The sequence below is a fragment of the Mustela erminea genome, chromosome 6 (assembly GCF_009829155.1).
Source record: "Mustela erminea isolate mMusErm1 chromosome 6, mMusErm1.Pri, whole genome shotgun sequence".
In the NCBI taxonomy this organism is placed as follows: Eukaryota; Metazoa; Chordata; class Mammalia; order Carnivora; family Mustelidae; genus Mustela; species Mustela erminea.
In genome coordinates this window covers 58,933,385-59,077,563 of record NC_045619.1, presented here as the reverse complement: position 1 = coordinate 59,077,563, position 144,179 = coordinate 58,933,385, and the positions used below count along the sequence as shown (strand labels likewise).

The 144,179-nt window shown below is 38.3% G+C and overlaps 1 protein-coding gene and 1 non-coding gene across 2 annotated transcripts; one reads left to right on the top strand and one right to left on the bottom strand.

Moving 5' to 3' along the window:
- Nucleotides 1-51,987: 51,987 nt before the first annotated feature.
- SLC15A5 (solute carrier family 15 member 5) lies at nucleotides 51,988-132,439 on the top strand. Its single transcript, XM_032345612.1, has 9 exons — nucleotides 51,988-52,348; nucleotides 56,563-56,785; nucleotides 67,462-67,631; nucleotides 77,345-77,565; nucleotides 81,690-81,876; nucleotides 94,408-94,596; nucleotides 108,840-108,968; nucleotides 128,920-129,028; nucleotides 132,167-132,439. The coding sequence occupies exons 1-9, from the start codon at nucleotides 51,988-51,990 to the stop codon at nucleotides 132,312-132,314; spliced, it is 1,737 nt and encodes a 578-aa protein (XP_032201503.1). The 3' UTR covers nucleotides 132,315-132,439.
- On the bottom strand, nucleotides 112,300-112,406 carry LOC116594563. The gene has a single exon (XR_004287279.1). It is a non-coding gene; the product is annotated as a U6 spliceosomal RNA (small nuclear RNA).
- Nucleotides 132,440-144,179: the final 11,740 nt, after the last annotated feature.

The following is a 144,179-nucleotide window of genomic DNA, read 5'->3' as shown; positions in this document are numbered from 1 at the left end:
TTACTTTCATAATATTTTAACACTCCCAATAGTCTATTTTAACTCACCTTTAAATATGTGGTATATAAATATAGGGCCCTAAGTTCACTGAGAAACAATGTGCATGTGCACACCTGTGTAAACATGCATACACACACATGCACACACACACACACACACACACAAAGACTAGAAGGAAATAAACAAAATGGTGATAATTGCTTTTTCTGGACTAAAGGCATCTGTATGATTTTCATTTTCTTCCTTTTACTTAGCCTATTTTTGAAAAATGTTGCCATAATATGTATTACTTTTTTAATGTAAAATACAATAATAAATATATTTGATCAGAAATTCAAATATTTGACTTACTTCCCTTGCCAAAGGTGCATCAAGCTTCTTTCCCCCCCCCCCAATAATACTCTCAAATGATATCAGTAAAATCCAAAACAGTTATCATCTGGAGTTATTTGCAGGAAGGAGAAATAATCTTGGTTCTTGTATTCATATAATGAAAACTAACTCTAGTAGCATCAGTTCAAGAGGTTTTCAAACTATTTTTTTAAGTAAAATTCTGTTTTTAAATGAAATCTTACCCAGAACCTTACAATTTAAAATAATTTCTACCAAGATACAGGTTTCTCAGATGGTCCTAAAAGCCTAGTGATTAGTACAAATGTGCATTTCCTTGGTTAAGAAATCCCTAAGTCACTCTCATTCAAGACTCCCATTCATTTCAGTCTTGGGGCTTATCTAGTCCAATCCTCTTACTGTACCAGAGAATAAACTGAGGCACAGAGAGGCTATAATATCTGTCAGGATAATTCAGTTGGTAACTAGAACCCTCATTTTCTAAATCTAAGGCTCTTGCTGTTATGTCATACTGCCCTAGATCCTGACTGCAATTATTTTAGAGCATGACATTTCTCTGACTCAATTCTGGATTGCGACATACATTTCAGTCTTCAGCCTTAGATAGTCTTCAGCGTCTAGAGTCCTGCTTTCATTCCAGACCTTAGAGGTTTCCCTGCCAAAAATACCTGTTATTCAATGGTTATTTTCTGATTTTTCAGGCTTTGTCTTTAGTGCCAGGCCTGTTATCTGACCAAATGCTCACTGTTACATTACTCTTCTTTTGACAGACACTGAAGATTTGTTTGATCCTGAAGGTACATCTTTCTGTCTATTCCACATTTGGCCTGACTTTAAAGTTGAAAGCACTCTAGCTTCCATCTGCCTACCTCTAAACTTACACCCCCCAAGCTGAGCAACACATTTAGATTTTTTCCCTATTCTGCTTTCTCCTTCTTGCCCAACACATTGGGAAAATCCCAGAGTACATTCTGTCTTGGTCTTCTAAAAATTATTGAAGTGATATATGTCTTTCTATTTTTCTTTCATGCACACAAGTCTACAAAGCAATAGTGTAAGACAACAAATGACTAAGCTTTTCTTTAAGATCAGGAACAATATGAAGGTGTCACACCACTCTTACTGAACATTGTACCAGAAGTCTTAAAGCAGTCAGGCAAGAAAAAGAAACAAAAGTTAACAGAATTGGAAAAGAAGTAAAGTTGTTTCTCTTTGCAGATTACATGATTTTATATAGAGAAAATCCTAAAGACTCAACCAAAAAACCATTAGATATAATTAATGAATTCAATAAAGTTTCAGTATTCAAAATTAACATCTTAACGTGTAAAAATCAGAAGAATTTCTCTACATTAATGACAAATTTTCTGAGAAATAAATAAAAAATCAGTACTACTTACAATAACATTAAAAAAGAATAAAATACTTAGGAATAAATTCAACTAAGGTGAAAAAAATCCCTATGCTGAAAAGTATAAGACATTGATGAAAGTAACTGAAGAAGATACAAATAAATGAAGAGGCATCCTATGTTCATGGACTGGAAAAATTAATATTGTTAAAATGTCAATACTACCAAAAGACGTCTATAGATTCAATGTAAACCCTATCAAGATTCCAAAGGCATTTTTTACAGAAGTAGAGAAAAACACACCTAAAATTTATATGGAACCACAAAAGGCTCCAAGAGAAATCATGAGAAAGAACAAAGCAGATTTCATACTTTCTGATTCAAGCTATACTATAAAGCTACAGTCATCAAAACGTGTGGTACTGGCATAAGAACAGATAAATAGACCAATGAAATAGAACCAAGAGCCTAGAAATAAACCTAAACATATCTGGCCAGCTAATATTTGACAAGGAAACCCAGAACACTCCATGGAGAAAGGATAGTCTTTCAAATATATGATGTTGGGATATTTGAATATTCCATGTCCAAAAAAGAAACTAGACCCATATCTTACACTACTCACAAATATTAACTTAAAATGGCTTAAAGACTTAATGCAAGATCTGAAACTATGAAACTCTTAGGTGAAAACATGGTAATAAAGTCCCCACCATGGGTCCTAGGAATTATGTTTTTGGATGTGACACTGAAAGCATAAGTAACAGAATAAAAAATAAATAAGTGGGATTACATCAAACCAGAAAGCTTTGCCCAGAAAAAGAAACCATCAACAAAGTGAAAAGACAACATATGAAATGGGAAAAAGATTGCAAAATATGTATCAAACTGTTGTATGATATATGGAAGAGTTAAGAGTATAAATCCTATGAGTTCTTGTCATGGGGAGATTAAAGAAAAAGTATATAAACAACTCATATGATCCAATAATAAAAATAATTATAGATAACCCAACTTAAAAATGGGCAAAGGAACTGAATAGGCATTTCTCCAAAGTAGATATATGAAAGGCCAGAAAGTACTTGAAAAGATACTCAATATCACTTGTCATCAGAGAAATACAAATGAGATATCATCTCATGCCTTTTAGAATGGCCATCTTCAAAAAGACAAGAAGTAACAAATGCCGGCATAGATACGGAGCAAAGGGAACCCTTGTGCACTGTTGGTGAGAATGCAAATTAGTGCAGCCACTATAAAAAACAGGATGGAGGATCCTAAAAAAAATAAAAATAAAACTACCTATGATCTAGCAATTCCACTTCTGGGAGTATATCCAAAGGAAATGCAAATACTGGCTGGAAAACAAACACTGTCTGATCTCACTTATATGTGAAATCTAAAAACAAACAAACAAACAAATAAACAAATAGAAACCAAACTGATAGAAAAATAGATCAGACTTGTGGTTGCCAGAGGCAGAGGGTGGAGGGAGGGGAAATTGGAGGAAGATGGTCAAAAGATAGGAAAGTACTAGGGACGTGGTGTATAACAGGATGACTGTTTCTAACACTGTTGTATGATAAACGGAAGCGTTAAGAGTATAAATCCTATGAGTTCTTGTCATGGGGAGAAAATTTTTTCCCTTTCTCTATCTTTTTTCCTTTCTTTTTCTTTTTCTTTTTCTTATAGCTATAATGAGAAGATGGGTGTCTGAACCTATCGTGTTAATTATTTCCCAATATATATAAATCAAACCACCAAGCTGCATACTTCAGACTTAGACAGTGATGTAGGTCAATTATTTCTCAATCAAAATAGAAAAAAAAATTTAAAGAAATACATAGAGGTTGACCTGGATTTAAGGGGAAAAAAAGTAAAATGTTTGTAGAGGGGATTCTTGGAAGATTATTTTCCATTAGAGTTTAAGATGAATTATTTTATAGAGTATATTAGGATAATTTTAGTCACAAATCCTTCCAGATTTCTGCCTTTGATCCAACTCATGTGTGACCACATCTTTCTCTTTATTTATTAGTCATTAAGTGAGCCTTAGGTGAAACCTTGAAGTAGGCAAGAGTTCATCTGGCGATAAAGGTCATCCAGGATTTTCTCTGCACCTAGAAATATATGAAAATACCTGCAGGGCTATTCTGGATATAATAGTCAGCTGTCCTGGTCCTTTTATGAAACAGCATGGTAGCTGCCTATGACCTGAGGCTGATGTCAAGAAGTTTGGGGTCCTCACCTGCCTAAGTCTCTCTATACATTTGTTAGATTTTACATTCTAAGTAGAAGAATATCCCATGCAAATTCAATTAAAAGGGATTTATTAACACATAATTTGTTAGTCCACAGGTACATCTAGTTTCCTTAAGGGCTTAGATCAAGTTCTTTTTTTTTTTTTTTTAAGATTTTTATTTATTTGACAGAGAGAGACCGAAAGAGAGCATAAGAGAGCACAAGCAGGGGGAACAGTAAGCAGAGGGAGAGGGGGGTAGCAGGCTCCCTGCTGTGTAGGGTCCTGGGATCGGATCGTGACCTGAGCTGGAGGCAGATGCTTAACCCAGCACCCAGGTGCCCCTCAGATGAGGTTTTATAAAACGAATTTGGAGTCTCTTTCCATTATTCAGCTTTTCTTGCTTGGTATTGGCTGCATTCCAGGCAACCTCTCCCCTCATGTTTGCACGGTAGTCCTGGTGTCCAGAAATGTATCAAGTCACAGAGGTGAGCTTTCCTGACCCTAACTGGTGTTAATAGGGTCACGCATCCATCTCTGAAATGAGGTAGATAAAATACACTGAATAATTCACCCTGCTGTGGTGGTTAATTTATGTGTCAACATAGAAGGTGTTTTTGGATGAGATCAATATTTAAATTTGTGGACCTTGAATAAGCAGATTGCCTTACATAATGTGAGTGGGCCTCATCCAATCAGTTGGTAAGCTAAATAGAAAAGGCCAGTCTCTGAGAGAAAGAAGGACTCCTCCAGCAGACTGCCCGTGGTCTTCATCTCCACCACCAGATCGTCTTAGTCTCCAAGCTGCCAGCCCACCTGAAGACCTTGACCTCCCAGCCTCCATCATCACACAAGCCCATTATTATTATTTTTTTAAGATTTTATTTACTTATTTGATGGATAGAGATCACAAGTAGGCAGCAAGGCAGGCAGAGACAGGAATGGAAGCAGGGTCCCCGCTGAGCAGAGAGCCCAGTGTGGGGCTCGATCCCAGGACCATGAGATCATGACCTGGCTGAAGGCAGAGGCTTTAACCCACTGAGCTACCCAGGCGCCCCAAGCCCATTCTTTATAATAAATCTATTTATCTTTTATTCTACCTATCTATCTATCTATCTATCCTACTAGTTCTGTTTCTCTGGAGAACCCTAGAGAGCTAATACGACTAGTGGGTTGTTCTACCTCCAGAGTTGGGGATGAGAGAGAACTTTATCCAAGTGTTGATTGGGAAACCAGGAATGGTTTTAGGAAGGACATTGGGAGGCGTGGCTTCTACCAAGACAATGAACAAATATCCACTAGGGTTTAACACTTTTGTTTAATATTTTGTCCTCTCTGCTTCCTTGTGTAGCTCATTCTTCAGACAAAGTGACTAGGTTTGAATTTCAGTTCAGCCACTTATTAGCTATGTGAACTTTGGTAAGTTACATGACCACTCTGTTCCACATTTTCTCCTCTGTTTCTCATTGAGAGATAATAATAGTTCGTTCCTACCTCATAGGAATGTGATGAATAAATAAATAAACACATGCAAAATTATTAAGCAGGGTCTGGAACATAGAAAGTATGCTATTACTAATACTATGCTATCGCTATTAGGATTATTTTTTATTAATTATAACCTGCTTTGATCCTTACTTGTTCCCTATTTATCCTATTTATCCTTGGAGTTCCTAGTTTCTCCACATTACATCATTCATTTCTCACTACTGAACTTTCCTGACCTAGTTTTTCCAGTTCTTTCTGGCTCTTCTATTGTAATTAACCCATGGCAGTAAGAATTTTATCAATGCGTTCTTTCTATAATTTACAAAACTGAACAAACAACCTAGAATTGCAGATTTTCAGAATTTGTGGAGATCATCTAGCCCAATAGTTTCCAAAGTAGGTGTACAGGAGTTTTGATTCATTCAGTTCAGGGAGAAATATGTTAGGATTTATATTTTATGTATTTTTAATGAAAAAATTTAAGAAATTAGCTCATTATTTAATGAATGGGTTCATAATAGCATGTATTTGTGTGTGTATATACATAGTATATACTATATATATAAATATATATATCTTATAATGCATATATGTTAGTGGGTAAATGCTTTTTTTTTTTTTTTTTTACTGAAAGAATAATATAATCAAAAAAGCTGAAAGACCAGTGATCTCATTTCTTCCTCTTCCTTCACAGAGGGGGCAAGTGACCCCAAAGAAAGAAACAACTTACCTAAGATCTCAACTATGAGTAGAAGAATCTGGTTTTCAATGGGAGACAGTGTGAGACAACCATAGCTAAGTCATTTAAACCCATGGAGTCTCAGTGTTCTCATCTTTAAAGGAGATATTATGGGCCCTACCAAATAAAATTGTTATAAGCATTGAATGAAATGAAAGTATATTAAAGAGGGTAGCACAGTGGTTGCCCAGTGTAAGGGCTCAGTTAACGTTAGTTGTCTTCCTTCCATGTCTCAGGACAGAGGTCTTTTCATTGACCAATAATGCCTTTCACAAACTGGAATAAGTAATACTGTGTTATTTGGTGCTAATAAAGATATACATTACTATGGAAAATTTTTGCAATTCAAACTATTTTTTAAAGGATGCAAACACAGTAATAATGATAATAATAATAATAATAATAATAATAATAATATCCTTAGTACCACAAGAGACTGGTAGCTGAGGGATATAGGGGTAAGGGTTTCCTCTGCTACCTTGTCCACAGATCAAACCATATGGGTCAACACTGCTGTTGGTACCTGAATTCTCCTATTGGAGGAGTCGTGGAGCAGTGATCTGTTTGGAAGGGGAAGCCACGGACTTGTCCTAAAGATGGCTGCATAGAGAGTACACTATTTATCTAACGTATATTTATTTGCAGGGCTATTTTTAAGGGGATTGTTCCCTTGCCCATCCTCATCATCATCACCAGGTCGCGTCGCATATGCCCAGGTCCTTAGCCTAGCAGTCTTTCCATGCCTTCTCAAAATCCTGTGCAAACAATAGTAAATCTCTTTCACATTCATATGTGTTCTAAATAGCCTCTATCCTATGCAAACTCTTCACTTTCAACTTAATAAGTCTTCCCATCCCTAAATCAAAACTAATTAGCTTTGTTTTTCAAATTGCTGACGCTGGGGGTCTTTGCTATAACAAACCTGTGTGTGATTAGTGATATCACGGCTGGTGCTGAGCTTGGGCAAATATTTATAGAGTAATCATATTGGATAGGGTTGAATAACCTCTTGGATTAAATGAGAGCGTCTGCTAGGCAATGCTGTAAAATTGTGCTAATTTAATGGTACAGTCCATTGTTCTGTCTGCTGATACAACCTCCACAGACCCTGAGACAAATATAATCAGGGATATTAGGGCCCAGTATGGTTCCTTTTATTGGCACCCATGGCAGTAATATGCCAGAAGAATCCAAATACCACTTTGCAAATATAGATCATGTGGTATGTAAATGGAAGCTCACTCGGGGAGAAGATTAAATACACACGCACGTAACATAGTGACGAGCCTAAGGTAAGTAGTCACCGAATAAATGATTGTTACGTTATTTGTCTCCTAGCTACCAAAGGGACAATTTTGCTTTTATTTACTCTCAGGAACAGTAAACAGATCTGAATCAGGCAAGCCAGTTTCAGTGCTAAAGGAGGATTTCTTCTCTATCAAGCTGTACGATATTAATGCCAACTTCTCACCGGGACACAGCAAGTACATCTGAAAAGATAGAGTTAATTCTCGAGAGTTGTCCTCAACCTGTAGCCTGGAAGGAGATTCAGACCTTGGGAAGGACAAAATGAAGGCAGTCGTTTTTAAAATCGTACAGTTAAGCCGTGGCCAAATGGAGACTAAAATTCCCATCCCCGTGTGTGAACACACTGCCCAGTGTTTTCCCAGCCAGGGCATAGAGACTCATTAAACCAAAATACTATAATCTTGACATACCAATGACTTCAGTAAACTGGGTCATTTCCTTACAAATACACCTTACTCGTACTGTTATATAAATGTTAATTTAGTAAAGATTCTATATTTGATATATATAGGTAAAAAGAGCTTGCATTTTTTATTTCCATTAATTAATTGCGATTGCACTGATTTTTAAATACAGCTTAGCTATCTTTCCTAGACACTCCAACTGGTTAGCTATATTTAGATGTGAGGAGGAGGCAGAGTAATTCTTAAAGAGTTCTGTGTTTCTTACAACTGACTTGACTGACAGTCCTTAAGTGCTATTTCTTTCAAAGCAAATATGACTCACAGCCCTTAGGTAGAGTATGTGCACAGACTAGAAATATTGATCTGTCCACATCCTAGAAACATTAAGACACAATAAAAAGAATTTTTAACTTAATTCTGAATAATGCAATAGCAAATACATACGAACGGTACACAATCGACAATGGTAATGTATCTGTAATGTTTTACAATGTGAAGGATTTAATTTAAACTTAAGAAAACAGAAACCGTCTTTCCAGCCCAAACTCACCCCCTTCAGCTTCACTGTGACAGTTCTTAGAACAATAAGTGTCTAAGAGGGAAAAAAAAAAGTTTTTCAAAGATATAAATAAATATGCATTATTTAAGTCATTGGGTGCCAGGTCCCCACCTCATAGTAACTCTAGTCACCAGCTCAAAATTTAGAAATGAGAGCAACCAGGAGGCGGTCTGGGAAGACTTCCCTTTGGAGTTCACTTGATAACGGAATGAGGAAATGGACCCGGTTATTCCGCATCAACACTGGCCAGAGGTAAACGGAGGAAGGGGCAGGTTGCAATAGGCAGCCTGGGACCTGGAGGTCCCCTTCGATAGCTACTCCCCTCCCTGGTGCTTCTTGAACTACTTGGAAACCTCTTTTTCCACATGCCCCTGGCCAGCCTTCTTGCTGCAATTATTTTTGGTTCCCACAGAAGGCAGCAGAGAATAATCAATACTGCTGTGGGTTACAAAACATGAAGTTTTCTCAGTTTGGGCTCCAGTGGTTCTCCCAGCCCTGCGGAGGTGCCAGCTGCTGGATTCTTCCTTCCGACAGTAATTCAATGACAGGGTTGCAGGCTTCACTGCTGTCGCTACCTTAAGAGTCATGTTTTCCATTAAAAAGGGGGGGGGGGTTATTACATAGAGCTCTGTTTCCACGTAATGAATGTATATAAGACTTCCCCAGGGCAAGAGAGACATGCTTACACACAAGTACATTATTTGGGGGTGCAAACGGCAATAGATGAAAGAAAAATGGGTGAGAGGCAGAGAGAAAGGCTGAGGGTAGGAAGAAAAAGATGGACGTGTCACCAAAGGACAGTTTCCATGCCTGCTGCCTTCTCCTGTTTCCCGAACCTGTCTTTCTGCACATCATCACCCCAGTCTCTCACCTACTACCTCCCCGCAGTTTGCAATGGTGTGCTTGGCTCTCGCCCTGGAGACCAGAGCATCACTTGCAGAAATGGACACTCAGCCCTCACCTACAGGCCAAGACTTAGCCCATACAATACAACCAGCCCAGTCCTTAGGCAGAAAAAATTTAAGCGTTCATATTTGAGATGATTTATCTCCATGTTTAATCAGTGGGTTTGCTTTCATGACACTATGACGAGTGCAACCAAGTTTCTGCAGGGCTGGGTTCCCATTCCTGTGCCATCTTTATCACCTACCTGGGTTTGTACCTAGTTCGTGCCCCATTCTTGCATGAAGGCACTTGACATCTACTACTGAATGAATAGCTGTTTCTTTGGATCTCTGCCAGATGTCTCTGTAGAGGCAGGCCCCATAGTAACTACGTGCTCTGTTTTAGGGAGGCACACAAGACCCAGTGTCATCCTACTTCGTGTGCCAGACATTTTTTCTCCTTGGAATCATCTCCCAATTTCAAATTCTCTTTTTTCATATTCACATCCTTATCCTCCCAAGTCTAGATCAATCATCTGGTTACAATAGTGTTCTAGAAGCTTCCGTGTGTCTCTGGACTCTTGGTTCTGACCTTCTTCGGTCTGGTTCAACTCCATACACCCTGGAAATTCTGATCCAAACCAGTCTAATTCCAGGCAAATGTCTGTATTCCCAAGAATTTGACTGGTACGGTTATTCGAGCTTTGGAGACCTTGCACTAGGGCAACTTTTCCAGAACATAATTTGAGACTGACTAGAATGATTGTGGTATCTCCATGTCTTAAATGAGGGAGTAAAGACTTTAACACAGTTCCTGAACTGTAGGAAATGCTTTTGAAGAGAATAAAATGTGTGTTTCAGGCAGTTGCTGATTGTTTTAGGGGGAGGGGTGCATTTCAAAACTAGAATCATCCTTTGACATCTCTGGAAAAATCATTTAAGAAAGCCAATAATTAGAATAAGGCAAGATTACAGTTTAAAAATAGGTCAAATGAAGAGGACATAGACTGAGAGCTAAAACAAAAAGAAGTCCATGAAACCTGGAAAGGGGGGCACCGAGTTTACTAAGAAGAATATTCTGGCTCTACAAACTATCAATTTGCCCAAAGAGCATTCCAGAATACCTTTTGCAGAACCATAACCTGTAAATTAAGAACTTAAAGGAAATTAAAGGTCCTTGTTATCTGTGGTGGCCATTGGTGCTTTTCTTCCCTGCATGTCGCCGCCATTCTGCAGCTGTGTTTTTTTCTGGTAATGTCTGACAATATGGTTTGTTACATAAAGCATTTGCAGTCGCTTCTCTCGCTTGACATTCTCCCTCCTCTCTCTGCTGTTTGCAAAAGCTAATCAGGAAACATACCAAAGTGTCCAGAAAAGGGCAAGAATCACATATTAATTCCATACCGCAGGTTTATGATGGAATTTTCTTTCTCAGGAAGGCACTGAGAAAGAAATATTAAAAAAAAAAAAAAAAAAAGAGCAAAAGGAATGAGCAACTGTCTCTAGCCTGGTCTTATCATGAGAATTGGTTCATTAAATATTTCTGAGGACGGCAGAGTCATCTAACTCAATAGAACCTCCTAGATGCTCCTCCTGACATGTAAATCATCGATAAGCAAGAGAAACCTACAGCGGAGCTGAAATTTACTACCCCAGGACGTGGCCCAAGCTGGGTTGGTTCTCTTCCAAGTGACAAGCCCTGCCAAACGTTCAAACACCTGCTGTAGTTATCAGGACACATATTCCCTTAGACGACGGAGAAACAACTCATCGAATAAGCCAATACGTAAAATAAAGTGCCCAATATGTCCTCCGCAGAGGCTGATAAAATAAAACATTTAAATAAATTCGACTGAGTACTTCCAAACGGCACACCTGACAATGAAGAGGATGCACAGTGGTGGAAGCCCCAGAGAGAAGAGCAGTACTGAGCCATCTTTCTCTGATCCTCAAAAGCTCAACCCAGATCTAACCTTAACGCTCCTCCTCCACAGAACCCGACTTCCTGCCCCGGGGCGGGGGGCGGGGGGGGGGGGGGGTGAAGAAAAGTGAAGTAGAGGAAAACAATAGCAACAATGGTAAAGTTTAAAAATACACGTTACAAGGGGCATGGAATAAAGAATGCTGTCCTACCTTATTTATTTACGTGAAGAATGATGCTTTTCTCCCTTTCCTTGTTATTTTTTTCTTCCTCCCGTACTTAACACCTGTACAAAAGTCCCTGACTTAAGAGGTAGGGCTTAGCTAATGAGGTGTGTCAACACAATTGGAAGCCCATTTCTAAATGAAAATTGCACTGTGCTGCGAGCGCAATCCCTTCAGATTGGAGAGAGCATTTATAAAGCAGCAGGGGGGCTGGCTGGTGATTTTTCTGTAAGAAGGGGCCTGTAGGGTTACCACAGCTCAGGGAGAGAGAGCTTGACCTAGAGCTATGGGCGAACGTGATAATTCCCCCCCAAATTAGTCATATTTCTCCAGGTTACCTTCAGAGATAGTGAGGAAAGGCAGATATAATCCCTCTCCTAATTGTAAACCAGCACCAGCCTAATTATATTCCCATTTACCCCAGATACTCTAAAATCATAGGCTTTCTGTTTGCTAATTCCTCTTATTCATGGTTTTATGACTCCAGAGGAGGCTTTGGGGAGTACGAATTGAAAAACAGTGTAGTGAGTTAGTTCCACATAGACATTAACTATGAAAAAGTAATAGAACAGAGGAGAAAAGGGGTGGGAAGAGAAAAAGCCTCAGAAGTAGTTTCGATGGTTTCAGTCGAGGTTGGGGGAGGAGGAGAAGACAAGGCCTTATCATGGAAGCGTGGGGGTTAAGGTCGCAGACACAAGAGAGCAAAGCCGTGTTCTAGCCATCCAGCCTGTACTTCAAATCTATTCAACGCTCATTCTGGGATACACCCCACTCCCTTTATCTTAGAATGTGTTCATATTTAAGATCTACATAATTGTGTTCAGGAGAGCACGTGATGTAATAAGCACTGGGTATTATATAAGACTGATGGGAAAAAAATTAGAACAAGGTCTTCAGTTTGGTAAAAAGCCTTGTACCAGTGTAAATTTTGTCATTTTGATCACGGTTACTGTGGTTATGTAAGCTCTTAACAGGGATGCCTGAGTGGCTCAATCGGTTAAGTGTCTGCCTTTGGCTCAGTTCATGATTCCAGGGTCCTGAGATTGAGTCCCACATCCCGTTCCTTGCTCAGCAGGGAGCCTGTCTCTCCCTCTGCTTGCCACCCCCCCACCCCCCACCCCCCACCCCCGCTTGTGCTCTCTCTCTGATAAACAAATAATTAAACTTTAAAATGTAAATTCTTAACATGAGAAGACGCTGGGTAGAGGGGTGTATGGGAACTGTGTACTAATTTTGCAACCACTCTATGTTTAGAATTAGTTCAAAATAAAAAATTTATTTAAAAAAAATCTATGTAACTCAGTATTTTTATTTCTGTTTATTAACATTAGCTCTGGGAGGGACCCACAGACAAAAGCTTATGGGGTGATGCTAAAAATCATAAGATGTTAGGAGCTGAGAAGCAAGACAAAGGGTGAAGGTCACAGTGGTAAACAAGTTTATTTAAGTCTTTCGAGGTGCTGTTATCTCCATGCTCCTTGCCCCAGTCCTCACCTCATGTGGTAAGTGTGGTTATGTAATGATATGTTGGGAGGAAGCATGTGTGGGGGTAATGGAAGAGAGAGAAAAAGAGAGAGATCAATCTACATAGTTCTTTATTGAAAATGAGTGCTCTTAAAACTGGTTTAAATGCTTTATTCTTCTGTGGTTTTTTGATGCAAGTGAATAATGAAAACCTTCCAAGTTATTGCCAAGATCACACAACATTTATCTCTTGAGTTTTCCCGAGGCCACAACAAGAAGGCGATCAGAACACTAATATTACAGGGTGCCACTCTCATGGAAGGTCTTAGACTTCAGTTGGGGAAACGTCCATTGCTGGTTCACCAGATCATTGCTAGCTCCAGGATAGAAAAGGAGGAAGATCAAGGTCAAACAGGGCCAAACGAGCAAACTGCCTGAAAGGAAATTTCCTTCCTTGCAGAAAAGTGGGCACTTAAGGTAGAGATACATGACTACAAAACAGTGTGGATCTAGTATTTGATCCTCAACTTCTACAGCTCAAGGATTTTAGTCGTCACCTGCCCCAGATGACGGGGAGGCCCACATTTATACCAAAAGCAAGCACCCTCACTACCTTGTAGGTAAGCTGAGAGCAGGGAGAACGTTCCAACCATCTTCACACCACACCCATAGCCAGAAGAGTTCCTTCAAAAGAGCTCAAGCAGCATGGCTTGAATTGATAATCCAGAGTAAGTCTAATAATTTCCCAGGAAAATTTTTGCTTTAAAGCAGGCAGGTTGTCTGTGTTTTTGGTTTTTTGTTTCTTATCCATGCTAGGAGACACCGAGAAATTGAATTTAAATTCAAAGGTTGCTTAGTAAATATGGAATCAGAGAAATGGAAATCTCATGGCCTCAAGAGATGATATTTTCACCCAACTATGCAGCCTAGTGAGTCACTCCTCTCCACCGAACGGTTATGTTTGCCGATTTAATCACATATTTGTGTTCTCTAGTGAAGTTACCCTCTTTCTTTTGAATGCCATTCTTTTCCTGGAAACACATTCATTCTCACCCCACTTTTTTTTTCTGGATTTCATAAAAATTCTATTATTTGTATTTATTATCCCTAAGCTTCCGATTTTTATTTCATCTTTTTTTTCCCCGAGTCTTTAGAACATTTTCCCAACTAATTTGTTGATTTTTTGAAGTCTAGCTTAGGGCCTTTCCTGCCTCATCTGCCCTGCTGACATTTTCAGGGACTTCAATATCTGATTCAATTTTATATACACGACCATCACAGGTAGGGCAATGGATTAAGTTCTGGAGTGTACATAAACATTTATGAGATATGGTCCTTGTTTTCTTCATGTCACGTCAATGTGGCATTGACGAGTCTGTTTGATGACTTCAGACAGTCAAGGAGTAGGGAGCCCTTACCCATGGGCTCTGGAACAAGGACTGCTTGGATTCATGCCCTGCCCTGTCACTTGCTTACTTGAGCGTCACTTACTCAACTCCTTTGTGACTGTTCCTTCTACTCTGTAAGGTCCTAGTGACAGCTAACTGAGTTCATAGGATTAAATTTCTTGGAATAATCCCTGGTAAACAAACAAAAACAATGTGCTTGCGAGTTTTATGCTCTGCTTTCTCAGCTGCTAAAACCTTTACTTCTACTTCTTTTCAACTACCTATAGACACAGAGACACTTTGAATTTATTATCGTGTGGGTGGTCTTCTTTGTCTCTTCATTTTCTGACACTGTTGTCCATAATTCTGACATTGTTGGGTAATATTTGCCTTTGTGTCCATTCACTCACTCATCCACTTATGAAACGAGTCTTTGTTGTGTAACTTTGTTGTGCAACTTCTCAATGCCAGGCTCTTTTAACATTAGAGATTCAAAGATAAACAAGATAGGAATAAAGCACCTAGCCTCATGAAGCCCTTAGAGAAGAGAGAGGTTTATACAAAGGAAACAATAAATAGGATAATTATCCAAAATATGTAATACAAGAGCTATGGAAAAAAAATGAAGAGGATGCTGTGGTAGCTATCAGAGCAGGAACATCACTTGTGAACACACGTTTGGAATGCATCGTAAGGTGGGAGGGGTGGCAGCAATCTACTAATGGAAGAGCCTGGAGGCCATGTTTAGGAATTTGGATTTTGATCTAATCAAAACCATATTCTCAGTATGGTCTCTATATTGAGAGGAGAACAGATGGTAGGGGCAAAAAATGAAAATCAGAGTCCATCAGGAGGCACTTCCATTGTCAAGGCTGTTTAGATGATGAGAGGTAAAAATTTTAAGATCTATTTTGGAGGGAAAGCAGACAGTACACCTTCCAAGTAGATGTATGAGCACCATGGCAGGAGAGGCTGCTATCTCAGTGAACCAAGAAGTGAGGCAGGTGGATGAGAGATTGACTGGGGTGGAGTAAGGGGTGCTTGGAACCAATTTATTTATTTAAATTATATAATAAATTAATTAAGAGAAAAAAACTGGATCTTGAATTTAAGTCCACTAACGAGTGATGATACGTGGTCAAAAAGGTCGTTTCCCAACAGAATTAAAAAGTAGGTAATGTTTGTCCTTGGCTTCACAATCCAGACTTCAAAACTATTATCAATAATTTTTGAGGGCTTACTATACACTAAGTGCCTTTCAACTGCCTTCTCATTTAATTCTAAATGCCTACAGGCATTTACTATGATTATGCTGAATTTTATAGATGAAGCCAAACTGAATCTCAGTAAAAAATCTTTTCCAATATGATGGAACCAGGGGCAACACAGCTAGAACCAAACCCAGGCAGCCTGAGGTCCTAACCACTAAATAGAAACAGTAAATAGAACCGCTATTTTATACCATTCATGATATCTCTGTCTGTCTTTCTCTCTCTTTCTCCCCCCATCCCCTTTTATCCCCCTCCCCCACCAAACACACACACACACACACACACACACACACACACACTCTTTACAGTAAAAAATCTTTCCTTGGGAAGAATCTGTTACTCTCAGTCTTTCCAAACCCACTAATGACCTACAGAGTTTTGATGAATTACATCTTTCATTTCAATAGCACAATCACTAATTGTGAATATCAAGCTTGAACAAGGCAGTAGAGAGATACTTCTCAGGGAGACAGAGCAGCCTTACTTGCCTCTGATAGCACATCATAGCCAGCACTGTGTATAAATGTGGCCTAAGCCAGGAAAGGATAAAATGATACATGATTTGGAAGAAATAAATGACAGGAGTGTTAAAATGTTTTAGGGCATGGGACATTCAAATAAATGCTATTGGATGATTTATTTTCCAAAAGGTGTTATATTCTCTGCTGAAACACACCTATGTGTCTGCCAGAAATGTGGCTGTAAAAAATCTATGTGTATAAAATATTTACACTGTAGTGAGCTGACCTCAACCTTTCATTTACCAAAGCCACTGCCTTAACTCCAAGACCACATTTCCAACTTCCTCCTAGACTTCAACACTTGGCTGCCCCACAGCTATCTCAAGCAGAATGGATTCAAAATTCTGCTCATTACCTTCTCTCCAGAGGTTTACTATTTGAACTCTCAGTTAATGCATCATTACCGTCGTCACCAATCCTATAAACTTTGGAGTTTTCATAATCGCCTCCTTTACCCTCTCTCAGTCCAATCCAATGCAATAGCAAATGCAGGAATTTATTCTCCCTAATCATCTCACACATCTACCCATCTTTGCCATCTGCATTGTGACTCATGTAGTCTGAGTCTTCAACGTGTCTCAAGTGCAATATCTTAGCCCAGGTTTTCTAAAATCAGAGTTTAAGGCAAAGCAAAAACATGAACATTTTATTGAGGAGAAGGATAAGGAGGAAGGAGAAGAGGAGGTTGGGAAAAAAGAAAAGCAAATGCAAGATGATCTGTTATGGAACTGGCACAGCTTCTCAAAGAAATCCAGGGAATTTTTCATTGCGTGAGGCAGAATGAAAACATTGCTGGGAAGGATCTATGGGAAAGGATAAGAAAGGCAAGCAGAATCTTCCATCTTTCACTGGCCAAAGTCCACCTCTTGGACTTTAACTTTCCCACACTTCCATCTTGATTACTGGATCTGTCTGGACAGTCATTAGAGAAGTTGGAATCTCTAAGTATCCACTCAGTAGGACTAACACTACAGCTACTGTGACGCCCCCATTGCAATGGGTGGCATGACATTTGTGAGGAAGCCCAGACCTCATCTCCTGGGGAAGGTGTAAGCAATTGGTGGTGATAGGAACTAAGGCAATCAAGATTGCAGCAGTGCATGATTTGACCTGTTCCTCAAACCCACCTGGACAGAAAGTGAGGTAACTCACCAAGGTTGTGGTGATGAAACAAGCTGATGTGAGGACACAACTGACTGAGTACGATAAAGCTCACTCAGTGCAGCTCAGTTCTGCTTCCATCCTCTAATAATATATGATCTTACATGTAAACAAGGTATCCTCACTTCTTCCCCCAGAGAGATGTACAAATCTGGTTTTATCCAAGGTTGTGCCAGTTGCCATCTCTTAGAACAACTTGAAGAGGTTAACATCCCAAGCTACAGTCCCAGCTGCTTTGGCCAATCCTATAGCCATATTTATGTATCATACCTCTCTTCTCTCTCCATTTCAATTTTTTTCTTCCTTGACCAGAACTCTAGCTGGTCTGTATCTCTTATCAATTGGGTGACCAAGACCTTCCTTCTGAAAGGGACTGAGCTCTAATTTCCTTGTCCTTATCCTTGTCCTTGGGTTGTGGTTGCTACGATTGCCCATTCACAATTATAGGGCACACAAGCACCAAGGAAAGGCTCAATAAATCCCCTCAGTTCTACACATGTTCCTTCCTGCTCTCATGCGTAGTAGAAGCTCTGGACCCTAAGAGTAGTTAGAGTCAATCACCCTGCCCTATAGAATAATCCTTTTTTTTTTGCCTGATGGTCTACTGCATGGAAACCACATAGGAGCCAAGCAGTGTTTATAGATTTCAGTTTTAACCCCACAAAGCCCAAATTTTCTAGGATAAGAGGTAAGTGTGAGAATGAAAGTGTCATTAAAATAAACAAATCCTATTCCTATCCTTTCATTCTTCATCCTAAATATTTTTGTTATCAGGGACATGGCTCCACCTACTTGTAGGTACAACAAATATACTGACCTTCCTCCTCAAAAATTGCCCCTAAGCTATTGTCCTAAATATGTCTTCAACAGGCTATGCCATATTTTGTCAAGTTTCCTACTTGTGAATTATGAGGAACACACATGGATATCTGGGGAGTGAGCCAAATATTGTACCTCCCTTACAAAAAAAAAATATATCTCTTAGCCCAAGGCAATATCTTGTGGGATGTTGTGTCAGTGGATAAACCTTTTGGTAAAGGACTGGAATGTAATGCCAGTATTGGTACTGCAGGGAAGAAAAATAATCCCAGTATTTTAGTTTCCTATTGCAGCTATCATGAATCACCACAATTAGTGACCTGCAACACAGACTAATATCTTACAGTTTTGAAGATCAGAAGTCCAACATGGATTGGTCTAAGATCAAGGTATTGGAAAGGTGCATTCCTTTCCAGAGGCTCTAGGGAGGAATCTGTTTTCTTGACTTTTCCACTTTCTAGAGGCTTCCAACATTCTTTTGCTCATGGTCCTCTTCTTCTCTTTTCCAAGCCATCAATGTTGAGCTGAGGCCTTTTCACACTGCCATCTTTCTGGTTCTCTTGCCCACATCTAAGCACCCAATTAACATTGGGCTCATCTAGAAAATCCAGGATAATCTCTCTATCTTAAGGTCAGCTCATGAGAAACTTTAATTCCATCTGCAATTCTAATTCCCGTTTACCACGTAAGCTAACATATTCATAGGTTTCAGGAATTAGGACATAGACATGTTTGGAGGGGGGGAGCATCGCTCCATCTGCCAAACCCACATCCAGAATAATGCATTTGGTTGAACCACATAAAATTGTCTTTTACGTAGCACAAGAATGGTCATATATTGAAAAATTCATATGCTTCAAACTGTGACCAGTTCTGGTAAGGATGATTCACTGTCTTCTCCAAAATGGAAGGCGTTCAATGTAATTGACCTGTGATCATGTGGCTGGGTCCCCAAAATGGTGGCTTATAAGGGGTGCCAGTCATAGCTGCTGCCAAATTGTACATTTCACCGTGTTAGTTGCTAGATTGCCTTGGTAAGTGGAAGACTCTACTGTTGAGCTCGTCTGAAGAGTCCATTGCTGCCACCATGGTCACTCTATTTATAGGTCTGTTAGAGAAATACTGGAGTATCTAGGCAGTGCTAGATGAAAGTCGCAGTATAGCACAACTAATCCACCTTGTATTTACATCCTCTGCTATTATAGCATGAACCAATGGTACATGGAGACTTGGGCTTTGTGGGCAACTGCCCGGGGGGCCAGGTAACACCACCCAAAGTAAATGGGAAGCAACACCAATAGTATTTTGGCCAAATAAAGACAGAAGATGGGGAAGAATTGGCAGATCAACTGCTTTCCATTTTTTTTTTAAAGACTTTATTTATTTATTTGACAGACAGAGATCACAAGCAAGCAGAGAGGCAGGTGGTGGGGTGGGGCAGGCTCCCCGTCAAGCAGAGAGCCTGATGCAGGGCTCCATCCCAGGACCCCAGGATCATGACCCGAGCTGAAGGCAGAGGCTTTAACCCATTGAGCCACCCAGGCGCCCCTGCTTTCTGTTTTTGACAAGTTCTGAGTAGAGCTGCTATTCAGCCTTGCCAGTTAGCTTTGGATTTTTGTTAGACACTATAACCAGCTCACCTTACATTTGCTTAGTTTCATCTCCTGCTTCACTTTCCTTTTCCTTTGCTCCTACTTTCCCAGGCTCTCATGCCTCATCTCCACCTGCTCCCCCCAAAAATGAAACACCAGCATGCATATTTTGCCTCAGTTTCTAAGACAAGCTAGCTCAGCTAGATGAGGGTAATATGAGGCAGCAGACTCGGAATAGGATTTTGCTATAGAATTGCCCACTGGTCTGAAGTGTACTTATGAGGATCCCTAGATGCTGGTAGTTTCCGAGTTCTTAAAGCTTATTCCTGGTTAACTGGATAAAGAATACATATGCAAGAAATGTCTGTTATACTTGAGACATTCATAATGATGAGGATTGTTATGTAGGCTAGTGATTTCTGAGGGCATTGGAGGCCTGAATAAAAGAAAATGATAGGTGTAGGCACCTACTTACCAAGTTAAAACACACTGTTAAAGCCACAGACAGCTTGAAAGGAGGTTTGTATCTCACACAGCTATGAAGGGTATGCCGGGGGCTGACCTTGCTCCAGAGGAGGCCCAGCCAACTGGTGATGTTAGGAGATGAAATGACTGATTGTGACTGTCAAAGAGGTTCATGAGCCTGCTTAGTGACACTGCTGGGTCAGTTCAGGCCAGGGAGAGAAGCAAATAGTAGAGGTTGGGTTTGGGGACAGATGGAGCCAGGGGGATCTGGGCTGATGCATAAGCTGGGTCTAGTACAATAACCATAATATCAGCCTCCAATGGCCTCCCTTCAAGTCCATCCTTCTGGTCAGGGCTGTTTTTGCCAAAACATGTCAATCTCCTACAAGTTTTTCTGAAACGTTAAAACTTCACATGCCTAGAAGCCTACTCAGGGCATTTTCCTAATCTATCTACCTTCCTTAATCTTTTCCCCCCAACTCTACTCTGCTCCCCTTTTCCTATCTTTGAATGCAAGACCTGTTCCTCCTCCTCCCTGGAGTTCCCCCACAACCTGCCTAGTCTGGTGGACTGCAAGTTTGTGATCAAAGCGGCTAACAAATGGTAGTTCTTCAGTAAAACCTTCTAGGACATCCAGACAAAAGAAGTGACTTCCTCTTCTGCGTTTCCCAAACACTTAACATGGACCTTAAGGCCCGAGTCCGAGATACCGATTCAGAAAATGCAGCTGTGATGTAGTAGAGAGGGCACAGGACCTGAGTGGTCTGGGCTAGAGGCTGTATTCCTTTGCCAGAGCTACCAAAACTAGTACCACCAACTGGGTAGCTTAAACAACAGAAAGTTATTTTCTTGTAACTCCAGAAGCTTGAAGTCCAAAAATCAAAGTGTCAGCAGGGTTGGTTCCTTCTGAGAACTCTGAGGAAGAATCTGTGCTATGCCTCGTCCCTTGTTTTTAGTGGTTTGCTGTTCGTCTTTGGAATTCCTTGACTGATAGAGGCATCATCCCTACTTTGACTTCATCTTCACATAGCGATTAACCTGTATATGTGTGTCTTCTCCCAGTTTTCCCTCTTTTATAAGGACTCCAGTCATAGCAGATTAAGGGCCCATCCTATTCCAGTATGACCTCATCTCCATTTAACTAATTACATCTGCAACAACCCTATTTCCAAATAAGGTCACATTCTGAAGTACTAGGAGTTAGGACTGCAGGATATGAATGAAAGCAGGAGTGTAGGGGCAGAAAATAGGGAGATACAATTCAACCTGTAATCCCAGAATTCTAGTGACTTTGGAGAAGTCTCATAAATTTTCTGGGCATCATTCCACTTATCAGTAAAACACAGATAATAGTACAGTTATAAAGCCTAGATGCAAAGAAGATCAGTAACTATGTTTTGGAGCTGCTAGATAGAATAGCAGAGAAAGAGAAGGGATTAAAACAAAAGAAGTTTTGCCTAACTTAGATAACAGTGTCTATCACTGAACAATTTGCTATATTAGAGTAGAACCTGGGGTTAAAATGTTGGTCAGCATATAGAATAGAGTGAGAGTAGAGAGTAGTAAGTTCTCCATTCATACCTAGTTTTTCTTTAAATGGTGAGAGAAGAGAGAGCAAAAGCTAGAGCAAGCAAGGAAGAAAATTAGAACATATTACGTGATCTTTCTACGCCTGTTTCCACATCTAAAAAAATGCTTATCTCCTCCAGGTATGAAAAGAGCACCATGAGTAGTAAGCTAGCTACCTCTGGAAATGGGTTAGTGGATAGAGATTAGCATCATTTATTTGAATGTATGTGTTGTTCTACTTCCTCCTCATGCTTCCTTTTCCTTTTTTCATACATATCTTTCATCATACAAGTACTGAATTCAGATTTTCTGTCTGTATCCACAAATACTCTGCCATACTCCTAAATAATTTCCTTAAGATATATATGTATATAAAATATTTCTTTATAAAATTTTTATTATGCAAGTGGGGAACAAAAAAATCTTTAGGGTCAAATCATTCTCAGAAATCACTGGCATTGAAAATAATTTGCATTCATTAATTGATACTGTTGGAAAATTGTATAGTAGAATCCCTAACAAAGGCATTTTGCATTATTCACCAACGTGTAAATGAGGCTGTCAATCTCATTACACAATAAATAAGAAGGTTATAATGGTTTTGCATAGTTGCAACTATTAATGCTTTTAGCAGAGACTGCCTCATCTTAATTTAAATATTTAGAAGACCCTCAAACACACACACATCTACACACACACATGCACGCGTGCACGCACACACACACACACACAGAGAGAGAAGGAGACAGTAAGAAAGTGAGAGCAAGAGGGATTCTTCCATCAGTCTTCTGGCAGATAACAACTCAACATCTCTCCTATCTCTCCCATCTGCTGTCTGGGATTTTCACGTCTCTCATTATCAACTCTGTGCAGCACTCAGTTTTATCTTTTGTAACTGGTATTTATGGTCTTATGTTATGCAGACTGCTGTGAGTGTAACTAATCCAAACCAGAGTCCCTCTACTCAAGGCTCAGCAAACCAATAAAAACTGACACTGAGCTTTGGCAATGAACAGAGATAGGCTATTTCTTGCTATAACGCCACCCAGGAGAAGGGGAGCTAATGCTCGAAAGTCCCCAACTCTCTGATGACTTGCAAGTGAGTTTTTAAGGGCAAAATTTGGGGCAGAGATCTTCTGAAAAGGTGGAACCCATTGATTGGAGGCCTGTCAGGTCATACTAGCAGATGATCTGGTGCTCCTTTGTCTGGTCCCTGGAGGGCTTTTCCACCTCAGTAGACCTGGAATCTGAAAAATATCTCCATCCTTTAGATTCAAGATTTCATTAGGTACCTCTGGTGACTCTATCTTTAGGGCAGTGTTGATGAACACCTTGGAAGCTAGTGGAGTTCCATTCCTATAGGTTCCTTGATTGATCCATTTGTGCCTGGATGATGTGATCTCTAGGGTTCATTCTTTCATCTAAGCTGACAAGACGGACATTGGTGAGAAAAAAAGACCTGAAATTGAGTACAATAAGAGTCTAACAGATGGAAGCATACATGTACATGAATAACAACAATGTAAAACAGAAGACACGATAGAAATCAGTTACAGTGTGGGCTCAAGTAGGGAATGATCTCCCGTAGACGGGGAGGAGGGAGGAGCAAGAACAGCGCAGAGGAGTGTCAGTAGACGGCTGTCTGCGAGGAGCAGAGTTTTTGAAAAAGACAAAGGCAATAAAGGAGTCAAACTTGGCTAAAGTTGAGCCTCTTTATGAAGTGGGAAGAGACAATGTTGTGTAGTTGAAACGTATAAAAATGCCATTTCTTATGAAGATTTTATATATTTATTTGACAGACAGAGATCATAAGTAGGCAGAGAGGCAGGCAGAGAGAGGGGGAAGCAGGCTCCCTGCTGAGCAGAAAGCCTGATGCGGGGCTCGATCCCAGGACCCTGGGATCATGACCTGAGCCGAAGGCAGAGGTTTTAACCCACTGAGCCACCCAGGTGCCCCAAAATGCCATTTTTTTTTTTTTAGTCAAAATTGCATGTTACCATCAAACTGTAGAAGATCTAAAAAGCCCAAAAAGGAGACTGGGCTTAGTTTCTTAAAAAATCGGCGACCTTGGAGAGGAGGGCATAAATGGTCAATATTCTGAGAAAAAATGCACTTGATAATGACAAGCTCGGGCTGAAAATAGGAAGAGCAGGTAGGAAGCCCTTGCACTGCTGAGTGCTAAGATCCCAAGCCTCCAGCAGACCTCATACCATTCAATAAGTATCTCCTCTTTCTTACATCTACGTCCTATTCCCCTATTTAATCAACATCCTTGACCAATTCCTTTGGCTTCCCCTCCTATCCCTGTCCAGTCATAGACTTCTTGCCTCTCCATCTGGATAAGTGAAGCCCGGCTCAGCAGGGAGATGGGGTCAGTCAGTCAAAAACTGTAATCACATTTATCCTGATGCTTACTCCATTTAACCATAATATTTGTTCGCATGTCTCTTTCTTTTCCATGTGACCATGCTCTTCTGAAAGGCAGTCATAACTCCCTGTCTGTGTGCCTAGAACCTAGCAGGGAGATAGGCACACACCAGGTGCTTGATAAATATTAGTTCAGTCAGCACAATACCCACCGTATTTACTTAGGGGGAAAAAAGTGCTTATTGTATTAAAATTTTCCCTGACCTCCTAGTCAACATTCTGGCTCACGTGTGCTTCGTAAGCCCAGGGCCCAGGTTTTTGGGGATACCCCTAATCTAAGATATTATAAGTATCTAAAGTAATAAAATATAATATAATCCCTATGAAATGTTTCACAGAGCCTTATTAATGCATTTAATAAGTTTTCCTTAGGGTTTGTCATGCAGCGTTCTGGTCATATATAGACGTCAATAGGTATTTGTATATTGATTAATTAGAAAAGCATTTTAGAAATATTGATGACCAGTCCCTCAGAACCGTCTTATGAAATTAATCTACCATGTAGTCTTACTATGTGAGACACCATAGTAGGTGCCAAGGGGACCTTGGATGGTCTGAGGAATGTACCAGAATCCCAAAAGAAGTTCTTATGGCATCAGCCTGTTTGTACCTCTAGCCAAATAAAACTTGAAAATTGACCTGATGAGGTGATCTAAAAGTCTCTTTAGACTCATAATTTTCCAAGGCTCATTATACAATTTCACATTAGAGCTTTCAGCTCTTTAGATCAAAAAGTAATAGACCAAAAACAAACTAAGAGTATAAGCAATGTTTAGACCATTGTAGGAAAACTCATCCCCCTCTCAACTAATTGACTGAACCAAAAAGCCTAATTAGTGCCACAATCACTTTACCTTGGAAAGCATTCACTGTACATTAGAACAATCTAATGTTAACCAACATTGTACATTAAACCTAGATCATGTTCACTAGCAAGGAAATCATTTTTAATGGAAAGAATTCAGTTTTAATGTTCTGTAATGGGCCATTTATTAGTATACAAGAGGGTCAGAAGAACTAATTAGAGACTATTTGAGCAAGTGTAAGTAATATGGTTTTCCCAGGTTGCCAATTGGGATTCCAAATCCCAGAGCAGAATACTTACATGCAGATATAATATCAGATTTTACATGCCTGTGGGATTATTTGAGTGCCCCAAAGCTCACTTTAAATGCCAGGTTGTGAAAATTTGCTTCAGTAAAGCAAGTTTAAGTCACATTTGTCCTTTTGATTTTTATGAGATCTGAGCAGCTAAAAGCCTACTTACTTTTTTTTTTTTAAATTAGGCTCATGGCATTCTTTTTTCATTTTATGTACTTCAGTATATAAACACAGAAAAGCAAGATCTTTTCTGTTTTTTACACAGTCCAACATTCATGACAATAATTATCTGAATTGCTCAATTCCCACTATGTTGCTGTTTGCATGCAACACACTTTACCAGCATTTCCTCAATGTGAAGCCCTCCTAACAGTTTCTTTTTTCAGCAGTTGTGAGAAAAGCTGTCTGAGGAGAGGGAGTAATTTTGGAATTTGATAGCAAGGCCCCCGAGGATATGAAAACTTGCTCAAAATGCATTGTACAACTGCCTTAGGCAAGTAAGGTATACCCAAGCTATGAACATCTGGCTTGCAACTATTATTTACATAATGAACTCATTCTTTCCCACCCTCAGTATTTACCTCAGGATCCTCTGCTCTCTCCCTCAGGGAGTGTTCCAGAACGCAGCTGAGCCATCCTACACCAATCTGGGCCAGCTGGTAGCCAGCACGGCCCCTACTGCCTTATCTCCTTCTTCAAGATCAACCACATACTTTACTCCTCATGCTTTTCCTTTATGACCTGCACTTTCATTGTTTCCATATAAGGTATTTTCTTTTCCTGAAAGTACAAATTTCTCCTTGAATCAACAACCAACACTCTTTTCCTTTCTTTTTTTTTTTTTAAACCATTCTGTACTGATTACCTCTTTACTTGCTCTGTTTTATTTTGGATCAAGACTAAAACCTCTATAAAACAAAAAAGCATAAAAGTCAGGCTTATGATAAAGTTACACAAAAGAAGTGTGCTGGGTGCCTGCATGGCTCAGTCGTTAAGCATCTGCCCTCCGCTCAGGTCATGATCCTAGGGTCCTGGGATGGAGCCCTATGACAGGTTTCCTGCTCGGTGGGAAACCTGCTTCTCCCTCCCTCTCCCACTCCCTGCTTGTGTTCCTTCTCTTGCTGTGTCTCTCTCTCTGTGTCAAATAAAAACAAAAACAAAAAATTGTGTTTGCCTAAACTTAAAAACAAATTAAGAACAGGAACCAAAATTATTCCCCAGATTAATCTATAAGAACAATGGAATCTACAAATGCAATGGAACAAGATGACAATCTGATTCTGAAGGTAAGATAGAATAGCAAAGAAACAAGACTTTTCAAGGCAACCTTCTATTAGAAGAGGAGGAGAAGGAGATTTGTCCTATCTAACACCAACACTTCTATTAAAGTTATAATAGGAACATGTGGCATTTTCATGGGGTTCTATAAGTGGAATAACGGAAAAGAGAGTGTCCTAAAATAATCCCACACAAATAGCATGAAGCAGGAACTACAGATTAGGGGGAATAATTGTTATTAAATCAGTGGATCTAGGACAATTCGTTATCTACATGGAAATTAATTAAATTTGATTCTTAACCCATATCATATCCAGAAATCAGTTACTAGTTGTAGATTTAAGGAAAATATGAAAGGTAAACCTATGGAAATTATAGAATAAAATATAGAACACCTTTGCAACCTCTGAGTCCAGAGATTTCTTAAATTATACTAAAACGGGCACCAAAACTCTTTTCCTTTCTTTATTTTTTTTTTAAACCATTCTTTACCGATTACCTCTTTACTTGCTCTATTTGATTTTGAATCAAGATTATAACCTCTATAAGGGGCACCTGGGTGGCTCAGTGGGTTAAAGCCTCTGCCTTCCGCTTGATCATGGTCTCAGGGTCCTAGGATCGAGCCCCACATCAGGCTGTCTGCTCAGCATGGAGCCTGCTTCCTCCTCTCTCTCTCTGCCTGCCTCTCTGCCTACTTGTGATCTCTCTCTGTGTCAAGTGAATAAATAAAATCTTTATTTTAAAAAAGAGTATAACCTCTATAAAACAAAAAAGCATAAAAGTCAGGCTTATGATAGTAAAAGATTGGCATATTGCTACAGTGAATCGAAAAACTTGAATTCATCCAAAGACATAAGGAGTTAAAAAGAAAAATCACAGAGGGGTGCCTGGGTGGCTCAGTCAGTGAAGCGGCTGACTCTTGGGTAGGGGCGGAGTCTCGATCTCAGCATCTCGAGAGCGAGCTCCTACTGGAGCTCCGTGCTCTTGTGTAGTCCGCGGGGAATTCTCTCTCTCTTCCTCTCCCTCCACCTCTGCTCCTCCCTGCGTGCTCTCTCTCTCTAAAACAAATAAGTAAATAAAATCTTTAAAAAAAAAAAAAAAAAAAAAGGAAGACAAATCACAGAACAGGAGACTCTCCCTAAACGCTTTTAACAAAAGATTTTATGGAGAATCAATAAGCAAAAGACCACATGATAGAAAAATCAGCAGACACATGAATGCGCATTGCGCAGCAAAGGTAAATAGCCCCAAGCCTGTGCAAAGATGCTTGTCCTTGGAACGGTTCGGGGGAAAGCTCAGTTGGATAAGCAGGTTAAGTGTCTGCTTTTGGGGCTCAGGGCTCCTGGTCAGTATCTCACGGTAGGGGGAGGAGGCATAGAGCCCCCTATAGGGCTTCCTGCTCAGCGGGGAGTCTGCTTCTCTTTCTCTCTCTCTGCCCCTCCCCCTGCTCTTGCTCCTGTGCGTACTCTGTCTCTCTTTCTCAAGTACAGTGTTTAAAAAAAATTCCTATCCTCATTGATACTCAGAAAAATGTACATTAAGATCTCAGGAAAAAAGTGAATAATTGATTTTGTGAAAATTAAAATGATGATAAATTAAAAAATTAAAATTTAATCAAAAACAAAGTGAGAATCTCCAACACACTGCTGGTGATGATTTAAATTGTTACAGCCACTTAGGAAAAAGTTTATTCTCACAGTGCTAAGGAAAATTGAACATAGACATAGCTTATAATTCATCCATTCTATTCCTAAATATATATACCACGATCTGAATGCTTGTGTCTCCCCCACATTCATATGTTGAAACCTAATTCCCAAGGTGATAATATTAGGAGGCAGGTGATTTAGGTCATGAGTCTGGAACCCTCAGTGATCAGTAGCCTTATAAAAGGAACTAGAAAAATCTCCCTTGCCCCTTCTGCCATCTGAGGACCCAGAGGAAAGGTGGCCATCACGAAGCAGGGTCCTCATCAGACACTGACTCTGTTGTCACCTTGATCTCGGATTTTCCATCATCCAGAACTGTGAGAAATAAATGTTAGTCTATTAGCCACCCAGATGACAATAATTTTGTTACAGTAGCCCAAACAGGCTAAGACATAACATACATTGGAGAAACTCTTATCTTTGAGAAAGAAGACACATATATGAGGATATTCTCAGTAGCCCCAAATGGGAAATGATTTAAATGTCCTTCAACAGGATAAACCATGGTGTATTCACATGATAAGACATAGGAATGAACGCTAATGAATTACTAGCATATGCATCAGATGAGGCCATTGGCCCAAGGACACTTGCCCTGGAATATTGTCCATGTCCTCAGGGTTGGGACAAGATTACCAGTATTATACCCATACTCCAGCACTTAGGAAAGGGGAAGAAGGTGCAGAGACAGCAATTTCCTCTAAGGAAGTGACTGGGAAGTCACAGACATCACTTCTAATCACGCTACTAAGAACTTAGTCATATGAGCGTACAATGGCTGCAAGAGAGACTGGAAAACATAATCTCTAGCTAGGCAGCCAAGCGCCCTTTTAAATTTGGGAGAAAGTTCTATTCTTACAGAAAAGAAAGGGAGTAATATGATATTTCAGATAGAGCTATATAGCCTGTGTATAAACTCTACCCAATCCCATTCTCTCTACCCTCGCTCTGAACTTGAACTCTATCCCGAAATTCTTGTTTATCATTCCCATTCCTATGTATGCATCCATGACAATAACTTTTTTTTTTTTTTTTTTTTTTTTTTTTTTTTTTTTAAACTAAATATGCATGGTGTCACACTGGATATATATTTTGCACATTTTCCCCATTCATCCTTAAATTCTTGAGGTTTTTTTTTTCCTTGCTACTACATGTAGCTCTAGTTTGCTCAATTTACCTGCTGTATAATGTTCATATGTGAATGTAATACAAGCTATTTATTAATTCTCCTGTTGGTGAAAATTAGGTGGCTTCCCATTTTTCTCCCAAGTCCAGAGCTCAGGAAAAAAGGTGTTAGAGATGGTCCAAGATGGGGATAACCACACTCTGAGCTATGTGCTGTGTCAGTACTATGAAAATTAAGAAGGTGCAGCATATTCAGGAAAAGGAAAACTTGCTTTTAATCTCCTTCATGGGCACTTTTTCTTCCTCATTTTCATAAATGATAGTTGCCCTCAAAGTTTTGTCCTCTTATTGTTCGATAATCTCCCCCGATATAATATTGTCTGCTCCAGTGAATCCAAGTATATAGACAGCCTTGGCAGGATTTCAGACTTTCTCACCTCTTAGAACATCTCGGTACACCTTCCTTCCCTCCTTTTTCTTCCCTTCCCTCTGCCTCCCTCTCAAACCACCCCCCACGCCCCCACAATACACCAATAGAGAGCAGTTCAGCTCCCTACCCCCACCTTATTTAAATCTATCGAATTCAGGGGCTCCTGGGTGGCTCAGTGGGTTAAAGCCTCTGCCTTCGGCTCAGGTCATGATCCCAGGACTCATGATCTTGGAGTCCTGGGATCGAGCCCCACTTCAGGCTCTCTGCTCAGCAGGCAGCCTGCTTCCTCCTCTCTCTCTCTCTCTCTCTGCCTGCCTCTCTGCCTACTTGTGATCTCTGTCTGTCAAACAAATAAATAAAATCTTTAAAAAATTTTCTTAATTTATCGAATTTTTCAGAGTGGGGCATATTTAAAAGCTAAAATAATAATACAATTTGAAAAACTGTATATGGCGGCTTTATTAAGTTCTTGACAAAGGCTCTCTGTTCCTCTAGCCTGAGTGTGTTTGCTGTTATTTGTGGCATGTCTCTTTGGGTTGGAGGGGCTGGGCAGGGAGGAGTGGAAATGGAGTGGTCATGTTTCTACCTAAACACATGAGGGTATCTATTTGTGACATCCTCCTTTGTGTGTGCATGTAGGAACACTTGCTTTATGTGTCTCCTCTAAGCATGAATTAGCACTAATTGGTTTATATACCTGTTGTGTGTTTCAGCCACTTTCACTCTATGAATCATGGACTTGAATGTAGTTGACAGAGGTAGCACTAATTAATTAATGCTACTTTATTTTGCATACCTAGAGTAGGGTCATGTATATTAATGCAGATTTATGTAAAAATAACCAAATTAATACTGCTGTGACATTTCTTTTAATGGGATCAGAGCTTATTTCTAGAGAGAAACAAGTTAAAGTAAACATCTGCCTCTAGGAACTATTTTTCTTCAGCCAGGGTTGATTTTGATCTGTCTCACAGAGTTATTTAAGGGAAAAAAGTTAGAAAACCTCTTTAAATATAACATGCAACTTAAATGCTAAGGCAGCAAAAAAACTTTTTTTTGGGTGGGAAAACAAATCAGAGAGCAAAAAAGGGATGGATTCTCTTTACTGAATCATAACTTAGCTTGGAACACAATCTAGGAATCCTTGACACCACCAGCTTTTTTATAGCTCATATACTAAATACCACAATCCACTCAGCAGTTCATCTTCTCCTGAGTGTCCTATAGGACCTCAGTCAAACTGACTTCCTACAGTCTTGGCCCAGACTCGTGAGAAATCCATCTGGTAATGTTAAGGCGGGACACTCCTGCTGGGCTCCATACCACACCCACCTCAAGAGTCCAAAGAATCCATCGTCTTTTACTTATGCAACAAAGTAAGATATATAGTAACACAAAACAAATAATAAAGCTTCACATACGTCAAAAATCAGCCTGGAGGATGATGGACACTTTGGAGACAGGATCCAGTTAATTGGCATAATGCTTCCTTCTTTCACTTTTTGCTCAATGCTCCTGTGCACCCCCAAAACAACATACACGTGCATATACACACACAAACACACACACACACTGCTTTCTTCAAGACCTTAGTTAATATTATTGACCGGTTGATTGTAAATAAGGGGAGGGAAGGGCCTCCAGAACATATGAGATCACTTTTTATAATGATTCATGTACTTACTATTGATGCAAACCGGCAAGATTGAGATGCCCCAAATAATATTTGAGGATATAAAAGATACACTGGAAAAAAGTTTAAAGGGATTTGTTGGTGAAGAGGAAACTATTAAGAGATGTGATGAATCATGAAGTGGATAATATTAGCAGTAGCAGTAGTATCTTAAACTTATATGGAACTTTCGATTTAATGACATTTGTGGTAATTTATTAATAATTAAACATAAACTGTACCTTGATTTTCTAACTCTATAAAATAGACTTTAAATTTATCCCAGGTAAATTTATCTACCTTTTCCAACACATCCTCATTGATTTACGTAGTAGAATAGTTTTCTTAGCAAAACTATGGGAAGGGAGAAAGAAATAAAAATTTTATTGAGTGTCTACCATGATACACCACATATGTTATTTCATTTAATCCCCACAACAATCATCTGAGTATTATTTTACCATTCCCAATTTTTAAATGAGAAATCAGAGATTTAGAAAGGCAAATAACATTTTTAATGTTTCACTAGAAGGTAGAAGAATTGGGATTTGAATGAAAGTCCATCTGGTTTGAAATTCCAGCAAGCTCCCTTTCCCCTGTCTTAAACTCCTCCCTAGTGAATGTAGTATGTAACTGTGAAGAGATTTTCATGGGAAAATTCTCCCCCATGACCATAACCTAATTTCAAGAATTATTTTAATGGAGGAAACTGACATCAAGTCTCATAGCAAAGCCTGCTAGTAGCGAAAACCTTCGGAGAAATTCTTTGGAATACTGATACCTATAGGGAGTTAGGCAACAGCTTTGCATCCTACTACTAAGTCATTCTCAGACTAAAGCTTTCACTGAGATGTGGCTGATTGCAAGTGACTTCCAAATCCAAACAAGCATTTTAGGTCTATTTAATAGATCAATACAGCAATTCACTCCCAGGCCCCTGAAATCATTTGTTTGGACCTGATGTCTATGTAGTCAGATTGAGGTGTACACATTAGCATGTGCAGGGAATTACACAAATAACTTGCATTGAAAGATGTTAAACCAATTTAGATTGTGTGAAGGAGGCAGTATTTAACTCATTTCCAAGTGACTGGGATTAAATGGGTCATTATAAAGGCTATGCCTTCAATGAGCATCACAAAGGAAAATAAACCTTTTGGTCAAAAGATACACTCTATCATGTTCAGATGCAACCTAGCAGAGGCTAGAGAGAAAAAAGTTAAGAAAACCTAATATAAGTTGAAGGGTTTTTTTTTCTTCTTCTTTTCCTCCTTCTTTTTAATCATTTCTATTTGAGAGTGAAAGACTCTCCCAAGGGAAATAGCAGAGGACCTGTTGCTTGATTCGCTTAAACTCACTGGACAAAACACCAGAGGGGAATAATTTTGCCTTAATTCCCCAGAGGAATGGGGCTATGCGGAACTAATAATAATTTTCCATCTCTAATTTTGATGACACAAAAACCAGAGTTATGTGCTTATTTGATCTAGTGTTGGATTGGATTTTAGCGGCAACATTTCATACCAACTGAAGTCTGTTAATTATGTGTGCTGGGACCCCAGCCAAAAAACTATTACAATAGTCTGAAGGGAATAAAGTAAAAAGTTTTAACATGGATCCTTCCATGAGGAACAGAGAATTGGCAGTAGAAGGAAAATTTCATTACAGCTGAGGTGTGACTCATTTGTCAGGTGTCGAAGTAAAAGAAGATTCTCCATGAGAGAAACAAAAGAGATTCCTTTGAAAAGAGAGTTAAAAGGAAGTCCTTTGCCGATCAATGAATGAGCTTGCCCATAGATGTAATGCTGATAGGAGTGAAGCCATATAAACACTCATTCATTTATTCTGTCATTCAATAAACAGTTGTCTTATCAGCAAGTACTTTGCCAGATGCTGTCAATTTAAAGAGGAGTAAGACTCCCTCCATGTCTTCAAGAGAGGACAAACTGGAGAAAGGAGATATAAATAGATAGTAATAATGTAATATCTTCAAGAACAGTGAAATAGAAGCACAGAGAAAGAGCATGTCACTTGCCATTGACCGAAGCATAGGGACATCTTCCTAGAGGACGGGAAAGCTGAAATCTATCTGGAAATGTGAAGAAAACTTAGCCAACTGGAGAGGATAGTGTTGACAAAATAGGAAACTTCATGGGCCAAAGGAAAGAAAGGCCATAGTTGTGTTAGGAACTGTGAGTAGTTCGATGTTGAAGCAGAAAGAGCCCTGAGGGGAGAAGTAGAGACCAGAATATGGTGAGCAAAATGAGTCTTCTTAAGGAGCAAGGGCTTCATCCTAGAGAGTGGCTCAGTAAAGAGGAGACAATGGCAGCTAAACAGAGAAGGGACTGTAATGTCACCAAAGTAGAGACAGGGTAATCAATAGGAAATCTCTTACAATAATTATGCCAAGGGATAATAAAGGCTGACTAAGTGACTCTAAGGATAAAAAAGAGGAGACAATCTGAGAAATATCTGAAGGTGAAATGGAAGCAGCTTGATGACTGAATGAGTGTAGTAGATAGTGAAAGAGGAGAAAGACCCAAACCACAGAAGTTTAAATGAGAAAGGGTTAGGGGAAAAATGAAAGGTAACTATGCTTAGCCACAGGGCCAGGACAGAAGCTAAGAAGAAAACATAATAAAGACGTGTAGGGAGAGACTATCTGAGTAAACCTGATAAAGCATGCCATTTCCCTGGGCTAATGTCTTCATTTTTACTTGTAGTACTTGCATTGATGACATTGAAGGGATTCTGAGCAAGAATCCCCCAAATCTGGGTTATTTTGACCTGAAGTTTCAAATGGAGATCTTGTGGTATTAAGAGAAACTTTTGCCCCTCTTTCCTACCTAGAGGAATATAAATTGGAGGTCTTTTCCAGATTTAGAATTATTACCAGAGATAAATTTTATCAGAGTGACCCATCTGTATGGCCGGGTGAACATCTAATCACCAAACATCCGCTCTTCTTATCACCCTGTGAATTGCCCTCCTCCCCCTGTGAAGCCCAAGGCCCTTATCCCATTCCTTAGTACAGGATGGCATATCGACCTCATTTTGCCTTTCTGTTTTGAATCCCTAACGGAAGTAGCATTCCCATACACATGAAAACAAATTTGATTTTTTTTTTTCTGTTAGTCTGTCTCATGTCAACTTAATTCTTAGACAAGCTGGAAGAATCTTTGAAGGGTAAATGAAAAATTTTTCTCCCCAACGCCATCTAAAACACACCCAGGTTTCTTATATTTGTGTTCTGGTGTTTTGTTTTGCTTGGTTTTGTTTTGTTTTGTGTCACTAGGTAACATATATCTGTATGCTACATATAAAAGTGCCTAAGCACATTTTGGTTGATTGAATTTGAATCTCAATCTGCTAGTACTTACTGTTCCATGCCTTCTTTAAAGTCAGATGCCAAGCTAGTTCTGCAATGCTCTTTTAGGACTATTATTTCCTTCTCTTTTCTTTGTTTTTCTATCAGTGTCTCCAACAGACTGAGACACACTGAAAGTTTCTATCCAATCTGATTATCCCGTAGCACAACTCTGATATGAATCAGCATTTTCATTATATAAATCTCAATTTTCAGTTCAAACTCCCTGTGTTTAAGGCATTACATTTGGAAACTCTGACTCATTCAGAGTTTACCTGTAAGTACGAGCTCGAAAAATGATAAAAATCAGAACATAATTCTGGTAGCTATTTGAACAGATGGAATATCAACATGGCCTTTCTATTCTAATTTTTACTAATCTGCCCTGACATATAAATTTTTTCATTCATTTAACAAGTATTTTTTGAGCACTACTTTGAGGTCATGGGATGTTTCCATGGGTGGTAGGGTGGGGTGGAAATAGCAGAGCATCCTGCTATTATGGGACTTAATTCTACGATAGGGAAATATTCAGTTAAATGTGTGTATGTACATGCGCATGTGTGTGCACATGCACACACATGTTTGTGTGGTATCTGTGCAGATGGATGGATGGATGGATGAATAGGTTAAAAACTTAGGCAGTGTAAGGTTTATTGGGCTGAGGGGGTTTCTAGGATGTTGGACCTGCAGTGTTAAAACGGGAAAAATCCCAAGCAAACCAGGACAAGTTGGTCACCCTAATGTGTGAGTGGGGAAACAGATAGCAATTTTAAAGAGGAAGCCCTGTGCATGCTTACTTGAGAAGGTATCTGAGCAAAGTCTTGTTGGAAGTAAAAAAGTTAGACAAGTAGATATCTAGGGGAAAAGCTTTATAGACCGGAGAAAAAGCTGAGGAAAGGGCCCTACACTGGTGACATGTTGGTGTTTACAGACACAGTGAAAATATGTATCATGAACAGACTGTGTCTATAAGGTAAAAAATGTCTATAACGCAACAAAATTAAAAGAGTGAGGATTGAGCCAGAAGAGCAATATTCAAATCTAGGATCTACTGCTTCTTAATACTCTGATACTGGACATCTTCAAACTCTCTAGAGGAATAATTATACATTTTTAGAAACATAAAAACAATAAATGTTAGTGATCAGACAAAATCACATTTGTGCTGAATCAACTAAATGAACTTGGACTCAAAATTCACTGTAGCTGTTTTTTAATCCCCTTTGAGTCATTTAGACTCTGTCAGTATAAATAAACCCAACATGAAACCAATAGAATAATTTTTCTTCTACATATTTCTGCCTTTGCTTAATAATAAAATATAGGTGTGGAAATCTCAAAACCTTCAATAAATATTTGGTATGGTCATAATAACCCCAGCTTTAACCTGTACGAAGACTAAGGCAGTATTTCACTCACTCACACACACACACACACACACACACACACACACACCCCTAGAAACTTGCATTTTCTCATCATTTTAGTTCTTATTGACAGCTTATCTGGATAATTCACACTGAGGAAAATCTTTCACTGAGAAGGACTTTATATGAATTAGCACTATTGTTTTCAGTAAACCATGCAATTGTATTAAATTTCATACTCATTTTGCATGTTGTGGACAACATTTACCTGTTCAGCTAGAGTAAATACTTCAAATAAAACTAGATTGACTAGAAAGATCCCAAATCTTTCCTTCCTGGTCATTTTCTACCCAAGGATACATTTTGGCCTAACATGAACCAAATCACAACACAAGTCTCTTTCTTTTCATTTTTTACCACATCCAAAGCAATTCCTCCAAGGACTTCCTCAGAGTTCTCTGCAGATGGGAAAGGCAATTCACAATGCAATAAAATTTATAGCTCATAAAATTATGAATAAGCCAAACGTTAAAAAAGAAAAGTTAAACTAGGTTTAAAATGATTTTTATAATATCAGCCACATGAATTGACACAGAAAATGAATTGCAAATGTAAGGGAAGGCAACAACTAAATGTTCTGTGCTCTCTGGGTGTTAAATGGAGACTGTCAGCACAGCACAAAGAGATTCAGGAAATAGTCATTGATTTCTCTCAGTAGAGGTGGCCAAAGTATGGCCCAAAGTAGATTCTTTAAAGCGAATTAACTGGGTATGACTATCGGTACACAAGCCAAAAAAAGAGGAGGTATTTGGAAATTAGGCAATGAAATGAAATGAGTCGACCCAAATCAGCTGTGTGGCTATTTTTGTTAAAAACATTAAAAATACAAGCAAATAAAGAATGAAACAATCTAAAGGTTTCTTTCTCTCAGTACTGGAAGTTCTTTTTAAAAAGAAATATTAGAATACTTAACAATCTCAGAATAACCTCAGTCTTTCACTTCACTAACCTTCTTACCATGAATAGCCTTGGCAACAAAGACATCAGTATCTAGAAGGATGGCTGATGAAAGCAGGTATTATCAATATCTGATCCAGAGTTGTCAAGCCCCTCACAAGGAAGTGTCCTTGGTGGTCTTTTCTGCCTATACTAACACCTTTCCTGGATCATTTCATCTATTCTCTTCACTCTAAATGACAATCTATACATTGATGATTCCCAAATCAACATCATTAATGGCTCATGTTTTTGTGCCCAGGCCCATATTTCCTCCATTGATATCCGAGTGTTTTTCAGGAACTTTAACCATATGCCTATATTCAAGCTCAATATCTGGCCCCAACCTGCTCTTTCTTCCATATTTTCTATCCCAGTCAAACATCATTCACCCAAATGTGTGTGGGGACCCAGGAAAGAGGGAGTGAAGTCACCTTTTTTGCAACCTTCTGGAACCAATATCGCTGGCCCATTCCAACCAGTCAGCATATTTGGGCATCAATACAGAAGACATGTCTTTTGAGTTACTCCTCCTGTCCATCTCTATCATTACTTGTTCATTCCATGCTTTTCTCCTACTTGGCTCTGTATCACTGGGGTCTGCCATCTGAAAACTCTGTTTCTGAAGCTCCCTTACCAATTGGCTTCTGCTTCAGCTTGATTGGGGTGAGTGGCACATGTGGAAAATCGGAGGCCTAGAGGAGGGGGAGGACCAGGTTATTCCCAGCCACACAGTGACCCAAATATTCCAGGTTTATCAGACTTCAGGGTTTTGCTCATACTCTGGATAGGATTCTTTTTCACCATTTCCACAAGGCAATTTCCTATTTTGTTCAGGCCCCGCTCAAATATCAACAGATTGTGTCCTCGCTTCCTATATAAGCATCTTATACAGGCATCAAGTAACATGCCCTGAGCACTTTTAAACACCTTCAGTATGGCACTTAATGTACCAATGAAATTGGTTCCTCATCAAAGATACTAAGTCACATGTCACATTTTATCTCTTATCTAACTTGACATTTGACAATCAGTTCTTTTTATTCTATTGTGCAATCCCTCCCCTGCCACCACTCCCATTTTCTTCCTATGTTCCAATTACACAACACTTTTTCTGTCTTAAATATTAAAATTCTCCAAGATGTTCTGTATTGCCTTTGTTTTTCTCTCCCCATCCTTCTTGAATTGCATCAATCACTTTTATGTTTCCCTCTAGCATCAGTAAATAGATGACTCAATCTGTATCTCTGATCCATGTTTGCCTCCACAACTTCAGATATGAATATACTGGATATCTCTTTCTGTATGATCCATAGGCTTCTCCAAAGCATCATAACAAACTTAGTTCATTATTTTTTGCAATCCCATCAAGTTTCCCACCACAAAGTCCCTCCACCAAACTGTCTCAGGAAATATCATTGTGAAATTTCTCCAGCCAGAAGCCTGGGAATCAACACTGATTTCTCCTCCCCCAGTACAAATACTTAAATCAGTCAGAAATATTTGCAAATTTTCACTTTTTAATGACTCACTAATGTGTACCCTGTTTTCTATCCCCTTTAAAATTCCCTTAAACAGACACATGAAAAGATGTTCACTGTCACCAGTCATCAGGGAATTGTAAATCAAAACTACAATGAGATATCACCTTACACCTGTTAGAATGGCTAGAATAAAAAAGACAAGAAAAAAACAAGTGTTGTCGAGGATCTGGAGGAAAGGAACCCTTGTGCACTACTGGTGGGAATGTAAACTGATGCAGCCACAGTGGAAAATAGAAGGAAGATTTCTTTAAAAATTAAAAATGGAGGGATACCTGGGTGGCTCAGTTGGTTGGACTACTGCCTTCGGCTCAGGTCATGATCCGAGTCCCGGGATCGAGTCCTGCATCGGGCTCCCAGCTCCACGGGGAGTCTGCTTCTCCCTCTGACCTTCTCCTCGCTCATGCTCTCTCTCACTGCCTCTCTCTCAAATAAATAAATAAAAGCTTTAAAAAAAATTAAAAAGGGAGAACAGAATTACCAGAGGATCCAATAATTCCACTACTGAGTATTTATCTAAAGAAAACAAAATACAATTTAAAAAGCTATATGCACCCCTATGTTTACTGCAGCATTATTTGCAATAGCTAAGTCCATCCATAGATGAGTGATTAAAGAAGATAGAATATATACATTCTACATCATATATATACATCATATATATCACATATATATACACATTATATATATATATACTATATGTAGTATAGTGTGTATATATATATACTATATGTTTTATATATATATACATATATATGTACATATATATGTACATATATATGTATATATATACAAACTATATATATACATATATATATATATGTATATATATATATAGTTTGTTTAAGAACAAACTAACTAACTAAGACAAATGCAGCGAACAAACTGGTGGTTACCAAAGGGAAGGTGGGTGGGGGGATGGACGGATGAAATAGATAAAGGAGATTAAGAGTACACTAGTGATGAGCACTGATTAATGTACAGAAATATGGAATCATTGTATTGTTCTCCTGAAACAAATATAAACTGTATTTTTAATAATACTTCAATACGAAAAACGAAGTCTTGGAGATCCCAAAACACACAGCTGTCATGGGTTGGAATGGGGACAGGGAGAATTTTCCACACTGAATGTTTCCACTGCGGTATCTCTCCAGTAGGTCTGGAGGAAATGAAGCTCTTTCCTCACTGAACATACACTGTAGTCCTCCAAAAGTATGTGCAGGTGCTCCCTAGGGCTCAGTAATGGTGAGTTTGCCTGCCCTCTGCTGGCTTTCAGGCTAAGCACAGAGCACTCAGAATTCAGTATTTTTGTGGACATGCGCCCTCTGCCTTCTATCCAGAGAAGTGCAGGATGCTCTGGGTTCACCGGAGGTAGATGTGCATCTCCCCACACGCAGCCACTAATACTAATATGTATTTAATATCAAAAGAAGAAAAACACTATGCTGAAATGAAAAGCATATTTTGTATAAATAGATGTTTTAATAATACCCTTAAATAGACTCTCATCACTTATCACCAAGATTGCTTCTCTACTAACCAGTTTCTATGGCCTCCTGTCCATTCTTCCTACTGTTGCTGGAAAAATGTTCCCCATTGCTCCCTAGAATATAGTTCAGACTCCATCAATACATAGGTGGAAACTTTTTATGACATTCTACTAATTACAGAATAAAATCTATACTCTTTATCATGACTGAAGACTCTCCACAATTTCACCCCACCTAATTTATCTTTCACCACCCCTTCTTTTCACTGTGCTCTAGTATTATCAAAATATCTGCAGTTCTCAAACTCTCTCTTTGGTTTCACATACCATTTCCTGTGGCTCACTCCTCCCTCTTCCCAGAATGTACCTCCCTTTTTTCTTTCTTTCTTTTTTTTTTTTTTAAGATTTTATTTATTTATTTGACAGAGATCACAAGTAGGCAGAGAGGCAAGCAGAGAGAGACGGGGGAGCAGACTCCCTGCTGAGCAGAGAGCTTGATGCGGGGCTCGATCCCAGGACCCTGAGATCATGACCTGAGCCAAAGGCAGAGGCTTTAACCCACTGAGCCACCCAGGCACCCTACTTCCCTTCTTTCTTGGCCTGGATAACCCCTTGCTCTTCATTGAGATTTGATCCAAGCATACCTCTTCCAGAGAGCTTTTTGTATATAGTCACATTAAAGTGTATGTTATCTGTTATCCCATAGTGTCCTGTGCATACATCTATGAGAACAGTGTCACTGTTTTCTAATTTTATTTTTATTTCAATCTCAACCATCAGACTGAATTCCTTGAAGGCAAGATCTGTGTCTTTTTCTCTAAGTCCTCTCTACTTATTATAGTTTTTTAACACAAACAAATATTAAATAAATATTTCTTGGTTGAATTAAGTAATCTAGTCATAGTGACATATATATCTATATATATATATTAGATATCCTATATATACATATGGAATATGTATATATGGAATATATATGGATATATGGATATATATGGAATATATACATATGGAATATATATGGAATAAATACATATGGAATATCTAAATGTAAACTTGTTGGGGGAAATTGAAAGTTAACGATCAGCTCTTACTCACCTTTGAATCCCTAGCATCAAGCAAAATGCAAGAAGTATTCAATATATGTTACATACAACAAGTATTCAACAATTGTTAAATTTTTATTGGTCCTAAAGGCTCTAGACTGAGTTGATTTGGTGCCTGAGTTCACTGGAAAACCATGCCAGTCCTCTCCTCTGTTGTGCTATGCCAAATTTTTGAGTAAGTTAGTCTGTCACTCTGTCCTTTGAGGACCTACGTTAAGCAAACATTGTAAAAACCTTAGAAAGTTTGATCTTTGTTCTCTTGGAATCTTATCATCTAAATGTATACATAGTTGCATATAAGAGTTTAATACCAGAGTCCATAATATGGACAAGACACACATGATCTTACTGTTCCTGTAAAATAGTTCAACACTCTCCTTGCCCTCCATGGATTCACAGATAACATGGTTCCCTTTTGTGGATGCAGTTTTACAATACAAAAACTTTTTTGCAATCCATATCAAGAGCTAGGAAATGAGTCAGAAAAAGACATCTCACTCTGTGAGATAACTCGCTCTAATTTCCTCATTAGTGAAAACGACATCATCATAAAGAATATCTGCCAACAATCTGATATAAAAATGTACATGCATCATGAAAAATAATTGCTGTTCAATTACTACTGAATTATAAAGCCGTCGTACAGGTGCAATAATGCAAGAGCTTTGAAAGTATGAAAAACTGCTTAGCTTAGGTAATTACATGTGTTCGAACAAAGTCCCCAGAATAAAATTTGCAGAGTTTGAAAAAACAATAAAATCAGAACCAAAGTGCTATTTATAGCTATATATTTTTAAATTTTTCTGTTTTTTTTTTCTCTTGTATAAATTTTGAAAGGCCAGGGATAATAATTTTTAACTCTGGGGTCCAGAGAAAGAGAGCGATGCTGTAGCTCTTCCTCTGCCTCCCACCTTCCCCACTTCTCAAATTGGATCCACAGGGACCGTACTATGAAGATAGAAATCTAGCCATAACCAAGGTAATTGTATCTTTTAAAATAGTTAAATCTTACTTATGCCCTCTGCATAGTTTACATATACAAAAGGAAAAATTTATAGGAAGACAATTCCATTACTATTGTGAAAGGGATATATTTCTTGTAAATTTCCAAGGTCTTTAGCAAGGGAAATTAGAATCAGAGAACCAGAAAGGGCCTTAAATCTCATCTACCCCAAGGCCCTTAGTCACTACTTAAGAAAACAGAGGTCCTAAAAATTTTATTGTACACATTTGTGTAGATAGTAGAAGAACTGGATCTAAAAGAATTTCTACAATATTATAGATCTGATTAAGCATAAGCTCTATTGTTCCAGGTCAGTTTCTAATTTTCAAAATACTCAAACTTCAAAGCCCTAAGACATATTTTTACCCTCAGCTGCAATGTTATAAAAATAAAATTAGACTGGCAGCAAAAGGACATGAATTTATGGCAGGACAGGCTATTAATTAGTTAAAATAGCTTAGACTAGTCATTTCACCTCTCAGACCTACCATTGTAAAACACTGTGAAGCAAGGAGCTTGGCCAAAATGCCCTCTTCCAGATCTAAAATTATATAATTTTGAAATTAGAGGATAGTTGACCTAAAATTATGATTGTCTAAAAGGAGATAACCCCAGTCCTCTCTGTGGATCCACCATCTCCAGCCCTCCCCCACCAAGGGTAAAACGTCTTCCTTAAGGGGGCCATCATTTCTTTAAAGCGCGTCTGGTCTGTTAACTTATGGCCAAGCTCATATTCTAAGCAAATGATTGGTTTAAGGGCTGGGTGGGGAGGTCGAGGGGGCTTTAACATTCACCATTATTTTAAGTTTTCAAGACCAGGGCTATATAAGTTAGTTATTTCTTCCTGCATATGTCCCCCAAAATTGGTGTAGGCAAAACCCAAATCTGAGATGAATGACAGGGAATTTAGTTTCGCCTTCTTGTTGATTAACATAGTACGTGATCCAACTGCTTTCATTTTTCTTTTAATGAAAATATAATCTAGAGTTAAAATAACAGCCACATTGTTTAGTTTACTCCAAGAAATAAGTGGAAGTGACTCAAAGAAATTAAAACTAAATTAAATTCATATTTTGTAATTGATTTTAAAACAACTAAAGCATAGCCATTTTCCTATTTTAATAAAAACTAACTTTTTCTTTAAAAAAAGATTATTGTTGTACTACAGCTTATGTTTAGCATTGGCTACAGTCTTTTACAGCCTCCTTTAGGCCCCGTCTTTGGGGTGGCATAGGGGCCCCCAAATTCTCATGAAATGTGAATTAAGAGGTGATTAACTAGAAAGCAATGTTCTAAGCTTTCTTTGCTTTGGGAATGTTTAATATTGTTACACAAAGTTTCATTGGAAGATACATTTCACTGGGGCTCAAAGCAGGAAGTAACTCTTTCCACATGCACAAAGAAAGCAAATTTGATACCCTTCCTTCCTGGCCTATTGAATATGCTGTTGGGGCCTCAAACTCTGATCTGTCGTGTAGTAAATCAGCTTCCTTTACTCTCCAGATCCCTTCCGTTGTGCTGCGTAACACCACTATCCACCAAGATATTTATACTAGAAAGCTGCCCATCATCCTGAATGCCCTTAGTTCTTCATGTCACACATCCAAGGAACACTAAAGCTTCGTGTCTGATTTTCTATCAAATCCTATACGTTTCTCCATTTATAATTTTTGCCTAAATTACTATATTTGTTCTCTAGGGGGTGGTGGTAAGAAAAGAAGTATCTAGAAATTATTGGGTCTTGCCAGTACCTCTTCACTCATACTTCTGATCTTGAGTAGGGGGAAAAAAATGATTTGATGTCAAAAACTTTAGTCCTTTATCCTTGCTTTTGGTAGAAATTCATTCTACTCAAATTCTGGCATACAGAAGAAAGATGACTTCGAGAACTGGTCAAAATTCCGCCTCATAAAGTCATTTAAGATCTGTTTTTGTTTTTGTTTTGTTTTTTTAATCTTTTCAGCTTCAGCACTCATATCTCCCCAAATCCTGTAGCTCCCTGATCCAGACCTTCTGAATCTGCTCCTGCCTCAAAGCATTAGGAAAAGCTTCTTAGGTCCTTCAAGAGTAGGCATTCTATATTACAGGGTACCTGCTCTGTGAGGAGAACCCAACCCTTACACATTTTCCCCAAGCTAAATTCTATCCCTCAAAAGAACCCAAGCAGAGTTATTGCTTCAATGGGAACACTTCTGTGAACTTGCTGAGATTGGGATAGAATCTCTGCTGTATGCTCTAAGGCCCTTTCTTTTTCCTCCATCATGGTGCACAGCTCACTGGACCATAGTTCTTGCTGGATTGTTGATATTCCTTTCTACATTGTAAGCCCCAGGAAACCAAGTCTGGTATTTTGTCCTTATGGGATCTTCAGGGCCTGGCTTCTACTGGGTGCTTAATAAATATTTGTTCAGAGTCAGATAAGGTCCTCTGGTATATAGGAATGCTTCCCTTTATAACATCCCAAAGACATCTCATCCTAAACCAATCTTTCATTTATTCATTCAGGAAGTCAATTACACATTTATCCATTCAAAATGTTTAAATATATAGGCTTCCAGTGGATTTTACCCAGTTATTAGAGTCAAGATCCTCGTAGCAGACTGGGAAAAAATAAAGGAATAACAGTCCTTACAGAACTCTGATGGAATCAAGGTTGTGTCTGAATATGGCAAACGGAACAGCCGCCCTCCGCCCTTGGACACGTGCTGAAACAACGAGTACATTCCAGGCAGTGTGCTCTGCCGTGGGCGTGGAAGGATAAGTAGGAAACTGCTCCTGTTCTCCACGCTCTCACAGTCAGTGAGGAGAAGAGTTCTGCAAGCTAATTAATATAACATAACACATGTATTAAAAGAGAGAGAGAGAGAGAGAAAGAGGTACAGTGTTTAAGAGCACAGAAAAGACTATCTGAGAATCAGAGCCGCCTTGACTAAGGATGTGATGCTTCTATTGAGTTTTAAGGAATGAAAAGAGGCTCCCTGAGTGGAAAAGCGTTCCAGGCAGAAGCGACAGCATGTGGAAAGCATGAGAAGATAAAAGAGCATAGCCTAGTCATGAAAGTGTGAGCATGTCATCCAGCGCCGTGGCAGACTGGCAAGGGAAAGTTCTCGTCACAAGGCGGCATGTTGATCATCAGAGGCCTTACGTGCCAGCAAAGGATTTTTAATTTAATCTCTTAGTCTAAAGGAGTTGTTCACAGACTTTAAGCATGGGAGCAAATGGATCAATCCCCCCCCCCCAAAAAAAGAAAAAAAAGTTTCTGAAGGGTTTAGGGAGAATTACATAGAAGATTGTTTCCCAATATCTTGAAAATGGAAATGATTTTAGGTGATACATAGTTTGGACATTAAATAATGTAGAATTTTTTTGGGGGGGAGTGGTTTTTTTACATAGTATCTTTCCATATTTTTATTATATAAAAGAAAAAGCATCTGTTAAGTGTAGACTCTGGAGTCAGAGCACCTAGGTTGAAGTCTCTGATCTATAATTAATTATCTTGAATAAGTTAATTTATTCTGTGCCTCAGTTTCCATAACTGTAAGACAGGATTCATGAAAATAGCATTTATATCATCAAATGGTTTCAAAGATAAATGAATTAATTCTTAGAATGGAGCCTGACCAAAAGATCACTTAATAAATGTTAGCTATTATTTTTAATTAGGATTATTATATTTATTTTTACTGTCTATTATGGCAACTGATGCCATTTACAGTAATAACTTAAAATGTCCTGTTAAATAGACTTACTCGATTTTAAAGAACAAATTGTTCTAAACAATACTACTAAGGAAATAATATAACATGAAAAAATCAGGACAGGCAGAGGGACAAGAGAGTCCAGAGGCATGGCAAATAGGTGAAAATAATGTACACATGATTGAGGTTGAGATCAGAGGAAGCCATACTGGAGGCAGTGAAAAAGGGAGAAAGGTGAAAAGTTCAAATTTATATCAGAGTAGAAAAGGTGAAGAAGAAAAAGATGGATTTGTAAAATATTTAGAAGATTGAATTGACAGTATTCCCCTGCTCTCAAAATCTAAATAGTGCCTGGCATGTGGTAAGAACTCGATAAATATTTTCTGTGAAAAGGTAGACAAAATAGGTAAGGAAACAATAAAGAAAAAATCTAAGACATCTCATGGTTTTCCAGTTTGAATGTTTGGGTAGATGGTGATGTTAAAGAAGGTAGAGCAAGAGGAGGAGGACCTGGAAAGAAGATGACGAGTTAGCATAGGCTGTGATGAGATTGAGTTTTTCAACAGAAATCTAGACGGAGATATCCATCAGTTTATCAGAAACTCAGGACAAAGGTCTTGGTTACACACATAGATCTGGGAGCTCTCAAGTCCATATTCTTAAGTACATCTCTGTTTCCCCTCCATGATCAAAAGAGAAAGACAAGACAGAAAAAGAGGGATGGTATGGATGGTGTCTATCAGTCAGGGTTTTCTAGAGAAACAGAACCAAAAGGATACACATTTATACAGTAAGAGATTTATCTTAAGGAATTGGCTCACGTGACTGTGGAGACTTCATGGGTCAAAATATGACAGAGGACTCTGGGAGGCTTGAGACTCAGGAGAAAGTTACAGTTCTGGACCACAGGCAGTCTGCTGGAGAACTAGGAAGAGCCAATACTGCAGGGAAGTCCAAGGGCAATCTTTAAGATCACCTCTTGCTCAGGAGAGCCAGTCTTTTGTTTATTCTGGCCTTCAATTGATTGGATAAAGTAATCTGCTTTGCTTAAAGACAGTGATTAAAATGTAAATCTCATCCAAAAATGCCTTCACAGAAACATCCAGAATATTGTTTGGCCCAATGATCTGGGCACTGTGGCCCAGCCAAGTTGACAGAGTCAATTGTTACAGAGCACATGTGATAAATCACTCTCCTCTTACTTTATACAAATATACCTTCTATATAGGGTTCAGTGCAAAAGCAAAATTCATAGTAGTCATTAGTGGTATGGAAGAAAATCCCCTCAGGAGTACAATGGCTTTCATTCTTAGTTATCCACAGAAAAAAAGAATGGAACATGTTCTGCATACTTGGGACTGCATGAGATATTATCTGCTGGTGTCTGAAGTGATTCTCCTTTATACTAGATAGAAGAATTGGGGTAGAAATACGTACAATTGCCAGAGTATCTGTATAATGCAAGAGAAAGATTAACACAGAGAACTTCGTTCCTGAAACAAAACTGCAGCCTGAGGTATACCTTTCCATTTCCACTTTGCAGCTTGAACAATGCGACAAAAATTTTACTCCAACAAGTCTCTGATACACCATTTTTAATAATTATAGTTCAGACCAGTCCTTCATGTTCTTGTCAACATTCAAACCAGGTTTTTTACCAAACTTCATAGTCGATGGAATAAAATGGAATTAATAGGCCTAAAAGAATAAATATCTTCAAATGACCTTTGTGCTTTTCATATACAGAGAATTATTGAGCTAGAAAAGCCTGTCCCTTAAAAAGCTTATTACATGTTGAGAGGACCTATGAAAAGTCAATCCGCAAATGTACATAAAATTTGAAAGTGTTACAGTAACACATTGTAAGACCATTTTAGAAACTACTACAGTTTTCTCAAAAGTTATAATCAACTTGGAGATTATAAAAATACTTTATAATCCTTCATTACTAAAAACAGCCTCCTTAAAAGCAGGGCTTCCATTTCTGGCACAGTCTTGCAGCCCTCACGGGATCTAATGCTTTCACACTCCAGATGCTTAGTAAAAACCATGGAGGATCATAGTTCATCAGATGAGCTCCTGACTAATTTTCCATATTAAATAAGACACATTTTCCAATACCTGTAAGTTTCGTCAACATTATTACCCCACACATGATGACTTTTGTTTTGCCAGTGAAGAATTTTAGTGTTGGGGCAACTGGGTGGCTTAGCTGGTTGAGTGGCTCGGGTCATGATCCCAGGATCCTGGGACTGAGCCTGGCATTGGGCTGCCTGCTGGGTAGGGAGCCTGCATCTCCCTCTCCTTCTGCCCTTACAAGCCTTCTTGCTTGTCCTTACTCACTCTCTCTCTCGTCAAAATAAGTAAATAAAGTCTTAAAAAAAAAAAAAAAAGAATTCTAGTGGTAAGTATAGCCTTTGCATCCCAAAAACAACATAGGGTTTCCAATTAAAAAACAAAACAAAACAAAACCTGAAGTTTGTATTGCAATTGACTTATGTCTGCATGCCTGAAAACTTCCTCACATTCTAACTCCGTAATACTGTTATATACTAGTCTACGAATACAACGTGGGTTTCTTAAATTCTACATAAGAGTGAAATCATATGGTATTTGTCTTTCTCTGACTGACTTCTTTCACTTAGTGAAATAATACCCTCATCACATCACTGCAAATGACAAAATTTCATTCTTTTGATGGCTGAGTGATAGTATGTGTGTATATATAAATATATACACATACCATATGTATATATATATGTACACACACACACACACATATATATACCACCTTTGTGTGTGTGTGTGTGTGTGTGTATAAATATACACATACATACCACCTCTTTTTTTTTAGATTATTTATTTATTTATTTGACAGACAGAGATCACAAGTAGGCAGAGGCAGGCAGAGAGAGAGGAGAAGCAGGCTCCCTGCTGAGCAGAGAGCCCGATGTGGGGCTCGATCCCAGGACCCTGGGACCATGACCTGAGCAGAATGCTGAGGCTTTAACCCACTGAGCCACCCAGGTGTCCCACATATCACCTCTTTATCATTCATCAGTGGATGGACATTTGGGCTCTTTACATAATTTGGTTTTGTGGAAAAAACAAATAATCATAGGGAGAAACAAGAAGAGGAAAACTAAGAAACAGACTCTTAACAATAGAGAAGAACCTGAGGATTACCAGATTGGGGGGGCGAGGATGGGTATAATAGGTGATGGGGATGAAGGAAGGCACTTGTAATGAGCACCAGGTGTCATATGTAAGTGTTGAATCCCTAAGTTGTAGACCTGAAATGAATATTACACCGTACACTAACTGGAATTTTTAAAACATGTTAAAGAATATAATGTGGGAACGTGGGAAATTTATGAACAAATACCCATTCCAGCATTGTTTATAAGGATGTTTTTTCTTTTAGATGTGCATTTATAATGAAAAGTTAAAGAACATCTGGCTTATAACTGATCTGAGACAAATGTAACCAACCAAAAATGGAGGAAGAGTTAAGTGAGTGATATATCTATTAATACAACCATAAAAATTTATGTTCACAAAGACTTCATAATGGACTGTTAAATTACCTACGAAACGGATAAAAATGCATTATACAGTAGTTGCCTATAACTATATAATTTAAATATTTAAAGTCTACTAATAAAAAATAGTCATGGGGGAAAAGATCAAAGTAAATTCTGCAAAAACTTTCACTTCATTTCTATTTCTAGATATTTTCCACGTTGGGTCCAACGTACATACATTGTTGTTAAAATGGAGGAAAAATATGATTTTATTAATGGAGGTGGAGGGAGAAAGAGAACAAACCCAAGGTTTGGGGTGGGGGAAAGTTTGCGTGAAGCTGAAGGATGCAGAAGCCCGCACTCAAGGGCTCAGGTTTGTATAAAGATGATGGCATTCAATATTCCCTGTCAAGTGTCATTCTCACGCAGAACCGGTAGTTGTCTATGCTCCCTCTGAGCCTAGTTTTGAGAGACAGCAGTAAAAAAGAGGTGTTTCCTATTGCTTTAAATCTACTCAGCAACTGCTGCTGTTCTCCCTGACTCGACGGTCTCCAAACCACAGGTTGCCACTACCTGTGGTCTGTTTGGGGGACAAGGATACACACTACAGCTGAAGGATTCCAACATACTTAGGATCCGGCCCTGGAAAGGGTCAGGACTACCTAATTTATGATACAATCCTGCGGGAGTCCTTTGTCAGGGGCTGGTTAAATGCATACCCAGGGGCTTGGGAAAAACTTTCCCTGAATCTGGGGCAAACAACACAAAGTATCACTTAGGGTTCTCTACCAACCACAGAAATCAAACACGGCTACTTCAGTCAATCTAGAGTTGATTGGAAAGTGAGTCCTTTACAGAGGAAAAACTAATCATGTCTCCTGAAGGATAAGAGCCAGGATGGTACTGAATTTTCCATCAGAAGCTCTAGAACCATCCCTTTTCTGAGAGTTGCCATCTGAATGACTTAGCTCCCTTGTCCAAACTGGAGTCATTCCGCTCCATGATTAAAATTCTTGGGGAGAAAATGTAAGAGGATGGCCTTGCACCATGTATTGATTCCTCTGGCCAGAAGAAAACCCCACCAAGATCCCATGGCATAGATGGAAGTTATTCCCTAAAGGGAAGCCGTATGTTGGGACTTGCCCTAGATGGTCCCAGTTTATATGTGTTTTTCAGGAATAACTATAAATAGCTTCATTTTCACTCACGGAAGTGTTCGAATTTAGGTAATAAATTGCATGGTCACTCTACGCAAAGGAAAAAAATGGGGCATTGTTACCAAAGACGGCTGAGCAGATGAAAATAGAATGAAACTATTAGAAGAAACTGAAGCAAAGTGTTTGCTCCCAATCTCTCAGGTCAAAAGATAAGAATCAGAGTCAAAAGCCCTTATCAGTCTTTTGCTTCTGACTCCAACATAAAATTAACATTCCTATACTCACTCCCTGTGTGTTGAATTATTATGACTTTAACCCAATAGTTCCATCTCCTTGTCTTCCTATGTCCTTGCAGCTAAATCCCTAAATGTTCAAGTGTTCTCTTTTGCTGCTGCTTTTTTAGCTTAATTGGTGCCCTCATGCTTTCCAAAATAGAATGCTAACATCCATTCACCCAGCTGGAGGAGGGTCAGGGTGATACCAGATCCAATATTCCCCAAAGCTTGTGTAGGATGGTTGCTGTGTTCCTGCTGCTGACTAATAATAAGGACTCAAAAATCACCTTTTGATTCTGATTTCCTCCGAGAGGCTGTTCTACAAGCATGGGGTCAACTTAAAGGAAAAGGGTTTTGTTTAATATTTTCTCCTTTCATTAGTGCACTTAAATTACTTTCTTGCAAACTCTGCTTGTTACCTAAATGTACTAGCACTTATGTTACCTAATTAGCTTTCTTATCAGAATTCCAACCAAAAATAACAAGAAATGTAATAATGATAAGGTATCCTGCCCCCTCAAAACAGATTTCCTTTCACGCTTTATCTCTTGGTGCTGTTCTGGCTTGTTTAATTAAAGTATCAGAAATTATTAGACTCAAATTATTTCTTGATCTAGTGCTCAAATTCTCCTGAAAAACTGCTTCTTTTGCCTCAGTATTTAAACCTTTATCAGTGTGAGGCAGATGAGTTTCCACACGTATGCAACAGGATTCATGCAATACAATATAAGTTTGGAGGAAGAGCCTAATTAGCTTCTAAATAATTAGACAAACAAGTCAGATTTGGCTACACTGGGCTACCATGAACATTTAAATACTTGTGTCTCCTCTCCGGTGCTCCCCCACGTTAATGTGCAAAAAAACCCCACGAAACTTTAGCATGGAGTTGTGAAATTCAAAGCAAAGATCTTATTTATTTTTTCATTAGAAGGGTGGGAGTAAAAAAAAAATCACTAAGTTCAAAACACTGACATAAGTTGCATTTAAGGAGGGCAGTCATGTCTGTTATAGACTTTAAAACCACGGATGTGAAAGTATCTTTACATCACAGCTGCGAGAAAGAAAAAACTCAAAGACATACTGGTTATTTCTCTTCAACACATGCTGTGAAAAAAATTCGGGTTGGAATCTGTTTGCTTCTGGTGGAGATGTGTGAGAGGTTCACTTTCTTTGAAGTCGTCTGCAACATGATCCCCTTTTGCACTGTCAAGCTTGGCTATCCCAATTACCAGGCAGCCATTTTGAACTTGTGTTTTATTGGAACTTCAATAATTAGCCCTATGTTTGCGGGATGGCTTGCTGATGTCTGTCTAGGAAGAAACAAGCTGGTATGTGCTTGCTTATGTCTACATTTTCTAGGTGAGTATCCTCTTCTGACTGGATCGTTTTGCAACTTAATTGATTTGTGTTAGGATTTTTACTCTTATCCTTATCTTGCTCTGAGTATAAAATGTGATAAATGAAGTAAGAATGTTGTCTCAATTTACTTAGTTCTCTGTATTATTGGAGGGATGCTAGTAAATGCATGTGCATGTGCGTGTGTGTGTGTATCCTTTGATACCTATATTGCTGCACTGATTATATTTTATAATAATTATCTCTTTACATATCTGTCTTCTGGACTCCTTCAAACCCACTCTCTTTCCCCCCTCCTACCCCAAGCCCAAATTCGTGACAAATTCTATGTGTAACAGGAAGTTCATCTGCTTCACAACTAAGATGAAATGTGCTAAAAAGGTTTCTGAAGTTCATGTAGAATAATTGAAGAATGTTTTCATGAAAAGGTGGTTTTTAATTAGTCATAGAGTAATTAAGATTGAATATGGAGACATGATTTCTAGATTATGAACTATGGCTACATGCTAAATAAATGAATGAATTTAAATGCTACACTAAGCTCCTTCACATAGAAAAAATATATATATATCTAAAAAACACTGGGAGTGAACATATATCTACAAAACTTTGGGAGAGACGTGCTCGTGAGAAATGGGGAAAAATCAAGATTGCTTGATAAGGTATAGAAAGTAAGTTGATGAACAGTCTAGAATTTTGGGCTAAAAAGTTCAAGTTGTTCTTCTGGACATCAAGGAGTCACTGAAGATATGATGAAACACATCTGGGAAGTGTTTTTCTTCAGTAAACAGGAGAGGCGACCACAGTGAGAGGTTCAATAGCAGGAGATCAGGATATCCCAGGAGGATGGTCTAGGAGAAGTGTCAATCCAGGAGAGAATATATGAAAAAGTATGAAAAACTTGGCAACTAAACAAGAGAACAAATATGGTAGAGAAACAAAAATTAACTCCAAGTTTCTGAGCTGAGGAACTTAGAAAGTTAGTATGTAGTTAGTATGTAGTTCACCAATACTATGAAATGGAGCAAAAATGAAGGTTTGGGGGGATAGGGGAAGAGATAAACGAGGAAGGGATGGATATCAGGTATTCAATATATCCCCCAGTTTCCGATGATAAATTACCATTCACCATTCATCACTTAGAGTGTGATTCAAACTTATAACTCTTCACTGTGTCAGTTTTGTTAAGTAAAAACAAAGTCTCTGTATGGCAAATATTCACTCAACATTCAACAAATACTCTCCAATGACTGCTCTGTGGCATGCATTCTCCCAGGATCTGGGAATGCAACAGAAAAGAAAACAGTCTCGTCTCTGTCAAAGGTGACTTTCTGGGGCACCTGGGTGACTCAGTGGGTTTGGCATCTGCCTTTGGCTCAGGTCATGATCTCAGGGTCTTGGGATTGAGCGCCACATCGGGCTCTCTGCTCAGGGGGGAGCCTGCTTCCTCCTCTCTCTCTCTCTCTGCCTGCCTCTCTGCCTACTTGTGATCTCCCTTTCTCTGTCAAATAAGTAAATAAAATCTTTAAAAAAATAAATAAATTTTTAAAAGGTGACTTTCTGGTACGGGAAAGAGAAAATAAATGAGCAAGTGATATTTTGTCAAGTGCTCAGGAGTGTTACAAAGAAATATATAGGAGGGTAAGGGGGTGGAGACAGAGCAGACTAGACAGTGACATGGTTGCTGTTCTGTATCAGGAAATGTTTTCTGATAAGGAGATGTTTAAGCAAGCGTCTGAATGATTTGCTCTTCTTGACTTGGTAACAGGCCATATCCAGGGCACTTGGCAACTTCTTACTTAACATGGCAATTCCTATCAGTCTAAATTCCCACGGAAGCCATCAGACTAGGACTGAGTCCCGATTTTAGAATTTGACAAACAAAAGACCCAAGTCAACTCCATATCCGTTCATTTTCTTACTAAAAACTATTTCCTTGGGTCCCCGCTCATGGCTGCCATCAAATTCCAACCAGTCACTGAGTGTCAGAGGTTCTACCAAAAATGTGTCTTCTGTTTCAAATGCTAATCCTTAGCTCAAAAATGAGGCTTTCTTTTTCTTGACCATTACACTGGCCTACTTGCTGGGCTATTGGAGGTCAGTATGACTCCATTTCTATTTACATTTACATTTCTATTTACAACACTAAGGATAAACAAGAATAAGTCTATATAGATCTATATAAGTCTATAGAATAAATCTATATATCGGCTTTATTATCTAAAAAACAAAATCCAATTTAGTACATAAGAATCTTTACAATCTGTCCCAAATTTAACTTTCTAGACTTTTCTCTCAGTATATGACCTCAACCCTGCTGAACTTTTGCTTGCCTCTAATCCCCTACTTCTCTACTGTTACTTATGCATTTTTTTTTCTATGCCTGAAATTGTCAACCTTCCTTTATCTTCCTACCCCATAGCCAAGACTTGAAAAATCCTGTCCTTCTTTCAAGACCCACATTGCTTAACCACATTCTAATCATACCTCTATAATTTCACTTACCACATTAAAATCTAATTTCCACCTGGTTATCTGTCCTCTTTGATGGACTTGCTAGCTCCCAGCAGAGGCTATGACACATCCTGGTGTTTTATACAAAGCTACCGAGAATGTGCGCTTAATATGCAGTGCCCAATATAGCACATATCAAAGAGGAGACTTTCTATCATACATGTCATAGACTTGTATTTTCATTACTTCAGTTTTACAAGATAAAAATAAAGTTTTGATCTAATGAAATCAATACACTATGACATTTCCTCAAAAGATGGAAGGAATGTGTCTTTCTAATTTACACAAATGGACCACTAAAAGTGCTTTGTCTTTAAGCATATGGTTTCTGCAAGAAATAACTCTCGGCCCATCCCCTATGGACAATCCTTAGCCTCCCCAGGCCTCACATCATACTTCCAGAGATACAGAGGATTGAGTGGCAGGGAGAAAGCAGTTGATATCATATCTGGCCAAACTTCATAGGAAATGTTTCAAACTCAGTTATATAAAGGGCCTGTTCTCATGGTAAATCTATTTGTTACCACATATTGAGTGCATATATTCTTCAGGTTGTAAAAGTCGTTGTAAGGGAGATAAAACATTAGACCCTAATTTCTGCCTTTAAGGAACTTATAGTCCAACTGAGAAAACTAACCACATACAGCCGCCATATAAAAAATGATACCAAAAATATGAAAATAAAATGGAGGACAAAAATAACAGGAAGAAGCCATTTTTGACTAATCAAATTGATCACACACACACACACACACACACACAAAAGATGATTTGACCAGTTGATAGGAATTATGAAAAGTAGCATATATATCTGGGATACTCTATAACATTGGGCAAGTCACTTAACCTCCCTGAACCTGGGTTTGGTTTTGTTTTGTTTTTTTTAAAAGCTTAGAAGAAAATCTATCTTCTGACATCACCAAGTTTTTCCAAGATGAAATAATATAATACATAAAAATGTTCTACAGAATTCAAAGAGCTTAGCAAAAGTATGGCATTGAATTATAATTTCTACCAACAAGGGAAATGTTTACGTTTACTCCCTGCAAGATGGAAGGGAGAAGAGGATGGACTCCCGCCCCTTGTCCCTGCCTGTCTTCCCCCTCCTGCTGCCCAGTACGGAATCACCCACCTCACCTTCTCACCTCTGTGTTCGCCAAGATGGCTCTGCTCAGTGGCCTAAGAAGTGAGAATAATCAAAGGGCATATGAATAGGAGAAAGAGAAGTAGAAAAGGCAAAGGGATCTATGTTCTTGTTACCTCTATGATAATGTTCTCTGTCAAACATTTTCTTTAACAAGAAAGTTAAAAGTTACTGACAAGTCTGATATGTGACTGAGAAAAAATAACCCTTACTAACAGTGGTTTTCTCTGGGGGGGTGAGATGACAGGCACCTCTCGTTTCTTATATATTTCCCAATTTTGTTAAAACGGACATGATTTGCTTATATACCCTGCAAGAGAAGATAGGTCAAGTCTAAGGGGGGAAAAACTAGGCCTCTGGATTAATTAAAACCCATAATGAAGAAAATGTTCACATTTAGAAAAATTATCCTGTCTCCAGAACTGCAGTGACTAACAAGTATGTCAAGAAGACAATCACACAATGCTGCTCCTTTCAGAGGAAAAACCTTATTTAAAATGTGGTTTGGTGATTCAGGTGGTCTACGCCATATTTATTCTCCTTTTTTCTCTGTCTACAGGCACTGCTTTGTTATCTGTGGTTGCTTTTCCCTTGGGAGATTTCTATATAGGCACTCACCATATGATTAACCATATACCAAAAAAGGAGCAGAAGAGGCTGTTTTACTTAGCGTTGCTGGCCATCTGCCTTGGCACAGGAGGACTGAGAGCCATCGTCTGTCCACCGGGTGCTTACAGCCTTAAGGAGCATGGATCCCAGAAACAAATGTCTTTTTTTAACTGGTAAGCACCACTGGCTAGGAGTGCAATGAGCCTTACAACATTCCTCTCCCTCCTGGGATTTCTCTTGTTTGCCCTCTGGTCCCATGTTGATGGCAGTAATTCAGTGTTTGTTATTGACTGGTCTGGGTCAAGTGACAACGTGACAGTGCCTTGGACAATGATTCAGCCAGTAAGTGTGGGAGCCCATGAGTCAGGTACAGATGAATGCAGCTTACCAGCACCTTCTGGAAGCACGCTGATACATTTACCTTCCAAATAAACCAGTGTGAAGTGGCTTGTCATACCCAACAGAAGGTGGCTTTGGAGCCAAACAGACTCAACTGTACTTAACGCAAGCTGTCTGACCTTGGTAAAGTCGTTTATTCTCTATAAGTTTTAGTTTAATCATTTTTTTAAATTTTATTTATTTATTAAACACACAGAGAGAGAGGGAGAGAACAAGCAGGAGAAGTGGCAGAGGGAAAAGACTCCTCACTGAGCAGGGAGCCGGATGTGGGGCTCGATCTCAGGACCCTGGGATCATGCCCCAAGCTGAAGGCGGAGGCTTAACTGAATGAGCACAAAGGTGCCCTCTCAGTTTAATCTTTGTGAAGACTTATCATAATCCCTCTTCTTAGGTTTTATTAGAGGCAATAATATGTGTCTTGCAGGCAGAAAATCTGGCACATAGTAGGTGATCCCAGATGGCAGCTGTGACTAGCCCTGTCTACCCTGTAAGAGGAGAATTGGGCAGAGATTATAAATTCACAGGCAGTGCAGAGAAAAGATAAAAAGGACAGAAAAAGTATTTTACAATTTGTGGAAACATAAACCAACCTTCTGTCTGGAATCCACTTCACCCTTAACACCTAAGAGTTTGTACTCCGTGAAAATCAAACCACTTTCCTGGGAATCCGTTTCTCTCCCAGTGAGTTCTTACACAGTTTTATGCAGTTTTAAGGAACCAGTTTTTATTATCAAATACAAATTCAAGAAAAATTTTTGATCTTAAGGTAGAATATTTTGTTATTATTCATCAGTGAATGTCAAGTACATCTGAGATACATTCTTTTGTTCCCTCTTCTCTGTGAAATGAGTTGTCAACATTTTTCTAAATATTCTGTCTTTCCACCAATGTTAGCAATGGAAAAAATCAAGGCACAGAGAGAATCAGACAAAACGTTTAAAGAAAACTCATATTTAAAGCATTAAATGAAAAAAAAAACTTAGCATAAATAATCCCAGTATATTTAACTATCCAAGGCAGTCTTTTTCTTTCTCTCCTTCTTTCTTTCCCTCTCTCTTTCTCTCTCCCTCTTTCTCTTTCTTTCTCTTCTTTCTTTCTTTCTTTTTTTCTTCCTTTCTTTCTCCTTTTCTTTCCCCCCCCATTATATCAATATTACAAAGCACTCAGGTCTATTTTGGATTCAGTCCAAATGTCAGAAAATAATGCAGTTTTACCAAAGGTGGAAGGGACTCTTTACTTCCTTATAGCAAATTCTGCCTCCTTGACCTGCCCAAAGGAGAAAGAAAAATCCTTCTTTTTTATTCTATTCGGAGGTTTTAATCCTTAATTAGCAACATCATTTTGATTAAATAAGACTCTGGAGGATTAAGACTGGAGAGCAATCAGTTGTTCTGAAAGATAGCTCTGGAGAATTTATTGTACTATGGTCTTAGTCATTCAGAGTTGTGTTTAATCAAAGTGACATTTCTCAGTGTTGATTACAAAGGAGACATTATATGAATGAAATATTTCCTTTGGGAAAAGGGGGGGACTCCCAATGGGTTTGTACTTTAGGCCTTTAAAGGGGGGGATGGGTAGTGGGGTGAAAATGAATTTCTGCAGTGCGAGCAGGACAGAATTTAGGATGAACACATTTCAATGTGGTTTTTATTATTTCCTAATTTCACTAAAATCTCTAATAAAAAGAGTCGTGCAGGGGCGCCTGGATGGCTCCATTGGTTGAACATCTGACTTGTTTTTCTGCTCAGGTCATGATCTCAGGGTCAAGAGATCTAGCCCACATCAGCTCTGTGCTCAGTGGGGAATGTGTTGAGATTCTCTCTCTCTCTCCCCTTCTCTTCGAATTTCCTACCACACTCTCATGCTTTCTCTCTCTTTCTCTCCCCTAAAGATAGATAAATAAATTTTTAGACAACAGAAAGAAAGAAAGAGGGAAAGAATCATTCATAATTTTTAAAACCTAAAGTTAAATCACCTCAAAATGTAGGGTGCCTGGTTGGCTCAGGCCATTAAGCATCCCAGGGTCCTGGGATCCTGCCCCACACTGGGGTCCTGGATCAGTGAGAAGTCTGATTCTCCCTCTGCCCCTCCCTCTGCTCATGCTCTCTCTCAAATAAATAAATGAAATCTTTAAAAAAAAAAAAAAACACCTAGAAATGTGCATGAGGAATCTAAAGTCAAGGTGTCACTCTTGGATGCAGAACTGTCTTGATGGTAAGCTTCTTAAAGGCTCAATCTGGTGGTTTCAGTTTTGGGGTTTTTTCCTAAGTTTATAGTACCAAGCTACAGGGCAATTTATATGGACAGATGCTTTTTGTAATTTACGGAAAAATATATTAACTCTATTGCTCTACACACTTCAGGGGTGGGTGGTTACATGGACAGAGACCTTACGGGGCAGCCTGAAGGCTGACAGGATCCTGGCTCTGTCACAGAAGTGTTCTGCTTTTCAGCAAGTCCCTTCACCTCTCCGGGCACAAGTCCCTCATCCACAAAATGGGACTATGCTGGACGGCGGCTGCATAGCTCATATATAAAGGATCCTAGCACATCATAGGTATTCAAAATAGGGTAACTATTGTTATTAAATGACAAATCAGCTAAAATCATTGTCTAAGTTCTGAGTGAGAGGGAACCCATTGAGGAGGCAGCCATCTTTAAATGGGCAGCGCCTTCATTTAAAATCTATTTCTCCATGTCGAAAAAACACCTCTAGAAAGTACAAACTTGGCTAATATAATGAATTTCCTTAGTGTCTTTAAAAACAGCATACCACTTGAATCCGTAACCACTTGAAGGCTGCATCCAGTTCTATTTTCAGCACAGATGTCAGATGTTCCTAGTTACATGACCTTTAATGAGATGTGTCATTGCATCTCTACCACCTAAAGCTTCCTAGTGATTATGTTAAATAGTATAGACTGAAGTCTCGAGCATTGAAAGCACCACTTCCGAGTAGAGCTGCCAAGTGTAGGTGAGAAAACCACTCCCAGCCAACATTACCATCTGGTACTGGATCTTCCTCAACTATGTACCTTACTGAAAGAATAAAGCTAAACTCCCTGAAACCAAGAGGCATAATAATCTTCCAGCATCCTTGTGCCGTTATCTAGATTAGAACCTGGCTCTTCCAGCACTTTCCAAAATCTAAGGTGTGCAATTAAGAGTCACCATGCTAGAGATCATCTAGGTAAATACACCTGTGCAGAATCTTTTCTGGAAGCAAAAAGAAAGGTGGATAATTAAGTCTGTCTATAACCATAATTTTAAATTCTACTGCAATTAACTTCAAATCTTGCTTCCACATTTCTCTACTTACTTCACCTGGTAATTTGCATCCAATCTGCATATCATTGTCTGTTCCTAACTAGTTACCAGAGTGAATTATACGTGATTGAAAAGTCCAAATAGAATATTGGTAGAGTTCTTGAAAAAAAATCTAGAGACTAACTTATTCTATCCCAGAAATTTTGAGTATCTGGTACTCAGATTGACTGTACACAGTATTTGTCCTACACTAAAATATTCTGATGTTAATACTTGCTTGAACTTAATAACTTTTATCTTAGGGAAATGCTAAAGGTAAAAACTTACTATCCCACGGAATGTTTTATCAGAAACTATTTTCATATTCAGTTGAGTGTTGTTCGAAAGCAGAAGTTCTCAATCCTAGATTGACATAAAAGCCACCTGAGGACTCTTAAAAATACTGATTCCTGGGCCTTGGCATCAAAAATTCCATATATATTGGTATGAGGTGAGATCCAGAGACCAGGATTTTTTTTAATTAATTAATTTATTTATTTATTTAGCTGCCTAAGTAGTCAGATTTAAGAACTACTGCTCTCAAGCTGTTGTCTGGTTTTGAGAATCATTTACAGGCTTTATTTAAAAATGTTTCCTAGGCCCCACCCACAACTGCCAAGATCAGAATATACTGGAAGCATAGCTGGGGAAGGTTTACCACTTTTATCAAGTGCTTCAGAATTTTGAAAACAATTGCAGAGATATAAGGAAAGGGGATACTAACATGGTCTAGAGATAACTTTGAAAAGAAATGGGGGCACCTGGGTGGCATGGTCATTGGACGTCTATCTTCAGCTCAGGTCACGATCTCTGGGTACTGGGATCCAGCCCCGTATCGGGCTCCTTGTTGGGAGAAAGCCTGCTTCTCCCTCTCCCACTCCCCCTGCTTGTGTTCCCTCTCTCACTATCTCTCTCTCTCTCTGTCAAATAAATAAATAAACTTAAATAGAAAGAAAAGAAAAGGAATGGAACTGGACATCATTGGGGTGCACATACTGGGTATGAGGCGGCTTTGGAAAGTTCTGACAATTCATAGCGATTTTTCATCCCACTTGGAAACCTATCTGATGAGAAATTCCTTGTGAAGAGAAACAAAACATGAATCTACTTAATTCTGTAATAGTAAAATCATAATTTATAAGGTACATTTCAGCCAACAAAATCAAAGCAGTTCACAGGATAATTGTATTAATTCTCAAAATATCATCTGAGTTGCACACTGAGGAATAGCCTGTAAATAGCTTTAAAAAAAAAAAAATCACTAAACCTTCCAAAATTCTATTTGCATGGGCTCTACCCAAGCTTAACAAATCCTACCCACCCACTCTAATAACAACAGACAACTCCTTCTTCACTTTTGCCAAAGTTGTAAGCTTTCAGGAAATACACTCAAGAATTCCTGCCTAACATATACTTGTGGAAAAAAAGAAAGAAAGGCGAATTTCTTGTGTCTTACTGCTCTTTTTTTTTTTTTTTTTAAGCCCCACTTGGTAGTTTTTCAACTTGGTAGGTACATGACTACTGACTTATTTTCATCAGTAAACACACAGTGATCTAAAGACCTTAAATTGAGGAAATAAGAAAATGATATACAGGAATAACTGTTATGGTTGCAATGTTGGGGGAAAAAAAGAAGGAGGGAGGATCAGAGAGAGAAAGAGAATGATAGTAAGTTAAAAGAAGAAGAGGCAAGGAGAGCAAGAGAGAAAGAGTGAGACCTATTCCCAAATTTCTTGATTAAAAATTAAAAATATACCTTTTCTAGGGGTGCCTGGGTGGCTCAGTGGGTTAAAGGCTTCAGCTCAGGTCCCGATCCTAGGGTCCTGGGGTCGAGCCCCGCATCGGGCTCTCTGCTCAGCGGGGAGCCTGCTTCCCTTCCTCTCTCTCTGCCTGCCTCCCTACCTACTTGTGATCTCTCTCTGTCAAGTAAATAAAATCTTTAAAAAAAAAAAAAAATATATATATATATATATATATATATATATATCTTTTCTAAATCATGCTGTCTGTTCACCAAAACCAACACTCTTCTTTTATTAGATGCCTTTTCTTTATCTGTACTGTTGAAAAAAATTATAGATAAAAAACATCTAGAACTGCGAAATTTCCACTTGCTTCTTTTTTCTCTAAATTCATGACCACCAGAGTATTCTTTGAAGTACTTCTATAGGTCTATAGTGATGCTGGAAGAAGCAACCATTGTCGACCATGACCCACCAGGAAGTCAGCAACCAAGTGTGTCCTTGACTTTTCTAAACAGTTCAAAGAACAGTTCAGTTCTTTTTGAAGAACCACAAATCCCCTAGTGAATTATCTCAATATTGTTCAATGCAGAGTAAAATAGTTTCCCTGAACTCTGTACATTGTCTCTGCTGCCATGAAGACCCAAGAGTTTGCCTTCCCTCTTGGCATCTTCTCAGGTTAAGAAAAACCAGTTTAAACCATTTTCCCTAAAATCACTGAAAATAAATTTGAAGTATGTCAAAATGAGACAGCCTAAGAGATGACAAAGTATAAGAGTGAGTTCAATCATGATTACTGAATAAGTAAAGGTGAATGTTTAAAAGAAAAAAAATCTCAAAAGGATTGCTGAGATTTGCAGCAACAAGTTTTCTTTCCCTTATTTGTATTCAATGCCATAGAATCACGAAGACCCCAAAAAAAAAAAAATAAAAAAATTAGACTTACATGTACTCCCAGTTATTTGCAGTTCCCAGTCTGTATTTAAAAGTAGACTAAAGAAACATATTTTTACTGCTGCTTTCAATTTTCCTTAATCACTGGTATTTATTTTGTGTTAGTGCTTTGCTCTTTGACTTTCTGTGTGAGAGGTGCTTTATATACTCAATTTGCTAGTGAGCTATGAGATGAAAGGAGTCTTAATGGTGAGTTTGAAGACTGTGGGGTTTTATTTCTTTTATTTTTTTACAGTGGATACATATACAATTTCACCCTTAATTATCTATGGCTTATCCTGTCCATGGATCAATAAAGACATATATAAAACATGCCTGTACTAGGTAATTCTTCCAGAAAATTACACAATCAAATAGGTTGGATGGCATTTGTTAAAATACATTTAGTACTTGGTGTAAAATCTCTTCCTATATGAAGCTATTCAACACTATAATTCTTTTGTTTCTAACTGCCTTTTACAAGATTGAAGTCTTGGAATAATTGTAATTTTCCCTGATCCTCTTTAGAGCGATTTAGTTTACATCACCATGTGGTGTTCCGAGGAGCCACACAATGTCCTCTTGGATTTTCTCAGCAATATTGAACATTTAAGAAAAGTGTTTCCTGCCGATTGAAAGAGCTATAACACTGCTTGCAGCTCCAGCTTCTCTTAGTTGCGTGAGCCGCAACTCAAGTGTGCAGCTTGCAGCAGCACGACAGGACGACCCGAGACTGAGCCTAAGAGCTCTATCCAAATGTCCTACAAAACTCTAGCTTTGTTTCTCACTGGCACTGTGACAAGTTTCTGGTGGTGGATTGTAGTAAACCAGAGTCCTCAGCATGGCCATGTTGGATGATTGATTACTTTCCTAGGTCAATTATGGAAAATGTTTTTATACGTTGTTGTTGGATCACGTGGTTTTTGTGAGATGCCATGTTATTCGTCAATTACTTATTTACTATCCCTATATTGTGTTCCTAGAACCATGTTATGTCCTATGGAGACAAAGAACAAGGCGTTCATGTCAGGAAGCCTGACAGTTTGTGAGAAGACAAAACTAACAAAAGTGAAATCATTGCAGAATGGATTATCTTAGAAGTTCAGAGAATTTCTATTCAAGAGAATGTTGAATAAAAGAAAAGAGACTTGACACGGAACTTTAGTTAAGTGACAAAAGGTGTAAGGATGGGGGTGACTGGGTGGCTCAGTTGGTAAATTATCTGCCTTAGGCTAAGGTTATGATCTCAGGATCCTAGAATCAAGCCCTATGGCAGGCTCCCTGCTCATTGGGAAGTCTCCTTCTCCCTCTCTTTCTGTCCCTCCCCCAACTCCTGCACTCTCTCTCTCTCTTAAATAAATACATAAATAAAATTCTTTAAAAAAAGTTTTAGAGGTGAAAATGAGCAACCATGTTTATAGGACAGAGAAGGCACAGGGCTAGCTGGGCGCATGTCTCCTTCCCAAATATTCGTCACAAACCTCTCTCCCTCTCTCCCTTGACTTTGCTAACCACAGGCCAGTTCACTTCTAACCCTCCTCCAGACTACAGCAGCTGTGATTAGTCTTCCCAGGCCCTGACCATGCATAATCTACATGCATAGACCTCACATGATAATCCTTTCTTTTTTCCATTTAAAAGCACATCATTTCAGCCCCATGATCAATCACCTTCAAATGGCTTCCAAATATACTAAGAATAAAAACCAAACTCTTTACCATGGACTTCAAGGCCTTGCATGATCTGAATCACACTTAGCGCGGATCACGTCTCCAAATGGTCTATTCCTTGCTCACCACGCTCTAACTTCCTTGCTCATTTTGTTTCTGGAAACAAGATTGAAGAAAAGTGAAGAATATGACAACATTAGCTTAGCACAGTGCAGCTCCAGTGTGTGTTCTCCATTCAGTCTTCACAAGAAACCTGACTGGAGGGTATGATCCCTACTTTAAAGATAAAGACCCAGAAATCCAAAAAGCCTAAGACACAGATCATGTGATTATCAGAGTTTTCACTCAAATTCATGTCTTTTTTTTTTTTTTTTAAGATTTTATTTATTTATTTGAGAAAGAGACACAGAGAGAGAGAAAGAGTGAGCCCAAGCAGAGGGGAAGGGCAGAGGGAGAGGGAGAAGGAAGCTTCCTACTCAGGTGGGAGCTCCATCTCAGGACCCCAGATCATGACCTGAGCCAAGGCAGATGCTTAACCGACCAAGCCATCCAGGTGTCCCAAATTCATGTCTTTTTGAGCATCATTCCAAGAGAAAGAAACAATATTTATAATTAATAATATATAAAATTTGGCGAGAAGCATGAGTGAAAGGTAATTTCTAATGTTAAAGCTTGTATTAATGAGGAAATGGCGGTGTCATGAACTTGATATTAGGAAAGAAGTGTAAAAAAGACACAGTCAAGTTAGCCTCTTCTTAGAGGCTGCACCAGAACGAGGGCTCCTACTCATGCCTTTGCAACAATGCAGCTGTGAGAATTCACTTGAAACCGTAAAGGTCTCCAAGGCTTCCTCTAAAACAGAGATGGAAAATTTTTGTGATCTTGGGTTAGGGAAAGATTTCCTAGATACAACAATAAAAGCATGGGCTCTCTGCTCAGCAGGGGCCTGCCTCCCCCTCTCTTTCTGCCTGCCTCTCTGCCTACTTGTGATCTCTGTCTGTCAAATAAATAAATAAAATCTTTTTAAAAATTCAATAATAAGAAAATGACCTAGTTTTATTTTAAATGGGCAAAAGTTTTGAACAGCAATCTCACCAAAGAAGATATACAGATGGATAAAAGCACACGAAGAGATACTCAATATCACTAGTTATTAGGGAAATGCAAAATAAAATCACAATGGGATACGAACACACATCTATTAAAATGGCTAAAATTTAAGAATGATCATATACCAAGTATTGGCCAAGATGTGGAGGTATTAAAACTCTCATACCTATGTTGTAGTTGATGCAAAATGTTACAATTACTTGAAAAGCATTTGGAAATTTCTTAAAATATTAAATGTTCATCTACTGTATCATCTAGCCCTTCCATTCCTAGGTTTTTTTCAAACCCTAATTGTGTTGTTACATGGCAAAAGTGAAGGGATTTTGCAATGTAACTAAAGTCTCTAGGGGTGCCTTGGTGGCTCAGTCAGTTAAGCATCCAAGTCTTGGTTTTGGCTCAGGTCATAATGTCAGGGTTATAGGATTGAAAACCTTGGGCTCCTTGCTCAGCAGGGAGTCTGCTTGAGGCTCTTTCTCTCTCCCTCTGTCCCTTCCACCACTTGTGCACACACTCTCTCTCCCTTTCTCACTCTAAAATAAATAAAAACTTTTTTTAAAGTCTCTAATAATTTGATTTTTAAATTAACCAAAGAAGAGATTATCCTAGAATCCTGGATGGGCCTGATCTAACAAGGTTGGCCCTTTAAACCTTAGTGATAGTGTTATGTTCTAAAACTTAGGTCTTATTAGTGTTTACCCAACTGAAAAATTTACCAAAACTCATAAAACTATATATTTAAGCAGATATTTTATTGTATTTAATTTTACCCTAATAAATTTTTTAAATTAATGTTAAGACCCCTCCTCTGCCATGGGACTCTAACAGCATGGGCTTAGACCCAATGAAAGGATGAGAGATACAGATTATTTCTCCCAAATTACAAACCAGACTACTGCTATGGGTACGTAGTTGTAATACTATTCATCAGGAAGAGGTACTGAAAGTTTTATTCAAATGACACGCATTTCTTTGGTTTAATGCATGGTCTGGGTATAACCAAAGTATTCCTCAGTTTACCCATACTTTGAAGAGTAGAATAAATAGGAAGATTCAGCTTTTTACCCATGCAGCCTTTCCCAGATTTATTAGGCATGTTTGATTAAGTATTGTTTATGGCTTCTCTAGTGCCACAACACATAGTTGAGCAGTTGCTGTAGAGATGGTATGACCCTCGAAACCTCAAATATTTACTATGAAGCCCTTTGCAGAAAAAGTTTGTCTTTAGATAACACATTCTCTCCACACGTGTTCTAAAAGGAATGAAACAAAGATAACAAAACTGATAAGACTCCATAGCTGATATGTGCACAGTTATTAAGAAGTCTAATAAACAGGCGTGCCTGACTGGCTCAAGTGGTTAAGTGTCTGCCTTTAGCTCAGGTCATGATCCTGCAATCGAGCCCCTTGTCGAGCTCCCTTCTAGTCGAGGAGTCTGCTTCTCCACCTCCCTCTGCTCCTCCCGCTGCTCCTTGTCTTTCCTTGTCTCTCCTTCTCTCTCTTTCACTCTCTCTCTCTCAAATAAAAAAAGAATTTTTTTTTTAAAGAAGTCTAAAATAATACTGACAAATTCTAGTTCAGCTAACAGGCCACCACTTCATAGCTTACATCTAGATCAAAGCATTAAAATTAACAATTGTTCTCTGAAGTAACTCAATGGTCTTTTTATTTCTGTCTGTCTGTGTATCACAGGTTTTGCTGGATCATGAACCTGAAAGCAACTGTTGTCTTTCTGGGAATATCTTACATCCAGCACTCAGGGGCTGGGGCCCTGGTTCTACTCATTCCCTTTATGTCTACACTTATGGCTTTGATAACCCTTCATATGATGCACTGTGACTTGATTTATCAGCCAGAAAAATGTAAGTAAATCACACTTCACATTAATTATTTGATTTTGATGGTTTTCTTGATCTACTTGATCTTCTTCATCTTTGATCCCCTGTAACTTCTCTTTCAACTCACAGGATTTGTAGAGTCTGCCAGTTGCTACACTTGAGAGCAGTAAAATCTGTAAGAATATCAACAATCTCTAAGATCTTTTAGGTTTCCCTTGTTCAAATCAGTTTAATTGGATGTTTTAAACAAAAACAAAAGTAGGACAAAAATCCCGTATGCACTCTCGCTTCAACTATCATCAACTCCACTCACTCTCTCCCCATCCCACCTGGTGATTTTGAAGCAAAAGGAGGGATGAGGACAAACCACAAGAGACTCTTAAAGATAGAGAACAAACTGAGAGTGGATGGAGGGAGGGGGTGGGGTCAGGCTAGACGGGTGATGGGTTTTAAGACGTGCTCTTACTGGGTTGAGCACCGGGTGTTGTTATGTAAGTGATGAATCACTGAATTCTATTCCTGAAATCTATATTGCACTTTATGTTAGCTAATTAAAATTTAAATTAAAAAAAATATTATAGCATTTCATTTGTGTGCAAGTGTGTAAATGACATACTTTAAAAAAACCATATTCACAATGTCATTATTACATACACACACACAATGAAAGGGAGAGTAGTGGCTCACTGTTAAAATCTGTTTCCATTTTTGAAATTTGTGTATTTTGTTTACTTCACATCCAAATAGTCCATACATTCTGAATGGCAGAAATGCCCCTTACATCATCTATATTCCTCTTTCATTTCTATCTCTTTTCACTTTTTTTTAAAGAAATCTGAACATTCTTCTCGTAGTCTGAATTTCATGGGTTACATCCACATGTTGTCATGCAAGAGATGTTCCTCTTTCTTAATTCCTTTTAATTGTCTGAAAGACCTACATGCTTGATCAGATTAAGATTTTTTTTAAATAAAATTCCTTCATAGATGGTGTTATGTACTTCAATGAAGAGGAGAGATGTCTGATTATCTGTTTTTACAGTATCAGCACCCACTGATGATTTCTGCCTAAGTCCATACTCCATTGTGGATTACAAGGCAGTGATAGTCCATATTTATGCCTCCTTTATTAGCTGAAATAATTCTATGAAGAGAAATCTCTCCTCATTAAGTATTCAGTTATACAGAGGTACAGTTTATATAAGAAAAAGAAAACAAATTTTTAATTCTTTTACTCTATTTTTAGACTTTCAGTATCTTCCAGAGGTAGACCTGTTGGATGATTTCTTTAGAAAAACTATTATTATTAATTTATACACTTAAAATTTTTAGTAAGTTTCAATCCACCGCAGTTATCAGTGCTTGGATTATTCCATATTTGGACAGTGAGGTTCTCTTTGAGTTGGTGTCTGAGTCTTTCGGACAAGCCTCTGTTTTCTTTTGTGGCTTCCTTGTTTTCTGATATGCCAGCATATTCTATGGTCATCATTTCTTTCCCTGAAATTGGAATCAACTCCTCCAAAAACCGGTGTTTCCTTTCCACGGATGTTGGTAATTAGAGACTATAATTTTGGCCATGGGGATGCTCAATGCTACTTAGTCTATCATGGTTCCTAGACTTTTCTGTGGACAAAGCTAGAAAATGTTATTTTTTTTTTCTTTCTAGAATAACATACATTTTGGATTATACTAATACCTTAATCAAAACCAGTGCTGAAGGATTTTTTCTTATCCTATCAAACTCAGGTCTTTTTCTCTTATTTCCTAGGCCAAGAATCCCAGTTCTCAATGACAACAATAATCCACACATTTGCTTTATCTCAAAGACTCAATAATCTTAGCCTGACACTGGCGCCCCCAGTATGGTTATCTAAAACAGTTTCAAGATTCTTGCACTTTTTCTTTTCTTTATCTTATAATCCCTAGGAATGTACACCAAAATTATTATGTCCTAAAGTTACTCATAGTTTCTCTCTGTGTGGTTGTGTCAGTAACTTTATGTAAAATTAAATGTATTTATTCCATTTTTCTTTATACTTAGACATATTTTTAAAATTTAATTAAGTCTTGGGAATAGTTTCATGTATCTAAAATTTATGTAGAAAACAAAGTCTATTTATATTCCTATATCCTCTCTTATTCCCTTAGGTGTCCATTTACTTATTTTAAAGAATTATCTTTCCATTTTTGTAATAAGGGAAACTTAAAATTTTTTTTGTGTGTGTATATATGTCTCCATGTATGTATTTACTTCCCTCCTTATATAAGCAAGAGCGTATTATTCACTCTTCTCACCTGCTTTTCTCATTTAATGTATCCTAGGGATTGCTTCATAATTGTATATAAAAATGTGCCCCATTCCTTTTTATAGCTGCTTGGTTCTCCATTATGTAATGAACCAGCTTCATATTGATGTTTATTTTACCAGCCTCATATTGATGGACATTCAGGTTGGGGTTTTGGTTTTGTTTGGTGGTTTTTTTTTTTGCCTTTTTTTTTCTTTTTCTTTCTTTTTTTTTTTTTTTTTTGCTTTTGCTTTTGCTATGTTAAGTAGTTTCTAATGAATAGCCTGCTGTAATCCTCTCTTTGTAGGATTGTTAAGTGAAAAAGTAATTATACACACAACTTTGCTATATTTCAGCAAATTTCCTTCCATAGTGGTTGTATTGTTGAGTTTCCACCAAAAAATGTATGAGAATGCCTGTTTTCTCATAGTCTTCACAGCAAAGTAATTTTGTCAAACTTTTGGATTTTTGACAACTTGAGTGTGGAAAATGGCATCTTGCAAAAGTTTTAATTAACATTTCTCTTATTGTGAGAAAAGTTGAACATCTTTTCATTGCTTAGAACAATTTGTATATCTTTCAGTGAACTACCTGTTCATACATCTAGTCCATTTTTTTTTTCTGTAGGACTGTGGACTTTTTCTTTTGATTTTTAGAAGATTTCTTTATATTGTAGATGTTAAACTTTTATTTATGATAAAATTTGCAAATATTATTCCCCATTTGTCATATAGTTTTTAACTTTGACTCTTGTGTTTTTCTTCTACACACAAGATTTTTAAGTTTCGGGTTTTTTTTTTGATGAGGGGTTATGCTTATAATAAAATATATCAGTTGTCTCCCTAATTATGTCTAGATTTTGAATTATGTTGGAAAAATTTTCCTTACTCCCAGAATATAAATATATGCACTCAAATTTTCTTTCAGTACTCATATTTTTTCTTTTTTTTTTTTAATCTTTACATCTCTGACCCATTGGAAATTATATTAAAATAGGTTTTGGGGCACATGAGTGGTTCAGTCGGTTAAACCTCTAACTCTTGATCTTGGCTCACGTCATAATCTCAAGGTTGTGGGATCAAGTCCCCATCATGCTCCAAGCTCAGCATGGAGTCTGCTTGAGATTCTCTCTCTCCCTCTCCCTCTGCTCCTCCACCTACTCTCTCTCAAATTCATTCATTAATTAATTAAATCTTTTTTTTTTAAATAAAACAAAATAGGTTTTAGGAATGAACTTAATTTTATCTTTTTTCAATGTAACTGTCAAGTTATCCAAACTCACTTATTTCAAAGTCTGGATTTTCCCCACTAACACAAGATGCCACCTTCATTGTACATAGACACTTGCATTTCTGGAGCTGTTCCTTGGTTAGTCTATTAATCTATCTTTTCTAACTCTGACCTTAATTTCTCATATATTTTCTTTTTACTACTACCACTGTTTCTACTACTTCTTTATACAACTACTACTATTAAGAGTGATGTGATGAGCTGTATTTTTACCAGTTGAGGGTCTTCACCAATGTTACCTCATTTTCACCCCCAGCCTGTGAAGTAGGTAGGAAGGGTACCTTGTATCCTTTTATAGCTCGGGCTCCATATGCTTTGCTCTGCTTCTCCGGCAACTTCAGCATATCATTTATGATTTTTTTAAAAATTTAAATTAGAGTTAGTTAACATACAGTGTAACATTCTCTTCCAGAGTAGAATATAGTGCTTCATCACTTACATACAACACCCAGTGTGGAACTCATTTTATTATAGCACATTCGGAAGTATGGAAAATTTCATCCATAGGAACATCTGCCTCCATTTCTCAGAGCTCTGTGGTATGTGGATCACAGCTAAGCAGTACACTTCTTCCTGGCAATCTGTGGAATGGGTTCAATATGCAGAAAGTTCTATGAGGGTTGGTCTTTGTCAGCCCCACAGAGCAAAAAAGAGAAAATTGTAAAGCATAAAATTTCATGGAAAGACAAGTTTAGTCATTTCTGGAGTGTGTAATTAGCAAATAATTCCAGGGTTTTGTGAATATAAATTCATAATTTATCTATATAAATTATTTCCTATTTAAGAATATATTTATCTGAATAAAGAGATACAATTCTTCATGTAATACAGACATATATAAGCTACTGTTCACCACCAACCTATTGTAGCCCTTATGTTACATATTTAAATATATGATGAAGTAAACTTTCTTCAGAAATTCATGAGAAAGAATTTTATAATTGTAATTAAAAGTATAATAGAAGATGTTCTGGAGTCTTTTACTCTACACAATACTCCATAAACTGAATACTTCACAGTTTTCAGTTTTTGTTTTGTTTTCTATTTCCAAGTAATAAGATCACCCAACTACGATGAAGTAAAATGCTGTCTTCCCTCTAGCCAAGTATATAATCCTTATTTTGGCTTCTTCCTCTCTGATGACTAAATTGGAAATTCCTCAAAGCTGTAATTCAAAGCCATAGGTGACCTTAAAGAAATGATTTTTTATATGCTACCTTTTATTTTAAGGTAACTTTTCAAATGTGGACCATGCATTCCATTATGTTTAGCTGTCAAGCACGGCCTTCATTTGCATTTCTTCCCACTGCTATAATTTTGAGAACTGGCAGGTGACCAAAGAAGAAAAAATGTGCATCTACCATCTAGAGTGCAATGTAGGCTTTTTTTATTATAATTAAGTAGCATAGATATTCATGATTAGATCAAGGTCAGAGGAGCAGAACATCAGAGCCAAGGACTTAAAGGTACAAAGAATAGAAAAATTGCTTTCTAAAGTTTTTTTTTTTTTAATAGTAATAGCTACAATCTTTAAGTATTGCAATAAAACATTTAAAATAGCTCATCTGTTTTATTTTAAAATGTACACGCCTGGTGTGTTTGCCATGCACATTTAAACTAGAGCTTGAAGTCTCAGTTGCATTTTCATCCCCCTTTTTTTTTTTCAACTTCCCATTCCTGCTCCTGGTGCAGAAAAGCAATTTGAAAATCATAATGACAATAGATTTTTTAAAAAGTGAAGTCTACATGACACCCCAAATTATTTGTATGGAAGTCATGAATTTTCTATTAAGTCTAATGGATTAATCCACGGAGGTGGTGTGATGTTGAGAAGGAGATGTTTTCAACAGGGTATCTCTCCTAACATTCAGGGATAACACCCTGGTTTGATGGGGCATCTGCTACTCTCCTTGGGCAGACAGATGACTGTACATTTCCTTTTCTTGCCCTCTCGAACTAACTTATGACTCCCTCCCAGGTCCTCTGATCAATTTAGGATTACTACTTCTCTGCCTTCTTTTCCCTCTGACTTAAAACCCATATAGCACACTGTCCACTCCTTCTCAATCTCCTTGATAGTCCTTCTCTTTTCTCCTCTGATAGCCTTCTAACTGATGCAAAGCCCTAGGATTCATTCCCTGAACCTCATCTCTTCACACCCTCTTTCCTCAAGTAACCTGTAATCCCACTTTTAGTATCAACTATATACCAAACACTCAAGTTCATATTGACTTCACCTTGAAACATACATATTGAATTTCTAGTCAACCCTTTTTTAATGGTAGAAAACTTTTATTTTTCAATTTAAAACATTTCTACACAGTTTACCTCCCCCCTCTCCCTCTCTCTCTATAATATATGTAAACATATATATAGAATATATATATATATATATATATATATTTAACGTTACCTTTCCAAACCTCATTAAAATAAAAATACAAGGACAAAAAGGTGTCAGCTTTCAAAAATGAAAAGAACAGAAAACAGGCTATTAGAAGACAAAAGCTTTTCCTACATTTCTTGGAAACAGGCATGGACATTTTAACTTGGTTATCTAATGGTCCTCTCAAACTTAACCTGACCAAAACTCAAGTTCTCATTCACCCAACTGCAACACAACCCCTTTCTTGTCTTCTTCATCTCAGTGTCTATCACCAACTCCCAGTTTTCTAAGGAAAAGGTAAGTAGTCATCCTCAAACTTCCCCATTTCTTCAAGCTCCCCCCATCATAAAATACTGCTGGTTGTTCAAACACACATGCCTACCTGTCCACTTCTCTTCACTGCTATCGCTATGTCCAAGTCACCATTACTTCTTACCCTCTCTCAGCTCCTCCTCTTGTTTTCCAAACCTATTATCCACACCACTACCAGACTTCAAGAGTAACTTTTTAAGTGTATACATCCTACAGTTATCTCCCTTCTGCATAAAATTTCCTAATGCTTTCCTGTAACACTGAAGGCAAACTCCAGCTCCTTACTTCAGCCTGTGAAGTCGGAACCCTGACCAACTCTGGGACCTCACCTCCTTCCAATCTTCTAACTGAAGATTTGAGGTACTGCCTCAAATTGACCTTTATGGATACCGAACCACTCTCAGATTCTTTTTTTTTTTTTTTTAAGATTTTTACTTTATTTTATTTGAAAGAGAGACAGCGACAGGGGGTATAAGCAGGGAAAGGGCAGAGGGAGAGAGACCAGCAGATCCCCTACTGAGCCAGGAGCCTGATCCGGGACTCAATCCCAGCACCCTGAGATCATGACCTGAGCTGAAGTCAGATGCTTAAAAAATTGAACCACCCAAGTGCCCCTCAGCTTATTTCTACCCTGTGACATATCTGGCATATGCTTCCTCCATGTCTTTTGCCTATTTCCAGTCATTCGAGCCACAGTTCAAATTTCAACTCTTTCTGCTGTCTCTATACTCTATCCCATAATGGGTGTCTATCTTAGAAGTCCATTTTGCTTTCATCATTGAGCATGTCTTATATTTTTCTGCTAAAAAATGTCTCCCCAACCAGAAGGAAAACTCAGAAAATTGTGGGTCTTTTTCACTATTATTATTCTTAGGCTCAAAAAACCTTTGGCATGTAGTAGGAACTTAGTATGCTGAATGAATGAAAGATTGCATATTCACAATTGTTTGGAATCAATTATGTGCCCTCCGTATCCTAGCTAAAATTTTAGACCTCATTCATGCTCAATCATTTCTTGTTCTTAACCATTGTTTTTGTTGTTTCATATCACTCTATCAGATATAACTTTACTTGCTTAAATAAAATTCATTTTTCAAAATGTGTATTTAGTTGAAGCCAGTGCTACTCAAAACCTTATCCATGGAGCACTGCTGATCAATTAACTGTTTGTTATTGGTATGCAAAAAAATAAATACAGACACTGAGAGAAAACATGTAGATACATTTACTGAAAGTTAGATTCTATGTCTGTTGAATCTAATAATAAAAATATCAGGACTTACATTATTTATGTCTTTGTTTTATTTTATTCTTTAAGTATTATGTTTTATGATTATTTTAAAAATGTATTGACCATAATGGTTCAAACTTTTTTTAAAATTTTTTTAACACAGCTACTTTAAGAAGCAATAATCCAAACTATTCCTCCTTAGAAAGAATATGATAAAGATATTTAAATATTTATTAAGTTTGCAGGTATCAATTTACCATGCATTAAGAGCAGATGACAATTCATCTTGCAACAAATGGTGATTCACTCAAACAAAAACAGAATGATGGGTTCAAAACATATATTCAATATAAGCACCTGAATTTAAAGAAAGAGAGGGGAAATTGGGGAGAATATCTTTGGAAATAGTCTTTCATCCTATGAATAGTCATCATTTCATCATAAAGGCTATTCAAAAGCATAGAGTAAGTTGGATTAATGCCAATAATAACCCTCCATCTACATAGCACTGTTTTGCAAAAGTTGAGCAGAGAACAGACTGATGAGCAACAGAGACAAGTTCATAAAGAAATGTCAGGAAGTTAAGCCTCCTAGCCCAGACCTGTTCAAATTCAGTTTCCAGACTGTTCATCAAGGCATTCTCAGTTCTCATTTCACTAAAGTCTTAAGTAAACTAATTGAAATAGCTAGGAAAGTCTCATAATAGAGCAGTTCCTCCTGCAATAATAAAAAGATGTCCCTCTTCTTTCCTAAGAGACACAACCACTCACAGGGGCTTCTTTTCCCTTGGTGTTCTTAGTCCCTGGGCTTTCCTCTGTGTTCTGGCAATAGTGACTAAGAAGAAGCAATAGTGACCACAGGTATGAGCCCATAGGAGATGCAATTATTTCAACATACTTCCACTTGACCTCAACATACTTCACAGAGGCCGCCAAAGAGCCACTGCTATAATCATTCTTGGTCACTACCAATTTGGGCTGGATTTGATTCAGTGACTTAGGGGTGAAAGGTTCCATATTCAATTACCAGGCCCCCAGCTTCTTCAATTAATCAAAGGCTGACATAATAGGTCTATTACAACTCTTAAAAGAGATCAAATCAATATAATCACTCTTTAACCATAAAAAGAAATATTAATAAATATTCTTTATTTAAATATAAAAACCAATGCTTGACCACATTTATATGAATTTGTTAGAATGTATTTCACGTAGAATTTTATTATGGGAAATTTGAACATAAGCAAAATGACCATCAAGCTATACTTTGAATTTCTATAGTGACCTTCCTTGGAGAAACTCAAACATTTTTACATTTATTATACCGTTTATCCTGCAACCATGGCTTGGTGTCTATGTAATTTGCAGAAGGACTTCTTTAGTCGAAAGAGTACTATGAAAAATTGTAACAATTATGGTGGCACAGCTGAACTGCTAACTCAAAGGGGGGGAAGTGTCACTTATCTGTCATTGTATCAGGAAGTCCTAATGGAGTCAAAGAAAAGGTGGTATCTGAAAGATCATGAAAGAAACAACAGTGAGGTTGCAAATCACAAGCAGTAAGTGACTGCTAACATCTTAGGCAATAAAATGCTTTGGGTGCTGAAGTGACAGCTATATAAACCCAGAGGAAACTACTGGAAAAGTCAAAAGCCAGCTAATCCAATCTGAACTTTTAGTGATGCTATCAACATGTATAAAGTCATTTGAAGAGTTCAAAGTTTAACCTTACATCTGAAATTCAAGGATAACGTCAAAGCAGAGAATACATTTCACTTCATCTCCATGTCAAAATAAGAAACCACTCTCCACCTGACAAGTGATGATTATTGATATAACCATTTATATTAAGAACTAGTCCTAGTCCTTTGTGTTAAGACTGTAAAAGAAAGTTTTGGTAGTCTTACTCATTAATGAGTTAGTCTTCTAAGAGATTGTGGAATTTCTTACTTTGGTGTTTTATTTTGTCACCTTTCTTCCTTTTTTAATATGTTTCCATTGATCTTACCTTTTTCATTTTTTACATTAGCTGTCAGCCATCACCTTGGGCTGGTCACCAGGATGCCAGAACCCTTGTCAGGAGCATGTTCCTTTGAATTCAACCCCTTGAGTGCTAAAACCTTCTTAGTCACTTTACTGCCCTTCATCCTTGCAATTGTCATCTTTCTGATGGACGTCCTGGAAAATTGAAGAACAATTCCTTTACTAATACATAATATCTCAAATTACTTGCAGGTTGTTCCCTCCTAACAACCTTTGGGGTGTTTATTAATGCTCTGAAAATATGCTGTCTGCGCTATTGCCATCTTTCTGGAGATGTGACAAGCTGGCTAGACCATGCCAAGAAAAAAAATGGCGGTTGCTACAGTGAGCTCCACGTGGAAGATACAAAATTTTTCTTCACCCTTCTCCCTCTCTTCATTTTTCAGCTCCTTTACAGAATATGCATTATGCAGGTAAGGAAGGTAGTGAGTACTATCCCATGATAGTAAAGTGATTGTATGTGAACATTACAAGTTAAATATTTATTTTCACCCCATCAAACTCTTCTCATACACTTTGTCAGGGAGTTATCCTATAAATGCTTCTCAACATTACAGGCTCTAATTTCAAGAGACAAAAGGGGTCAGGCAGAGAGAGGCATACCTGAGGAGAACCTAGTATTCTGTTTCTCTTGTAAAACTGGAAATGTCTTTCAGAAGATGCAGACGGTATTTCAGAGTGCATAGTCACAAGGCATTAGAGCAATGCACGAAAATATGCAATCTGTGGGCGATTACCCAACCTTTTCTTCCTCCTTCATTAAACCTTTAAAATCTAGTACTAACACGTAGCTAACTTGACTGATTTAAGTACCACCTCCCCTGTACTGTAGTATATGTTCTAATGAGCACGAGATTATTTCCCCACCCACCCTTAGTTCCTTGGTGAATCTGTCCCTGTGCTGTGGAGAAATTAGAGGGAAAACAGCAAGTCCAAAGCACCTTTTAAAACATATGTGATTAAAGAGCAATTTTAATATGATAATGTTCAAAGACAAACTTACAAAGAAATACAAGTGACTATAAAGACTTTGAAGAAATTCAGGACTATATTTGCTGCTAACTTGGAAATTAGATGGCTAATGAATGAGGTAGATTTATAAATCTCAGAGCAGTAGAGCTGAAAAAGAAACTTAGAGATTAATTTACTCAACTACTTCATTTGTTGAAGAGGAAACTGAGGCTCAGAAAATTTAAGTGATTCTGGAAGGACAGCTAAGTCACACCGTTAATAATAGCAAGAGGGAAGGCAAATCTACCTGCTGACTCTTAGGACAATGCTTGCTCTAATTGACCAGGGGTCAGCAAATTACTGCCTGCAGGCCAAATCCAGCTTGCTGGGTTTTTGTTTTGTTTTGTTTTGTTTGCATTTCCTACCAGATAAAAAAGTTTAAAAATTTTTATATACTTGAAAAAAATCAAAAGAAAAAATATTTTATGACATACGAAATCATATCAAATTCAAAATTCAGGACCAATAAATAAAGTTTTATTGGAACATATCCATTCTTGTTTATTTGTCATACTGTTTCCTGGTGCATGAAAACAGCAGGCTTGAGTGTTTGCAATAGAATCAGTATGTGGAAATATTTTCTATCTGGCCCTCTGCAAAAAAGTTTGCCAAGAACCCTCCTGTAAACGTCGCACAAAAACAAGGTTAATCTGGCAGATTCAACTTCTTTCCTGACTTCACTATAGCAGCCAGCACAAAAACACAAAAATATTACCTGTGTATATAATCTTTAATATCATAAGGAACATCTTAAAAGGGCAAAATTAATAGTAAGTATAAAATTACTAAGTAGTCCATAGCTAGCCTCGAACCTTCTGTGAAAAAAGCACAAATTCCTGACTCTTTATTTTCGTAATGCAGTGACACTTACTATTTCTTTTGACTAAATTTCTCTTCTGAAAACTGTCATAAATTTTTTAATTTGACATAAATTACCATAAATTCCAATAAACTGAATTTTAACTATCTCACCAACTCTAGATGCCCAGGTATTGCAAAGAACAAAAATTGTTATTCATTGATCACCTATATGGTCATAACTCCTAAAAGATGACTTCACCGTATCTAATTTAATCCCCACAGTAAGTTTACAGTGGTTGTTATTCTGATCCTAAATATGTGTCTCAGAGACATGCAGGATTCTGTAATTTGCTTGCAGGCACCCCACTAATATATGGCATCCCAATTTAGTGCTGGTATAAACACCCAGAGTTTACTACCCACAATGTCTCTCTTGCAACTGGGTTAAAAATCCCTGATACAGACCTATAGGCTCCAAAATTATGCAAAGTAATGTTATGCCAGAAAATTCCCCCCACCCCAAAAAAAAGTTTAGAATGTGCTTCTCAAGAAAGGTAGAGGAAACCTCCAATGGGATAGGCTGAAAGTAGATTTTTACCTTCAGATGAAATACTCACCAGCATAAAGGCGATCAAAGTACCAAGAATAAAACATCCTTGAATTCCGTATTTTAAATTTAGTAGTCTTTATTGACCTTCAGTTCCAAGACATACATTTAAAATATGTTGATATTAAGGCTGATGATGTTACCATTTGACATTACTGGCCACTCAAAGGTGAAAATGAATCTCTATTGACAGCAATTATTTCTGAATACTCAGAGGCTTGTATGAAATAAAAGTATTTAAAATTTTAAAAGGGGATGATTTCAGAACTTGAGGCAGAAGCAGAAATGATTTCAAGCTTTCAAGACACTAGAGCCTTTTCTTAGATTAGGCAATATATTAATATTGCTTCACTAAAGATTAATAGTACATTCGCCACATTATTAAGTTAACAGGTTTCTGTGTCTGTGATTCATGCCGATAATAACTTTATTCCTATTAACAATAATTCTCATTTGAAATCAGTAACAGAAACTTCCAGGTTCTGCTGGGAGCCTTTCAGTCTTCGAGCAGATCTGCTGCCAGCACTCTTTTTTAAAAGCATCACTCATTTTCCTCTGATTGGGGATATGTGCTTAATAATTTTACTGAAGTGAGGCAGAACTAGCTAATGTTCCCTTCAGTCTTGCCATCTGCCCCCAGCAAAGCAATCCTTGTTTATAATCCTAAAGGTCACATTGAAGACTGGAAGATGAATTATCACCAAGACACATTTTGGACAGATAGAGAGAATGTCTGTGAAAATGTGGTCTTTCCCTGGGTTTAGGTAGTTAACATAGCAAGAGGCTCATTTTACAAGCGATGGGTTCATTAACTGCTGTGCTTATGACTCAGACTCTTCTTATACCCTCTCCAATTGTACGATTGACAGCAGAGGAGTCGGTGAAAAGACTCGAACAGGAAGTGATCATCTGGATGTTTGAGGTGGGCAGCTCTCCCAGTATGGTAATAAGGCACAAATCCTATCATAGTTCACGCACAGAAAGAAAAAAAATAGTTTGGTGAATCCATCCCTTACGGACAAGACTCGGGTTGACTTAGCAGTTTTGTGCTCCACTGGGAATTAGAGAAGTACTAGGCTCTCTGACTGATAATCGCGAGTGACTGCAACCACATTCACAAATAGAAAAGCAAGTAGGTGCCCTCTTTCTTGTGACCCTGTGCTTTTTAACAAGAGGTTTGGAATACTTGAAGAGTCTCCAAGTTCAGGTTATGCTTTTAGTTAGGATTAGGGTTATTTTAAAAAATGAAGAAATTCTGACACTACACTGAGGATTTGGGATGTGGTAGAGGTCTTCTTTGTTTAGGCTTTTTGGTTTTGGGGGGATTATGTTTGCTTTTCATTTCTTATCTGTTAGTTTATTATGCAAACCTTTTGCACTCAGCTTCCTTTGTGGTCCACTAATGTCACACACTGAGTTTAAAACGAGGTATAAACACAAGTGTATTTTGTTTCTCTTTTTTCGATTACTTGGCTCATTTCAGAAGTGAAGCCCATCCAAGGAGCCAACAAAGACAGCCTCTGACAAGTATCGTGTTTCTACCCTGGGCCCCTCTTCTTAGTAAAAATCCTTCCTATCTATTTTGCCATCACACTAGATGCCATACGAAGGATTTCTTTCTTGCCCCCAACTTTTTTTCATCAGGGTAAAAACAAACATCCTTAATACCTTCAACTGGTTTTTAATTTAGGAATTGATTTAATTAATTAATTAATTCAGGAAAATTAATTAAATTTAATTGATTTGAATTTAATTAATTAATTCAGGAAAAAGTCTGTTTGCTTATACACAAAGCTGTATTTTTTCGGTGAGTTATTTGACTTCTTAGGTGTCAACCTAAGCACAAAATGAGGGCCACCTTTGCTTTGCATAGGAAGATTAAGAAGTTAGGATGACACAAGATTCCTCCATAAAGAATCAGTAGTATTATCGATAGACTCCACAGAGACAATACTGCCCTGTGCCAGCTCATAACTGGGACGTGGAGGATCAGAGGAACATTCTGTTCATCTGTCACAGACAGAGCCCTTGCAAAGGGCAAGGCATCTCCTGCAAGATGCTTCCTCCAGAGTTAAACCACTCTCTTAATGCCTGGCTGCTTTCCCCCCTCAACTACAGATTCCTTCAGGCTATTATGTGCAGACCATGAATTCCAACAGGAATTTGGATGGATTTATTCTGCCAGTTGCAGTAATGAATGTCGTCAGCACCCTGCCATTATTAATTCTGGCGCCTTGTATGGAGTATTTGAGCACCTTCCTCTTTCCCTCGAAGAGAGATGGATCATTTCTGTGGCCATGCATTAGTAAGTACAACTTAGCATCTCAAGTGAACTGTTTGCAACTTTTTGCAATAAAAAAAAAACACTCTGCTAAGATCTAAGCTAGCTATATTTTCTGGAGTAGAGACCCATTTTGACAAGTTGGGAAGAAAATGACTTTGAGAGGAAGAACATCCAGCTCCTCAAGTCTTGATGCAGACACGAGTGGCCCATTTTCTTCCCACCTTTGATGCTTCCTCAGAGCATGCAGCTGATATAAAGACCCAGTGAAATTTCCAGTGCTACCAAATGGCCTATCTTTCCTCAAGGGAAGTGGTCCTTACTCCCAAGACAATGCTGAATATGTTCTTGAAAATTAACACAGGTTGGGGCATCTGGGTGGCTCTGTTGGTTAAGCATCTCCCTCCGGCTCAGGTCATGATCCCAGGGTCCTGGGATTGAGCCCCGTGTCAGGCTCCCTGCCCAACCAGGAGTCTGCCGCTCCCTCTGCCCCTCTACCAGCACTGTGCTCGTGCTCTCTCTCTGTCTGAAATAAATAAAATCTTTATAAAAAAAAAATTAACACAGGTTAATGAACCCCCAAAATAATGCCTGACTATACTTGAGAGGTATTAACTTCTGAACCAGTAGCACATTTACTAAACATTAGTACTGTGATTCAGTCCCTACATTATACTTATTCATACAGTAAGGTACATAGCAATAATTTTCAAGCATTTTTTTCCAGCTTTATTGATCTTCCAGCTTAATTAATGCTTAACATTGTGGAAATCTGAGGTGTACGATGTGACAATTTGATACAAGTATACATTGCAAAGTGTTACCACATTAAGGTTGGTTAGCACATCCTCAACCTCATGTAATTGGGGCTTTCTTGTTACGGTGAGAACTCTAAAACTCTACTTTCTCTTGTTGAGAGGGGGAAAAATTAGGTCACCTTACTCAGAACACAGGCAATAGACCATAAAATAAAATTTCTACAGTTGCAATGGCAGAGAAGGAGTTGAAGCCCATTCTGACTATACTCTGCCTCAGCCTGGCAGAGATCCCTCAGACACCATCATGGACCAGGGGACAAGTACTGGTACAGCCAAACCAGGCTCAACCCAATAATCAGAGATCTGGACCTCAGCCTCTGCTCTGCCACTGAGCTGCTGCTGCGTGACCTTGAAAAGCCACCTAACCTTCCTCATCTTCTAGTTCCCTTATTTCTTTCACTGAGGGGCATACCCTCAATCAATTTGGGGTCCCTCTATTCTGGAAGACTTTCAAAAGCATGCCGGATGACGTCAGTGCCTGGAACATGGTCCAGACACGTGGTGAAAGCTCTATTATATTAACTAGTATTGAGCCATCATGTGTAGGACACAGGTCTAATTGGTAAGCATAAACAGAAAGCAAAGGGAATTTGAAACACTTAAGAAATAGCATATAATGATAAACTAATGTCTTATGGTCTGCGTGAGAAATAACTCTGTTGAAATAAGATCAGGCATCTAGAAGATTCTCTCCTCTTGGTTAACCTGGTCTTATTCTTAATTCCTCCTTTTCAGAGATGAGTAGAGACCATACTGCCTTTTAGTAACCTGTTATTGTAGTTTTTTGGTTGTTTCTTTGTAGAAGTTATTTTTAGGGAGCATGCTTCTCGTTATTTACCAAAGCCATCAACTAGATCACCTCTGATCACCTCACAGGGTTGATCTGTTTTTGGAAAGAACTCAAAGTGACTAAACTTACCTCAGTGCATGTTGTTATCTCCAGTGATAGATGCCTTTAGCAAATAACATTTTTGATTGAGTTCTTAAGCCACTAACCCTAACTTTATTTATCGTAATTGGTTTAGGTAAACTGTAAATCTTACTAGGTTTTGATAATCCTTAAGTCTTAAAAAGTGCTTTTTGGTCTGCCAATGTAGAATTCTAAAACCAGTATTTAGTGAATGCCCAACACTTGGTATAAACAAAAAGCAAGGCATATTACATGCCCTCAGCAAGCACACTATTTTTTAAAAGATTTGATTTATTTGTTTATTTGAAAGAGAGAGAGAGAGATTGAGCATACATGTGGGGAGGGGCAGAGGAAAAAGGAGAGAATCTCATCCAGGCTCTGTGCTGAGTGTGAGCCCAATGCAGGGTTCAGTCTCATGACCCTGAGACCATAACCCGAGCTGAAATCCAGAATTGAAGCTTAACTAACTGAGCCACCCAGGCGCCCCCAGCAAGCATACTATTAAAACATAATAAATGAAGGACAAAATAGGAGTAATTGATAATGCAAAATGCCAAAAACTTCAGCAGTCTTGTACAGTATAATGGAAATCCAATGTGGGCTCCCAAATTATGCTTAATCACTAAATTTTTTAAAAATTGGTTCTTTTTAGGAAAATAAGCTATAAAGAGTGACTGAAAGTACTACATTAGAAGTCTTTCCTGAGAATAAGTTACCTTAAATTCATTTTAAATATGAGCAACTCTCTCTTGGACAATTCTCCACTCTTACATATTTAAAATCCTTTCTATTCTTTAAAAAAGATATGTTTTTTTATGGAGGGAAGAAAGTTAGGCAGAGTTACCTAACATATCTCATATATATGAACTAAATATTCCCCTTCAAGATTGGTAACAGACTTGTTGGACAGGAAAAAGGAAAAACTAGACTCATTAAAAAAAGAAAAACAAAAAACTGAGCTATGTTCCTCTGAGTACAGAATACTGAATTCAGTTGTGTCTAAGCCAGACTCCATTCATTTGTTCATTTACATACTTGTTCATTTATTTGCATAATATTTTGCTATGGGAGTATAAAAGAAAGTGTGATGATATGCATCTTTTAAAACTAGATGTTTGCTTCACTTCTTCATATTCCACTTATGATTATGGAAGTTTAACAAGTTTTATCAGGACATACAAGCACAAACTCCAGGTAATTTTTTGGTAGTAATTTACATAACTGAATTAGTCCAATATTAAAATCTCCTTTCACTTTGAACCCAAATGCCCTGAAAATGTGAGAGAAATATATACGTACATAAATTCATAAATTGTGAACAAATATTTATGAGTTCCTAATTTGAACCTAGGCGCCTTCTTATACATATCCCATTTAGCCTCATCATAAACTGTCATTTAATAGGTCAAGGGTCTAAAAGAGAGTATGTGTCATTTGAATCAGGTGTTCCCATTCTCAGGCCATTGCAGCAGTATTATTATTACTATTATTATTATTATTATTATTATTATTATTATTCCACTTACCAGCTATAAGTGTTAGATGATAGCAAGTAAATAAAATATTGTTAATTTGGAATCCCTACTGTTATTTCTTTTATTATTTAAGATTGTATTTATTTACTTGGGACAGAATGAGAGAGAGAGCACAGAGGGAAAGGGAGAAGCACACTCCCCCCTGAGCAGAGTCCATTGCAGGGTTCAATGCGGGGCTGGATCCCAGGACTCAAAGTTCATGACCTGAGCCAAAGGTAGATGCTTAAGTGACTGAGCCACCAAGGTGCTCCCTTCCTACTATTCCTTCCTCTTCCCTTCCCCTTCCTTCTTTCTTTCCTTCCTTCCTTTTGAAAGATTTTATTTATTTATTTGAGAGAGAGAAAGAGTGAGAGAGAGACCAAGAGCCAGGTGAGGGACAGAGGAAGAAGCAGACTTTCCGTTAGGCAGGGAGCCCAATGTGGGACTAGATTCTGGGACTCCAGGATCATGACCTGAGCCCAAAGACAGATGCTTAAGTGACAGAGCCACCCAGGAGCCCCCTTACTACCATTTCTAATTAAGGCTCTGCAATTAATGAAAAAAAATCCTTTCGTCACTACAACAGGCAGTTACTGCTTAGACACCCCCCCCCTTCCACATTCGTCATTCCCCTTCCAGGGACTGTCATGTTTCAGGAGGCAGATGGTGCAGATGGTGCAGATGCCTAGTATTTGACATGGATAATCACAGCCCAGGCCAAGAGTGAGGGATGGGGAAATCTCACTGAATTGGTCAAACCAGAAATTTAATAAAGGAAAAAAGAAACTTACTTTTTCTGTCTAGCTCATAAACAATGCAACGAGAGAAGAGTTTCTGACTCAAGATATGGCAGTCTTGACTTTATCACCTAAAGAAATCAAAAAGCATATCACAGTACCAACTATAAAGAATCTCCAAACCTTCCAGAACTGTGAAAGGCAAAGGCTTGATAGGCTCAGAATTGTGTATCAAGACTGTATCTTCTTAACATTACATGTGAACCGATTTATCTGTTTCAAAGTCAACCTTAATTCACCTAGAATCTAAAATCAGTGATATTGTGATTTATCCTCTGTCGTAATTGGACATACTTCGTTTTAGCCTTTTCCAGTTCAAAAATGTTTATAGTAGGAGTATTTCTTTTCCTCAGTGTTAATTAAAATCCTGCAGTATGTGGTATTTAGTAGTTAATGCTGACATACACAAGTATTAATCTGACTAAAATTAGCCTAATTAAGATTGTTATTAAGTCTTACATAAAGCAGAAGTGTATAACACAGTAGGTAGCAATTATCTTGGCTTTTAAATAACATTTAAATTGAAATGCAGATGAAGTATATTTAAATATCTCCCAGACCTTCCTCCTTAAAATAAAAGCTTGAAGATTCAAGTTTTAACCCCAAGTCCTTTATGATAAAGTGACAACCAAGTGTTGGTCACTTTTTACATTACCAGTAACTGTAGTTGTTCTAATAATTGAGAGTAATAAAAGATTCCTTTCTGAGGGTGCCTGGGTGGTTAAGCAGCCAATTCTTGGTTTGGCTCAGATCATGATCTCATGGGACATCAGAATGAGCCCTGCCTGGGTCTCCACAACTCAGTGTGGAGTTTCCTTAAAGATTCTCTCCCTCTGCCCCTACCTCCACTTGTGTGCGCACTTTCTCTCTCTAATAAATAAGTAACTTTAAAAAAAAGTTCCTTTCTTGATTAGAGCCAAAGTGCTTGATAAATTAAAAATTGAGTCAGCGGTCCAATCACCTTCATTGAAAATAGGGTTATTTTAGGGTGCCCCAGTGGCTCAGGTAGTTAAGTGTCTGCTTTTGGCTCAGGTCAGGCTCTCAGGGTCCTGGGATGGAGCCCCACATCAGGCTCCTTGCTCAGCGGGGAGTCTGCTTCTGCCTCTCCCTCTGCTCCTCATCCTCACCCTGCTTGTGCTGTCTCTCTCTGTCAAATAAATAAATAAAAATTTGAAAAAAGAAAGAAAATAGGATTATGTTAACAAAACCAGTTTTTTTGGTTATCACAGTTTTAGAACTGATACATTTTTTCAAAAAAAATCAGAGTGCACACCCACTGAAAATACCTGATCGAAGGAACTGTAAATACTAAAAGAGGAAATGTGTAAATATCCAGCCTAAATCATTCATTCCTTCAATTGTTCCTTTGTTTCGTAAAAGCACATAAGTGTTCTCAAGTTCTCATTTTTAAAGCAGACATTAACAATGGATTAAATTTGAGGTAAAGTAGACCAGCTAGTACGCCAACTGAAGCAATCATTGTATCAGCAAGATACACTTGTTTATCTGATCTCTATGTAAATGAGTTACCTGCTCTATATTTAGAAATTAAAACACCAACCGAAGCTGACTCTTCGGAAGCGAGTTCTGGTGGTCTACAGAGAAACAAAAGACTGGATAGGAATAGCTCAGTTCAAATATAGGAACACACCACTAATAGGAACAATAAAAGTAAAAAGCGTGCCATTCTAGTAGCGGGTAAGTAATACCTTCTGCAAAGGCAGCAGATACATCTGACAATAAAATCATAGCTGTCTCTGTGAGAGTGGTTTATGAACACCTGCATGTTCTCACACAAGCAAATTTCCTATTCTGGGAATTGGCCAAAATCATGGATCATGGCTCAGTAGAATTTCATACGCACAGTTGTGTTACATATCAGAGACTCGTACATCAGACTACCCATAAAAAAACCCATAGTTTTCTCAGTCAGTAAATTTAAGCAATAACTGAAGCATCTTAACATATCTATTTTTTAGGATTAGAGTTTGCTTCAGTATGAAGTGGCAATGCTTGAGTAAATTCTGACTTTCCTTTATTTCATTGTGGTCTAATTTGGAAAATTATTACATGGCAGGATAATAGAATGAACTATAAGAGCTTGAAGACTCTTATGTTCTTGGCTACAACCACACAGCCAATATTAAAACATACATTATTTATCCGAATATAATATCTCCTTTGGAACCATGTGCTTTTATCTTGTAAATACAGATCTGATAGGAGATTAAAATGTATACATTCTGATAAACTGTGCTCTGCTTTGGATGAGTTATGATCTCATAGAAGTTAAGAATAAAAGTGGAATGGATTAAATTTAGGTTGGAATCAAACTTTGTTTTGAATTTTAAGAAAGTCATTTTTCACTAGCATCAGAGTGCAGTAGCAAATAAAAAGCAAAAGTAGTTATCTAGATCCTTCCGGTAAAAATATGCTTTGCCCTAAAATATCTGGGTAAATGAGTTAAATATTTGTGCTTCCCTTGAAATTGTCTGGAGAACCGTTTTTCACTGGATTTTGCAAGATTAGGTCTCATGGTGCTTTATGCTGGAATAGTACTTCTCAAGTTTAATGTGTACCAGGAATCTCTGAGGCTCCTTGTTTGAATGCAGATCTGAATTCAGTCCTTCTCTGGTGGCACTGGAGACTCTGCAGGTCTAGCAAGCTCCCAGGTGATACCTGGTCAGGGACTAACTACGCTTTGAGTATCGAGGACAGAGAAAGAGGCCATGAGACTGCTGTGTCATGTTTCATGCCTGTGAATAGGCAGCAGGAGTCCAGGAAAAATTGCCACTATTTCTTAACCGGTCAGAGCTACAATTCAGGAGTAGGCACTAAAAGCTGATGGCTAAGCCAGGGCCAAATCTGGCCCACCATTTGTTTTCACACTGCCCCAGCAAATGAAGAATTATTTTCACAGATGAACATTGCTCTTGAGCCGAGGGTAAGAAGCAGTAACTTTAAATACCAGTTAAGGGAAATTCCATCACTTCCCCAAAAGAATTATTATCTTGAATTCCATCCATAAAAAATTTGTAGAAGCATATTCTATCTCTTGTTGCATAAATAACCTTCATATCCTCAAAATTTTGCCCTTTTGTCCCACAAACTCAAAAATGTTCATTATTGGTCTTTTACAGAAAAAAATTTCAGGTATCTTATCTAAGCTACTGCCTCTAATGCTATAAACTTTTCAGAATAAAATACAACCTTGTTTGCATAGTACAAGGTGATAACCAAAAAAAAAAGGGAGAGGGGTGCAGGGGTGGACATGATGTTTTTTGTCTAAATTAGCCTTAATTAGTTAGGATGGAGGGCATCATAGGAGACTCTCACAGAATTTGAATTTTAAAACAAGAAAGTTTGAAAACTTATTCTTACCTACCTCAACACTTTTGTTAGAGTTCATATGACTATCATGGACAATATAGTTTGTCCAATTTGTACAACTTAATTTTTACGTAATGCCTAAACATACCTTCATCAGTTTGTTGAGGCTGCCATAACAGAATACCACAGTCTAAGTGGCTCAAACAACAGAAATTGTTTTCTCACAGTTTTGGGTGATATAAGCCCAAGGTCAAGGTGTGGGAAGACTAGGTTTTTCCTAAGGCTTTTCTTCTTGGCTTGCAGACGGCCATCTTCTCGCTAGGTCCCCTCATGGCTTTTCCTCTGTGCGTGCACAGACCTGGTGTCTTTTCCTCTTCTTCTAAGAACACTAGCCCTATTGGATTAGGGCTTCACCCTTCTGTCCTCTTTTAACCTTAATTACCTCTCTAAAACCTCTCTCTTCAAATAGTCACATTGGAAGTTAAGGCTTCAACGCATTATTTTCAAGGAGCATAACTCGCTCAATAGCAACAGTATATGTATGTAGAAATTCATCTCTGAAATTAGGTTACATATTTTAATGGATTGGCAACTCTTTTTTCCTTTCTCAGTGATACATAAAAACATGTTTCTTCTTAGAGTTGAATTCATCTTAGATTCAGGAAACATGTTACGTTAGTAAACAAATAATGTTGAAAGCCTTTCAATAGTAAGTAATGGTCTCCAGCTCTGGCTTTCTCTGCCATCTGCCCAGAGGCAAGTCATTTTCAAATTTTAGGTTTTGTTTATCTAATTCTACTAAATAATATGATTATGGAAATATTATTTAAATTGGCAATCAATCTCTTTCTCTCCCTCTCTCTCTCTCTCTCACACACACACACACACACACACTCTCTCTCTCTCATGGCAAAACCAAAGAATTTGATTCAATTTTCTCATATAAAAATTTATTTTCTGTACTTAAAAAGTATGTGCTTTTCTCAATTATTTAATTAAAAATTGTTTGTTTTTTAAGTTTCAAACTGCTCTACCAGTTTCACCGTACTATCACTAGCTTTGTCTCAGTGCTAAAATACATAAGGTCATCTACTAGGGGCTCCTCTGCTTCGGGAGATTTTAAAGACTTTTTGGGTCTTGACCATGTCCCTCTACCCTGGCTGAGTGGTGCTCTTTGTGTTAGCTCTCTAACAACCTCTTTTTCTTCCTTAACTTACTTCCTCTTTCATTATCATTTATTTTTTAGCAACTTCCTAAGAAAGAGCATATGAAAAGTATAATTTTCCAAGAATTTATATAATTGAAAATCTTATTACCCTTTTACTTGATTAATTGATTGTACATTGAATTCTAGGTTGACAATAATTTTTCATCATAATTTTGAAGCTATTGCTCTGATTGTGATCCACAGACTTGAAGGACGGTTCAAAAGCCCAATCCCCTTCTTCTGCTCTTTTCTGTGTTTATGACATCTTTTCCTAGCTGGAGAACTCTTCCTATCAATGTTATTCTAAGATTCCATGTTATTGTGCCCTGGTAAATGTCTTTTCAACCACTGTACTATTCACGGGTACTCTCACTGTTCTCTCAATCAGAGAGATTTTCTTTTATTTTTAAAATATAATTTCCTCTCCTTCATTTTATTTGTATTTCAACACCTGTTGATTAGAATAGGGGTTGGACCCTCTTAAAATAATCCAGATAAGTCTCTTTAAAAAATTTTTTGCGGGGAGAGAGAGAGAGAGAGCACACTTGAGCATAAGCGAGTTGAGGGGAGGGGCAGAGAAAGAGGAAGAGAGAAAATCCCAAGCAGGCTCCACCTACAGCATGGAGCCTGGATAGCACGACCCTCAGATGATGACTTGAGCCAAATCAAGAGTTGGTCACTTAACCAACCATGTGCCCCCAAATAAGTCTCTTAAAAAAAAAACAAAAACTCTATTGAGGTATGATTGATCTACAAAATCTGTACATATTTAATGTACACATCTTGATGAGTTTGGATGCCTTTTATTGCTTCTTCTTGCCTAATTGTTCTGGCTAGGATTTCCAGTAATACACTGAATATCAGTGGCGAGTGTGGGCCAGTAAATGTTTCAGAAGAGCAAAGCAAATGCTCTAAGGTGAGAACGAATTTAAGATAGTCAAGAAAATGTGGCTGAAAATGGTTAAGAGAGGAGAAAGTAGCAAGCAATTAGAGTGAGAGGATAAGCACAGGCAAGATCATAAAGGCCGCGTTAAAGATTTGAGATTTCATCTTAATTGTATAAAAACTTATAGATGGAATTTAAGCAAGAGAGTAACATTGAATTTGCATTTATATAAGATCTCCCTGACTGTTAGGTGCTTAAGGGGGCACAGGTGCGTAAGAGTAAAAACAGGAAGACCATTAAATATGTTATTGCACATAGCCTGGGTTAAAAATATTGACTTAGACTAGAATGACGGCAGTGGCTATGAAGTGAGGCAGGTTAATTCACAACAGATTTTGAAGTAGAATCTGGATAACTTAATAATATATTTGGAGATGAGGGAAAGACAGAGGATCCCAGATTTCTGCCTTGAGTAGGTAGAGGTACTGGAGGAGATGGGGAAGAGTGAATAGGAAGCAGGGAAAGATCAAAAGTTCTGTTTTGTGTCACCACCTCTTTGAAACCTTCCCTTAGAGATTACTTATCTTTCTGACCTTTCTTTCCATGACACCAAATGCAAAAATGTTTAAAAGCATTGCCTAAATGTTCTCTTCCCTCACTCCCCATCATTTTTTTAATTTCACCTGCCCTTAAATTTCCATTCCTTGCAGATGACTCATTAATCTTTATCTCTTCACTCAACCCACCTTCTGACCTATGATTCACATTTTCAATTGTTCTCTGAGCACTTTTCTTTAAATTATCTTTGTGCCTCTACCTCAACTCAAAATCAAATTCATTTTCTCCCTGTCATGGATCTTCTTTATATTATCGGCACTACCAACTTTCCAGTCACCAAGACTTATACTCAACTTTGACATCTTCTTCCTCCTTGCTTTTGCTATGGTTTTATCAGTGGAATCTATTGCACCTCATGTTTCTATTCTCTATGTTTTCTGAAAGTGGGAGCCATGATGTAACTTAAGTCCCCGGTATACTTTATCAGGATTATTTTTTAACTTCCTAACTATCTTCCCACTTCCACTATCTCTCCCATTCTATCAACCAGCACATAACCTTTAGAGTAGTCATCCCAAATGACAGTTCTAATCATTTCACTTGTGTCTCAAATCTTCAGTGATTCCATTACCTTCAGAGCAATTTACAAATTCCTTAAAAATATATTAAATGCCTCTTATGATCTATCTTGTCCCCCAATTCCCAAATAACTTGTTTCTCACTATTCTGAAAATCTGTCTCATTTCCTTAAGAAGTACAACTCTGTACTTCTGCTCATGACAGTGATGCTGCCTTTACCTCTTCATATGGACTCCCTTCTTTTTTTTTTTAAGATTTTATTTATTTATTTGACAGACAGAGATCACAAGTAGGCAGAGAAGCAGGAAGAGAGAGAGAGGAAGAGAAGCAGGCTCCCCGCTGAGTGGAGAGCCCAATGTGGGACTCGATCCCAGGACCCTGGGATCATGACCTGAGCTGAAGGCAGAGGCTTTAACCCACTGAGCCACCTAGGCGCCCCTACCTTCTTTCTTTAAAGCATAAAATTATTTCTCTCACCTCCCCAGCTAGAAATAAGTTTTTCTTCTTAGATTCCCCAATAGAGTATAAGTCTGCAATGACTGAGAACAGGTATTTTTTAATCTTCTATCTCCAACTGTGCCTAACATACTGCCTTGCATGGAATAGGAAGAGAGTAAATACTAAATTGAATTGACATATTAGCTCTTTTTCTGATGAGTCTATAATGTGCCAAGTAATCTAAATCAGTGCAATTGTGTGATGAATGTGATCTTAAAAGTAGATAATGTTGAAACTCAAATTTTTTATATAAGCTGTTTAAAGAACCAAAATCTCGACCCCGCTAATGAATGAGCCTTCCTGGAACCAAAGTTCAAATAAAAATAAAAAATTCCTCAAATTTTCTGGTATTCAGATTTCGCCCCCCCTTTTTTACACCTTCTATTTCTTAGAGACTCAGTAAAAAGCAGACCTTACAGATACATTTAAATACTGAGATATAATCAAAAAATTTACCTACCAGTTTCTCTATCAACCAAAACAAACACTAAGCTATTTAAACATTAGATTGATTTTTTTGAATTGAAAGCTTTACCTTATCTGAAATTTTATGCAAGTTAGCAAAATGTGACTATCTCTAAATTTCAAGTAAATTCCATCTAGCTCAAGTTTGCATCTGCTCTAACAAAGGGATTAAGTCCAGTAATATGAATGATAAATTGGGAAATGGAATGGTTGCAGTGGATATAAACTGTAACAAAATCATGGCAAAATCCCTACTCATTTTCAACCAAAATTTTCTAGATAATTCTTCAAGAATAAAAGAGAAAGAAGAGCAAGATGACTTTTTGAATAATTGTTTCCATTTATACTCTTTATCTAGCTAATTTACTTCTACTATTTTTTTCTAAACAAAAGTTTCTAGTCCTTAATGCTCTACAAAGATCAGAGAAATGTCCGAAAACTGAGGACTGATAATGCAGATTATTTCAAACCATTTTTAAATGATTAAAACCTTGTGAAGAGATCACTCCATTTTAAATTTCCCCCAAACTATTTTTGACTCCTATAAATCTTAAAAAGTTATCAAAAATAATTTATCTGAGGACAAAAATTCAAAACTGTGGCTTTATCTTCAATAATTGCTCCCTATTGCTATCAGGAGCTATTATAATAATACCAGTACAGTATCTTACTTAAATCTCAGAGTCACCCTACAAAGGTAAGCATTTTTAACCCCATCTTAAGAGCTGAGGAAAGTGATCACTAGGTTAACTAACTTTCCAGAGGCCCTCTAAGCAGTAAATCAGGAAATAGGGAGTCCGTGCAGTTGTTTCTTAGAGACCAGAGTCAAAGCAGCATAGTCAGATAACACAGTTAGCTGGCATCTGGGTAGTTGCAGGGCAAAAATTATTGAGCAAACATCTCTGAGTGTCAATGTGTAAAAATGCCATGGACTATTACACTGATTTGGGGCTCTTTTTTCTTTCTTTTTCCCTCTGCATTGTTTTCCTTAAGTCGCTGGAAATCTTTCTGCTGCATTGTCTGTGATGGTAGCTGGCTTCTTTGAAATACACAGAAAACACTTTCCTCCAGTGGAACAGCCTCTTTCAGGCAAAGTCGTCACCGTTTCTTCCATGCCCTGTTTCCACCTGGCTCTTCAGTATGTTTTACTTGGAGTGGCTGAAACACTGGTCAGCCCAGCCTGTGAGTAATGATTTCATCACCTCATGTAAGAACACACCAAGTCTTTACACAGAACACATCACCTCAAGCGGTTGGCGACCTATTCACTCCCTGGAGATTTCCCACAATGCTTCAGAACAAGCCTATTTATCACCCTTATTTAAAAAAGCAAAAGTGTTTAATTTCTCTTCATTCCTCTGCCAGATACAGAAAAATTATTAATTCTACCTGAATATAGATGAAAAGAAAGATTTATGAACTTAGTTAAAGGCAGTAACTATTTGGTCAACTACACAACAGGAGGAAAAAACTGCTAAAACCTAGAAGACAAGTGCAGTATACCCAGATAAAAGCTCTCCTGTCTTTCTTCTTCCACCTCCTGCCTTCTCACTCATAGATAAACTCACATATATACTCTCCCTCCAAAAGTGACATTTATAATGTACCCTGAGAGTATATAAACATGCAAATGAAATGAAAATTTGAGCCAATTTTCCAGATAACTCATTGTCTTTAAATTAAGTTACACTAAATTAAGTGTGATCACTTGTGTTTCCTAAGACAGGTTCAGAATAACTTTATTAAATATCAAGGGTTTTCTGGATTATCTAGATTGCTGATATTAATTAAGCCAGCCATTTTAAAATTCATCAAGATAGTTCAGGGACTTCTTGCAATACAACTCTGTGTGTGTGTGTGTGTGTGTGTGTGTGTGTGTGTGTGTATTTATCAGTGTAATCTATTGCATCTTATATTTTACCTTCTTTATATTTCCCTGCAGTGGGAGCCCTGATTGTAACTCAATATACTTTATAGAGATTATTTTTTAACTTCTTATCTTCCTACTTCTACTATCTCTCCCACTCTATCAACCAGCACACAACCTTTAGAGGGTTGATTCGGCTGATCTTGTTGGCTAGGCATGTGTCCCCTTCCTCCCTCACCACTCCATGTACATCCCTCCCAAAGTGGCACACTAGGTGGAAAAAGATGACTTACTCCATAGAGAAGGAACATTCTTCAGTCAAGGTATATGAGTAGCTACATTCCCATTGTAGAACCACCAAACAAACTCTCAGCATCATCTGTAGAAGAACATAGGGTAGTCAAGTTTCCAAGACTCCAGACACATCTAAATGAGGGGCTGCATGTGGCATTCTGCCTTTCAAAAAGAAAAAAAGAAAAAAAATCTATGGAATTATAACTATATATACCTATTAGATCTCTTTTTTAAAAATATTTATTTATTTGGGGCACCTGGGTAGCTCAGTCAGTTAGGCTTCCGCCTTTGGCTCAGGTCATGATCCCAGAGTTCCAGGATCAAGTCCTGCATCAGCTTCCTGCTCAGTGGGGAGTCTGTTTCTCTCACTCTCTGTGCTCTTCCCCCAGCTCATGCTCTCTCTTTCACTCTCTCTAAAATAAATAAATAAAATCTTTTACAAAAAAAAAAAAAAAACTTAAAAAAAAGAAAGATTTATTCATTTTGAGAGAGAGAGAGAGAGAGAGAATCTTAAGGAGACTTCCTGCTGAGTGAGGAGCCTGATTCAGGCCTCCATCTCCCAACCCTGAGATCATGACCTGAGCTAAAATCAAGAGTGGGACACTTACCTGACTGAGCCACCCAGGTACTCCTGTATTAGACTTCTTTTTATAATTTTAAATCATTCCACTCAATTCATTTTATATAAATAAATTATCTTATGAGATTCTAAGATGGGTCTATCACTGTTTGACACTACAAGAAATACAGAGGAACTATAAAAGAATGCCACTGCACAAATATTTGTGACTTCCCTGATGTGGTTTCCAGAATATTGTCAAAATTTTGTAGGGTAGAAGTGAAGCAAGGTAACAGTAATGTGGGTGATGAGTGAATGTAATCAGGAAATTCCCAGACAGTTTAGCAATAGTGGTTCAACATACAAAAGCCAGCAAGGGTCTGCGGCCATACCACCCTGAATGTGCCTGATCTCATCTGATCTCGGAAGCTAAGCAGGGTCGGGCCTGGTTAGTACTTGGATGGGAGACAAAAGCCAGCACGATACTTACAACCATAGACTATTAAAAAGGCAGATTATGTAATATAGACCACTTAGTCTACCCTTCACTGATTTACCCATGAGGAACTCAACATCCAACTAAGTCAATTGTCTTATCTGTTATTATAGATCATGGGGTAGGGACCAGAAGACTTTGTTTTGATTCCCAGCTTTGTCACTTACTACATTTGTGACCTTGAGAATTCATGCAACCTCTAAGCTTCACTTTTATGATCTTTTAAAATGGAAATAATTACAATTCTTCCTTAAACCTATAAGCTCCCAAAATTGAACCAGGAAGAAATTGACAACCTGAATAGACTAATATCTCGTAATGAGATTGAAGCAGTGATCAAAAACCTCCCCCAAAACAAGAGCCCAGGACCTGACGGATTCCCTGGGGAATTCTACCAAACTTTCAAAGAAGAAATAACACCTATTCTCCTGAAGCTGTTTCAAAAAATTGAAGCAGAAGGAAAACTTCCAAACTCTTTTTATGAAGCCAGCATTACCCTGATCCCCAAACCAGGCAAAGACCCTACCAAAAAGGAGAATTTCAGACCAATATCACTGATGAATATGGATGCAAAGATTCCCAACAAGATCCTAGCAAACAGGATCCAACAGTACGTTAAAAAGATTATCCACCATGACCAGGCGGGATTCATCCCTGGATTACAAGGATGGTTCAACATTCACAAATCAATCAATGTGATAGAACAAATCAATAAGAGAAGAGAGAAGAACCACATGGTCCTCTCAATTGATGCAGAAAAAGCATTTGACAAAATCTAGCATTAAAACGCTTCAAAGTATAGGGATAGAGGGAATAATCCTGAACTTCATAAAATCTATCTATGAAAGACCCACAGCAAATATCATCCTCAATGGGAAAAAGCTTGCAGCCTTCTCGTTGAGATCAGGAACACAACAAGGATGCCCACTCTCTCCACTCTTGTTCAACATAGTATTAGAAGTCCTAGCAACAGCAATCAGACAACAAAGAGAAATAAAAGGTATCCAAATTGGCAATAAAGAAGTCAAACTCTCTCTTCGCAGATGACATGATTCTTTATATGGAAAACCCAAAAGATTCCACCCCCAAACTACTATGACTCATACAGCAATTCAGCAATATGGCAGGATACAAAGTCAATGTACAGAAATCAGTGGCTTTCTTATACACTAACAATGAAAATACAGAAAAGTAAATTAGATAATCAATTCCATTTACTATAGCACCAAGAACAATAAGATACCTGGGAATAAACCTAACCAAAGAGGTAAAGGATCTGTACTCGAGGAGCTACAGAACACTCATGAAAGAAATTAAAGAAGACACAAAAAGATGGAAGATCATTCCATGCTCTTGGATGGGAAGAATAAACATTGTTAAAATGTCTATACTACCTAGAGCAATCTATACTTTTAATGCCATTCCGATCAAAATTTCACCGGTATTTTTCAAAGAGCTGGAGCAAATAATCCTAAAATTTGTATGGAATCAGAAGAGACCCCGAGTTGCTAAGGAAATGTTGAAAAACAAAAATAAAACTGACAGCATCACATTACCTGATTTCAAGCTTTACTACAAAGCTGTGATCACCAAGACAGCATGGAACTGGCATAAAAACAGACACATAGACCAGTGGAACAGAGTAGAAAGCCAAGATATGGACCCTCAAATCTATGGTTAAATAATCTTAGACAAAACAGGAAAAAATATACAGTAGAAAAAAGACAGTCTCTTCAATAAACGGTGCTGGGAAAACTGGACAGCTATACGTAGAAGAATGAAACTCGACCATTCTCTTACACTGTACACAAAGATAAACTCGAAATGGATAAAAGACCTCAACGTGAGACGGGAATCCATCAGAATCCTAAAGGAGAACATAGGCAGTAACCTCTTCGATATCAGCCACAGCAACTTCTTTCAAGATATTTCTCTAAAGGCAAAGGAAGCAGAAGCGAAAATGAACTTTTGGGACTTCATCATATCAAAAGCTTCTGCACAGCAAAGGAAACAATCAACACAACAAAGAGCCAACCCACGGAATGGAAGAAGATACTTGCAAATGACAGTACAGACAAAAGATTGATATCCAGGATCTATAAAGAACTCCTCAAACTCAACACACACAAAACAGATAGTCATATCAAAAAATGGGCAGAAGATATGAACAGACACTTCTCCAATGAAGACATACAAATGGCTATCAGACACATGAAAAAATGTTCATCATCTCTAGCCATCAGGGAGATTCAAATTAAAACCACATTGAGATACCACCTTACACTAGTTAGAATGGCCAAAATTAGCAAGACAGGAAACAACATGTGTTGGAGAGGATATGGAGAAAGGGAAACCCTCTTACACTGTTGGTGGGAATGCAAGTTGGTATAGTCACTTTAGAGAACACTGTGGAGATTCCTCAAGAAATTAAAAATAGAGCTTCCCTATGACCCAGGGTCATAGGGAATTACTCCTGGGTATTTACCCCAAAGATACAGATGTAGTGAAAAGAAGGGCCATCTGTACCCCAATGTTTATAGCAGCAGTGGCCACGGTTGCCAAACTGTGGAAAGAACCAAGATGCCCTTCAACGGACGAATGGATAAGGAAGATGTGGTCCATATACACTATGGAGTATTATGCCTCCATCAGAAAGGATGAATACCCAACTTTTGTAGCAACATGGACGGGACTGGAAGAGATTATGCTGAGTGAAATAAGTCAAGCAGAAAGAGCCAATTATCATATGGTTTCACTTATTTGTGGAGCATAACAAATAACATGGAGGACATGGGGAGATGGAGAGGAGAAGGGAGCTGAGGGAAATTGGAAGGGGAGGTGAACCATGAGAGACTATGGACTCTGAAAAGCACCCTGAGGGTCTTGAAGGGGCAGGGAGTGGGAGGTTGGGGGAAAAAGGTGGTGGGTATTAGGGAGGGCACGTATTGCATGGAGCACTGGGTGTGGTGCAAAAACAATGAATACTGTTACACTGAAAAGAAATTTTTAAAAAATAAGAAAAGAAAAAAAATTCTTCTTTATATCTCAGCAGCAATATAAGAATCAATGGGAATGGGGACTACTCCTCGAGAATTAAATGACAACATGTGAAGGGTATTTTGAACTGTAAATTGAAGAAATACTAAACAAACAAAAAAACAAACAAACAAAAATTACTCTTCTGGGAGGCAGTGCAGCATAGTGGTTAATATCTAAATCAGACAAATATGAGTTTAAACCCAGGGCTTTAAACCCAGTTCTACCATTGACTAAATGTGTGACTCTAGATAAATTATTCTGCACTTCTGAGCCTTTCTCATCATCTATAAAATGTGGAATGATTGTTATCAGGACTAAGTGAAATGTTTTATGGAGAGGAAAAGGCAGAGTATCAGTATATGGACAACACTCAATAATTAGCAACTGTAATGTTTGCTGCTAGTATTAGTATTCTCTCTCTCTTTTTTTAAAGATTTTATTTATTTATTTATTTGACAGGCAGAGGTCACAAGCAGGCAGAGAGGCAGGCAGAGAGAGAGAGGGAAGCAGGCTCCCTGCTGAGCAGAGAACCTGATGCGGGACTCCATCCCAGGACCCCGAGATCATGACATGTGCTGAAGGCAGTGGCTTAACCCACTGAGCCACCCAGAAGCCCTGTATTCTAATCTTTCACATGAATGAATAGGGCAAGTCTCAGGACTCAAGCACATATATCCTGCTCATAGCTCCTTCTACTACACCTACCATAAGCTGAACACCAGGGACCTGATAGTTGAGGAAAATTGTATCTTTCTCATGTGAGTCATCCTAAATGAGAGAGAGAGAGAGAGAGAGATATAGTGATAGTGATAGTGAGAGAGAGATAGTGAGAGAGAGCAGGATTGGGAGGAGAGGGAGAAGCAGGCTCCCCACTGAGCAGTGAGCCCCATGCAGGACTCAATCCCAGGACCCTGGGATTATGACCTGAGCCAAAGGCAGACACTTAACCAACTGAGCCACCCAGGTGCCCCTCCCCCCATATCCCTTTTTTTCCCTTACTTCTCACCTCCAATCCAACAGCAAGACTTAGTCTTTACTCTGAAATATAATCTAAATCTCACCATGTCTCACTATCTTCTTCGCTCTCCACTAGTCTACACTAGTTATCTCACTAATTCTGTCAGAGCCTCCTAACTTGTCTCCCTGCTTCTTCTCCTGGCCCAGGAGTCCATTCTCCAAAACAGCCATCATGCTCTTTCCAAGAGAATTCCTACCATTCCCCTGCTTCAAATTTCTCAATAGGATTTTGGAGATAAATTCCTTAAATGGTGAATAAGACTGTACATGGTTTGGCCTCTTGTACTGCTCCAACTGCATTTTATAACATTATTTCCTCTGACCACTCCATTAGAAATTTAATGATCTTCATTCTGTGTTTCTAAAGAGTCAAACTTATTTTCACCCCAAGGCCTTTGTGTTTGCTCTTCTCTCTACCTAGAATTCCCTTTCCTCTGTTTTAAAGTGTCTGGCTTCTTCTCAACATCAAATTTTCTCAAAGATTATCTCTTCAGAGAGGTTGTCCAGGTGAGTCTATCACTTCTACTCCATTATCCTCTTCCATTTTTTCTAATAGCACTTGTCAGGACCTGCAATTATCTTATTTATATGTGTATGTTTACTGCCTGCCTCTCACTATGAGAATGTGTCGTCTTTAAGTCAAGATTCTTATCCTTATAGCCCATCCTTATGTTCTACTGTTCTTCCTTCCTTAAAAGTGCCTGTACAGAGCAGATGACATAAATATACTGAAAAAACAAATTAATTAATATAATCTATAGCTATTTCTATATGAGTACAATAAAAATATATCACTCAAATTACCGACAATGTCCTACATTGATGGCATTAAGCAAGAAAGCACAGTGAGTTACTTCCCAAATTTCAGTGGACATTGTTTACCATACTAAGTCATGTTATAACTTGGAGATGATCTGTAAGAAAAAACAACACACACATACACAGACACACACAGAGAAGTTTTCAAATTATGTCTTAATTATAGCACTGTATACCCCTGCTATCTCATAATCTGTGTTTGTTTTATTTATTCAAAAGATACTGTGTTGGTATCTACAATATGCCTAACACTACTCTAGAACCTTAAGGTAAATTAATTTTAAAAAATAGATGAACATTTCTGCCATTGTAGAACCTACCTTCTACCAAAGAGAGAAAGATTGACTAGGATACATCTCAATGAGAAGTAATAGTTACACAAAGACTTGAAAAAGTTGAGAGAGTCAACCACAAGGATATCTGGAAAGAACATTACTGTTAGCAAGGGAGTCATTAAATGCAGAGATGAGAGTGTATCTGGCAATGAAGGGTAAGGGTCTCATGCAGCTGGAGGAGAGTAAGGAAGAGAAAAACTAGTAAGAGATGAGTCAGAGTGGCTGTTGTAAAGACTCTGACTTGGGCTCTGAGTGAAATGGGAAAAGGGATGACATGACATTACTCACACTTTTTTTTCTTTTAAAGATTTTATTTATTTATTCGACAGAAATCACAAGTAGACAGAGAGGCAGGCAGAAGAGGGTGGGGGAAGCAGGCTCCCCGCTGAGCAGAGAACCAGATGCGGGCCTAGATCCCAGGACTCTGGGATCATGACCCGAGCTGAAGGGAGAGGCTTAACCCACTGAGCCACCCAGGCGCCCCAATATTACTCATGCTTTTAAAGAAACCTTCTCTCTGCTGTCTAGAACATACTACCCTGAAGAAAAAGAGACATTAAGAATATACTACAATAAGGAAAAGGATAGAAGATAGATGAATTAAGGGAAGAAATGATTGACTCAGACCAGGAGAGTAGCAGTGTAGGTGGTGAGAATATTATTCTGAAGAAGGAACAATAGGGTATGAGAAAAAGAGAAGACTTACATCTAAGTTTATGGCCTGAGCACCTGGAAAGTTGCAGTTGCCATCTACAGAGAGACAAAAGGCTACAGGGGGAATAAGATTTAGGGAGAAGATCACCAGTTTCATTTTGGACATGAATAAGATGTCAGATTGAAGTGACAAATAGGGAATTGAATATCCAAGTCTGTATTTTCATATTGAGTTAAGAGATCTATGCAAATTTGAGAGTCATAAGCATATCAGTGGCATTTAAAGCAATGGGACTAGTTGAGATCACCAAGGGAGTGAGGGTACACTGGGAGTCAGTGTAGACAAAGAAGAGGGTTCAAGAACTCAACCCTGAATCATATCATCATTAAGACATTAAAAGAAGATGAGAAATTTGCAAAGAAGAGAGAAAAGAAGCAAGAAAAAGCAAAACCAAGAGAGCAATATCTTACCACATGAAGAAATGGTATCAAGGAGGAAGGAGTGTTCATCCATGTCAAATGCTGCTAATATGTCAAACAAGATGAGGACTGAGAATTGACCGTTGAGTTGAGCAATTTGGCAGTTACTAGTGGTTTGGAAAAGAGCTTTCTTGTGTGGGATATGGGAATGTAGAAAAGCCTGTTTAGAATGAGTTTAAGGGATAATGGGAAGAGAATTACAGATAATTCATCTTAAGAATTTTGCAGCACAAGAGAGCAAAGAAATGGGACAGTAACTGACAAAGGAATGGGGTTAGGAACAAGTTTTTGTGTTTGAGGAAGGAAAGATAATGGCATCATACCGCATGTTGGTGGGAATGATTCAAGTGAGAGGGAAAATTTTTAATCCACTGAGCCACCCAGGTGCCCCGAGAGGGAAAATTTTTAAAAAGAGGGAAAATCGATGGTATTAGGGAGGGGGAAAGTACTGCAAGGAGAGAGTTTGAGATCTCATTTGCAAGTTGAGAATATGGCTTTAGATAGAAGCAAGGATGGTTTATCAATGGTAACAATGTGGAGAGCAGAGTGCATAGAGGTGGAAACTCATGGGTGCATAAATAGGTGAGGAGATTCCTGTGGAAATTCTGTGCTGGCTGACATTATTTTCCGTGAAGTAGAGTGGCAGGCCATGAGCTCTGAGTGAGGATGGAAGAATAGAGTTGGGGGGTGTGAGGAGAAGGGAGAGGTAAGAAATTGTTGTCTAAGACAATGAAAGAGTGAATGAACTCGGGAGTTATAGAAATTGCCAGGGAGCATTAGGAGACCGTTTGAGATTTGTGGTCAGGAATTTAAGGTGAGTTGGTCAACATGGTTATGTTTACATGTTTATCTTCCAGAAACATTAGACTGCATGGATCTAGGAGCAGAGATGGCAGGGAGTGAATTGTTGGGCCAATGAGTCTCTAAAAAGCAAGTGAAAGGCAAGGGAATGAGGATATGTGAAAGAATATGATCATAACAATTAACCACGGAATTTAAGTTGGCTAAAAAGAGTAGTAGGAATATAAAGGCATGAAAGAGGTAAGACTAACAAAAGGAGCAGAGCGGTGCAGTGGAGATCCTAAGTGAGTCTAAGCATTTTTGTGATTGAATAGCAGACAGTAAACTGGGAAGACAGCAGGTTGTATTTAGAAGGGGATGCACAAAGCTGAGATGATGGAATGTTTACAATTACTGGCCTACAGCATGGGTTGGCAAGCTTTTCCTGAAAAGTGTCAGATTGTAAATAGTTAGGCTTTTCACACTAGCCAGACCCTGTTACAACTACTCAACTGTCATTATAGTGTCTGAGCCATCATAGGCATATCTAATGAATGGGTGCAGCTGTGTTCCAATAAAACTTTATTTATAAACAGGTAGTGGGCCAAACCTTACCTGATCATAGGTAGTTCACCAACTCCTGGTCTGAGGGACAGGTTTCAGGGTGTGACCGTGGTAATGAATGGCTAAGGTAGAGTGGAGGATGAGAACATTAGAAAGAAGGTCATGGAACTGAGAAACCAAGATCTAGCAGGATGGAAGTTTTGATGGGTGATCTCTGTATTTGATAAAATTGCCAGGAACTAAGGCAGGACTAGAACTGGAGAATGTGAAAAGGTGAGAGGAGCTGATGACTTCGAATAACAGAGGAAAATGTCCTAGAGGTTGACAGATGATTACACAAGAGAGAAGTATTAGGTGATGCCATCGAATGATATGGACGTAATCAGAAACAATTAGGTGATGCCATCGAATGATATTGACATAATCAGAAACAATAAGCCAAAGCTTTTTGGGATGAGGAAGGAATGATGATCTGAAAATGGCTAATAGGATAAAGTTCTGTTTTCTGGGACCGGGATACTTCTTTTACACATGTTCGAAATAACTTCTCACCAAACACAATAAGCACACCAAACAGTTGATGAACAATTGGAGTAAAAGAAATTTCGGCAATGAGTCCCCAGCACCAGGGGCCTCAGGAAAGTGGTTACAGCCTCCCGGTCTGTAGATTCTACAGATGCTGTGATGGGGCATCTTTGCAAACACTAACCAGACTCCACCTGGAGGCACATTTCAGCTCTCCTTGGCAGGGCCAGCTTTCACACATACCGAATATTTTTTACTGTATCTTCACAGTAAAATGAGAATTTGGGGATTGTGGCAGACTTGTGAATACTATCTCTGCTATTATGTGCGAAAAGAAGTACCACAGAGCCTAAAAAATCAGGTTGATGATCACTAAAGTCGAAAGAGATCAGAACATGCAAGTCGATGCCTGAAAATGGAGATCCGAGGACTTGAAAAGCTAAGTTCTCTAAAAGGGAACCGGAGGCTTTCAAAACGACTAAAATGACACCAAAGAGAGATTAACCAGCAGGCAGAGAGCTGGCAAAGTGTGTTCATGAATTATATACCACACCAGAAGTTCTAGCAAGAGAAAAGCATAGGATTAATAATTAACTAGCAGAGTAATAATGGGCTTGTACGTTCTGCTTTTTCTCAGTGAAAGAAACCGGCCTACTTAGTCTTTCTGCCCATTGTTTGTCTCCTCATATTTATAGAAAGGAAAGTTCATAAGCCAAATCCTTTTTAAAACAGTGAATCATTTCTTCCCAAAGCCTCTTCAGCATTTCTCTCATATGGTCCTCCAGATCTTCCAGGAAAAAAAAAAAAAAAAAGCACACACACACAAACTTGTGAGCTTGGCCTCGGGCTCCTGCGGGGTGATTTGCACTGCACAAGAGAGCCGTGGCACCCATGGCCCCTTGACACCGATATTTGAAGCCCTTCTCCACAGTGTTTTATTTATCACCATCATTATCTTCACTTCCAATAAGTATTTGTGGTATTAAGAGCCTGTTAACACTGCCCTTAGCATCGCACATGTCTCTCTGCTCTCTGCCCGCCCAGAGTAGAAAATCCTGGAAAGATACCCCAGTGCCTGAGCCCACGGTGGGCTCAGCCTCAGCACGCAGTCCATTTGCTGAAGTGCAGATAGAGATTCCTCTGAACGTTTATTGGAGGAGAAATAAAAACATGTGCAGGACATGCAGAAACCCAAACAGAAATGTTAAATGAATGCTAGGAAAGTGCACGAATACATTTATAGGATGTATTAGTAAGTTTATTCAAAAGGGCCAAACAAATGCAGTTTTTCTGAGGGAAAAGGCATGTAAACCAGGGCTGACATTTTCCTGAAAGAGAAGGGAGGAGATAGTAAGATCTCTTTCTCGAAAAGAAAACTAAGGGGTGCCTGGGTGGCTCAAGTTGGACGCTTGTCCAACTCTTTTGAGTCCAGGTCATGATCTCAGGGTCATGAGATCGAGCCCGGAGCTGGGCTTCATGCTGGGTGTGAAGCTTGTTTGAGATTCTCTCTCTCCCTCTCCTTCTGTCTCTCCCTATCTAAAAAAAGAAGAAGAAGAAGAAGAAGGAGAAGGAGAAGGAGAAGAAAAGAAAGAAAAGGAAACTGGAGGTTTTTAGCCTCTCCAGTATACTGGTTTTCTATCACCACTTTTCTTTTTTAAATGAATTTTAATGTTTATTTATGATCTCTCACTGTAGACAAATTTGCAAAGTACAAAAGAGTAAGGAGAAGCAAAATTAAAAATCCAATAATTCAACCAATCAAAGCTAACACTATTCCTGTTATTTTATGTATTTTCTTCTAATTTTTCACCACACATAATACAAAACAGAGAGATTAGTGCAATAAACTCCTGTGTATTCACATTCTAGCTTCAATAATTTTCAAGCCAGCCAAACTGATCTCATCTCCACCTTCACTTGCACACTCTCTTCCTCCTCGTTGTATAATTTTGAAGCAAATCCCAGATATCATAGTATGATAAATGTTGTAAATATTTTAGCATGTACCCCTAAGGTTGCCATGCATATTTTAATATAGTTAATATCATGTGTACAAAATCAGTTATATTCATTTTCATCTATGTCTGATACCAGAAAAATTTGGGAGGGCCTTTTTTTTTTTTTTTAAAGATTTTATTCATCCACCTGACAGACAGGGATCACAAGTAGGCAGAAACACAGGCAGAGAGGAGGAGGCAGGCCCCCTGCCGAGCAGAGAGCCTGATGTGGGGCTCGATCCCAGGACCCTGAGATCATCACCTGAGCCGAAGGCAGAGGATTAACCCACTGAGCCACCCAGGCACCCCATTGGGAGGGCCTTTTTAAATTAACATATAATGTATTATTTGCTTCAGGGGTACAGGTCTGTGAATCATCAGTCTTACACAATTCACAGCACTCAACATAGTACATACCTTCCCCAATGTCCATCACCCAGTCACTCCATCCCTCCTTCCCAAACACCTGCAACCTCAGTTTGTTTCCTGAGATTAAGAGTCTCTTATAGTTTGTCTCCCTCCCCTGTCCCATCTTGTTTCATTTTTTTTCCCTCCCTACCTTCCATTGCCCCCCACCCTGCCTCTCAAATTCCTCATGTAAGAGAGAAAATATGAAAATTGTCTTTCTCTAATTGACTTATTTTGCTCAGCATAACATCCTCTAGTTCCATCCATGTCATTGCAAATGGCAAGATTTGGGGTTTTGATGGTTGCATAGTATTCCATTGTGTGTATATGTGTGTGTGTGTGTGTGTGTGTGTGTGTGTATAACTTCTTCTTTATCCATTCATCTGCTGTTGGACATCTAGGTTCTTTCCATAGTCTGGCTATTGTGGATATTGCTGCTATAAACATTCAGGTGCACATGTTGCAGGGGGAGTTTAAGTTTTTATTTGAATTTCAGTTATTTATATACACATAATATTATATTAGTTTCAAGTGTTTAAACAGTGATTCAGTGAGTTCAAACCTCACCTGGTGCTCATCACAGGTGTGCCCTCTAAACCCCATCACCTATTTCACCCATCCCCCAACTCCTCCCCTCTGGTAACCACCAATTTGTTCTCGATAATTAAGAGTCTGTTCAAAAAAGTTATTTGTAACTGAAATTTTTAAAAAAAGATTTCCTTCTTGATTTTTTTCAAACTTTTGCCACCATTACCCCAACAATGACCTGGGGGAAGGAAGATAACTTTTTAGGAGACCCAAAGCTTAAGCTATAGACTCTCTTTAGGTAACCTCTCCTTAAATAGGATAATTTAAATGCATGTAAGGGACTTTGCCAAGTAGGCACCATGTGACTTGGTAAGATTATTACTGTTAAAAATAGCCAACCTGATTCAGTTCCTACAAGTTAGCATTTTACATACATTATAATATTACATATACATTATAGCAAGTAAGAGCCACAGCACCTCTGCAAGTGAGTGAAGATATTATTCCCATTTTGTAGAGAGGAACACTGAGGCTTGGAAAGTTTAAATAACTTACTTAAAATTGCAGAGGTAGTAAATAGTTGACCTGGGATTTTAGCAAAATCTTGTCTCATTCCAGAACATCCTCTTAGCCTCCATGCTGACTTTACATGATAAATTCAAGTTTTCTAGGGGGAAACTAATGATTTATGTAAAAATCACAGGATCATAGACCTTATTACTAGACTGTCATATTACCTCTCACCTCAATCCAAAATTAGTAAGAAGTATTCACATCGGGGTGAAATTTGGGTGAATATATTGGGACACTTAAACCACCAAGTAATTAAATTTTCCTTGTAGCTGTTAAAGAGTATGTTTTGCCATATTTTACTCCTTTTAGAAACATGTAAATTGTAACATCATAGTATGCCTTACTGTAGTAACTTTAACGAAGTCAAACCCCAATTTTGCCTTTATCAGTAAACTTTCTTTGAGGTATGATCAACACTAATTTGAATAATATTCTATGGAAGTATTTTACAGAGAATGTTCTAAATTTTTACTTTCTCTTTTCCTTTCAGTCTCTGTAATATACAGATTTGTTCCAAGTACCATAAGAGGAACTTCTATGAACTTTCTGACACTATTCAATGGATTTGGTTGTTTCTTGGGGGCATTGCTGGTGGAGATGGTGTATGTCATCTCAGAAGGTAAAAATGGTTCATGGTATGCTTACATATATATATTGATTTGATGACTAGAGAATTGGGAGACAAAATCTTAAAAGAAGGGCTTTGCCAGTGTAGTCTTTTTTTAATTGATCCACTTTTGCAATTAAGATAGAATTAAGATAGGAAATAGACTCTTGCTGTATTCATTAATTTCTGGGAATTGTTTTTCTTTTGATAGGAGGAGGTAATTACAGAATGTCACTTCTCATGAGACCCTGTCTGCTGTCTTTCTTTAGTGTATTATATTCTTATTAGATCTTTCAGTGAGGTCATATTCAATAATGCCTCATAACTGGCAGAGATAATCTTCAGGAAAGGTAAGTCCTATGGAAATGTAGGCGAATGGGGTCTATGGATGATCTTTTTTCCCTGTGACTTTCCAGAAATCATGTCTATGCAAACCAAAAGAAGCTGTGAATTGAATAGAAAATGGTCTTGAAAAATTTTTCCCATAGTAATTGATCAGGAGATACACCCCATCTGAAAAATTCACATACAACAAAAAAATACTACTCATACGTGTGCTGACAGAAAAATCAACAGAATGACAATGATTAGATGTCATGGTGAAATGTCTCTGGCTGTATTTTAAATCCACAAGCTTTGTCCTTTATTTGTTCTAAGATGTTAACATGGCTTAACATTTTTTTTAAATTTACTTTTGCTTATTGTATTAAAATACTACAAGCTTGTTCTCTACTTTCAAAGGTATTTACAGTTGTACACTTAAAATAATGTAAAAAAAAGTGTTGGTTTGGGATCTCCTGTAACAAATTTAATTTACATAGTTTCCAACTATGGAAAAATTAACTTCTATGAATGAGAAACTCCTTTTAACACTATCTACATTCAAAAAATATTTATGGATGACCACTCTGTTCCAGGGACCATGTTGGATAGTGGGGATACCATGACAAGGAAATAAACACTCCCAAATCCTCACAAAATTTTCAGGGGCATAGGGAAGAAGTAAAATTAAGAAGGATAAATTTGATGATAGGTAGAGTAGAATTCTAGGGAACAAATGTACAATCCTTGATTGATTATTAATAAGATGAATTATTGCCCTTGTCTTAGTTAACTGAGAGAGTGGAACAAGCGTGTATTGCAATACTTCTTGTGTGCCGGGCTCTGTCCTACGTGGAATTTGTGAGATATGGTTCCATCTCTCAAAGGATGAAAATTCAAACTGTCATAATAACTCTGTGAACAGCAGCAAGTTGTTGACTGCTCTGGTGGTTAGATTCTTTATGTATAAACAAGGAACAAAGCACTGGTATTAGAGTTTTATAGGATAACCAGGAAAAGTCTTACCTATATCTCTACCTAAACATCTTTCATGTTCAGCATACGTTTATTTTCTTCAATAGTACTCAATGAAGATGTTTCTGAAATTTTGCTTTTTTTTTTTTTAAAGATTTTATTTATTTGAGAGAGAGTGAGAGTATACAAGCAGAGGGAGCAGCAGGCCCCGCACTGAGCAGGGGGCTAGATACAGGACTCTGTCCCAGGACCCTGGAATCATGACCCAAGCCAAAGGCAGACACTTAACCAACTTAGCCACCCAGGTGCCCTGAAAATTTGCTTTTAAGAATGTCTATAATCAGGGACGCCTGGGTGGCTCAGTGGGTTAAGCCGCTGCCTTCGGCTCAGGTCATGATCTCAGAGTCCTGGGATCGAGTCCCGCATCGGGCTCTCTGCTCAGCGGAGAGCCTGCTTCCCTCTCTCTCTCTGCCTGCCTCTCCATCTACTTGTGATTTCTCTCTGTCAAATAAATAAATAAAATCTTTAAAAAAAAAAAAAAAGAATGTCTATAATCAAACCATATTTGACAAATTCTAGAAGAACTACAAAGTCAAATATTACTATCAGTTTATCTTTTATATGAATCTACTTTTTTCCTATGTATGTTTGAGAAACATACCCAGTTAAACTGAGCATCAGAAGACTATGCTCTCTTAAATCATTAGCCATAAGTTCAAAGGTTCCCCAGAACGGCCGTCACTTCTGATAAGCTGGCTATAAATGTGGAGGTCCCCCCAGACCCCCTTCGATTTGACAATTTGCTAGAATGACTCACAGAACTCAGGAAAGCACAGTACTTATGATTACAGCTTTATGGTGGCAAAAAAACACAAGTCAGTACAAGGTCTAAGAAGGTTCCAAAAGCGAAACTTCTCTCTTCAAGGATGCAGTGGCCAGCTGGTGCACCAGTGTGTTACAATATGCAGAATATGGCCAACCAGGGAAGCCTCCTTGAAATTCAGGGTGTGGGATTTTCATTGAGGTTTAATGATGTACCCAGCATTGATTGCACCATTGACCATGTGATTGAACACAGTCTCTGGGCTCTTTGCTCCAGAGTTGGGCTACCACATGGCGCAAAGCCTCAACCCTCTAATCCTGGGCTTGGTGTTCCTGGCTGGCCAGGCCCTTTCTGGGTCATTTCTGTAGTATTAACCATCAGGTGAACCTGAAGGGGCCCACCCTGTATAACAAAGGCATTCCATTTACTTAGAAAATTCAATGGGTTTAGTGTTTACCAAACAGGACCCAGGACAAAGGCCAGGCAAATTCTCTCTTACACACAATTATTCGTATCATCCACTTCATTGAAAACCTACATTTTTCTTGAGAATCTGAATAATATGATAGGAACTCTTACTTACATTATTGCATTTATTGCAACAATCATATAAAGGCAATGTTATCCTTATTTTTGAAATGTAATCAAAACAGAAAAAAAAAAAAAAAAGCAAAGTGGTCGTGTCATCACAACTAGTATCTGACAGAGATCTGACCCTTTCAGTATTCTGAAACCAACATCAATATTGCTTTTAATACACCAACAGCTATTACGAGTCACACAGTGTGAGGGCTTTTTTAATGACAGTTGTTAGTTCTGAAAAACAACCTCCTCGGATGGGGGTCAGCATGTTGGATATTACTGACAATATTCTAAATATAATAAAAGATGGATAAACAAAAGTCTATATGATTTTGGTGAAGTTCACCAAGGACAAATGGTGAGGACATCTTAGCCACATGGTTATGAGTGGAATGCTCTGTGAACTTGTATTCAAGAGAACACCATTTACATTACTACTTATTATTTCAATTTACTTATTCTTTTAAAGCTTTTTGTTGGTGGTGGTGGTGTTCGTGATAATATTGTGTTACATTAAGTCTTCTCCCAATAAGTTAGAATCTTTTTTTAAAATTTAAATTCAATTAGCCAACATGTAATACATCATTAGTTTCAGATGTCGAGTTCAATAATTCATCAGTTGCATATAACATCCAGTGCTCAAAAAATATGGAAATCTTCACAAATTTGCATGTCATCCTTGCGCTGGGGCCATGCTAATCTTCTCTGTATCCTTCCAATTTTAGTATACATGCCGCAGAAATGGGCACCCAATAAGTTAGAATCTTACAATTGGATGTTAACGTCGGAGGCCATCTAGTCTAACATTGTACCCAAAACTAGATGTACAGTGTCACCTAATACCTAGAAAATTTCTCTGCTTTGCACGTAACCTTGTCTGCCCATCTGCTAACAACCATGTTCCACAGAATAAGTCTAATTTTCTATCCACATACCAACTCTTCCAACATTTGATAAGTATTCAGAGAAACAATGAGGTATAGTGTTCAAATCCAGATGGTCTAGAAATGTGTTCCCGGTTTCTGTGCCGGTAACAACAATACAGAGTTCATCATGCTGTTTTCAGGATTAAGTAATTAATACACACAGTATGTGCTCCATAAAGATGGCTAGTACTATGATCTAGTACTATGGCTTCTAGGATTAATCTTTATCAACGTGGTGTCTCTCTCCCTTTCTCTCTCTGCATGACGACAGAGATTGTGTTGACTATTTCAGTAGTTGCATTGTGCTTATGGTCATATAAAACCTGAGGCTTTTTAAAATTTTGTTATCAGTTGCTCTCAGTTAAGTTTCACTCATCCTATCACAATTTTTTTTCTGATTAAATGCAAGACTTTATCCTTGATAAATGTCAACTCACCATCTTAAGTAACAGACCTTTTTAAAAACTTGATTCGGTCACCCAGTGAATTACTAATCTTTATTGCTTTACTAGCTTTGTGTAATCTGCAAACTTAATAAGCAAGTTCCTAGAATTCATCCAGGTAATTGACAAAATTGGTGAATTGGACAGGACCAAAAATAGAGCCTCGCGCAAAGTTCCCACAGACCTCACTCACTGCCAGTTATCAACTAATCTTCCCCTTTTGGATGTAATCAGCTCCCACTTCTTCTAATTGCTATCATTCAGCCCATGCTCTTCTCCATCTTTCCCTGAAAGACGTCACGAGAGACTTTGTCATATGTTTTTCTGGGAGCAGGATATATCTATATTTGTGATAATCCCTTTAGCCATCAGAATAGAATTCATCAAGTAAGGAGATGATGTTATTTAGAGGATTTGGTTCTTGTGACCCTAACTTGGCTTACATGACTAACAGGGCCCCTAAAAAAGAGTGATCCTTTGACTTCCGGTAGGTCACCATCTTCCCGAACACTGTTTTCTCTTATTTGAAAAAGGGAATACTGCACTCCATTTTTCTCAGAGATGACGAGAGGATAGAATTAAATAGTACATTTGATCATTTTCATACCAGAGGTTCTTTTAAATAGAAAATTAAGTCATATATGATATAGTAGCCTCTCTGGTTAAAAACAAGACCAGTCTTTCAGTCAAACAGCCAGACCAGTTTTTTTGACAGAACCGACCAGAGCGACACCAGCGCTGCAACTATGTACTTAAGCCTCCCACACGCCTCTGCATTCCATTTAGCATATAAGATATTTTAAACCTTTAAGGATTCATGTCAGCTGAGCATGTGTGTATGTGAGTGTGTAAGTGTTGGTCTATGATTGGGAGAGATGATCAGCTCTCACAGTCTCCCAGTCTCCTAGCCGCATTAGTCATTTTTAGCACCATGATGGAGAATGGTGTGAATGCGGTAAATTCAAAAGATTTCTCAAAACTTGAGTGTGCAGACAGATAACTGTTAGAGTGACATTTTCAGTACAAGTGAGAAAACCGATCCTTCTGGGATCTCTAACTCCGAGTGCTTTAAAGGAAAAAATACAAGACTAAACCCATCCTCCTACACTAATCATTTCAGGAATAGTTTCTCTAAAAGTAGCAATGCTAATATGAGGGAGTGAAAAAGTCAGGCAAGCTGCTTATTTCCACTATATCCCATTAGCAACCAGATCAATTTTCTCACACTCATGGGTTCAAGCTTACCTTTTGACAAAAATAACAAAACAGAATTCAGTGGAAAGTGACATCTTAGTTATGGACGTGCAGGTGATTGAAAGATCCAAAGCAAAAATGTCTACGGGAAAAAGAATAATTGGGCAGAATCAAGAAGGGAAGGAGTACATCTTCTTGTCCCTGTTAGTCCTTCCTCCTAGAGTTCAAGAGAGGAGCAAAGGATTTAGCTGTTTGATTCCCATCAAGATCATTTTAAATTAAAAATGTGATCGTTTAAATTCCTCATTTGAATATCTGTGGTTATCGAGACCATGGACAGCCATGTCAGCCTGAATCACAGAGTCACTCTTGAAAGAGGAATTTACAGTTGCAGTAAACTTGAAAGAAAATATTTATACACCTGGAAAGCTATTTAACTGGATTCCATGGGTCCGTGTTTATTTTCCCAGAGAGATTTCTTTCAAATTCATGCCAGTGCCTCAGGTCCAGCCTCACCTGGATTTCGAGATGAGATTTTTAGACCTAAGTGTTAAGGCCAGTTTCATGTTAAAACCTGTTTAACTATTAGGTTCTGCTTAGCCAGAGCAATTCCATATTGCCTAGGTAGCCATATTGTTGTTTACATCCACGGACTTCATTCCGGGAATAAATGCCCCAGTAGTTCCTGGTATGGTTCCGGGTATCCATTCTGGGGGTAAACACCTTAACAATAGAAGCCACGTACCGTGGTTCTGCGGTTATGCCCTATAAAACCAGCCTGTGAGATCGGGAGAGGGTCGCTCTCTTCGGAAGTGGCCCTGGCCGGTCAGTCTGACTTCTAATGCTTGGCATAGAACAAGGCTTTGCATAACTTTAACTTTGTCTCAGTCTCATTCCTTTGATAACGGAGCCCAACACTAAGCAGGGAAAGCGGCCTGCTACTCCATCGTTTACCTTTAGCTAGGCCATACTCTACCTGCCTATCAACTAGATCAACTGACAGGCCCCTGCTAACTCTCACAGGCAAATCCTGCTCGCTTCCTCAGTCAGAAGTAGATGCAGAATCTTCCTCACACAATGAGGTTATGAATCTCAGATACAACTTATCCTACACCCCCCAAACTTTGGCCCCCAGAGACCCTAGGAGCTGCTCCAATGCCTCAGGGTTCATAACAGTACCAAAGCAGATTTCAAAATACCCTTAGACTATGGGAAACAACTATCCACTGCTATTGGCTCACAAGAAGAAAGAGCAGATTTTTGAGCCAGACAACCCTGAATTCAAATTCAACTCAGCCCTTAACAAGCTGTGAAATCTTGAGCCCATTACTTCTCTGAGTCTCAATAGCTCTATCTCTAAAACTATGTCACTAAATAACTTAACTTCCAAGATTTCTATAAGGACTAGAGGAAATAGATATAAAGCATCAGCTTAATAAAAGTGCACAGAAATAATGATTTATATTGTTGTTATTGTAAATTGATTGGGATCTCAACTTTTTCCAAGTGAGCTAGGATTATCATGGATATGATGATCTGCTGTAGCACTCCAATAACTCTTCAAAAAAGAACGTGTTCCATAAATGAGGATATTGGGTATCCTATTCAGCTTCAATTCCAGCTCTGGATTGGAATGAGATGAAATAAAGCAATACTCTGAGATTCTTCTTGGCTTCATGGACCCATGTCATTAGCGGAGCTTCCTTTGTATTGAAAACATACAACTCTAGATGAAATTAGATATGCATTAGTGCTCACTCTAAGAGTGCCTGGAAATAGTATCGACGTTGACACTAGAAGGATGAGTGCTATTTGGCTTGGTGAGCATAGGAGTAAGTATTTGTGGCAGAGAATACCTATACCAAGGCCTGGAGGTAAAGAATTACTAGGTGCATCAGAAGAACTCAAAAATCAGTGACCTGAAAATAATCAGCAAATGGGAGGAAATCACATGAAGTCAGGTTGAGGAATTAGGTGCAAAATTATGCAGGACCTTGGGCTTATAGGAATTTTTAAAAACTTGAATGCAATATGAAATCATAAAGGCACCAGGCAAGTGACATGATCTATTTGTTTTGAGATCACTGTGAATGCAGTATAATTTAGAAGGGGGGAAAGAATGGTTTGGGAGAAGCATACAATTGAACTAACCCCAGCAAGTCTAGAGGAGGGATGAACTAGGGAAGAAATAGGGAGATGGAAAAAAATGAATGGATATAAGCTTGATGTTAGAGGTAGAATCTCCAGTGCCTAGTGGAGTCAAGAGGTGGTAGGATACAGAAGAGAGGAATGGTATCAAGGAAGCATCCAGATTCTGCCAAGGGCAACAGGATGGACAAAAATTTCATTTACTAAATGGAGAACACTAGAAGACAAACGGATTGGGAAACTTGTCACCTGTTCATTTTTTAACATATTAATTTTAACATACCTGTGAGACATCCAAATAGAAATATCTAGAGCTCCGTAAAAAGATCTGCCTTAAATACATAAATATGAGAGTCCTTGGCACAAAAATAGCATTGGAACCCGTAGAAGTAAATTAAATTACCTAGCGTAAATATTGAGAATGAGAGCAAAAAGGAGCCCAGTACTTAGACCTGAAAAGCCCCATATTAGAGTTTAGTTGGAGGAGGAATGGCCTGCTGAAGAAAGAAAAGTAGCAGCCAGAGAAGTGTGCGTGTATATGCATATATTTATTTACTGAAGATAAAGGAGAGGATTGTTTCAAATAGGAAATGATAAGCTGGGTAAAATCCTACTGTGAGATCAAATAAAATGAAGAATGGAAAATATCCATAGATTTAGCAACAAACAGTATGATCACTGAAAACTTTACCAAGAGTCATTTCAGTGGTGAGAAGGGAATGAAAACCAGTTTGGAGTTGGGTGAAGAACATTTAGGAAGTGAGTAAATAAAGGCTACCACGTTTAAACAACTTTTTAAAGGAACTTGGCAATGAAGAAGATTTAAGAGATAAAGCGGGGGCTAGATGGGAATGTGGGTAGGTTTGCCAGACTTAGCAGATACAAGTATAGGACACCCAGTTACATTTGAATTTCAGGTAAACAATGAATACTTTTTTTGGTACAAGCATGTCCCATGCAATATTGTGGACATACTTTACACCAAAAAATTATTTGTGCAATGTTTAAGACACTGTTACCCTAAAAAAATAATTCATTGTTGTTCTGAAGTTCAAATTTAATGGTGAGTCCTGTATTTTATCTGGGAGGTTAGGTGGGAGTTCGAGATACTTTTTTATTTCGAGAGATACTTGAGCATATTTTTTAATATATATTTTTTAAATTTTTTAATTTTTTTAATAAACATATAATGTATTATTAGCCCCAGTGGTACAGGTCTGTGAATCGCCAGGTTTACACACTTCACAGCACTCACCATAGCACATACCTTCCCCAATGTCCATAACCCCACCCCCCTCTCCCGACCCCCCTTCCCCTAGCAACCCTCAGTTTGTTTTGTGAGATTAAGAGTCTCTTATGGTTTGTCTCCCTCATGATCCCATCTGTTTCATTTATTCTTCTCCTACCCCCCCAAACCCCCCATGTTGCATCTCCACTTCCTCATATCAGGGAGATCATATGATAATTGTCTTTCTCTGATTGACTTATTTCACTAAACATAATACCCTCAGGTTCCGTCCACGTTTTCGCAAATAACCAGATTTCATTTAATATTTTTTTAAATTTTTTATTGTGTTATGTTAGTCATCATACAGTACTTGAGTATATTTAACTGAGGAAAACATCTGGTGATGGAGAAGCTAAAAATGTAAGAGAAAGAAATGGAGATTAAGATCTTACTGGAGGGTGGATCCCCGCACTCATACAGAAGAGAGAATGGGGAAGATGGGTGCCCGGGGAAGCAGAGGTGTGGTTCTAGTCTTGGAAAGATGCTGGCACCTACCTTTCAAGACTCCTGGGTTTCTTTACGACGTGGGCAGCCAGCCATCCGTGAGAGCAAAAGGGGGTTCAGATGAAAATGAGGAATAGAAAGAGCAAAGAGCTAAGAACATCTTTCACACCAGCGAGAAAAGAGGATTTAGAAGAGAAGCGTTAAGATTGCCAGCAGTGTTGAAGGCCCAGCTGATGCTGGTAATCACGAAGAGTGATACCAAATGACCGAAAGCATGATTTTGTCCAGTGGTATTCATTCAGATGTCCAATGCAGTTATGAAGCTGTCTGGTAGATTTTTAAATGGCCTAAAGAACCCAGAACAGGAAAAAAAGCACAAAATCTTTTCTTGAATTAAAGTAATGTGAAGTGAATCTTACATGCGATGTCCCTCCAAACCTGCAAAAGAGGGGGATGGATCTCTTTTCAAATTCTGAAATAAACAAATCTATGTCATTAGCTGACTGAAGTTACAAATTAGAGCACACACTGTACAAATAAGCAGATATTGGGCAAAATCAGTTCCTGCTGTATCCATGGTGTTATTTAAACTCACCATTTTACTATTTTAAATAGCTCCACTTTGAGGTTGACTTATAAATTCAGTTCACAAATCCGTACTGGGTTCCTACTATGTGCCAGCCCTGGACAGATAGTGAATTAATAATACCAAGGCTGATGTTTAATTAACAAGAAGAACCTTATAGAAATATTTGACACTCAAATTAATATCAGATATATTCATTTGACTAATGCTATTACAATTACAGTTCATAGCTAATGGCATTATCGGGCTATTATCACAAAGCATTACCTCTCTTCTAAAACTCATTTCCATGATAATTCATTGAAATCATCATGAGAACACACTATCTTGATGGGTTTTTACCTCCCAACGCTCTTCAACAGAATGAACTCACCCTTATAAGAAAGCCTGTTATCCCAAATACCACCCATGCTCATTCTTTCTGCAGTTCAGGTGAACAATGCACAGCGATTTCTCCACAGCTTTGAAAGACACAGTGTCCCTTCCTGGAAACAGCCACCTAACTTCATTTTTATCCACAATTCCCAGGAAGTACAAATGCAAATTAAAGTCTCCACACGCAGACTTGTTATGAGAGCAAGGTATCAAGCTGTGCAGATTTGGGGCCCAACCTCAGTTCCCCTATTCAATCAACAAATAATTATTCTGTCTCCTTTGCATGACTCCAGGCAAACAGCTCAGCCTCTTTGTGCCTCTGTTTCCTCGTCTGTAAATTGAGGGTAATCATAATTTGGGTACTTATTAGACGAATACGAAAAAGTGGTAGAAAAGCCAAAGTTAGCATATAGTTGTTAGATATTATTTCCTTCAGGTATCATGAAAATTAATGTGTTTTAAAAATTAACTCAGGTAGGAGAGCTATGAATCTCAAATGAAGCATTTAAATCAGGTTACTGAAAGGAAGAAGGAAAGAAATTAACATTTATTAAGTGTCAGTTATATGCAGACCTTGCTGTATGTATTTTGCAAAGATATTATTTCATTAAATCTTCACAACAATTCTTTGGGGGTGGATGTTTGTAGCCTCATCATGCGTAAGAGGAAAATGAACGGAGAAAGGTATGTCAGTTGCCCAAATCTTATAGCAGGGGTGGATGCCTGATTCCCAAGCTCCTTTTGCTACACTAGAATTTATTTCCCATGGCACAGAAGTATGTCCATCCTGGAGAATGGCTGTTACACGTTTTTAATTACATACTTCTTCGCACATAGGAAGCGAGGGATAAAGTAAGGTATAAAACCCATTTCTGTTCTGTCTCAACAACTCTGGACGTTTGCTAGATCCCCAGCATTACAAAAAATAACTGAAAGGGAAAAAAAAAAAAGATCTAACAAAGTCTGAGGGGGAAATAATGGCTCACTGTGCCCAACAATCATTTGAAGAGATTCCAAAAGGCACATTTTAATATTTTCAAAGTCCCATTACATTCAAAATAAAACAGTGCTAGTACAAGGAGGAACTACGGAAACTTCCTCCGAAAAGACATAGCAGAAATACACCTCCAATCAAAAGCAATATGCCGTAGCCCTTAAAGTAATGTATGTATATTTGAGATATTTGGTAATCCTAGGGTTTCAGTAGGGAAATATAGGGAGCTATCATGGAAGTTGAGTGAATCTTGGGTTTCAGAATAGACTGTTTATTGTTACTTGGGATGTTGTGATTTCCAAAATGATATCTTAGGACAGTTGTAGAAACAGCACCTAACTTCCGAACTGGAACACAAGGTTGCTATTCAATACTACAGCTGCTGAAAAAGAGTAGGCTGTGATAGAAGACCACCCTTTTCCATTGTTTTATCAAAAACCAGAAGTGATTTAGGGAAGTCAGCTTTTCCAAAAGTATGCTTGATGAAATGGTTTTCAAAGATTATTTTTTGCTGTAAAGGTAACATGATGAAATAAATCCAAACTGTAAAGGAGCAGGGGAAAGACCAGTAAGAGGATGACAATTACTGTTTGGGTAAATTCTTTCCCAATATTTTTTTTAATTTGTGTGCACTTGTGCATGGGTATTAAATTTATAGAGATTTTAAATGAAATTGGGGTCTGAATAAACTCTGCTGAATTCTCAATAAAATAATTATATCAAGTTCCCGCTTTTTTCCCCTTACAAGTATTGTGAGCATATTTCCATGTTACTTCAAATTCACACACACAAAAAATCCCTCATTTTTTCCCCCTAGAATCCTGGAAATGGGATTACTCATTCAAAAAGGATAAACCTTTTTTTAAAAGATTTTATTTATGTATTCGACAGAGAGAGAGAGAGATTGATCACAAGTAGGCGGAGAGGCAAGCAGAGAGAGAGGCGAAACAGGCTCCCTACTGAGCAGAGAGCCCAAGGCAGGGCTCGACCCCAGGACCCTGGGATTATAACCTGAGCTGAAGGTGGAGGCTCAACCCATTGAGCCACCCAGGCACCCAAAAAATAAACACTTTTTTTAAAAGATTTTATTCATTCAGTTGACAGAGAGAGAAATCGCAAGTAGGCAGAGGCAGGCAGAGAGAGAGGGGGAAGCAGGATCCCCGCCAAGCAGAGAGCCTGATGCAGGGCTTGATCCCAAAACCCTGAGATCATGACCTGAGCCAAAGGCAGAGGCTTAATCCACTGAGCCACCCAGGTGCCCCTGGATAACATTTTAAAGACTATTGAGAAGTAAAGACAAATTGTTTTCTAAAAGGCTGCATCAATTATGCACCACTGCAGTAGAATAACACTTGTTTCAGTGTGTAAGCTGCAGCCCTGAGCATAATCATATTTTGTTTTTTGTTAATATGATTGGAAAAAATTATATTGCATTACTACTTTAATTTGTATTTTTCCAAAATGGAAAATTGAAATTTTTAATGTTATGAATACTTTGATCTTTACTCATTCATAGAATGCTTGATCATATTTTTGCCCACTTTTCTTTTTGGTCTATTTGTCTTTTCTCTTTTTGAATTTTAAACAGTTTTTTATTATTTATTTATTTATTTATTTATTTATTTTAAGATTTTATTTATTTATTTGACAGAGAGAAATTACAAGTACACTGAGAGGCAGGCAGAGAGAGAGAGAAGGAAGCAGGCTCCCTGCTGAGCAGAGAGCCCGATGCGGGACTCGATCCCAGGACCCTGAGATCATGACCTGAGCCGAAGGCAGCGGCTTAACCCACTGAGCCACCCAGGCGCCCCTAAACAGTTTTTTAACTTTAGGGATATTATCGTTTAGTCAAATTTATTGCTAATATCTTCCTAGTTTTAACTTAACATTTTAATTTCATAGATGAGTTTGTTTTGTGCAAGTATTGCTGATACATGTGATGAAATCTATCAACCTTTTCCATTGCGATTAATATCATTGCATTTATCTGTGGAAATTTCAGTAGTTTCATATTTCAAATATAATATTCTCATCCTTGTGGACTTTACCCTGTAAAGTGTAGTGGTGGTATAGGTACCCACTTATTTCCTTCAAACAACAAAATTTCACAGCATAACTCAATTTTTTTTGTGTGAAAAATTAGTTAATCCGTAAGTACTCCACAGCCATAGGATAATCAGAATGAAACTAATCAGTAATATATACTTTAATATATTCTTAGTTCTTAGGAGATTCTTGGGCTATTTCAGGATTACCTTTGAGCTGCCTCTTGATTTATGATATATATTACCTATCAACTATTACTAATCATACTTCTCCTATGGTTAGTCTTCATTTGTAAAAATCTTACTTCCTAGGGTGTATATTTCCAGATGGATTTTAGAATCATTTTATCAGTTTTCCCCAAATCTTGTTTTTATTTTAATAAAATACGTAAAACTTGTTCGTTAACTTAAAAAAATAAAACTTTTATAATCTTTTGTGTAACACCTAAGTATATAACACAATTTTTTCTTTATTCAATGTTAAATAATTCAGTTCAGTAAGATTTTCTTTTCTTCATATATCCTGAACATTTCTTGTTGGGCTTATTATAAGCATTTTATGCTCTGCTTCTTTTTGCTGTTATGAACGGACTCCTTTTCCCTCATTACAACTCGCTGACATAATCACTATTATATAGGGGGATTATTAATATTTATGTCTGTGCCTTGCATTCAACTTCTTAAACTTTCTTAGTTAATGTATGAGAGTATTTTAGCTTACCTTAAGTTTACAACAAAATTATCTAATCTTAATTATAATTTTTTTAAATCATTTTTTCCAATATTAACTCTTATGTTTTGCATCTTTACCAGGACATAGAACTTCAGAGCAATGTTAGTACCAGAAGACAAGTCACATTTTATTCTGTTCATAATCTTCATTTGAATCTCTTTTATTTTTTATTAAGCTTATCTGTAGGTTTATCAAGATAATAGTGAAGGGTATTCTTTATCAATGTACTCTTAATCCCCTTTACCGACTTCACCCATCCACCCACCTCACCTCTGGTAACCACCAGTTTGTTCTTTACAATTCAGAGTCTGTTTTTTAGTTTGTCTCTCTTTTTCCTCATTTATTCATTTGTTTTGTTTCTTAAATTCCACATATGAGTGAAATCATATGCCATTTGTCTTTCTCTGACTGATTTATTTCACCTAGGATTATACTTTCTAGCTCCTTGCAAATGGCAAGATTTCATTCTTTTTTATGACTGAAAAATGTTCATATATATATGTATATAATGTCCACACACACACACACACACACACACACACACACATCTTCTTTACCCATTCATCTATTGGTGGACACTTGGGTTGCTTCCATGGTTTAGCTGTTGCAAATAATGCTGTTATAAATGTGGGGCACATGTATCCCTTTGAATTAATGTTTTCTGTTTTTGTTTGTTTGTTTGGTAAATACCCAGTAGTATGATTACTGGATTGCAGGGTAGTTTTTATATTTAGCCGTCTTCAAAAGAAGAGTTTTATCGAGAGACAGTATTTACCAGTGAAGAATTTATGTGGATTCCCTTAGTCTCCTCCCTTTCCCTATTTTTAATAAAGTCTTCTGTGAAAGTACACCTATTAAAGCCCCAAGTTACTCTGAGGAGCAGACTGCTGGGCTGGAATGAGAATTTTACACCATTTTCTGGTTGTCCAACCATCTGATCAAATGATGTGATTGTAAACTGGTCTCAAGCATACATGACTCTTGGATGCTCCCTAAAAATCACATTCATGTGTAATGTGTTTCTTGGAGAGCTATGCTACATGAATGCAGTGTGTCTTGCTGGTCATGCTCCCACTACTTCATGTCTTATGGTTTAAGGGGCTACTAGAAGCAGAGGTACTTGGCGTTGGGTACTGATTAGAATGGAATATGGAAATGCTACTTCTCCTTCCCAAAGCAGTAATTATGCATTAGAACAACAGCAGCTACCAGTATTCTCTTTAGAACTGACCTTGATTTCTGTGTCGGGGTATGTTCTGATCACCTCCTATTCACCAGCTTGGTGTAGGAAAGAGATCCTCAACCTAAATGGGCTAAGATAGCTGATTGCATATGACACCTGATGCCGGGCGATGGACTGAGAGCAGTTTATTAGTCACATATACTCATAGCCCAGGGCAGGGGAACGTGCCATGCAGGGCCGTATGAGGCTGCACTTGGGAGTAGAGTAAAAGATGATCTGCGGAGGGCAGGCTTGGTAGGAACAAAGCAGTGAGGCAGCTCCTGGGTCCTGCAGGAGGATGTGATTGTTTGAATAACATTGAAGGCTGATAGGGAGGCAAAAGCTTTAGGGCTAGGACCAGTACCAGGCACCTGGTGTGACTAACAGGGGAGCTAGCCTTGTAGGGGACGGTGGAGGAGGGGGGACTTCCCACTGGGTGGGGAGGGCATCTGAAAGAGCAGAGAAGTATGTGCTTAGGACTTTGGAGCCCTGTGAGGCTTCAAGACATGAGGGCAGCACATGAAATTTGGGGCCTCACAATGCAAGACATAAGGGACAAGGATAAAGTATATTCCTTTTTCATACTAGCAACTTTGTGTTGTTTACAGCAACATAATTCTATTAGCATCAATGGTGGCTTTAGCAGTGCAGTTGTAACAAGATGAGAGGTCTACTGAGTCATGCCTCTACTTATCTCTCTTGCCTTTGCTCTTTAATCCGTAAAATACAAGAACTAGTCTAGATAATTCCATAGTCCTTTTGTCTTTAAAATGGCCATGATAATTTAAAGTAAGTAAAAACATTTTACTTAGTATTCTTAAGGCCTAATACTCCAGAGTAATTATATTTTTGCATGCCTGCCCTACCAACCTCTCTGAGCTCTTTTTTCTTAAGCAATTTGGAATGCCCATCTCCTGGTACATGACAACTTCCTAGCAAATGATTTTCAGATGAACAAATAGATATAACTGAACAAAAAATATTTGGGGAACTTCTGAGTCTTGCAAAGTATTTTGTGAATGTTCTATTACTCAGTGGCCCAATGCTCATTACTAAGTAGGTTAGATATACTATTAAAGTACTCAACTAGGGTTCACTAAGGCACTTCCTGTCCTCCACTGTTGAGGCATGCATTTTTTCTTGTGTTTTTAACCTTCCTACCCACCCAAACTAAGATCTGGGGAAGTTTAATTTGTTCCATTCTAGACCTTAAGTCTTCTCTTTGTCTCCTTTTGCAAGGATGCCTCAGATTTCAATCAGCTACTAGAAATGTCTGATGAAAAATGGCACAAATGTGAATTACGACAATAAAAGTTTATAAGCTACTAAAATAAAGTTATAGTACCTAAGAGCTGAGTCAACTGACAATGTTAAATGGAACATTTTACAACCAGTCCTGGGACAATGATTAAAAAAAAAAATGGCACATGAAGAACATGAAGAGATATCCGATAGGAAATGGGTCCAACACCAAGCTCAGGCTACAGGATTTTGTATATGCCACTTATAAGGTGTGGTGGGTGGTGATAATCTCAAGTTTTGGAGTGCCTCCTCTGTGTCCAACTCTTGACATCTATTATCTCTTTTACTTCTCATAACAGCTCGGTGAGAAAGGTGTTGTCATTTTAGAGAGGAGAAACCGAGGCTGAAATGGTCTGATTGGGCAAATGCCCCAAAACAAAACTATTAAATAATGGAGACAGTATTTGACTTCAAAAGTCTCTCTGCCATGCTCTTTCTTTGTCTCTTCACCCCCAAAGCTATCTCTTTACATAGACTGATAATCTCTATATTAATAAAGCAAATTTTAGGTTTCTGGAACTATCTCTCTGTCCAGCTTGATGCCAGTGTATATTCCAGTCTATGAATTCAGATGATTTTTCTCCTTACCTGAGAGCTCACCTTGTAAATTAGCTACATAGGGAATGTAAACTTATAGCTAAGTAAGGCAAAAATACGGAGCTAGCATGAGGATCAGCATTAGGAAGGAAGCTGAACACTGAAAATGATATTTGAGAAGGACTATAGAATTTGAATAGGTGATATGTCAATCTTTCATTTTATTTTTTAAATACTCCACTCACTAAATGTTTTGTGTTGCTCATAAATTCCCACTGCCTTTCCCTAACCTTTCCAGCACGACATCCTCCCTTCACCCCTCATGCCCATAATTCCATCTCCCGGCACTTCTCATTTATGTCCACCAGAGCACCCCTAGTGACAGTTCCAAGCACATGGTCATGGGCAGAGCGAGCTGGTACCATAACCAGATAGGCTGGTATGTGCTGTAATTGCACAACTATTTTTTTTTTTAGAAATATTATGTTTTACCTATAAAGATCTTACAAAATTTATATGCTTCTCCCTCATCTAGCTTTGTTATAATATAAAGATAGCCTTTTCAATTACTTATTATGGACCAAAATTCATGCTCCAAGAAAAATTAATGTCATGTTAATTCTGAGGCTTCACATACTCTGTGCAAACTCCTCTTAGTCTAGCCAGAGAAACACAGTGATAAGATGGTCTAATCACATCACATGCAAAGTGCTGATGTGAAATGAAAAGGACAGAAATAAAATTGGGATATTAATTCAAGAGAAATAAGGAAATAGGACTGTTTGACGAGATCGGGCGCGTTCAGGGTGGTATGGCCGTAGACGGAAATAGGACTGTTTGAATAAGCTTAGCAAGGTGGTTTAGTTCTTCCTGAAAATATGTGTGATGTCATCTCACCTTACCTTGACTTCCACCCCAACTCCCCTCATTCAAGTACAATCAAATGTGTAGTTTCTAAACACACGTGCACACCCACCCACCCAGACACACACACACACACACACACACACACATACACAGAGGCTACATAGGCCCAGACACAGAGGGAAACATTCTATGAAACTACTCCTGTCAAAGGAAGGCATTATGTCAGTATAGCAATAACACTATACATTTCTATTGTAATGGAACACAAATGAATAAAATGGGGAAGTAGAACTTACTGCATAGATTTCAGCTCAACACCACATTTCAGTTATAGGTCCAAGACACAAGCTAATTTTCATGGTTGGTCCAAAATAATAGTCATTGTTAAAGGACAGAAGAGAAACAGCTTTAAGTGGGAAGTGGCACCATGAATCACAGCTGTCATACTTATGTACTTGCTGACTATCAACCCTGAACAGAGCATTTAATTCAAATTTCCATTTAAAAGTATGCACTGTCAAGGGAAAGGCCAAGAACCATTTTCTAGTTCAGGAAGCAACTCACAACCCATGTACCAAAGATAGCACTGGAGATCAAGTCTTTTGGCACATAGACTGATTGCTCTAGGCCCACAACCCTTTTCACAACCCACTGTAGGAACTGCTCCTACAAAAAGCAAGAAAATGCCAAAACCTTGGCATCTGACTGCTCAAAGAAGATTAAGTCCTGTATTCATAATGCATAATTTTTTTGGTAAATATTGTGCCCATTCAGAACTGCAATTGACTATAAGCTCTCTCCGTGAAGATAGATTTGGCTTTTTGAACAATCTTTTTTTAAAATTTTTTAATAAACATATAATGTATTTTTATCCCCAGGGTTACAGGTCTGTGAATCGCCAGGTTTACATACTTCACAGCACTCACCATGGCACATACCCTCCCCAATGTCCATAACCCCACCACCCTGTCACAATCCCCCGAACCCCAGCAGCCCTCAGTTTGTTTTTTGAGATTAAGAGTCTCTTTTGGTTTGTCTCCCTCCCGATCCCATCTTGTTTCATTTATTCCTTTCCTACCCCTAATGCCCCCCCCTTGCCTCTCCACTTCCTCAAATCAGGGAGATCATATGATAATTGTCTTTCTCTGATTGACTTATTTCACTCAGCATAATACCCTCTAGTTGAACAATCTTTTGAACATTATGTGATACTATATATCTGTATTTGTTAATACTAAGATCCCCTTGTTGTTTTAAAAGTACTGCATAAAAACAAGTGTTGCATATATAATACATTATCTCATATTATGTATTAAATAGTAATACAAACCCACTGAAGGAAAATAGAGAAATAGAGATGATACATAAAAGTATGGATCTGGATATGGAAAGGGAGAGAGAATTATAGCAAAGATCCAAAGCAAAAGTCAAAACTTAGCAGCAAAGTAAAAGCAATTACCTTGAATCCTAAATAGTTTCATATATACTCATCTAATGGTTTTGTATAGAGCAGTTTGACATCATAAGAAAGTGGGGTTATCTTATTTGGAAGCATTAATTTGAAGGCATTACTTATCAGGTCAAAAAAATACCTTCATGTCAACAAGAGATTGCAAGTAATTTGACCAACAGGGTCTGTGATATTACAATGAGGTGAAACTGGATTTACCCAAGTTGCCAAAATAAAGTAACATCTGGAATCTACATGTATTATGTCACTAACCTTACAATTAGAATCTGCAACAGACTGTCTAGCTGTGGCAAAAAGTTTTCATTCTTTCAGTTTATATTTACTGACCGATTCTTATGTGTCAGGCACTGTTCTAGATACTAGATCGATAAGGATGAGTAAGATACACCTGCTTGGTTCTGGTAAATTAGCATAATCAAGGTTACTTTTATAGCTCAGTTCTTCTGAACTTATATTGTGTTATGCAGATTCAGGTTTTGTGACCTTCAAAATATTTGGGGTGCTTTGCTTGTCATTTTACTGTTAATTAGAGAATTAAATGAATTTTAACAATGAGTTTCAGATGAGCTTTTTTGCTTTGTAGATATTACTGAAGCGAATAAATCTCTATGAATAGTGGAATGATAAAACATTCACAGAAACTTATAACTCTGCAGTTGAATAACAATTACATTTTGTTCCAAACAGGCAATTGGTTTCCAAACACATTAAACAAAGGCAATTTAGAAAGCTTCTTCTTCTTTTTGGCATCATTAACGTTGTTGAACGTCCTGGGATTCTGGAGTTTCTCACAAAGGTAAGTGTGTGGTAAGACAAGCAATTTCTGAGCCCATGAAATATTGATCTGGGAACCATCACCGAGCCAACAGGAATCCTGTATGCCATGACTGGACAAATTAGCATATTAGCGAAATTTAACAGATTATGCAGAGCAAGAAATTTCAATTTAGGCTTCACTTTTGCCATTGATCCTTATAATAAAATAGTGTTTTACTCGATTCTAAAACATGTTCTGAAGGAAGATATTTTTTCTCCACTGTATAGTACCACTTTAGAATTAGAAATAACCATATTGATAATAAGAATGAATGAGTCATTATCATTAAAAGCAAATATCATTAAACAAATAGCTAGAAATCTAATGATGCTTAAGATTTGGATTCCATTCAGGCCTTTAAATCAGCAGTGACCATTTCAAGGTCAATAACAAACTGCCAAATCATTTAGTCAGTCACCTGAGACCATTCAGTGGCTTAATATGCATCAGCTACCATCCATCCATCGCCAGCCCACCTCTCCCTCACTGACATATTCTTGGATAGCTGTGTACTTTCGAGCAAATTATCTAACCTCTCTGAGTCTCTGTTTTTATACTTGTAAAATAAAATCAAGAATACCAGCATCTTGGGGGCTTTAGGGGTATCAATTTTGGTAAAGGGCCGAGCACCGTGTCTACCACACTGTGGAAACGACAGAGATCTTTATTTTTCTCACTTTCCTCCAGTCACGTATCTATTTAGTCAGATTTTATCCCATCATTTTCACTTCTTCTTTGCCTGTTCATTGAATAAAACTCTGTTGGAACACTGGTCATGTGATGGGCACTGCAATAAACTAGAAGCACATAAAGTCAGTACGTCTATAAATGTTTATATATGCTCTTGCTTTCATGGAGCTTATGGTCCAGTATAGGAGAGAGGCACTTAAATCTCACGCAAGGCAGAATTAATGACAAAAAGCAAAAGTCTGAATTTTTAAATTTCTTATTTTCCAAAGTATAGAAGTTATCGAATTAACCCCTCACCATGTATAGTTTCTCTCTATCTCATTCTTGGGTTGAAAACCAAAGCAGAATATCAGGGAGTCTTGCAGAAGAATCCAACAGGAATGTCCTCAGCTTTGTTGCAAAACAGAGTCATCAGTGAAAACGGAAGGTGAAGGCAACTCATCTTTGCCCTCCATCCGTTGCCTCCAAACACGGAAGTGGTGCCCATCTGCCAAGTCTCATAAACCTGCAGTTTCTCAACTTTTACTTTTTCTCCCACTGTAAGATTGGACCCTTGTCTTTTCATAAAGTAATTTAAAAGGCAATCTTTCGAGTTATCCCAAGTGAATCCAGTTCTACAACTTAGCTGTACAAACATGAACAAGGCATTTAACTTTGCTAAGCCCATTTCTTCATTTGTAAAATGAAATAAGAAGAACAGTAATTATGCCATAAAGTTGTTGTGAGGATGAGAAAATGCTCAAAAATGTTAGCTACTGTAATAACAATGGACTTGTTCTTTGTTTTATGCCCCCTTTCTTCCTCCTTTTTAATTCTTCTTCTAGACTCATGAAGAGGTGTGGCCAAGGTGACCAGGATTATGGGCTGAATTCATGGACGAGAAAGCACTGGACCTAGAATCTATTAGCTCAGGGATTTACTCATTCATTCATTCATTCATTCAACCAATATACCAAGCATTGTTCCAGGCACTAGAAAAGATAGAACTGAAGAAAGCAGTTCAGTCCAGTCTACATGGAGCTAATACCTAGTGCTCAAGTTAAATTATTTAAGTGTGATTCTTTCTCTGTGATTACCGAACATGTGAGTTACTATAAAGAAGGGAAAGATGGTGGAATGGGGTGCAGAGAAGGAGGCAAGAACAAAATGGTACAAAGCACCAAATATTGGAGGACCCAAAGATGAGAAGGGACTAAGTGATATAGAAATAAATCTGATTCTTAGCGTATCTTCTCTAGTTTCCTATGCTTTTTCCTCCTTTTTCTGTATACTTTTAAGGGAAGGGGGAGAAAAGAGAGAGGATAAAACAAAGCAGGAAGGGAGGAAATCAGTTTTCCAAGTGTTGAGCACTTCTTATCTTGGACAGCATGCAAGACAAATAACATGTAATCTCCACCTACGTCCCTGCTACCTAAACCCTAGTATTTTACTTTATAAATAAGAAAACCAAAGTGAGAATCTAGGTCGGTAAACTAAGTTCACACACCTAGGATTCAAAACCAAATGCGTTTGTTTATAAACACTTTCTTTTTTTTTTTTTTTTAAAGATTTTATTTATTTATTTGACAGAGAGAGATCACAAGTAGGCAGAGAGGCAGGCAGAGAGAGAGGAGGAAGCAGGCTCCCTGCTGAGCAGAGAGCCCGATGCGGGACTTGATCCCAAGACCCTGAGATCATGACCTGAGCCGAAGGCAGCGGCTTAACCCACTGAGCCACCCAGGCGCCCATTTATAAACACTTTCTTGTATAGCATGCTATTTCTAAGTGCCTTAGAGGAGCACTGATTCCAAACCTAGGCTCTGCAGACTACTATTCATATAAACCCCAGGGAAGTTATGTAACCTCTTAGAACTTTAGTTTCCCTATCTGTGAAATGGGGATAATTTCATCCTTCCAGGGTTATAATGAGAATTCATTAAGTTAGGGTGGAGATAGAGCCCTAGCCTGGTGCCTGGCCCTTAGAAGACACTCAGAAAAACCAGGTGTTCCTTGGGTCAGGAGTAAAGGGCACACATTCTAGAAAGTATGCATGGATTTCTTCTTTGATAATGGTGTTTTCCATATAGCTTCAACACCGAATTTACAAATCCCCCATGCACTTGATGAGCCCTTCCTGAGTCCTGGCCTCCACAACGCTATCAAGTTGATAGGGTTTCAGGCTTTCCAGTTTGTCATTGTCACACTCATTGCAGGTTGTAAATGAGCGCCATCTAGAGGTCTTTATGAGACACCTTAACAGGTCCTAAAACTCCTTTTGTCATTTTATAAAGACTGTTCCTGGTGAGCAGTGCTCTTAAATAATCATCACTGTTGTGCCAGTATCTATGGGCCCATAATAAAAGGTAGACAAGCACAGGAAGAAAGCAAATGATTTATCAAGTCATCTACATCTGGTCCTAAAAAAAGCTTTCTTTCTTTCTTTTTTAGGTATTGTAATCTAAATCATTTTAATGCCCAGAACATCAGTGGAAGTAATCTTGAAGAAACACTTCTCCTCCATGAAAAGTCTCTGAAATTTTATGGCAGTACGCGGGAATTTTCTTCAAGTATCCATCTTTGGGAGACAGCCCTATGAAACTATATTTGACTCTACCCGTCTTACGAGCAAAGTAGTCATTGTTTTCTTCTGCTGAACATCTTATGCTTTTTAGTTTAAGAACTAATACATATGGGAGGGACTTCATGAACAGTATCTGTGTACTCTATTTATAAAAACTAATTATGACTCCTCTAGTAAACTATTGTGCCTTTTGCATTAACACATTATACATTACAGTTAATTTCAAAGTCTATGATTACTCCATGACAACAAAGTGACAGTTTCATGTGCATTACAATATTTTACAATTTTTTGCAATAATGGTTCAGCCACTGAGAGCAATAGAAATGATATTTGTTAGTTTTAATGTGCTAATATAATCAAAATAATTGTATGTTAACATTCCTTCTTTCTATATGTTTATTGAGCACTTATTACATGCCAAGCCTTGTATCATATACTATGTCTGACTAAATAATAAATCTATATGTCATTATATTGTATTTGATCTCGATGTCACACTATCAAGATATGAAGTAAGGAAATTTTCTCTGAGTTGAAAAGCAACGTTAACTAAAATAGAGGTCCTTAACAAAGAAAGAATATTCACATACTGAAGAAGTTATAAAATAAAGGTAAATGATAGAATGATTGAAGGAAAAAGAAAAACTGGAGAAGGTGAAACGAGTGTTGAGAAGGTAAGTGATAAATCAAATAGAGAAGATTAAAGCAATTCCCTAGTCTAGAGATGTCTGGGTGGCTCAGTGGTTAAGCAGCTGCCTTCAGCTCAGGTCATGATCCCAGAGTCCTGGGATTGAGCCCCAGGTCAGGCTCCCTGCTCGGTGGGGAGTCTGCTTCTCCCTCTGCTTGCTGCTCTGCCTCCTTGTGTGTGCGCACACACACACTCTCTCTCTGTGTCAAATAAATAGATAAGAAATCTTAAAAAAAAAAAACTCTCTAACCCAATTCCCATCTTCTGGTCTTCAGTGCTACCAATTCAGACCCATTCACAAAATTGTCTTCCAAAAGAGGTTCTTCCTATATAAACAAAGAAATGTGGAAATTCACATAAAAAATAATGAACGGGGGCACCTGGGTGGCTCAGTTGGTTAAGTGTCCAACTTTTGGTCTCGACTCAGGTCACGGTCTTGAGGTCATGAGATCGAGCCCCGCATCTGGCTCCAAAGTAAGTGTGGAGTCTGCTTAAGATTCTCTCTTCTTCTCCCTTGGTCCCTCCCCAACTCCCTGTCTCTCTCTCTTTAAAAAACCAAAATAAAATACATAGTAATAATAAACTAATATAAAATAAAACTCGTGCCCCAGTCCTTTGTAGCAGTGCTACATCTAGGATAGGATAGGTAGGTTTATCAGCTGATTGCAAATGGTTCTGCAATTATGCACCTCCCTTGTGTATACCGAAAATATTTTAGATCTGTAGAATAAAAGATTTATTCAGCTTGATTAGATATGATATGCATTTTTAATTGCAAAAGAGCAGCTGTAAAGCACCAGGTGTTTCTCTTACTCAAACAATTTTTTGTTTGCTTGTTTGTTTGGCGGACAAATAAAGAGACTAGCTGGTGCACACATGAATTCTTGCCCTGTAACTTTTCCAAATCTTTCTTAATTTTTGTGTTTGTTCTATGGCAAAATAGTGAGGCCAGCCCCTGGATATGTCTTAGAGGCTTTCTCTGCTGCAAAAAATAAGGTTAAATGCCACGTTTGCAATTTGGGTTTAATGAACATCCAAAATATCAAGAAACCTTTAAACACTTCACCTTAGTACAAGCAAGGAGCTCTGGCAGTCTCTCTCACCACTAGAATAAGGGTCTGTTTTATTTTGTTGCGTGTGCGTTTTTTTTTTTTTTTAATTTGCCTTCATCTCCCTAATTTCTACATCATAATAGAAAAAAGTGCTCATTATGCTTTCACTCGTCCTTAGAGATGAAAAGAGATCTACAGAATTTTAAAGTTGACCCAAAGCAAACACCAAAAGAGCTTAGAATTCTCACATCGGGGTTGACACTTGTGATTAGCTAAATTGCAGTAACTACACATGCCTCCGTTCGGAACAGGACGCATTCACACTGCAGTTTCTTCTCTAGAGCCTAGCAACATTATCATTGAGCACCTGGAATAGTTTAGGCATTAAGTGTAATTGGTTTTGCTTTACATAAATCTGTAGCTTTGTAAATAAGCGAAGCATTTCAGCTTCTATATAACACCAATTAACTTAAAGGGATGTGTTGTTTGCAGAAGCCTGCTGGGTCTGTACTGTATTTCTCGGGTAATATGCTCCGTGGCGGGCAAAGTTCTGTGTCCCTGCAGTGTTCCATTGACTCCCAGTCACTTGGTGCCAAGGGTCTATACCCAGACACTCATTTGCTCCATTTTTCAGTTGTGAAAGATCGGGAAAATGAAGTCTTCCCTAAGAAGCACTTTCTGTGCTCTATTTTTGTCCATGATCGAGACCTGAAAGGCAAGGTATTTGAAAATGTTTTCTGTGACCCGGAGAGCACAGATCTGACCCCATCTGAGTCTGTCCACAACTGACAGTGACATCTCTTTCCTCTTCCTTTTTTTCGAGTAACACCTCAATCCAAGGCAGCCAAATGTCACTGCATTGAGCCAGTATACAAAATTAAGAAAACCATAATCTTAGTACGTGAATTTGCTAGTGAAGATGTTTCCATCAGAATGACTTTTTTTTTTTTTTTTAATAGTGCTAAAACATACGCTCTTGCAAGCGGTAAATTTCCCCAAGCTCCTTGTATATTTTCCCCTTGTTATCTCTTTACTCAACTTAATCCCTTATCTCTCCTATCCCCTCAGGTAATCTTGGTTTATAGCATTCATTCCACCCTGGCCAACCTCTAATTCTCTTGGTTTCTGAAATTGTTTTCTCAACTATCAGAGAAACAGTATCACGCAAAAACAGCTCATGATTCCAAAAAGTTTCCTATTAATACAGTGTGATTCACAAACGGAAGAGAGAGAGAGAGCATCACCCCTTCCGAGCACCATCAGGATTCCTTGTCTCGTGGAAACAGAGCTTCCAGCTCGCGTTCCCTGAACCAGTCCGGCAGTGGGCGGGTACCATCTCCACAGCAAGAGAAGCCCGAGTACAATTACCAGTTACAGGCTTACAAGAAAAGCCCTCAAAGAAAATCACCAGCCAAGTGATGACAGCACGCAGGTGCCACTGCTGAAAGGCAGGTCTGCCTGTAGAGAACAGGGAAGCTCAGGGAACCACGAATAGTAACGGCTCACATCTCTGTCCCCCTTCACAGTTTACAGGTTGCTGTCACACATATCACCACATTTGATCAGCACCACCCCTCTGGGAGGTAGGCACATTTTGGCATGCCCGTTTGGTAAATGAGGGATTGTTACTCTGAGACGTCAAGTGATTTATCAAGATTCACACAGAGAGTAGATGTCACAGACAGAACTTGACCTTGGTCTTTCTGTCTCTAAAGTGCCAGCAACTTCTACAAACAGCACTCACAGTGTCCCCAACACTGGCTCATCCCCAGCCACTCAGGCGATTCTCTCTCTACGTCATCCAAAAGGAAATTAAGAAGGAGGGGGAATATTAGGGCAGGCTTAGAGACCCCGACAAAACGGTTAACAAAAAAAGCAAGGATCTTTCTAACATCTCTCTCACTCAGCTTCTGTGGAGCTGTGCCCTGTCCTCACGTGGACCTTAGGCTGTCAGAAGCAACCCATTGAGAAGAGCCACCCAGAGTGACTGAGGTGGGGGTGGGGGGTCTTGGGCTCAAAACATCTTTCCCTTCTCCTTTCAGCAAATGTGCTTGCTGAAGCACTGATGTGCTTGCTGTAGCACTCCGGAGTGCTACAGTCAATTCCAAACTGCCTCGGAAAACAACAATTTGAGACAAACAAATTTACCCCCTCTGATATTAATAATTGTGAAGACTCCTGTAGTACTTGCTCAGTGTAAGACACTGTATTAAGTGAACAGTCTGGTATGTTAGCACCTTTAATCATCACAATAACCCTATAAGCTAAGTACAATGTTAATCCATTTTACAGATAAAAAAGTATGAAGCCCAGAGAAAGATAATGATTTTCCAAAGATCACACAGGCACTATGGGCAGAGCAAAAGTTTAGGCCTGGGGAGTCTGGCTACAACATCCAGGGTCTAGCCCTCTCTATATACTGCCTCAGTAAGCTGTTCTCTACAGCAGATTGTTGTATAATTTCAGGGGGTTCCAGGGAAGCCAATACCTTGGCCCAATGAATTCTAATCTTTTTACGTCCCAACCTATAAGAATATGACTTCTTCCATAAATAATGACTAGACTGACTCTCAACAAGCAATTCTTAACACCTCAGTTGTGCCTCCCACCCTTCCCTTCTGTGAATAATTACTGTCTCCTGCTTAAAGCAAAGGCATGACTCTAAGGACAGAATTTCAGGCTCTGTGGCAGTGAAGGGTACAACTAGCCAATAACTATTGTATGGCTACTTTCCCAGTGGTCCTTAAATCACAATGTAAGCCATCTGTTCCTCACATAAAGCACTCATTGCTAGATCAAGATGGGAGCCTGAGGTCAACTAGGCTCTCCACTTCCTTAGCATCTCTGAAGACATTTCCTGGGATTCCTCCAGGCCCAGTTATCCAGTAAGTGTGTAATTGTCAAAGGTTATCAAGAATAGTGATGGTAAAACTCAATTCTCTGTCTTTCTCAGCCTATCCCTCTCTCTTTTTCTCTCTCTCATTCTCTCTTTCTCTGTCTCTTTCTGCTGCCTCCCCCCTCCCCGCCCCTGGCTGAGTGTCCCATTAAGATTGTCTACAGTAGAATGGATGCTATTTGACAGCCAAGATCATTTCCCCAGTTGATACCCTGTCACCAGTCCACTCGGAGACCTTACTAACTATTAAATAACAATAGCACCCAAACCCTAATCTATCATCCATCTTAGACAGGCTTGAATCATTTTATTGGCTGGGAATCGGTTGTTTCTTTAGCCTGCAAAACCACAAGTGATCAAATCTTTTATAAATACAGTAATGAGTCTATGACAAGCGTCTATTTCCATGGTAGCAGCAAGTAAGGAGCACATTTACTGACATTTATGCAAAGAGCAAGGCGGTCGTCCTACCAGAGATAAAAGATGGAGAAAAAAACGAAATCGATGAGAGAGAGAGAAATTTGGCAAAAATCAGAAGGAAGTCACCATAACATCGAAGATACTACCAAGAAAGTGCACACGTCATTATCATGGGCAGTTTTCATTCCCCCAAGGCAATCTCTTAAAGTAGAGCGAGAGAACGGAAAGGGTATGTGAAATTTTAAAATAAGAGAAAGAGCTCTCTTTCGGAAATGCCAGAGAGAAAGCATGGGCTTCAAAAGCGAGAGCAGCAAGAGGCCATCTGGAAACTCATTTCCCATTTCGGCACAATGGCTTGTGCATAGTAGGTGCCTTGGTTCGTCTGAATTGATTATCACCCCCGTGAGAATGCCAGAATGCTTTACATCCTTTTCCCAAGCCTCTCTTACATGAGTTAAAGCTCTCTGACCAGTTTCCACGGTGTCTCCAGAAATGCAGACTTTTGTTTCCTGTGCAGCTTGTGCAGCTCTGTCTTATTTCACTGCAGCCAACCGTGCCTGAAAGACAGGAGCAAACAAGATGGACAAGTGTGGCAGTGAATGAACCATTTTACTGCAATTAGAAGTTCACGGAGAATAAATTATCCTCTAGTTCAAGCTGTCCAGCAGTAATCCTCATTAATAATAACACTTCAACAACAGTCTGCTTCCCACCACGGCAGTGAGTGCTACAAACTTCAGCATTACTCTTGAAGCAGGAGTCACATCCCAGACGGCTAGCCCAGATCGCCATATGCAGCACACAAGAGAAGGCTTAAATTACAAAGAAGCTTGAATGCATAACTGTCCATGAAGTTCACTGGCTAGATGAGCAGGTGGAAAAAATCCAAGGGCTTCTCTCCTTCCAGCTTTCTCTTCTAATTCATGCTAAATTGTAAATGATTTTTTCACATTAATGAGTAAATCTATCTAAAAGGATGCTTTCCTCTTTTGTGGCTGCATTGAAGACATCTCTTTTACTACAGTATCCTTTCTTCCTATACACGGCCACAGGCTATAGGGAATACATGGTTCATGAAGGCAGAGATTTTTGTACAGATATATTTTGTGGAGATATATTATCTCTACATATATATGTACATTCATATATATGATTGATATACATATATACACATCATCTCTCTATATATTGTATCTTGATCTCTATATATCTGTATATAAAGAGAGAATAAATAGAGAGACTATATATATATATATATATGCACATATAAATGTCTGTGTATATATATGTATACACACACAGAGAGGGAGAGAGAGTTTGAGATCCAGCCCTCAGTGGATGCTAGCTATTGGCTAAGAGCCTCTCATCCTCTCCATGTGTCCTTCTTCATGTTATCTCTCTACATGGGCTACTTTGGGCTTCTTTGGAGCCTAGTGATTGATATCCTAGAGCAAGTATTCTCCCACCCCCAATAGATACACAAACAAAAAGAAAGCCAAGTGTAAACCCTATTGTCTTTTAGGACCCCAGGGTCTACACAGCATCGCCTATGCTGGTTCGATTTGTTGAGGATGTCAGCAAGTGATGTCTAGATTTAACAAGAGAAGTACTAGGCTCCATCTCTTGGTGAGAAGTAGTAAGATCCTAGAAATTCATTCTGGGTCCAGAAGTGTCACTGTGGACATTTTAAGTTTCAAGATGAACAGATATGTGTTAGACACACAAAGGGCAGTGGTAGGAGCATTTCAGGTAACATTAGAAAGTGGCACAAGCAAACTACCAAAGTGTGAAACAGCACAGCCTATTCTGAAAATGACAAGTCATTTGAACTTTTGGCTAGAATTGTTGCTTGATTGGAGTGCAAGACTCAAAGGCAGAATCAGATGACAAATTAGTGATTCAAAAAGAGTACTCAGAACCACTCTCTAAAACAGTATGGAGGTTCTTGAAAAAATTGAAAATAGAGCTACCCTACGACCCAGCAATTGCACTACTGGGTATTTACCGTAAAGATACAAATGTAGTGATCCAAAGGGGCACATGCACCGGATGTTTATAGCAGCAATGTCCACAATAGCCAAACTATGGAAAGAACCTAGATGTCCATCAAGAGATGAATGGATAGAGAAGAGGTGGTACATATATATATACAATGGAATACTATGCAGCCATCTAAAGAAATGAAATCTTGCTATTTGCAACGATGTGGATGGAACTAGAGGGTATTATGCTTAGCGAAATAAGTCAATCAGAGAAAGACAATTATTATATGCTCTCTCTGATATGAAGAATTTGAGAGGTAACGTGGGGGGTTTGTGGGGTAGGGAAGGAAAAAGTGGAACAAGATGGGATCAGGAGGGAGACAAACCATAAGAGACTCTTAATCTCACAAAACACAGGGTTGCTGGGGGAAAGAGGGTAGGGAGAGGGTTGTTGGGTTATGGACATTGGGGAAGGTAGGTGCTATGGTGAGTTCTGTGAAGTATGTAAACCTGCGATTCATAGACCTGTACCCCTGAGGCTGATAATGCATTATATGTTAATAAAAAATTAAAAAAAAAAAAACAGTGCTCAGTCAGAAATACAGAAGAAAATTGGTGGGAACTAGACAAGAGTTAGCCCAAATTGGTGACTACCTGTAAGTGAATATTGGTAAAGTAATGAGGTCTGAGGTTATAGTGGCAGTACTGGGTATGGGGAAGAGGGCAAGAACAGAAGAAATTCAAAGGCGGTATACTAGGAAGAACCCATTGTTTGGATTTCTACTGTACATTTAATTATCTCATTGTATTTTTGGCAAAAACTCTATGAACTTGGAATTATTATTGTTCATTTTGGTTACACAAGAAAACTGAGACACAGGGAAGTCAAGTTACATGCCCATTTTCCTACAACCAGAACTAGGAGTTCTAGAGTCTAACACTGAAGCCCACACATTTAATTACCACATTTAATACTGACTGAATGTGGTGATGACAAGGGAAAAGGAGTCCAGGATCATCAACAGTTTTCTGACAAGCAACTAAGTGACTACTAATGCCCTTTAATAAAATAGGGAAATAAAGAAATACAGGAGGATGGGAGAATAGGAAAGAAACATGTTTGTACATAATGAATTTTAGGAGTCCTGTAGAAAATTGAGTGGAGATTTCAGACACTTTGCTGATGATCTACACAAGGCACAATGGATTTTGTTCATGTTAGAAATGAATCAAAGTCATCAATCATTTATACTTTAAAAAGACCTTATGAAGTACCTGGACAATTTTTTATTTCATAAATGAGGAAATCCAGGCTCAAAGAGGTGATCCAACTTACTCATAGAAAAACACCTGGTTAACTAGGGAAGCTTCCATGACTTTTGACTCTTAACCTAGCTCAGTAAACTATGGATTCTCCAAATACTCATTATGAAAGAACAAAAGTGTCTATAGTCAAATGCTAGATTTAGCAAACAATTTAGTTTAATTTCCTCAGGACTTCTCAGAAGTTTTATTACGTACATTGGGAATTGCTAAGAAACAAATTCCCTATCCAGAGTTTTCTCAATTAATGTAGTCACACAGTCTTTTTTTTTTTTTTTTAAGATTTTATTTATTTGACAGAGAGAGAGAAATCACAAGTAGGCAGAGAGGCAGGCAGAGAGAGGGGAGAAAGTAGGTTCCCTGCGGAGCAGAGAGCCTGGCGCGGGGCTCGATCCCAGGACCCTGGGATCATGACCTGAGCTGAAGGCAGAGGCCTTAACCCACTGAGCCACCCAGGTGCCCCATCACAAAAGTCTTTTACTCAAAGAATACTTCTTGGCATTGATCTTCTTTGCTACACACTGGAAGTGCTGGTAGGGTAAAAAATACATAGGCTTTGAAATCAGGACTGGAACTGAATTAAGTCTCCCCATGCTAGTAGCTGCATAGTCTTTGACAATTCATTTAATTCTCTGAGCCTTAGTTTCTACATCTGCAAAATAGGGTAAGAACATATTGTTCACAATACTTTGTGTGTCAGCATGTATAATGCATGTGGCAAAGACCCTGAGACACCGAGATGTTGGGTAAAAATGAGTCAGCTACTGGGGAGGCTGTGTGGCTCGGTGGGTTAAAGCCTCTGCCTTCGGCTTGGGTCAGAATCCCAGTGTCCTGGGATCGAGCCCCGCATCGGGCTGTCTGCTCCGCGGAGAGCCTGCTTCCTCCTCTCTCTCTCTGCCTGCCTCTCTGCCTACTTGTGATCTCTGTCAAATAAATAAATAAAATCTTAAAAAAAAAAAAAAATGAGTCAGCTACTATTTTTTCCTCCTCTTTAACCAGGAATTATTCACTGGACATCTTCTATATTTCCCCAAACCATTCACAGATACATATTAATTAATATGATTTTCCTCACCATTATTTCAGAAAAACTAAAAAGAGTCTGTCCTTCCTATTTATTTTACTCCAGATAAAATTGTTACCAGTTAATACTAATCACCTTGATACCAGACCCTGAATTCTTCCAATTTGAGGCTAGAAGAGATGGAGAAGTAGAAATCTCATTTATCAGAACAAAAAGTCCCTGTTGATTCATCATAACAAGACTTCACTTCATGGAATTTGGAATTTCTCCAGATACACAATTAGCAAGTCTTCACTTCCTTGGTACTCATATTGAATTATAAATGGAGTTAGAAATTCATACATATAATCAGTATATAAGATGGAAGGAAACTGTGATGCTTACTTTTATGTGTCAACTTGACTGGGCCACAAAGTACCCAGATTAAACATTATTGCTAGGTGTGTCTATGAGGATGTCTCCAGATGAGATTAGCATTTGAATCAGTGGGCTCTGTAAAGTAGATTATCTTCCCTGCGTGAGTGGACATCATTCAATCCATGGAGGGCTTGCAGAAAACAGAAAGCGAAGGAAGGGAGGACTCCCCTTCCTACCCGCCTGCTGAGCTGGGACATTGGTCTTCTGCCCTCAGACTGAGATCTGTACCATTGTTCCTCTGGTTCCCAGGGCTTTGGGCTTGGACTAGAATCACTCCACTGGCTTTCCTTGGTCTCCAACTTACAGAAAACAGGTTGTGAGATTTCTCATCTTCCCTAATTGTGTGAGCCAGTTCTTCATAACAAATCTCCATATGTATATCCTATTGGTTCTGTTTCTCTAGAGAACCTTGACTAATACAGATTTTGGTACTAAAAGTGGTTCTAGGGGAATAGGACGTTAAGAATAAGTTTTCTGAATTGGTTCCAGAGTTTCTGGCTCTCTAACCTGACTAGATACAAAGATGTTAATGACTCTGTTTCCAATAATAAAGAGTATACTGATAGTCCACAGCATGACCTAGCCAAAACATCTGCATGGGATATTCCTAATCAACCACTTACAAGAATCAAGAAATTAGGTAACTCTGTAATTAAATTTTTGAGTATTTTTAAAAAACTAATGAATATAGCGACATTGGCTGGTTACTCCTAACATTGCTGGACAAAGTAGTGCAAGAAAAAGATGAGCCAAGAGGTTTGAATTCCCACTCCAAGCACCCCATAAAGGACCTAAGAGTTTCCTTGTGTTCCCCAAAAGAGACCTCTATCTTCTGTACCTGCAAAGATGAAATTGCTGAAAATCAAATGCAGGACCATCCTGTGATTTTGGTGATTGAGTTATAACCCAGTTGAAAGCAGAGCCTCACAAGGTATCTACTATTAAAGTGAGGGCATTGATTGGGAAAGAATGGGATCCTGTAGGCTGAAACAGGGACATGTGGGAAGACTTTGAAGAAACTGGGGACATTGAAACTAAATTCTGCTGAGTCTTTGCCAGCTTGAAAGGTATATGAAAACTCCATAAAAAACTTTTAGAACTGATAAACGAATTCAGTAAATTTGCAGGATACAAAATCAACAAATGAAAATTAGTTCTGTTTCCATATACTAACAACAAACTATCTGAAAAGGAAATTTTAAAAAAATCTCATTTACAATAACAAAAAGAGTAAGATACTTAGTAATAAACTTAATTAAGGAGTGAAAGACTTGTATACTAGAAATAAAACATTGATAAAAGAAATTAAATAAAACAAAACAAATGGACAGAAATGCCATATTCAAGGATTGAAGACTTAATATTATCAACTGTAATATCAATCAAAATTCCAATGGCAATCTTTTACAGAAATAGAAAAAAAAATTATACAATATACTAACACAAAAGACCATGAATAGCCAAATCAAACTTGGGTATACATTCAAAAGAATGAAGTTAGACTCTTATCTAACACTATACACAAAAATCAGTTCAAAATGCATAAACACTTAATTGTAAGACCTGGATCTGTGAAATTCCTAAGAGAAAAACAGGAGAACAGTTTAAATGTCTGTTTGGCAATGATTTTATGGATATGACATGAACCACAGGCAACAAAAACAAAAATAAATAAGTAGGACCACATTAAACTAAAAAGTTTTCTACACAGCAAAAGAAACTATCAACAGAATGAAAACGCAATCTATAGAATAGGAGAAAATACAAAAAATAGTCAAACTCATAGAATCAAAGAATGGAGTGGTGATTACCAGGGCTGAGAGAAGGGGAAATAGGAAGTTACTAATCAGCATAAGGTTTCAGTTAAACACATGTATATGCTCTGGACATCTGCTGTAAGACCCTGCATCTATAGTCAACGATCATGTACTGTACACTTAAAAATTTGTCAAGAGGGTTGGTCTGGTGTAAATGTTCTTACTATAATGAAGTAAAAGTTTTAAAAAGAAAGTTAAAAATAATATCAAATCCAATGTTTGAACTTATTTAGATCCTGATTCAATATACAGATGTGG

Bases quoted from the DNA above. Each gene is read 5' to 3' on its own strand.
- SLC15A5 (XM_032345612.1), top strand. From the start codon at position 51,988: ATGTCTGTTATAGACTTTAAAACCACGGATGTGAAAGTATCTTTACAT. The intron at 81,877-94,407 runs GTAAGTACAACT...GTTTTCCTTAAG, and splicing joins ATTTCTGTGGCCATGCATTA to TCGCTGGAAATCTTTCTGCT. The intron at 108,969-128,919 runs GTAAAAATGGTT...TGTTCCAAACAG, and splicing joins GGTGTATGTCATCTCAGAAG to GCAATTGGTTTCCAAACACA.